The sequence below is a fragment of the Megascapheus bottae genome, chromosome 9 (genome assembly GCF_031878675.1).
Source record: "Megascapheus bottae isolate mThoBot1 chromosome 9, mThoBot2.hap1, whole genome shotgun sequence".
NCBI lineage: Eukaryota > Metazoa > Chordata > Mammalia > Rodentia > Geomyidae > Megascapheus > Megascapheus bottae.
The window spans coordinates 6540159-6684337 of NC_143517.1; the positions used below are offsets into that span (position 1 = coordinate 6540159).

At 41.5% G+C, this 144179-nt stretch overlaps 2 protein-coding genes and 1 long non-coding RNA gene across 3 annotated transcripts in view; all 3 read left to right on the forward strand.

Moving 5' to 3' along the window:
• Positions 1-22927: 22927 nt before the first annotated feature.
• On the forward strand, positions 22928-25304 carry Sox17 (SRY-box transcription factor 17). The gene is made up of 2 exons (XM_090338632.1): positions 22928-23495; positions 23939-25304. Exons 1-2 carry the CDS (start codon positions 23186-23188, stop codon positions 24859-24861), a joined length of 1233 nt encoding a protein of 410 aa, XP_090194758.1. The 5' UTR covers positions 22928-23185; the 3' UTR covers positions 24862-25304.
• Positions 25305-31498: 6194 nt separating this feature from the next.
• On the forward strand, positions 31499-83397 carry LOC150058738 (uncharacterized). The gene is made up of 3 exons (XR_016536553.1): positions 31499-31784; positions 82802-82874; positions 83273-83397. It is a non-coding gene; the product is annotated as an uncharacterized LOC150058738 (long non-coding RNA).
• A 51204-nt stretch (positions 83398-134601) lies between these two features.
• Positions 134602-144179, forward strand: part of LOC150058739 (oxygen-regulated protein 1-like) — an 11057-nt gene continuing 1479 nt past the window's right edge. The window contains 3 exon segments of the mRNA XM_090338824.1: positions 134602-135224; positions 136771-136942; positions 140104-144179. The exon segment at positions 140104-144179 is cut by the window's right edge and continues 1479 nt beyond it. Coding sequence (XP_090194950.1) covers positions 134616-135224; positions 136771-136942; positions 140104-144179 — 4857 coding nt within the window. The 5' untranslated portion in view covers positions 134602-134615.

Here is a 144179-nt window from a genome sequence, read left to right on the forward strand (position 1 = left end):
TATCACATACACAGAAAAAGCCAGAAGTGGTGCTGTGGCTCAAGTGGTCAAGTGACAGCATTGAGAAGGCGTAAGGAATGTGTCTAGACCCTGTATTCAAACCCCAGGACTGGAAATAAATAACAACAGCTTTAGAATGGGGAAGACTTGGAAAAAAGGAAATAGTAAAACATCTTCTATGGTATTATATCATATGAAATGATTAATGTTTAGATTTGGGACTTATATTATTTCAGTGCTTTATAAATTAACTATTTGGTTACTGTAAGTGATTTCTACTCAAATTAGCATTGGTCTGGGCTTGTTTAGGCAGGGGATTGGTGATGGTATTAGTGGGGTTTGAACTCAGGTTCTCAGGTTTGGTAGGTAAGTGCTCTAAACTGCCCATTTTGGTGATGGACAGGGAAAATGTTCAAGTTCCAGTTTTACATTCCTCATTCATTTTCTCTTCTCCCACTTTTCAATAAGCAGAGTGAATAAGTGACTAAGTTTTAGACATTGTTCCCCAACTATGCTCAGGACGAGGTTTCCTCAGGCCTTCTCTTGCAAGATACATGGGTAAGGATTCTTTGCATGCTAAGTAAAAATGCAACTTCAGGGAAATGGCTTCAACCTCCCCTAATCTCCAGATGATTTTTATATAGCTACAGTGCTATAGGTGTAAAAGTGGTCCAGCAGGGCATTGATGGCGCACATTGTAATCCTAGCTACTCAGAAAGCAGAGACCTAGAGAATCACAGTTTGAAGCAGCCCAGGGAAGAAAAGTTCTGGAGACTTCATCTCCATTCAACCAGGATAAAGCTAGGAAGCAGACACTGCTTAAATACAAAGAAAGCCAGAAGTGATCCTGTGGTTCAAGTGGTAGGGCTTTGGCCTTGAGAAAAGAAGCTCAGGGACAATGCTCAGGCCCTGAGCTCAAGCCCTAAGACTGGCAAAAGAAATTTAAAGAAAATTAAAAGATAGGAATTTCAAAATCTTGTCATACAGAAAATCATAATCCAAATGCAGGATACTTCATAATCATCCACACCCAGGTGGTAGAGCACTTGACTAAAGAGACCTATGTTCCATCCTCAGCCAGCACTGCTTAAGCCCCTTTTGCCCCCCAAAAGAAAACAAAGGAAACAACAACAGAAGCACATAATAATGGAAATTTATCCTTCATCTTCCATTTGGAAATTCAAGGCCTCACTGGTAGCTGTCTAACTGGCTTCCATTGTATATCCATTCCCCATTAGACCAAGCTTCCAATTTTAGTTCTCTAAGTATAAATGGTACAATCCAGAGCAAAGAAAGCTGTCTTGAGCCAGCACAGGATTTAAAATATGTTTTTTTACTTACTGCAGCTCTTTACTTACTCATATAAGTTTGAAGTTTAAGATTTGGTTCCTAAAATCATTTCAATATATATGCATGCATGTATATACGCACATATGTAAGTTGACTTGGTATTTGTAGAGTTGACTATCCCCCCCCCCCTTTCATCTGGTTAGGTCCCTGTATCTCTCTACTGGATATTTTCTAAGAGGACTCAAAGATTGCTAAATAGAAATTTTGGTTTTTTGCCAGTCCTGGGCCTTGAACTCAGGGCCTGAGCACTGTCCTTGGGCTTTTTCCTCGAGGCTGGCATTCTACCACTTGAGCCACAGCACCACTTCTGGCTTTTTTCTATGTATGTGGTACTGAGGATTGAACCCTGGTCTTCATGCATGCTAGGCAAGCACTCTACCACTAGGCCAAACTCCCAGCTCAATAGAAATATTTTAAGAGACAACTTCTTTCTCTTCCTCACTCCCTCCTTCCCTCCCTTTTGTCTTTCTTTCGGGTCCTGGATGTTGGCCAGCAAGATTATTTATGGCTCTCAGCTCCCATTGCACCTTAATAATAAACAGAAGCAGTTTTCCTTTGTTTTCATTCTTCAACAGAACGGTAGTTAAAAATTGGCTCCCATCAGAAAACTCTTTCTCAAGACTACTGTGCTGTGCTTTGCACATACATGATTAACCAGTACAATCCGTACAGCAAAGAAACCATGGGAGAGATTTATTGATTCTGGCTGAAATAAATTGAAAAGTAACCTTGAACACTTTGTGAAGCCAATAATGAGTTCCACAAATCAACTTGGAAGCCAGTTTACCGTGTCCACTTAGTTGAGGCAGAGCCTGTGTTTGATCTAACTTAATAAAGTAACTGCACTATGGAAATGTAGGCCAAATTGACCATACTCTAAAATTCAAAGTTCTAATTTTAACTAGAGAAAAAAGATATTAATTGCAAATTTAATGAATACCATATTTTGATAAAATATATTTTGTTAAAATAGCTGGCAACATATATTTACTAGATATATTACAGAATACTTTCTTCTAATATTTTGAGTTATATTTGGGAAATGAATAAATGTACACATCATAACTTAAGATTCCACATCATAACTTTGCTCTTCTAGAAAATTCTCTTGTTTTCCATGAATCAGAATTTAAATTAGGGCGGGGCTTCAGTGGTTCTTGCCTATAATCCTAGTTACTCAGGAGGCTGAGATCTGAGGATCAGGGTTCAAAGCCAGCCTGGGCACCAAAGTCCATGAGACTCTAATCTCCGATTAATCACCAGAAAACTGGAGGTGCTGCTGTGGCTCAGTGTGGTTGAGCAGGAGCCTTGAGCTGAAGAGCTCATGGAGAATGTCAGATCCAGATCAATGAAAAAATAATTAAGACTGTAACTTAGAACATAGTACTTAATGTAGTTGCTATCATAAAACATGGTTAGTTTTACTGACATTTATTCCACTTGAGTTACAGATAGGATTAGGAGGCTAGGTCTTCTGAAATAGAATATAAGCTTTTTCAAAAGAAATTTGAATAAGGAAAATAGTGCAGAGTACAGTTGAGCATTTCTCTGCTAATTAAATTTCTAAATCCAGAAAGTTAAGACTATATGTGCAATTGAATAATAATAATATTCCACACAATTCTAGCTCAACTTTTTCATTGCTTTCATTGTTGTTTGCTTATTTGAGAACCATAAAGGAAATCTGTCTTTCTTTGGATCTTATCTTTTATCCATAACACTTTTCTGCTTATATTAGGGATTAACTGGTTCAATGGAAGAAGAGATTTCATTTTAATTTTTGTTCCATTTTAGAGAAATTAAAATAGGTAAAGGTATATTGTCTATTTGGCTACAAAAAAGCATGATTTTTTATAAAGCTAAATCTTTTTCTTTCTGGCTCAAAATACAACTCTGAAATATAAGGTAATGAAAAAATAAATATTAATATCTGAAATGTAAGGTAATGAAAAAAACCAAAAGAGTAGAAGTTCTTTATTTTGACTACAATATTGTTTATTTTGGTAGAAAAAGAAGAATATCAAATAATCCTTCAATATTTCACAACTGAATAATAAGCCTTTGGTTCATCATTTATCACCACAGAAACTCTTATTCACTCTTTTCATAAATGTTTCTAAACAGAAAAAAATTACCACAATCAATTTTAGAAGATATTTCCTGTGGAGGCAGGAAGAACAAATAAGATGCTTAAGTGGCAGCTGGTGAAGTCATTTGTTCAGCCTCCAAGTGGTAGAAAGTCCCCATCTACAATGAAATGACACGCAGCTCAAACTCTCTAGCTATTTCCCAAGTTTTGCTTGTTTTGTGGTGCTGGGGACCACACTCAGAGTCATGAGCTTGCAAGGCAGATGTATACTGGCATGCCGTCAGACACTCAAGGTTAAGCGCTGCTTAGTACAACTCTTAGTAGGAGAGGAATAACTATCCTTTGTGTCATAAATTCTCAGGCACTTGAGGAAAGCATTTCCACACAGAACATACTCTTAAGTCTATTTGTAATGTCTTACAGTCTGTTTGTAAAATTGTTTGGTTTCTTATGGGAAAATTTTTTTTCCACACAAATTGTCTTTGGGTCCATTCAGTCCTCAGTCTTCCATCGAATCACTGAATATTAGGTTGGCTTCTTGTTGAGTATTTAATGACATCTCAAAAGAAAAAATACATCCATGGCACGGAGTCTGGCCTAGTGGTAGAGTGTTTGCCTGGCATGCACGAAGTCCTGTATTCAATTCCTTGGTACCACATACATAGAAAAAGCTGGAAGTGGCACTGTGGCTCAAGTGGTAAAGTGCTAGCCTTGAGAAAGCCCAAGGACAGTTCTCAGGCCCTAAGTTCAAGCCCCAGGACTGGCAACAAAATACATTCATGAGCCAGGTACCAGTGTCTCAGGTCTGCAATCCTGGCTACTTAAAAGGCTGAGATCTTAGGATCATGGTTCAAAGTCAACCAGGAAGGAAAGTTTAGGAGACTCTTACCTCCAAATCCTTACCAAAAAACTGAAAATAGAGGAGTGGCTCAAGTGGCAGAGTGTTAGCCTTGAACAAATAAATAAACAAAGAAAAAAAAAACCCAAAACCAAGGACAGCATCCAGGCCCTTAGTTCAAGCCTCAGTACCAGCACAAAAACTAACAAATGCTTACGAATAGAACAAAGAGCTCCTAGCTCCAAGTTCAGCCTATTTCCTTCTATCCTTGTAGTTGACCATGTGTAGTTTTCAATTTGATTAACTTAAGGTTAATTCATTTAATTTTTCTTTTTTTTAGTTTACCAGAATCTCTGAGCAAATCTTAATTGACACTGGATCTTAATAAGTCTAAGAGTAGGTAAAACTTCACTCTACTCCAGGCAGGAAGGTAGGAAGAAGAAAGACTCCTATTTTAGGATTCTGAAATAGATGTGTATAACAATTTTGCCAAAATTCTCTTGAGAGTATCCATGAATTTGAATTCAGGTTACAAATAAGACATAAAACAAGGAACGAGGCTTGAAGTTTAAAAAGTTTGTGGACTTGCTGGCTACCCGTGGCTCATGCCTATAATACTAGCTACTCAGGAAGCTAAGACCTGAAGGTCAGGGTTCAAAGCCAGCCCCGGCAAAAGTCCCTGAGACTTTTAACTTCAATTAACCACCAGAAAACCGGAAGTGATGCTTGGCTCAAAGTAGTAGAGCATTAGCCTTGAGCTGAATTGCATAGGAAAAGCCGCCGAGGACAAGAGTTGAAGCCCCACAACCAACCACCTCTCTCCTCACCCCCCCTCCAAAAAAAGTTTGTGCATTGGAACACTATCCTATTAAATACCCTAGTTTGAAGAGAATGCATGTACTGCTAAGGCAGAATTGCTAGGTGCAGTAGGGGCTGGGAGATGCGGATTGGTGCCGTCCAAAGAACTCCTCCTCCTTACTAGTTTTCAACTCCAAATAAGACCTCCTTTCAGTTTCTATATCCTTTCCAGGTCATCTCTGATTTCCAACTTTTAAAATAATTGTATTATTAAGAGCTATTTCATATACCATAAAATTCATTCCTTTACAGTATACAATTCAATGGTTCAAAAGTATTTGGATTTTTCTAGTCCACAAATACCTAATGTGCTTGGATATATCTAAATATTCACTTATATTTACCCACAATCAAGTTATAATATTTTCATCTAACTCCAAAATAAATCCCAAGTCTTTTCTAGCTCTTAGCAACTCATAATCTATTTTTGCAGATAGATATCTGTTTGGGCCTTTCATATCAAGCCCATTGGCAATGTGTGTTCCTCAGTGACAGGTTTCTTTCACCCGGGATATTTAAGGCTAATATTTAATGTATAACATTTTATTTTGGGAATAATTTCAATTTGTGAGGAACAGATGCTAAGATGGCCAGATGCTGGTGAATGACTGTAATACTAACTATCCAGGAGGCTGAGATCTGAGGATTTTGATGTGAAGCTAGCCTTGGTAGATGATACATGAGATTCTTCTCCATAATCAACTACCACCAGCATCAACCCCCATCCTGCACAAACAAAAGTTAGAAATGGAGCTATGGTTCAAGTGGTAGGACTCTAACTTTGAGTGAAAAAAGCTCAGAAATAGTACCCAGACACTTAAAGCCCCAGAACTAGCACAAAAAGAAAGATGGAAAGCAAGAAAGAAAAGAAGAAAAAAAAACCAAAAGGAAAGAGAAAAAGAAAGAAAAATAGAGTGCATTCATCATATAATCCTCACCTAGATTTATCTATTAGCAACCAAATGTCCAAAGGGTATGTATGTGTGCCAGTACTAGGGCTTGAACTCACAGTCCTGTACTTTCGCTTAGTTTGTCATTTGAGCCTGGTGCTCTACCACTTGAAACATTGCTCCATGTTTGACTTTTTGTTGTTTAATTGGAGAGAAAAATCTCATGGAAATTTTGGCCAGGGTGTCTAGACACCTCAATCTGAAGCTCAGCATCCTGAATAGCTAAAATTATAGGTGTGAGCCAATAATATCTGGCAAAACAATTTGGTGTCTTTTTTTGCAGCAATACAACATTTAAAATTGTTCTATTTAGCCAACGAATGGTCTGTGACTACTTTTGGTAGTTTTCATTGTCATGTTGAGTCATTCTGAAAGTGCCTTGAACCAGGGGCTGTGGGGAGTCAGTCGAAGATGGTAATTGATGGTATCGATTGATCTCTTTGTATGCTCAGCAAGTATCAGTAATTAGTGGCAGCATAAGACTGCAGCAACTGGCCATAACACACAAGAGCAAATAGGTAGTGAAAAGGGCAAGGGAGATACTAATCTTCCCACCATTCTTTTTTTTTTCAGTCCTGAGGCTTGAACTCAGGGTCTGGATACTGTCCTTGGGCTTTCTCAAGGCTAGTGCTCTACCATTTGAGTCACAACATCACTTGTGGCCTTTTCTGTGTATGTGGTACCAAGGAAAGGAACCTAGGGCTTCATGCATGCTAGGCAAGCACTCTACCACTAGGCCATGCTCCGGGCCTCTTGCATCATTCTTAATGTATCAGAGTTTTAATCAATTAGCAACCATTAAACACCTCTTTTGCATCAAGAAGTGATACAAGGAAAAAGACAGGTGCTCTGCATTCTGTTAGCAAAATTATGACAAAAAGCTATGGAAGAGAGAACTGATTTCTAGAAGGATAGAAAACGTGATTCAAGAAATTTGAGTTGTATTCCCCCCACCCCACCCCACAGACTTTGGCAAAGGAATTAGAGTTGGTCCGGACTTTGTTAGTTTTCGGAAACAGCAGCAAGAATTAAACCAGGTGCTGGTGGCTCACCTTTAATCTAGCTGCTCAATGTCAGAGGACTTGAGATTTGAGGCTAACCCAAGCAGAAAATGCCCTGCTCAGTTGGTTCAATGCCAGCTAAACAGCCCAGCACATGCGAGGATCTAAGTCCAAACTCCCAATATAAGAAACAAAAATCCACATGCTGAGGCTAGTACTTTGCCAGTGAGCCACTCTGCCAAACCCTTGGTTTAAAATTTTGTTATCTGGGCACTGGTGGCTCATACCTAGAATCCTAGCTTCTAGCAAGCTGAGATCTGAGGCTTGCAGTTCAAAGCCAGCCCAGGTAGGAAAGTCTGTGAGACTCTTATCTTTAATTGATCTCTTTAAAAGAGATACCAACTAGTAAAGCAGCCTCCTTCCTAAAGAAACCTGCCATTGTAGATCTATCTTGCAAGTCCATTGTATCGGCAAATAAATGTACAAAACAACCATTTTTCTCCTTTGTGCATTCCTCCATGTTGTACAAATCTGAGCACATCACAAGTTTATACTCATAGCAACAGAAAGTTCTCAGAGATATGGGTGTCTGGATTTGTGGAAATGTAAAGAGTAAAATAATTCCAGTGAAATTTTAAATGGCAAGAATATAGCTACCCAAGTTTCAGCATCTTTGAGAACCCAGCTAGTTGCAGTATAGACTGAGAAAATCTATAGAAAAAAGTTGAAGTTTCAGGCTGGGAGTTTGGCCTAGTAGTAAGAGTGCTTGCCTAGCATGCATGATGACTCAGGTTCGATTCCTAGGCACCACATCTGTAGAAAAAGCCTGAAGTGGTGTTGAGGCTCAAGTGGTAGAGCTCTAGCCTTCAGAAAGCCTGAGGACAGTACTCAGGCCCTGAACTGGCGAAAAGAAAAACGTTGAAGTTTTGCCCAGAAAATAAATGTCATGAAACATCAGTTTAGCACCCTCTGTCTACATAAAAAAATTCAGAGGATACCAAAGATGAATATTTTGTTTGATATTATAATTTTGTGGGTATGGAAACCTGTAACTTTAGTTCACTGGCTGTGGTTGAGAACCCAAGGTTCTTTCCCATAGTCGAGATCCCAAGTATAGAAATGAAAAGGTAGAAGTTCCAATGATTTGGAAGATGGGGCAGAAAGCATGCCTTGAAACTTCCAAGGAAGATGAATTTGGCCAAAAAGCTGCACTCCATTACAAGGACAAACAGCATCTCCCTCACATGAAGGAGTCTTCCTCTCCCAGGCTGAGAAGGAGCTAAGCAATGTTCTCCCTTGGCTGGCAAAGCTGCTGGCCAAAAAACTCAGCCCAGCTCCTGCTGCCAGAGTGCCTCCCTCCCTCCGTCCCTCCCCCTTTGGATTCAGTATAACAAACCTCCCTCCAAGTTCTCCAGCAGTAGAACACAAGAGAGAAATATTTGGTGTGTCAGAGTAGCTATGGTTAATAAAATAGGTTTAGCTATTTGGCAGCAGAAGAAAGAATTGGAATCTGTGGTTAACAGGGAGGTCACAGGAAGGTTAAGTTAACCTGAAACCTCCAATTCCCTCTTTCCAAAGAAATCTCGCCTTGTTGCTTCTCAGCCCTTTGGCTCCATCCATACCTGAACTATATCCTAGGAAATGATTCCCTTCTCCATCTCAAGACTCCATGACTTTATTGTTCAGGAAAACTGACCATGTTCTGCAAGCTTCACTACTGTCCATAGATGGTGTAGTATAGATTGGGAGTTCAAGCATGACTGTGGATTTTGTTTTGCTCTTTTTTTAAGTGAGATATTTCTTTTTTATTTTTTGAAATATGGAATAATGACAATTTGAGTGTGTGGTGTGTGGTGTGTGTGTGTGTGTGTGTGTGTGTGTGTGTGTGTGTGTGTGTGTGTGTGTGTATGCAAGCACTGGGGCTTGGACTCAGGCCTGGGTAATACCACTTAGCTTTTTCAATCAAGGGTGATACTCTACTACATAAGCCAGAGCTCTATTTCCAGCTTTTTGGTGGCTAACTGGAAATTAGAATTTCATGGACTTTACTGCCTGAGCTGGCTTTGAATAGCTAGGATTTCAGGTGTGAACCACCCACACCTAACTTTAAATACTCTTTAAATTTTGTCTAGCAATTTATCGTTACTGTTTTTTTTAAAATGTAGTTGTAACACAGATGGAAAACAAAAGGAAGGCTTTCTTCAGCTCAGTAATCTCTGAGAAGCCCTGGGTTGAAAGAGCATTGCAGTGTGATTGGAATTTGCAACACTGAGTCATTTTTTCCCTAGAAATAATGACCAGGACCCCACAGTGGGTGTGGGGTGGGGGACAGAATGAGAGCCTGTCCTCAGATCTTGTTTGCCCTGGGCGTAGGAATCTTTCTTAGTCAACCTGCAGGTGGCTTGACAGGGATTCCTTCTTCCCAGTTCAGGGTTCCAGGTGATAGCCTGGATCTCATCCCCTCTCCCTCAGCAAACACCTTCAAAGAACAAGCTGCAGATATGAAGTGGGCCAGGAGATTGGCTTTCTCCAAACACATGGAGATTGGCGGGGGGAGGTGTAGGCGAAAATCATATTCTTAATCACAAACAAACACAATTAACTGGCAACTGGATTAAGATACCTAATCAGCTCAAATGATTTTGAGGCCCTTATAAGCATCACCTTTCTTTGGAAAGTTCTTAGTGACTGTATGAGATTTACTCTGTTAATGAAATACATGTCTGAGAGGGAAATGTCCCTTTTAGGGACATTCTTTTTCTTAAAGTGATGTAATGATACTTTAGTAGCAACAGTCAAAGATCCAAGGGTGTTTTCAAGAAAAATTAGGCATGAAAGTTTGTAGTTAACACTTCTCCAGTTTGTAACCAGCTGAGGGCCATGGAAAATTCTTAAATTGTGTCAGGGTCAGGGATTTTTTTTAACTCAGCTAATTTTGTTGGGTTACCTTGGTGCATGAATCACCAATACCAGTGAGCTTGAGGTGAGATACGGCTGGGATGAGTGGCACAGATAACATCACAGGAAGCTGGCACTAATAGGCAGGACACAGATAATGAAGAAGTGTGAAATATACTAACTACTGCGTAGGAAATTCTTTCAGAAATTATAAGGCAAAAGAGCCATGTGAACCCAGTGTCACAAATTTGGCAGCAAATGAGCAGCTTTTGACTGCTACATCTAGGATGGTCTCAGGATAAGGGGGCTACTGTAGGAAATGATTGAGGACCTTAGTTCCACACAGAGAGAACGGAATGACACAGGGCAATGAGGAAAAAACATACTTCATCTTCCAAGAACAGCCTGAAGCCAGCTGGCTAGTTCATAGCCATAGAGACATAGTGTGCTAAGAGACAGAGTAAAACATAGTGACAGCCAGTTTCTAGGAGAGCCATTGTATGTAGGATGTTTACATAGCATTGAAGGAGAAATGATTTTTGATGACTTGTGATGAGAATATAGCTCAGTAGTGGAAGCAAAGCCCTGGGCTAGGTCCTTAGCACCCCAAGAGAGACAAAGAACAACAGCAAAAAAAAAAAAAAAATCCCATCCAAATCAAATTGTCAGGGAGAGTTCAAGCTATTCACATGCTCACACTAATCATCTTTATAAATAGGGTATTGTAATTCAAATGTTAAATAGAATAAAACAAGTACTGGCCAAATCAGATTCACATAGGTTCCCCAACTATCAAAGACTTAAACCGATCCAAAAATGAAAAGTTTCATTTGAGCAATCACTCCAGACCCCAGTTGATGATATATTAGACACATATAAGTCTCACTTCCTACAATGAACAAACAAGTTGATACATGCACTTATGATTAATAGCGATTGACTCTTTCATGCTTAATCTTTGTTTCCTCTTCTGGCTCTGGGACGTTTTACCAGGAGATTTCTTTTTTTTTTTTTTTTTCAGACTTGACCCAGTGGATTCTCTGCCTTTGTATTAGAGAAAGAGAAAGAAACTGGCCCAGAAGTGCCTGAATCAATGCCAGTGTGCCATCACAACATACTTTAGATGTATGCACTGTCAGGTCTGGGACTAGGACAGGTGCCACTCTGCGGCCTGGCTGAGACAGCAGTACCCCTGGTGGGTGCAGATTTCAGAGATCAAGGCCTGTTTTGGAGACCCAGTGGTCTTTATTTTTATTTCTTTCCTTGGAACTTTCTCTCTCACTCTGAAAATGGCAGTGACTCATAAGAATTCAATCATGCATAGAAACTTATAAATGAACTTGGCCAACCCTTGTACTTGGGGCTAGTCAGGAGTCTGACTTATTATGCATTATTTTCTTCTTCCATTAATATGATGGAGAGTGGCTTGCAAGGAGGCCCACAGTGGTGAGAGGCAATGTACTTGTCATGTATTTTTTTAATGCTGTTAGTGTCTACAAATATTTCTGGAAAGTGGTGTTTATTTTATGCTTATATTCCTTGAAGTTCTGGGGTTCTTTGTCACTGTAGTGGGGCTGGAACTGGTGGTATTTTGGGGAGTCATGCATTTAGCTATGGCCCCAACTCTCCCTCCTTCATTATGGTTTTGAATAAAATAATATCCTATAAAGATCTACTTTTGCTTTAGCCATGGTTGAAACTCCAAGGAATAATATCTGGTTCTTTGTGATACAACATTACCCTTTCAAAACCATGCATGGCTCTCTTCAAGACAATCAAATATAATGACTTACAAATCTGTTTTTCACTTGTTCCTAAGGAATACACTAGCAGGTCAAGTCAGTGATGATATTTGGTGCTGTAAAATATTTCTAAGTAAATGTAATGTATTGGGGCTGGTGCATACTGCTAACCCCAGGACTTAGAAGGCTGAGGCAGAACAACAGAGGGGAGTTGAAGTGAGCCCGAAATATATAGGCAGACCCTATTGAAGAAACGAACAAAACCCATAACAAAACAAAGCGTAAAATCTACCTTGCTTTGAGATGCTGGTTAGTAAAGGTTACTACAGAGGTGCTGCCATAGCCTGTAAGCCAAGATGGGGTGGGAAGGAAGGAATGAATGGGCAGGTAAAGATGCTGGAGATGCATCCCACTGAGAACACACACAGGTCACCTGGGGAATGGAGCCATATTTCTCACCAGAGGAAAAGGATTTAAAATAAGGAAAGCTAGTAGGATAAGAAAACCCTGAAGATGCTGGATTTGAATGAACAGTATTTTCAATGAACTCAAAGCATAAGTATATATAGAAATAGTGAAGGAGATGGAGATAGTTATAGACATTTATGTGTGTATATACACTTGCACACATAGTTGGCAGTGGCTTCTTGTCCATGGGGATATGTTTTAAGAATCTCTTGAGAATGCTGGGCTCGCAGATGTAATCCTGGCTCCTCAGGAGGCTGAGGCTAGTCTGAAGCCAGCCCAAACATTCTTTTCTAAATTCCATCCTTCACTTAACGGTGCTCTTTGGAAAAATGACTGGTGACAGTGCTCAGGCAGAAAAAAAAATACAAAATGAGCCTGAAACACCTTGTCATGTTAAAGTACATGGAAATGGGGAAAGAAGGCTAAGGATACAGGAAATATCTTGTCAGCCCAGCGGGTTTACAAACTAATAAGACCAGAGAAAGAACTTAGAAATACTTATTGATGCAAATAAACAACAAATAAAAGAAGTGAAAGCTTCCTTGAAAAAAAAGAGACATAGAGACATACCAGGAATGAGAGAAATAGAAAATCACCAGGTTTTCTGGAGTTATGCCTGGAGTGCATAAACCAACATGCACCTCACTTGGCTGCAGGACATCCTTGCAATGCTTCAAAAGTTATAAGAGCAACAGGAAAATATTGAAGAGACTTGGTACAAAAAGTAATGGGTTGGGCCAGGAGTTAAGCCTAGTGATAGCGTGCTTGCCTAGCATGCACAAAGTCCTGGGTTTGATTCCTCAGTACCCCATACGTAGAAAAATAGCCGGAAGTGGTGCTGAGGCTCAAGGGGTAGAGCTTTAGCTTTGAGAAAGTCCAAGGACAGTGTTCAGGCCCTGAGCTCAAGCCCAGGACTAGCAAGAAAAAAAAAAGTAATTCGTGATACTGGAATGAGTATTGAACCAGAAAGGGAGAAGAAACAGGGTTAAAGTCAGAAGAATACAGTATGTGGCTTAGATGATAATGATAGGAGGTAGTACCTGGCTTCCTGATTTGTGAAATTCTACAGTGGTTCCTGGGAGAGCATCCTAATATTTGAAGAATATACAGGGAAGTATATTCTCATAATCAATGAGCCATCATGCTAAAGCTTGCTTTCAAATGGTTCAGATAATAATTTATGACACACACAGATCAACAAACACATATGTGTATATGTATATATATGTATATACAGCTATATATGTTATATATAGTATATAACTAGTATATGGTATATGATATATAATATATATAACTATATATAGTATAGATATAATAAGTATATGTATAAGAGAACACCAGATATGTGTTTATATAGTATCTGTAACCTGAGTGTATGTTAATGCTACAAAACTATTATATATCTGTTATATATTAATATATTATTCTATGCATATATATTTTAGAGAATGAGCAGAGGTAAGCAAATGTAAGGAAATGTTTATGTTTATTTAGATAAGGAATGATGGGTCAAAAATGAAATGCCAACGAGCTGGAGAATTTTAGTGATAGTAAAATGGGTCTTTGTAACTATTCTTGTGATTTCCCTGTGAATCTGAAATTGTTTCCAAATAAATGATTTTGAAAGAATACCTACATGTATATGTAGCCATATAAGTGACAAGCAGTTTCAATGTAGAGTAATGCATAATATTCCATATGGGAGATATTTCCCTTATTTCTCACTTGCCTAAAAATTATGGGACCTTAAAAGGCAGAGTAAGTATGCAGTCCTGTTATTCCCTAAATATCAGGGAAGTTCTAAGGCAAAGTTCTGGGAAAACTATCAGAAATGATGAGTTGTCAATTCTGTCTCCAATTCTAGTTTGAAATCACTCACTAAGACAGTCCACTTGTTTTACTAATATAATGGCACTCAATAAATTCACTCTCTTGATTCATAGAATTGTGTCTGCACTCACCTAGTTAAAGGATGAGCTCTTCTACACAACAATTAATTTAAAATAAAATAAAATAAACCTTTATCTCTGCAATAGCCTTCTATTATAACCCAAAGCAGTAAGGATCCTTTACAAATCAGCTTTCATTTTTTCTCAGTTTGCTTTTTTGTTTCTTTTTCTTTTGTTTTTATGCTAGTACTAGGACCTTCTGTTCTTGTTTGGTGTTTTTACTAAGTGCTGGAGTTCTACCACTGGAGCCACACTTCAACTTCTGACCTTTACTGGGTAATTAAAGATAAGAGTCTGATGGACTTTCCTACCTGGGCTGGTACTATTTTTTTTTCTATATACAAAGAATCTTCTTGAAAACCAAGTTCCGAGACATTCACACACCCACACACGATCACATACACAGCCATCACAATTATTTTACTCTGTATTTTAATTTGAAAAATCATTTCTGATTATTTGTTTACCTCTTTACTTGGAAAAGTTGAGAAATGATTGAGCATTTTCTCTCTTTTCTTGGGAAAACATTTAAGGTGGTTTAAGTGACTTGCAGTCTATCTAGTAGCAAGTTACTGATCAATCCAGACTCAGATTTAGGGTCTGTTCACTATACAATACAAAGCCTAGGTTGTTAGGACATTTGTGGATTAGTTTTCCTTTGAAGTACATATGCCTACTTTTCAGAATTCAACTGTATTTCTAACTATGTAGGAAAAGACTGTAGACCGAAATCAGCTCAGGGCTGATTTGCAAAGTGTTTCTTTGCATCTTGAAATTTTTCCAATACAATATTAAATACTTAATATATAATTCTATGTGTTTTTTCCTCATCAGTCTTAGGGCATTACAATGTTAACATGCACAAAAGATTTTGTTTACAACCAGAATTAAAACATTTCACATTTGAATGTAAAAGCTCAGGGTCAGAGCCCAGGCCCTGACTTCAAGTCTCAGGATGGGCATTAAAACATACCCCCGACACACACAACCAGGTACACACAACCTATTACCCTAGCTACTTAGGAGGCTGAGATCTGAAGATTATGGCTCAAAGCTCGCCCCTGAACAAAAGTCCATGAGACTTTTATCTCTAATTAACCCACTAGAAAACCAGAAGTGACATGGTGGCTGAAGGGGTAGAGCGCAAGCCTTGAGCTGAAGAGCTCAGGGTCAGTGCCCAGGCCCAGAGTTCAAGCCCCAGAACCAAATATGACTAGAAAATTAATAGCAGTACGTAGATAACTCCCCAATGCTTTACATTTTCTTTAACGGATTTAGTATCATTGATTTTTTACATCATATTTCAAATGACATGTTTAACAAATAAGTATTCAAGAAGGGAATCTATATACAATCACTGGCACTTAGATTTTAGAACATAATTAAAATTAGGTTGAGAGTTTGTATGTCGTAGATGTGTATTAATCTATGTAATAAAACATTATGTCTACAGAGTCATGAATTTTTATGTCTATGTAATTGTGTTTATATTTCCAACACCATGTCCATAGCAACCCAATGCTTTACTTTTAAGTATGATAATATTATTAATATTAAAAATGAAATATACTTTGGGGGGGGTCATGGGGCTTGAGCTCTGAGCCTGGGTGCTGTCCCTGAGCTTTTCAGCTCAAGGCTACCACCCTACCCTTGAGCCACAGCCCCACTTTCCATTTTCTAGTGGTTAATTGGAGATAAGAGTTTCATGTTATTTAGTGCCTGGGCTGGCTTTGAACCGAGATTCTCAGATCTCAGCCTCCTGAGTAGTTAGGATTACAGGCGTGAGCCACCATGCCTGGCTGAAATATACATTTTGAAATTATATTTGCTTAGGTTTTAAAAATCCATCTACCCTCAGTACAGGGAAGTTTTCTCTTACATCTTTCAGTACATCTTTTTTTTTTTTTGTCAATTGTTGGACTTGAACTCTGAGCCTGGATGTTGTCTCTGAGCAATTCAGCTCAAGGCTACCACCCCTACCCCTTGAGCCACAGTGCCACTTCCTTTCAGTACATTTTCAAGTGTCAATACATATTAATTTAAATTTTAGTTACTGATTCAATATCTCTGTGGTATTTACTAAGAGCCTGAGCGTTTCTTGCTCAAGGCTAGTACTCTGTCACTTGAGTCATTTCAGTTCTTGCTCAGGCTGCTTTCAAACCTCCATCCTCAGATCTCTACCTACTGAGTAACTAGGATTACAATGCGTAAGCATTTAGTTTTAAGCTTTTATCCTCCTAAAACTTTCTGAAGGCATTCCTATTTAATGTTCCAGTTTACAGATAAAAGAATTAAAGGTTCAGCAATATTTCCAAAACAGACAACTGGTGAGCTGAAAAAGTAGAATTCACTCCAACACATTTCAAATCTAACATGTTCTACGCTGTGCAAAGCTTCACATTTAGCAAGTGCTGGATTGTAATTTGTTGATTAAATGTATCGTTTATTGTCTTATATTTGAGGAGGACTGAAAGTCTTAACTAAATCACCTTATTGCTCCATGTTTTATACTTTCATGCTTGTAAAACAGAATTGATAATATGGGTCACCCATTTCTCTCCCTAATAGCAGTAAGAAGGGAATTGTTTTTTTTTTACTTTATTTAGATAATATATGCATTTGTTCAAGACAAGACTCCGCAGTGGGTTTCAGCAGATGATATCAGTACAAGACCACAACAATTCAGAAACATTAAGTCTTGAAGAATCTGAAAGAGTGTGACACAGGGCAAACTTCAGTTTCCTTAAACTGTATGTGATCTCTATCTTCATCTAACTTTGAACTCTTCTCTTTTTTTCCTCAGCTAAATTAGAATCTATTTGCAGGAAAGATTAGTCCAAAGAAACGAGTTGTCACTTCAGACTCAGATTATGTGACTTTTGAATATCAAATGATTATTCTAGATGAAAATGCAAGTGCTTACAAATGCTGCATCTCTCATAAAAAATCATCGTAGTGACAACATTGCAAATTTCTACTGAAAGGATCCTTAATATAATTCATCTCTGTTTCCCGCTATTTTGCTTAGGGTCTTACAAATTTCACTGGGACCCTCATTCTCGCTAGGAGCATGGCATGGAAAAGAAATCAAAACATGACCTTCTTATCATGAATAGCAAGGGGAAATAAATTTAAGACCAAGGACTCTGACAATGTGACCATAAGTCATTCATCCTCTGTCTGTCTCTGCCTCTTAGGAAATGGGGTAATAGAAACCAAGTCAAAATGTCAGCTATTGCATATATTTGCTCATATTTGGAGACCTAGAATAATTATTATAATAATGATGATGATAGGATATGCGTGAAAAAGGGGGACTGTAGGGGTGGCAGAACAGTAGGAAAGAAGAGGGAGAAAGGTGGTAACTCGTAGGTGAAAAGGATGGAAGTATGTTTATCTAGATAGAGATATAAACATAGATACGTATATACATGTCTATAATGAAATCCACTAAACACTGGGAAAATGAGGAGGAAAAGGAGGCTAAGGTAATATAATAATGGAACTGAACTTATTAAAGGTATACTGAATATATCTATGGAATTATAAGAAATCTCATGAGTCACTGATGTATGCTAATAAAGTTGTAAAAAATTGTTGCTTTCAGATGTGTTTTTTAAAAATAAGACTTAGATATAGATTATTCCCACTAAGCTGCAGGCCTGCTCGTAAGATCATGAAATGGCTTTGTGAGCGCTATTCTATACTTCTGAAGAGGTTAACTGGCTTCCTCAATTTCCTCAAAGACGGACATTGGCTTTTGTATTATATTCATAGGTGAAATTATCCAAGTACATTCTCGGCCTGAAATTCCAAGTTGAATGGGTTCTGAAAAGTAACTGAATTTGTAGTTCCTCAGAGCTTATGAGATTCTGGGTGTTCAACGTGTGGAGATTGGGGAGCTCTTGAGTGCAGAAGACAGGAGAAATGGTGTTTGAAGTCACATGGCCACAGGCTTAAGCAGAGCCTTTACAGAGGCTTTCAGGGGTCACCTCCTACACTTCATGGAGAAAGGCCATGATTTTAGGACTTTACCCAGGACAACCATTTTGGCATCCATACATATTGATTAAAAGACTGCTCTGGATACAGAAAACTGGACTGAACTAAGACCCCACGTGGCTGTTCAATGACCCAAAGAGAAAGTTGTTGGCAAAAATCTAACAGCTGGACAGAGAAGAAAAACTAGGTAACAAAAGACCAACTGGAAACTGCGTGCAGCGACATCAAACGGGGATTCCTAACATCTTCCTTGCTGCTTACAAATTTTGGAAGCCAACTCAGATACCCATGGAAGATCTGATAACGAGTTTGGTTTAGAGTTGCCTAGGTGAGTGAGTAATTAGAGCTATCAGGAGCGGCCTGTCTCACGACCTATTTAACTTTGATCGCGTCTGTGATCACAGCATGAACACCTTGCTCTAACAAACTACCTGTCACAATCTGGCTTGTTCCTATAGAGAAACTTGGCAGGGTTTTTAGGATGGAAAGAAACCGATTACCTCCACCAGGAAAAAAAAGAAAGAAAGAAAGAAAGAAATAGCTATACCTACTGATGTCAGTATCACTTTCGCATGCCAGAAACAAATTATCACAGGAGCAGAGACTTAGAACACCCAGCTGGGAGTCCATAAATCAGGAAAGAAGGCTAATGATAGCGCATTTACATTCCTCGGAGGCAGCGGCCGTGTCTGCACTCCCTTGGGTGGGAGTGGGGGCTCTGATCGGCTCACTGTGGACCCACTACTGATAAGACTTCTTCCAAGAAGCCCTGGCCCCTTCTGGGGTGAGGATGGAGACAAGGATTACAAACCCCCAGCCACACCAAGGGGTGTGTGTGTGTGTGTGTGTGTGTGTGTGTGTGTGTGACCAGTTCTGGACTGCCTCACCTCCACACTGCTTCCCTACCAGGAACCTGAGATGTCTGACGCCTGGCCACCCAGGGAAGGTCCCCGGGGACACGCTGGCGGGGACGGCCGTGGGGGCGGGGGTCCCAGCCGCATCTCCGCAGCCGGGTCACCGCAGCCCCGTCGTCAGCCCCTGAGCTGGGAAGTGAGCCGGGAACAGCGCATTTCCTGCTTCGCCCGGGCAAAGCCCAGGCGGGGCCGAGCGGGAACGCGGACACCGTCGGGGAGTCGCCGGGCCACTGGGGCGGGGGCCGGGGGGAGGGGCGTGGCGGGGGGGGGGAAGCAGGGGTGGAGGGATGCGTGCTGGGAGTCGAGGTGAAAGTCGGCGAGCTCGCGCCTGTCCTCGGCTGAGCGGTCGGGGTGGCCCTGCGGTCGCCCTCTCTGCGCCCCGCGCGCGCGAGGCCGGGTAGCGCAGGTCTGGCCGCATCCTCCGGCGCCGCCGAGGTGGAGCGGGCCACCGCTGTCTTCCCCGCCAAGCCTTCCTCCCCTCCGCTCCCCTCCAGTCCATGACCTTTGACCTCCATCCTGGACCCACGCGGGGGGGGGGGGGGGATTGGGCCCAGGACGGGGAGGAGGCGCGAAAGGTATCCGGGGGCCCGGCGACCGGTCGGCGCCGGGGCTGGAGGTGCGGCCCGGCGGCGTCGCGGTGCGCGGCCCGGGGCCTACCTACCTAGAAGGTGCGGAGCCGGCCGCCGTGCCCGCCCGGGCCTTAGGGTCGCCCTGGGCTCCGGGGCCCCCCCGGGCGCGTCCCCGGGGCTGCAGGCGCGCACTCCCCTCCACCACGAACCCACGCCCCCACGGCCGCCCCGGATCCTTCGCCAGCGATTTAGGGGTGTCCTGGTCCTGCCGGATATCCCGGCGGGGTCGCCAGGAGGTCCGCGGGGGGGGGGGGCACGAGGCTTCCACGCCTCCAAGCCACAGTCGCCCACCCGGGTCGGCCGCTGCGCGCGCTGGCCACAAACCACACAAACAACAACAACCCGAGTGGAGGCCGGCGCCGCATCCGGCTGCCGTCGAGGGCTCCCGGTCGGGTCCCGGGCCCCGCCCGCCCATCCGGGGACGCGGAGGTGTGAGCTCCAGCCGCCGCGGCCCGAGCCCGGGATCCCCGCGCCGCCCCGCCCGCCCGAGGGTGCGCTGGACTCCCACCCCCCCAACCTTCCTCCCCCTCCTCCCCCAGTAAATCTCCCGTGAGGAGAACAGCAAGGCTTGCAGGAAGCGACTCCGGATGTTTGCTTCTTTACATGTGGCATTTGTGGCCGGCTCTGATAAAAGTTTCAGCTCCCAACACCACGTTGGAAATAGCGAGTCCACACATCGCAGAGCTGTGGGCGTCACGCCTGCCCTCGCTCCCACCACCCCAAACATTCGCCAGGACCAAGACCCTGCGAAGTTACACCCAAGGGTATGATTTTCTTTTTTATTTTTGTTTTAAAGTTCCTTCTTGATAAGAGTGTCCAGTGAATCATGTTATATCACACACACACACACACACACGCGAGAATGTGTTTGGTTTTTTTTTTTTTAAGACATAGAGGGGAGAAACGATCAAAATCAGAAGCTCCAACCCATGCTAGGGGTGTGCAGTCTCACCTGATTTCCTGGTAATCTTACTCAACGAAGACAAGTGGCTGGTCTCCAGAACAGAGTGCAAAACATGTCCCCGTCTGTTTCTCGACCTTCTTGGTTTCCCCACGGGCACCTTTGCCCACGCGGAGCCGAGCATGGAGAACTGGAGGATGAACGTTGGCAGATTGGCGCATAAGATTTTTCTGGACCCTCACCTGGATTATATTTCCTGTATTCGTAATTGTTTGAAGAAATTGGTCAAGTAGAATAAGCTAGGTAGAGAAGGTTGATTATAGAACGGTGTTGTTTGGGGTTTAGTTTTTCCTCGTTATTCTGATTTTGAAAAAGAAAAAGAACCTTTGTTCATAAACTATTTGTACTAAAAAAAATTCTGCGTTTGAGACTTTTAGATAGACATGATAGATCTGCAAATGTTAGGAAATAGCTCTAATTTTTTAAGAGCATGATGGTAGAAAAGTAATTTTCAATATCGCTGTCTATTGCTTTAGAGTCCCTACTTACATTTATGATGTATTTTTGTTTTATTCTCAGGGCCGATTTTTTTTCTGGGGAAAAAAGCCCTTAAAAATAGTATATTATCAGTTAAGTTTGCTTCAGATCAGTTGCCTGAAATCATCCATTAAAAATAACAGTTCTCTTTGATGTCTTTAAACAGGTTTATTTATTTTTCCTGTCTGAATCTTAGAAACCAGGGAAACCACAACCTCTGTCACTGTGTCTGCAGGAAGACTGGTTGGGAAGGGGAAAGGGGAAAAGATAGCCAGGAACACTGCCCGGATTCTTGCTGGGTTAAAGAAAAGTCGAAGCACAGCTACTGGCTTGGAGTTCTTTGGAAAAAGGGGGCAACATTAAAAACTGAAGGCAAAAAACTTGATGCCGGTAGAGTTGACTTTAAAAATATAAAGTCTTCGTTGTTAAAAAAAACCTCAGTGTTTAATTTCTCTGATTCCCAAATATTAAGTGCTACTTTTTCATCACATCTTCCTAGAGAAACGAAACGAAAAAGAAAAGGAAAGAAAGAAAAGGGAAAAGGAAGTCTTTCCTGGAGACTGCTGTATTGGGATTATTCTTCCTTCAAATTTATGGACAGATTGAGCTACTTTTGAAAAGTCAGTTGCCTTTAAAAAAATGCAAATACACAAACGAAAGAGCCAGGCTTGGTGATTACGAGTTCCTGGTCTGAACGCAGATGCTGAGTGGGAATTTTACCTTCCTGATACTTTGATCTCTCCAACTTCCAGAGCCTTCCTGGCCTCAGTTTCCTCTCCTAGGCTATAATAGCATCTTCCTCTTAGGTTGTTTAGAGGAGGATGTTTCGAACCTTTCAGTGATATGTTGTATTGTCTGTGACACAGGGGCATGTTTAAAATTCCCACAGGAAAAAAAAAAAGTTTTCACTAGTTTACTAAAAATAAGTTTACTAGTCACTCAGATTTGCTGTGCAGTCTAAAGAAATGTATAAAAATGCCATAATTAACTGCCAGGATAGCCACCTTTAACAGTTGCTGGGAAATAGTTACTTTGCTACTCAAATGGATTAAACTAATAAACTTGGCCACCGAGACAAATATTACTGCTGCTTTGACATTTTATTTGGGGGAGAGGGCGAGGATCTGATGCAAATCCTTCACAGAACTCAGAACCAAGTCTTGCCTCTTGTACTGAAAAGATATGCGACATGTTTCACACACACACACACACACACACACACACTACACATTTCGTATACACATTCTATAGGTATCTTTTATTGTGAATAAAATCCTGATTCTCAGATGAAATCTTAGAAATCAGACACCTTCCCGACTTTTCTGTGGTTTCAAAAATGATCTTTTCCCTTGAATACAAGGTCAGCGGGGTGAGTCCTCAGAAGAGACCGACGGTTTATCAGCAGTGTCTTCTGCCTTGAAGAAGGTACATTTGAAGTCGACTCCTATTCAGTTACCCGCACTGAGCCACCCAGAGCTCGCATGCTAGAGGGGTGATTTCAAAGAGAATCCCAGGGATGCTTAGACACGTGGGGCGGCCTACCTTGGGCTCCATCTCTCTACCTGGCAGCCCCGGGTCGTGTTTTGTTTGTCGCCGTCTGTAAGCCGTCCCCGGTCCGGGGCCCTCCGGAGAGGACGCGGCGCCGGGCCCGGCTCCAGCCCCCCTCTCCGGGGGCAGGTGCGCCGGAGGACGCGGAGCCGGGGGCGGGGCCGGGGGCGGGGTGGGGTTGAACTGGGACTTGGGACTCCGACCACCGCCTGGGCGTGGGTCGAACCGCTCGCGCCCGGCCCGCCCCCATCGCTCCATTGGCCACGTCGGTGCAGAAAAGGCCCCGCGAGCGGGGGGACACCCGCAGTGTCACTGGGTGGCCCGGGGGTGCCGGCTAGGCGGCGGGCTGGGACTGGCGGGGCTCGCCGGCGGTGGGCCCGCGTCGGGTGGGGGGGCCCGGGTGGTTCTCGCGGCGTCTCCCGGCTCGCTCTCACCACCCCTCCCCCAGGCCGGGGGAGGCGGCGTGTCTGGCCGAGGGGAGCGGGGCGCGGGGCAGGGCTGGAGCGCCATGACCAGCCCGGATGCGGGATACGCCAGTGACGACCAGAGCCAGGCCCGGAGCGCGCTGCCCGCGGTGATGGCGGGGCTGGGCCCGTGCCCGTGGGCCGAGTCTCTGAGCCCCCTCGGGGATGTGAAGGTGAAGGGCGGCGAGGCGGCGGCGAGTAGCGGGGCGCCGTCTGGGAACTCGGGCCGGGCCAAGGGCGAGTCCCGCATCCGGCGGCCGATGAACGCCTTCATGGTGTGGGCGAAGGACGAGCGCAAGCGGCTGGCGCAGCAGAACCCGGACTTGCACAACGCGGAACTGAGCAAGATGCTGGGTGAGTGCGGGCCGGGGCCGGGGCCGGGCGCGGGGCGGGCGGGGCGGGGCGCCCCGGGCCTGCGGGCCCCCGCGGGGTCTAGCCACCTTCCTCTCCCCGCTGGTCTCGCCCTGGCTTCCCCAACTTTCGGGTGACCCGGGTGGCCCGGGAGGTGGAGTGGCGGGCGGGGGGGGGGGGGGCGGCTTCCCGGCCTGGCCGCGGTGGGGTGGGCTGGGGGGGGGGGAGGCCGGCAGCCACAGTTCCCCGACCCGGGCCGACCCTTTTTACCCGGCCGGTGTTGAGAACCGCGGGGAGCTGGGAGGCTCGGGGGCGCGAGCGGGGACTCGGCTGCGCGCCGATCCGGCCCCGGGCGGCGGGAGGCGCGCGAGGCGGGGCCGGAGGAGCGAGCGCCCCGCGGTAACCCCGGCGCCCCCGCCCCGCGCCCCCCGCCCCGCTCCCCGCAGGCAAGTCGTGGAAGGCGCTGACGCTGGCGGAGAAGCGTCCGTTCGTGGAGGAGGCCGAGCGGCTGCGCGTGCAGCACATGCAGGACCACCCCAACTACAAGTACCGGCCGCGGCGGCGCAAGCAGGTGAAGCGGCTGAAGCGGGTGGAGGGCGGCTTCCTGCACGGCCTGGCCGAGCCGCAGGCCGCGGCGCTGGGCCCCGACGGCGGCCGCGTGGCGATGGACGGCTTGGGCCTGCCCTTCCCGGAGCAGGGCTTCCCCGCGGGCCCGCCGATGCTGGCCCCGCACGTGGGCGCCCACTACCGCGACTGCCAGGGCCTGGGCGCGCCCCCACTGGACGGCTACCCGCTGCCCACGCCGGACACGTCTCCCCTGGACGGCGTGGACCCCGACCCGGCCTTCTTCGCCCCGATGCCTGGGGACTGCCCGGCGGCCGCCACCTACAGCTACCCGCAGGTCTCGGACTACGCCATGCCCCCCGAACCGCCCGCCGGCCACCTGCACCCGCGCCTGGGCCCCGAGCCGGCGGGGCCGTCGATGCCGGGCCTCCTGGCGCCCCCTGGCGCCCTGCACATGTACTACGGCGCGATGGGGTCTCCGGCAGCGGCGGGCGGCGGACGCGGCTTCCACGTGCAGCAGCAGCCCGCGCCGAGCCCCGCGGCCGGCCCGGGGCAGCCGTCACCCCCGCCCGAGGCGCTGCCCTGCCGGGACGGCGCGGACCCCGCTCAGCCCGCGGAGCTCCTCGGGGACGTGGATCGCACGGAATTCGAACAGTACCTGCACTTCGTGTGCAAGCCGGAGATGGGCCTCCCCTACCAGGGACATGACTGTGGGGTGAGCGTCCCCGACAGCCACGGGGCCATCTCCTCCGTGGTGTCCGACGCCAGCTCCGCCGTGTATTACTGCAACTACCCCGACGTTTGACAGCTCCCGGGCCGCGGCGATCGGCCGGGAGGGGGCGGAGGGGGCGCAGGCTCCGGGTCCCACACTTCCAGGAAGAGCTAAGGAAATCCTTAGCCCCAGCTTCGGTTTGTTTTGGTTTTATTAGTGTATTTTCTTTTTCTTTTCTTTTTTTTAAGGTTGTCTTGGCATATAATTTATGGTAATTTATTTTGTCTGCCATTTGAACATTTTTTTTTTGTGGGGGAAAGGGTGGTTGTAGGGTTTTTTTTTTTGTTTTTTTTTTTTTTAAATTGATTCCTCCTGCCATGACCCAAACCCCATTTCGCATCTCAAAAGTAACCTTTTGTGAATGTCGTCTTAAAACGGTTGCTCCATCGTTTGGAAATTTATTTGATCAAAATTTTTGCCCCAGGTATGCGTGTGTGTTTAATCTTTTTTTAAAAAAAAATAAAAAGTTGAAGTATTGGGTTTTATTTTTTTTCATCCTAGCAGTGTCTCTGTCAAACTAGTCCTAGAAGAAACTTGATTTAAATCCCTGTTAAGTACGAGTACAACTAGAAACACATACTTAACTGAAAATGTTTCGCTTTACTGTAATAAATCTAAATTCCTTCAAGAAGCCCTAAAAATGCACACTTGAACATCTAGATTTGCTGTAAATTGTTTTGCTGGGGAGAAAAACAATGGTGAGCCTGCCTAGTCTTTAAAAGTAGTGGTTAATATTAATACTATAGCTACTTTTTTTTTTTTTTGCCAGTTCTGGAGACAGAATTCAGGGTCTAAGCACTGTCCTTGGACTTTCTCAAGGCTAGAGCTCTACCACTTGAGACACAGCACCACATCCAGCTTTTTTCTGTGTGTATGTATGGTATCAAGAGTCCAACCTGGGTCTTTGTGCATGCTAGGCAATCTACCACTAGGCCAAATTCCTGGCCCTGCTGTATCTACTTTTAAGAGCAGATGTTCAAGTAGTTTCATTGTCTAATCTTTTGGAAACCTGCCTCTTTAAAGAGGCTTTAGGTCCCCTCTCCCCCCATTTTTTATTTATATTCCTCATGAATCTTTATTTGATCACTCAACATAACTTACACAACTTGACTTTAATTCTCACAGTTGCACTTCGGGATGCATTGTGGCTGGAAACTATTCAAAATAAACTTAGTATTTGGACAGCTAATCAACACTAGCCTTTAAATCCAGCCCTTGTATTTTGCTATAGGTACATGAATCAATAACTTATTTCCTGACAAGAGTCTCTAAATGTGGGAAGAGTGCATGGGTGGGTTTGTGCAGAGTGTGCTTTACAATGTGAGTAAAGCTACAGCCATACCAAGTAACATGAGTGTAAGTAGATCTGCTCATTACTCCTGTGGCATTTTTCACACATTCTGTAGATTGAGGCATGAACAGGAACATATGATCACGTATTCATTGTGTCAAATGGACCCACAATGCCATTCTGCACAGTGTGAGGCTGAATAAGCCTGCAAGCTCAGGACCTATTTGCATATAGACCTGTGTGTTCGCGCGTGTGTGTGTGTGTGTGTGTGTGTGTGTCCCCAAGTCTTCCAAGTCTTCTGTAGGCTAACAAACCCTCAACTTCTGAATTATACCCTCATTCCTACTACACATTTTTAAGTCATTCACAGCATTTGTGTTGGGAAATATCCCATCAGTGCGGGAAGAATTTACAGTGGTGAGAGTTTACATTGATCTAAGCTGACATATTTGGCTGGATTATTTGAAAATAGCTAGGTATGTTTTTGGTAAGGATCTGTGGATAGCAGTGTGGAAAGGATGAAAAGTTTCTGTGTGGAAAAGTCTTGTTAATGTAAGCCACCTTAGTAATTATATAATTAGAAAACTCACCTTGTGTTATCAAATCCATGTAGCTTTTCCTAAATATTCTACACTTTTCCATATTGATTCTTCCCCTGGCCCCAGAGAGGTTCTTCCATTCCAGTATGAGTGCTTCAACTGGGATCCCCCCCACACAGTGTTTCCAATAGCTGACCTCATAAATAAAAGAGGGTGCTTGGGCAGGGAGTGTGGCCTAGTGGTAGAGTGCTCGCCTAGCATGCATAAATCCCATGTTCGTTTTTTCCATACCACATAGACAGAAAAAAGCCAGAAGTGGTGCTGTGACTCAAGAATCATGTGGTAGAGGGCTAGCCTTGAGTACCTAAGGACAGTGCCCAGGCCCTGAGTTCAAGCCCCAGGACGGAGGTGGGGGGAGGGGGGAAGAAAGAGGGTCCTTGTTCAGGTTCAAAGCCATGTGACCAGTTCAGATTTTAGGTGCCCAGGAAGACTCATCTGTACCTTTGAGTAACAAAGATAGACAAGGGAAAAGAGGTTGAGAGCTTAGGTGAATCAATCCTGTTGAGTTGCATTCTTAATACTCATAAGGTCTGGGTGGGAAAGTAAGACTTAAATGGCTAAAGATGGCTAAAATAATTCCAGTGCTTTTCTCTGAAGGGAGGCTACTCATTCTTGAAGGTAAGGATTCCATATAGATTCCCTGTATTTCCTCAGGCACTTGGATAAGAAACTGCAAGTACTTTGTTCTTTAATATTTGACTCTTTTTTGTTTAAAGTTGATTTAATTTGGAAACATACATGTCAACCCCCATGTCAACTTCTCAGGTGTGTGTGTGTGTGTGTGTGTGTGTGTGTGTGTGTGTGTGTGTGTGTGTGTGTGTGTGTGTGTGTGTGGTGCTCGTATTGGGGCTTGAACTTAAAGTTAACTCATTTTCCCTCAGCTTATCATTCCAGACTGGCTCTCTAGCACTTGAGCCACAGCTCTACTTCAGGCCTTTTGACAGTTAATTTGAGATAAGAGTCTCACAGGGCCGGGAGTTTGGCCTAGTGGTTCAAGTGCTTGCCTAGCATGCATGAAGACCCAGGTTCAAATCCTCGGTACCACATACATAGAAAAAAAAAAAAGCCAGAAGTGGTGCTGAGGCTCAAGTGGTAGAGCTCTAGCCTTGAGAAAGTCCAAGGACAGTGCTCAGGCCCTGAGCTCAAGCCCAGGACTGGCAAAAAAAAAAAAAAAAAAAAAAAAAAAAAGACTCTCACAGACTTTTCTGCCATGACTGGCTTTCAATCTTGATCCTCAGATTTCAACCTTCTAAATAATTAGGATCATAGATCTAAGCCAATTCTAAGATACTTTAGAAGTCCACTGAAGAACCCAGAGCAGTTTTGTGGTTCTAGCAGCTTTAAATGTCTTTCATATTTGGATTTATCTGAAGATAATAGAGAAAGCCTTTCCTCAGGAATAAATATACATGCATGTCCACTTTGTACTTCAGATAGCCTTTCAGGTAATTCATCACACACATAACCAAGAGCTGTAGGAATCTAAACCCATCAGATTTGGAAGTCTGATGGTGGCTTGTTGGGAGAGATGCCACCCAAGTGTGGAAGCCTATTTTTGTTGTTGTTGTTGTTTTTGTTTTGTTTTGGCCAGTTGTGGGGCTTGAATTCAGGGCCTGAGCATTGTCCTTGGACTTGTCTCAAGGGTAGTGCTCTACCACTTGAGCTACAGCACCACTGCCAGCTTTTTTTCTATGTATGTGGTACTGAGGAATCGAACCTGTGTCTTCATGTATACTAGGCAAGCACTCTACCACTAGGCCAAACTCCCAGCCCTGGAAGCCCATGTTTGAAAATACCAAGTAACATCTCCCTATACTGACTTCCTTCCTTTTCACTTCCTTCCTTCCTTTCTCCCTTCTTTCCTTCTCCTTCCTTCCCTCCCCCCCTCCCTCATTTCCTTCCTTCCTTCCTTCCTTTCTTCCTTCTTTCCTTTTTTTTTTTTGTTAGTACTGGGGCTGGAACCCAGGGCCTGGTGCTGTCCTTCAGCTTTTTCACCCAAGGCTACTGACCCATTTGCTGGCTAAGTGATTATAGAGTCTCATGAACTTTCCTACTATGGCTGGCTTTGATTTACAATCCATGTAGTCTTGTCACCCAGAAGTCAAGAATGATGGAGAATAGAAACTTTTATCACAAAGCTTGGTCACGATGAAGATGTATCTTTTGATGGGGGTGGTAGTTAATTTCTTAAGATTTGTCCTAACAAACTGTACTTGGCATTTATATTCCTGTAGAATCCTCTCCCACATTTCCCCTGGGTTAAATTTGCTACGCTAATCCAATGGAAGGCAATGAAATTAGTATTGTGCTAGCTTCTGGACCAACTGGGTAGGAAGGCTTTGTAGGTTTTGTTTCTGGTGCCCAGGAAGCCCTGAGCAATTAAAAGTCTGTTTACCAAAGTTGGAGGGCACAGGAAGATGGAAAGGAAGGGAAAAGGCTTGGCTTCCCCTCCTGCTCACTTCCACTCGCTATCCACTGACTGGAGTGACAGAGTGTTTGGCTAACATTCATAAAAACAGGTTTGATACCCAGCATCACCAGACAAGACAAGATACCCTCCCTCCCCCACATAAAAACCAGAAGTTCCCAGGCAGTCCACAATCGGGAGAGAGTTAAAATAAGAAAGGGATGAGGTATGGCTAGTATCAACCACTAAGTTTAAAGGTACTTAGTTATGTTGTAACAGACGACCTTGAACCATTTTGAACCCCTTTCTCCTTTTAAAATACTGGAATGTGAGCCCTGGACCGAGTCAAGGAAAAAAGGCATTAATGCCTGTCAGAGACATCTTTATTATTTTCAAGGGAAGGACAACAGGTAAAACGGTCAGTAAAATCCACCTATATCAAAGGCATGGACTGGTTTTTCTGCATGGACACAGGTGAAGGGATCCAGGTACCTAATTAGCTAGTGACACCCAGGGGCAAGCCCTCTGCCACTGAACTATATCACTTGCCCTTAGCTAGTAAGTTTTAAAAGCACTGACTTTTTTTTTTCTTGAGTTTTGCTGTTTTCCTTAGAAACAAATATAAATACATACAAACAAATCTGCCCATGATTGAGAATAATAGTGAGCGGATATCTTTTCTCCCAAGAGGCCCCTGAATAATCTCTATTAAAAATTAGAGTCACAAGTAAATTTATTATTACTTATAAAAGTGGCAAAGAGGAAAGTAACTATTTCACTAATGTTTCTTTTCTCAAAAGAGAACTAGAGTTGGGTGCTGGTGGCTCCTGCCTGTAATCCTAGCTACTCAGGAGGCTGAGGTTTAAGGACCTTAGTTTTGTATGAGTGTCCATATTTACTGGAGACAACAGATCATCTATTTAATTCTGAACTTTGGACAATGCAGACTCTGATTATACAATGTGAACAGAAACAGCTTTCATGTGAAGTACTTGTGTACAACGTTGCCATAATCATGTCGCACAATGCCTCCCCTCCCCAAGAGAAGGGGCAAATTGTGACTCTGAATATCCAGACTGCTAACAGAAACCTCTGTGTTCAGCCTGAATGGTGGTTCCACAGCATTTATTTCTGAAGTTGGAGCAGTGGGAATTCTTGCAGGGAAGGGAAGGTAAGACTGCAACTTAAGAAATAGATTCTGCCTTCTGGCAATTGACTTTATGCTGAATGTGGACACTCAGGTTTCTAAATTATTCTGACCTCAAAAAAAATTATTTCCCTGAGGGCATTTGCGGACAGACTGCGGAGAAGAAAATTTAGACTTGCTGGAAAAGGAGACATTTTCTATGCAGATCAAGGGTACTTTAGTTGGTGGTTTGAATACAATAGTATGTAGGGGTTGCAGGTGCACATAAAATATCAAGAATATTAAACTGAAAATATCAGAATTACAGGATGGTGTAAGAAAAATTTAAATTCGTGGCTTCAACACAGAGATTGAGGGCATTATATATATGCATATATATGTATACACACATATCTACTTAAAATGTTTCAAAAATTTACAAGAACATGTCCATGTAAGAATTCAAGCATGGTAGTTGTTGCAAAGTTCTCTTTTTTCCACAATTAGTTCCACATATTAGAATCAATATTTTTCATTTTTCTTACTGGATATTCATCTAGATTAATAATTCAGCCGATTGGACAGTGAAGTTCTGATTAATGGGTGAATTCTAGGGTCATTGTTCGCTGCTGTGGTAACTATGAATTTTCTATCTTGAGTATGTGGTCATATTTTATTTCCATTTCTTCTCTGAATTACCATCGCCTTTTTTGGTATTGGGATCACATACTTTTTTTGTTGTTCTTCCCGTAAATAGGAAGTGTTGTTCCCCACTGGGAAAGGTAAAAGATGTCTGCCCCCAACTTTCTCCAGACTCTCCTCGGTTTAGGGGAAGCCAGAATGTAATTTAAGTAGCTGCTGGGGGGGGGGGGGGGCGGGAGGGTGACGGGGAGAGGGGAGGGGAGGCATAAACAGCACGCGAAATACTGCTGCTTACGCCTTAGGAATCAATCAGCACCCGAAAATCCGAACCTCTGATCTCCTTGTAACATCTAGACTTCCTATGTTCCTCCAGAGAAGTAAGTAAACCAGCTTTCTTCAGTGCCTTTCTTTATAGAAAACAAACCATGCTCCGTTCAAGGGGCAAACCCCAAGCTTCAGGGCAAGGATCCTTGGCGCTGGGCGCGCGGCGGCCGCTCCCACCCCGCGCTGGGCACCTCGGAGCCCCCCGGGCGCCGCGAGCCGCGTGCCCCGCTCCCGGCATCACCAGCCTGGCTATCTTAATTTCAGCATTAAAGAAAAAAAAAAAAAAAGAAGAAAACCAGCAGTGGATTGGCATGAAGGTAAACGACCGTGAGTCGGAGGGCCCTGGAGGAGAGTGGAGGAGAGCCCGCGGCCAGGACCGCGCAGGAGTCCGGGCAGTGGGCTCTGCGCCCCGGGGCCGCCTCGCCGTCCAGCCCGCGCGCGGGAGCCCGGCCCGCACCCAGCCCGACTGGACCGCCAGGCTGCGGCGTCCAGACTTGACCCGGCTCAAACGTGACATCCGGGACTGGATTTCCTTCGAGGAGGGGACAGGATTTTGCGGAGGACGCGGTGAGGTTTCTGTGTTGTCTGGTGTTAGTGGGTAACACGAGCCGCCCCGGAACCCGCGGCGGCCCGGCGTCAGTATTCCCACGCCCGGGCGACAGGCGTACCCCGCCGGCGCGTGGGGCCCTTGGTGCCGCTGCGTGGACCCGAGAACCGGAACACTGGCGGCGGGTGGGTTCCAGTGTGGAGACCCGAGAACACTCCAGCGTCCCGGATCTCACAGGCCCTCCCATCCCCCTGCGGCCCTGCCCCGAGGCTGCCTTTCCCGCCGGGTGGGGCAGGACGCGGCGCTCAGGGCCCCAGCCCCGGAGCGTTGCCCTTGATGAAGGCCAGACTGGAGACCCTGCCCGTGGGGGAGTCGCTGAGCCCCCCTCCCCCCCCCGCCCCCAGGGACGCGAAGGTGGGGGATGAGGCGGGGCGGGGGTGGGGAGGTGAGGTGGGGTGGGGGCCGGGTTCGAGGCCCAGCTATGTGTCCAAAGCAGGTGGAGGCAGAAGCGTGAAGAGGAGCTGTGGGCTCTGGAAATCTGCTTTAGAGGGTGGTGTGTAGAGTTCTCAGTGTGCCTCGCACGACTCGCACGCATTTCTGGAGTTTTAATCTTTGAGGCAGCGTTGGAAGCAGGGGATGAAATGAATTTACTCAAGAGTCTTGGAGAAGGCTTTTCAGAGGCTATCAGGCAATGCTCTTTAGACAAGAAAATCTGAATGCCCTAATTCCAAAGCTCTCCTCTCCTCTCCTCTCCTCTCCTCTCCTCTCCTCTCCTCTCCTCTCCTCTCCTCTCCTCTCCTCTCCTCTCCTCTCCTCTCCTCTCCTCTCCCCTCCCCCCCCTCCCTCCCTCCCTCCCTTCCTTCTTGTCTTTCCTTCTCTTTCTCTTTCTCTCCTCCCTCTCCTTCCCCTCCCTCTTCGCTTCCCCTCCCCCTCCCCCTCCTCCTCCCAGTCCTGGGGACTGCACTCAGGGCCTGGGTACTGTCTTTGGGCTTTCTCAAGGCTAGCACTCTACTCTTTGAGCCACAGCACCACTTCTGGTTTTCTCTGCGTGTGTGGTACCTAGGAATTGAACCCAGGGCTTCACGCATGCCAGGCAAGCACTCTACCACTAGGCCACACTCCTGGCCCCTCTTCTTTGTTTTCTTTCATTTTCAGAGGGAGGAACTGAGAGACAGGTGGGGTGGGGAGTTACTGACTGACTACAATAAAACGACTCATTATGAATGGTGTAGAACAGCACTTGACATTTCCGTCTGGAAGCTGGGAATTTTACAGTGTTAGGTGAGCAGATTTGATCATTACTGGGTTGTGGTTGCTGACATTTATGTTAGCATGACAAAGAGAGGGTGGCTTGGATTATTTTGTGGGCTCAGCTCTTTTGCTCGGGGCTAGCACTCTACCACTTGAGCCACAGCACCCCTTCCTGTTTTGGGGTGGTTAACCGGAGATGAGAGTTTCACAGAGACTTTTCTGCTAGGGCTGGCTTTGAATTGCCATCCTCAGATCTCAGCCTCCCGAGTTTTGTTTTCAAGAAGGAACGACACAGCCAGGTGCTGCTGTTACGAAAGCTGTAAAAACCATCGCTCTCTTGCATAAAAGTGTTTCTTTTCATAAAATGAAGGAACCCACGCGGAAACAGCGAGCGCTGCATTCTGTGGCCACACCATCGCGATGCAGGTGTGGCTCACGGGAATCACCAGGACACTGGTTCTCTCCCTGGGAAGCGTGCCCAGGTCGGCTCCTCTCCTTGGGGCTCTCCCCACAGGCCCAGCGCCAGGCCTGGGTCCTTTCCAGGGTCTACAGAGGTCTGAGACTTCCCTGGTGGGTTGTCAGGTCAAAGATTGTGAAGGGAACCCTGCGAGGCGGGGAGGCGAGGGTTGCTACGGGGAGGGGGGTGCCCAGGATACTCAGGCCTGCAGCGCCCCTCCTACTCCTACCCTGACCGCCTCAGCCCAGCACCTCCCTCCTAGCCCCTTCCACCTCCTCCCCCCCTCCGACAAGGTCCCAGTCCCATCTGAAGAACTGCAAGCCCTGGGTTCCACCGCGCCCAGAATGTGTGTGATGCTGTGTTGGAGGCTTTGCCTGCATCATCACCACCACCAGTACCACCACTATCACTACCACCACCACCACTACCACCACCATCCTCACCATCATCACCACCATCATCATCATCATCATCATTATCATCATCATCATCTTGCAGCAACATCTTCCATGCGAGGTGCTCACATGCTCCCAAAGCACAGCTGGACTCTGGCTAGACTGCTAAGCTTAGGTGCCACTGTGGACTTTAACTCTGATTTCAGTTCTCAGTTCACTGTGCATTAGTTATGACAGTCGGGTATAGGATATGTGTCTGTCCTTGGAGTGAGCTCTCTGGTAAGGATAATATTGAACAGTTAACATCCCACCCAAGGCATGCAAAATGGGGCCCCAACAGTCAACTTTCACTTTCTCCTTACATTATTTTTCAAAAGATTTATTCTTTTACATTACTTGCACAAGGGGAATTTCATCGTATGTTTCCATACCTCATCAAACACTGACTTCCCAATCTCCCTCTCATTCCCCTCCTTAAAATAATTTGAATAGATTTCACTGTTTTATTTCCAGATACACAAAGTGCTCCATCCTCATTCTTCTCTATTGGCACTTTCTCCTTTTTGCAGGTACCAGCTCCCAACAGCACCTGCCTAAATTTCCATACATAGCTCTTTTTTTTTTTTTTCCACTCGTGGGCTTGAGCTCAGAGTCTGAGCACTGTCCTTGGACTTTCTCAAGGCTAGAGCTCTACCACTTGAGCCTCAGCACCATTTCTGGCTTTTTTCTATGTATGTGGTACCGAGGAATCAAACCTGGGTCTTCATGCATGCTAGGCAGGCACTCTACCATTAGGCCAAACTCCCGGCCCTACATAGCTCAGTTTTGTAATTGAAACGTTTTTTTGAAAAATAGAAAAGAAAGCAACTTTCTCCTTCAAGAAGGAGCTTGTTCCAAGTAGTTTTAAATATTTACCGAACATTCTTTTTCTTCTGCATGTCAAGTTGTATCTACTTTTTTGTTGTTTTTACTATCTTTAAATAAGGGGGTTTTAACTCAATGTGTCAGTTTATGAGTATAATCCATCTTGATCAATGTCACCCTTTCTGTCACTCTCCCTCATTTCTCCCAACCATACCCATCCCCCACAAATTACCTGGGTCTATTCTTCACCCATGTCCATTGAACATTATGACTATATTCCCCCACATTTCCCCTCTCCTCCTCCCCTTACTCCTGTGGACCTTCCCTCCTCCCACAATGCATATTCTAGCTTCCTGGTATTCATTTTGTAAAACTGCAAACTTGTTCAAGTGAGTTAATATGTTTATGTATTTGCATATGACTCTGTGTATGCTTTTGTATATGGTTATAATTTCAATCTAACTACCACATTTGAGAGAAAACCTGCCTCCTTTGACTCTTTGAGCCTGACTTACTTCACTTAACAGTCATTTTCTCCAGGTTCATCCATTTCCCTGTAAATGTCAACTCATTTCTGAAATTCTAGATTAATGTTTTTATACATTTGAAAATTAATATTTAAAAATTGTTCATATGTCTATTGTGTGTGTGTGTGTGTGTGTGTGTGTGTGTGTGTGTGCGCCAAATCTGGGGCTTGAACTCAGGGCCTGGATGCTTTCTCTGAGATTTCTTGCTCAAGAATAGTGCTCTACCACCTTTGGTTTTTTTTAGTGATTAATTAGAGATAAAGAGTCTCACAGATTTTCCTGCTCAGACTGGCTTTGAACTGTGATCCTCAAATCTCAGCCTACTGAGAAGTTAGGATTACAAGTGTGAGTCATTGGTGACCTGCTCTGCATATGTCTGTTTTTTATTTATTTTTATTTTTTTACTTTTGTCAATCTTGGGGCTTGAACTCAGGGAGTGAGCACTATATTTGGGCTTTCTGAAGGCTAGAGCTCTACCACTTGAGCCTCAGCACCACTTCTGGCTTTTTGCTATGTATGTGGTACTGAGGAATCGAACCCAGGTCTTCATGCATGTTACATAAGCACTCTACCACTAGGCCAAACTTCCAGCCCATATGTCTATTTTATAATACTAAATGCATTGTGTCTGTGTTAGTCAAGGGTCAACATGAAACACGTGATGTAGTTAAAATGGATTATTGGAGAAAAATCAGTGAGCAGTCATTCTGTAGTTGGCCGATTAGGACAGGGACTAGAAATTCACTAGAGCACCAGGGGCTCAAAGTACCACTCAACAACCCCAACCAGGAAGATGGAAAAGCAGTTATTGGAAATCTGGAGGGCTGAGGAGTCCTGTCAGCCAGGAGCTGTGGCTTTGGGAAAAGAAATGAATCAACTGCCACTTGTGGCTCAATTAACCTGGAGAGAATCCTGTTGTCCTCCCCGTCTTCTCTCCCCCCATAATCCTCAAGCCACAGGATACAGTTAGGAGAGAAAGGGGACAGAGTGCTTCTCAGGCAGATCCAGCCTTTCCTGGGATCACCTCCACAGAAGGGGTTTAACACAGCACTTCAGAGGCACTGAGAAAGACTGCCAGTACCCTGAGTGTGAAATACAATGCACAGCAGGAAGGAATTTGCTCTTCTTATTCTCAAGAAGTTATGTCCCAGGTGGGGACTCAGGAAAAAATGAGTAATACAACACAGTCAGACAGAAGGTTCCTCTCCTACTTTCTCTGGCTGATGTCACTTCCTAGAAAGCTCAGGCAACAGCCTCTTGGGAGCTTGTGTTTTTTCCTTTTAGTATGTTATTAGCTGGAGCTAGGTGTGATGGTCACTTGCCTGAAGGCTGAGGCAGGAGGATGGTTAAGTTTGAGGCCAGGTAGCCTACAGAGAGTACTCCAGGCCAGCTTGCACTGCACAGAGAGACCCCGCCTCAAACGAAAAGCAAAACAAACAAGCAAACAAAACCCCAGACAACCAAAAACCTCTTCCAGTGATGCCAGTTGTAAATGCTGGTTTTCAAAGAGGAGGGTTAGCTGTTAGCGGTGAAGAGGCTGCAGTCTCAGGAACTTCTCACAGCTATCCTGGTGCCTTGGTGGGTGGAGGGGGCGTTTCCACTCAGCACATTCATTGAATTGCAGATGTCTTGCTGTTTAGCCTTAGGAAACTTGCTGCAGAGAATGCTGGCAGAGAATGGTTTCATTCCCTCAAAACTATCTCCCTCTTCTATTTCTTTAAAGAATGACATTGGGATGTTGATGGGTATTGCCTTGAATTTGTAGATAGCCCTTGGCAAGATTGCCATTTTCACGATGTTGATTCTTCCAATCCAGGAGCATGGGAGATTTTTCCATTTCCTTAGTTCTGCTTTAATTTCCTTTTTCAGGGTTTTAAAGTTTTCATCAAAAAGGTCCTTTACATTCTTAGTTAAGCTAATTCCTAGGTACTTTATTTTCTTTGAGGCTATTGAGAAAGGAGTTGCTTTCCTGATTGTTGCCTTGTTCCTCTCACTGTTGGCGCAGTTGATTTTTGAGGGTTAATTTTATAGCCTGCTACCCTTCCAAAGTTTTGAATCAGCTCAAGGAACTTGGGAGTAGAGTCTATAGGATTCTTTAAATACAGAATCATGTCATCTGCAAAGAGGGATAGTTTTACTTCCTCTTTCCCTACTTGGATCCCCTTTATGCTTGCTTCTTGCCTTATTGCACTGGCTAGGAATTCTAATACTATGTTAAAGAGGAGAGGAGAGAGTGGGCATCCTCGTCTCGTTCCTGATTTTGGAGGGAATGGCTTTACCTTTTTGCCATTAAGTATAATACTAGCTGTGGGTTTGTCGTACACAGCCTTTATTATATTGAGGAATGTTCCATGGATTCCTAGTTTCTCCAGAGCTTTTAACATAAAGGGGTGTTGGATCTTGTCAAATGCCTTTTCTGCATCTATTGAGACAATCATGTGATTTTTGTCCTTGCTCCTGTTGATGTGTTGAATTATATTAATTGATTTGCGTATGTTGAACCAGCTTTGCCTCCCTGTGATGAATCCAGTTTGATCATAGTGTATAATTTTTTTGATGAGTTGTTGTAGACAGTTGGCCAGTATTTTGTTGAGGTCTATAGTTCTCTTTCTTTGATGAATCTGTGTGGTTTGGGGATGAGGGTTATACTGGCTTCATAGAATGAGTTTGGTAGAGAACCTTCATTTTCAGTTTTGTTGAAGAGCTTGAGGAGTATTGGTGTGAGCTCTGCTTTGAAGACCTTATAGAATTCAGCTGTGAATCCATCTGGCCCTGGGCTTTTCTTAGGTGGAAGTTCTCTTATTGCCATTTCTATTTCAGTGCTTGAAATAGGCTTGTTTAGTTGGGATAGTTCTTCTTGGTTCAGTGTGAGTATGTTAACATTGGCTAGGAATTCATCTATTTCTTCTAGATTCTCAAATTTATGGCGTAAAGTTTTGAGAAGTATTCCCTCATGATACTCTGGATCTTAGTAATTTCTGTCATGATATTACCATTTTCGTCTGTGATTTTGTTTATTTTGGTATGCTCTCTTCTTTTTTTGGTAAGATTTGCTAAGGGTTTGTCAATTTTGTTAATTCTTTCAAAGAACCAACTCCTTGTTTTGTTGATTCTTTCTATAGTTTTTTTGGATTCCAAATCATTTAATTCTGCTTTGATTTTAATAATTTGCTTCCTTCTACTGGGATTAGGGTTGGTTTGTTGCTCTTTTTCCAGGAGCTTAAGGTGGGACATTAACTTGTTGGTTTGCGATTTTTCCAACTTGTTGTTATAGGCACTCAGAGCTATAAATTTTCCTCTGAGTACTGCCTTTGCTGTGTCCCAAAGGAGTTGGTATTTTGTGTGCTCCTTATTGTTAAATTTCATAAACTGATGGATTTCTGTTCTGATCTCTTTGATGACCCATTGGTGATTCAACAATGTGTTGTTCAGTCTCCATGAGTTACAGGGTTTTCGTTGGTGGAGATGTGTGTTCAGTTCCAATTTGAAGAGCTCCCCTATGACCCAGCAATTCCACTACTTGGCATTTACCCAACCATCCAGAAACTAGGGCATACTGAATCCACTAGCACAATAATGTTCATCGCAGCATTATTCACCATAGCAAAGATATGGAACCAACCTAGATGTCCCTCAGTTGATGAGTGGATCAACAAGATGTGCACAATGGAATTCTATGCTGCTGTCAGAAAAAACGACATCAACCCATTTGTTAGGAAATGGAAAGACTTAGAAAAAAATCATATTAAGTGAAGTAAGCCAGACTCAAAGGAACTTAGGCTCAATGGTTTCCCTCATTTTCATAATCTGTAGAAACCTTGGGCTCTATTAGCAGAGATTTGCAATAGAGCAAAACCTTGATACATAAGGCCATTTAGTATGAAGCTAATTGAAAGGACCTCCAGGATATTGAAACAAAAGCCATATAATGAATGATTGTTGTCCTTAATGTACTATGTTATCTCTCATCTCTTTTGCTGTCCCTTGGTTATATCATATTGTTACAGTATCTCACTTTGTTATCTGATATATTTGATATATTTGTATTAGGTTATTTGAAATTGGATAGAAAAGGGGGAAAACAAGATGAGGGGTGGGGGTGGGGGGGAAGGTAAAGGGGACCAAGACATGTGAAAGGGTATCAATGTATGTGAATTAATGCACCTTCTATCTGGCAAATATCATGTAACCCTTTTATTAATTACAATAAAAAATATTAAAAGAAAAGAAAAAAAACAAGACTATCTCCCTTGGGAGGTTTGAGGCATACACTACTAAATATAGATTTCTGCTTGTACCTGAGCTACTTCCCATATAAGGATTGTGAAGGATTGGTTTCCACCCCAAGCATGTGGCTTTTGTTTTTAACAGCTTGGTCAGAACTCTGTACTGGGCTGCAGGTCTTTGAGACAGAAGTCCATCTGTAGATAGCAGCTCTCCAATAAACAATCCCAAATTGACCTCTCAAAATGTGGCTTCTGTTTTCTCATGACTGAGATATGGTACCACAGTGGTAATATTAAAATAATCTTTTTTTCATTTTCCTTTATTTTCTTTTTCTTTCACTTAGTTTTCCAGTGTTCAAGGATTTTTACCTGGTAGGTAAGTATTCTACCAATGGGATATGATTAATATTAATCAGTAAGTGCATTCTCCATATCAAATGTAGAGTTCACATCTTGCTCCTTATAATAATGCTACATACAAGATTTCACATGATCTAGGCTACTTCAAGATCAAACCTCAGTTGTGTATTCTAAAAGGAACCTTGGAGTTCCTTGGTTGTTTTTCCCAGTTTCAACACTGTAGGTGTTAAGTAAAGGAGTCTTGCTGAGGATTTTTTTGTTTTTGTTTTTTTTTTGTCATTTATGGGCTTAAACTTAGGGCTTACATGCTTTCCCCCCCGGCAATTTTGCTGTAGGCTAGCATTCTGTCACCTTGAGCAACAGCTCCACTTCTGGTTTTCTGGTGGTTAACTGGAGACAAGAGTCTCAAGAATTTTTCTGCCTGGGCTGGCTTTGAACAGAGATTCTCAGATCTCAGCCTCCTGAGTAGCTAAAACTACAGAGGTAAGTCACCAGTGGCTGGCTTGCAGAGCATTTTAAACGGATTTTCAGGAAGCATGTGTTTGGTCAAGGATGCTACAACCTAGTTTCTAGTTAAATATCAAAATGAAGTACTTTAATACTCACATCATGAGTGTATTATTATTATTATTATTATTATTATTATTTTGCCAGTCCTGGGGCATGAGCACTATGTATGGGGTACTGAGGAGTCAAACCTGGGTCTTGCATGTAAGGCAAGCACTTTACACTAGGGCAAACTATCGACCCTGTGTTGTATTATTCTTTAAGGACTGATATCTACATAGAGTTCTCTTTTTATCCTCTAGATCCTATGTTCATATGTGATAGTGGCATTTGTTGGTATCTTCCCAGCCTCTTCTTTCCTTTTTTTTCCCCCTTCAGTGCTGGGATTTGAACTCAGGGTCTGGGAAATGGCCCTTAGCTTTTTCCTTCAAGGCTGGTGCTCTACCACTTGAGCCACAGCTTCACGCCAGCTTCTTGGCTAATTGGTGATAAGAAATAGGGACTGCTCAATCTGGCTTCAAACCAATATCTTCAGGAAGAAATTTCCCCTTTCTAGTACTGGGCCTTGCAGGCTGGGTGGGGCTTACTCTTCTCAGGTGAGTAGTCTTGCTTGTCTCAAGCTGTTGTGACCAACTTGGGAGGGCCTCCGACAATTCCAAGCCCAGAGAAAGGGTGTGGCTGAAAGATACTCTCTTTAGACACAATGGGGTTACACAGGCTGCGACTACCACCCTTTTGCTCACTAGAAGAGAGCCTGGAGGGCGCTGAGTGAAGCAGGGTCTTGAAGCCACCATGGTGGATATGATTCAGGAGTATGAGAGGACTAAGGGATGTGGAAGGCTGGGCTTGCTAAGTCCTGTGGTCCAGAGAAGGAAAGATTGCGAGATGTTCTTAGACTAGTATTTGCACTACTTAAGAAGTTACCGGAAATATTGGGTTGAATTTGGATATGGAACAGCAAATTTCACATTCAAATATGCATAAGGATTTCTGGGAAATCTTGCTATCTTTGTGTGGGTACATTGGCACGTGTGCGCGCGCGCACACACACACACACACACACACATTTGCACTCACCAGTACTGGGGCATGAACTCAGGGCATGCACTCTGTCCTTCAGCTTTTTATCTTGCTGCTGGTCCTGAGGCTTGAACTGGGCATTATCCCTAAGCTTTATTGCTCAAGGCTAGCATTCTGGAGCCACAGTTGGCTTTTTGGGTGGTTAATTGGAGATGAGCGTCTCATAGACTTTTGTTCCCAGGCTGGCTTTGAACTGTGCTCCTCAGATCTCAACCTGTAAGTAGCTAGGATCACAGTGGCATAAGCACTGGTGCCCAGTAAAAATGCCATTCAGATCAAATCAATTGTGTCTAATAAGTTCTTTCCCGGGGAAGCCTGATGGGCCACATTTTGAGGGCTAAGTCTGAGAATTCTGATCCATGACAGTTTTGTAGGGATCATTCTTGATCTAAAACAGATCAAGCACAGAAGCAGATACCGAATAATTTGAGGAAGGCCTGGAGACTAGACAATATTGGGCGATTTCTCCCTGTGGGCATATCCTCTGGGCTGCCTATTCCCCAGATCTCCACTAATTACTTCCCCCACTTAGGGCTGATTAAGGAGCCAGCTCCCAGCCCCCTCTGTGTGCGCAAGCTCAGTACCACTGACTTCACCCTACCTTCGTTATAGTTTAACATTGCCTGAATCCCTTGTTTGCTCACTCCCCTTCCTAGATTAGAGCCAGCCGCTAACAAAACATATTCAAGTTAGATACTGAGGCTCACTGCCTTCTGTAAGCTAGTGATTCTCAAGGAAAGCTGGAATGAAGGAAAGATTTTAAAAAGAGAAGAGGAAAAAAAAAAAGACTGTGGCCTACCTTGGCCATCTGAGATTCATACTTGAAGTGATTCTAATTATGCCCTTAAATAGATTGATCTATTAATATGACATAGCTACCTGAAAGTTGAGTTTTGTTTAGGGCCAAATTTATTTCATGAAACGTTTACTGAATGTCTACTAGACACTGACACTGCATATTGTCTCTATGAATGAACAGGGCACAACCCCTTATTCCCAAGGAACTTGTGTTTGTAGAAGGCAGGATAAGGACAGCACACAAATAATGGAAATGATGTATTTAGTGAAATAACGAAGTGTAAAAGGTTTGCTTTTTCTCTTTTTTGAAGCAGGCAGGCAAATGATGGATTCTATGAGAAAGGGGCATTAGATAAAAACAGTAATGCTGGCATTCACTGAACACTTACTATGGAGTAACAGGTTCACAGGAAAATGCCAACAGTAGCCCAAGGCTTTGGAAGAAGAGATGGGTAGAAGATAGAGAAGGGAGGCATTTCTGGGCTGTGTTACAGCATGTTAGAGAAGAATCAAAGCCCAGGGGGGATTTCTTCTGCTTTTGCTGCTAGATCAGACTGAGGATGACAGGGGTGGTGGGAGCAGGCAAGGGGAGCACGGAGCATCACACATTGGCTAGGCTTGCATAATTTGCAGCCCTGTGCAGAGAGAAAGAGATTGCAGGATTCTTTCAGAGCTTTGAAGGAATGAATCTAGAACAACAGCCATTAAGACCAATGCTTTGGGAGCACTGGTGAGACCTCAAGAGGTTAGAGCAGTTGAGAGTGGAGGACAGGAGAAACTTGGACAGAACTGGTTGGCAGAAACAGGGATTTAGGAGAAAGGAATCAGAAGGGGACTTCAGAGGCCCAACAAGGAATGTCTAACTGGGAAGGTCAGGGTGTGGCTAGGAGGAGAGGCTGGGAGAGTTGAGGGTGGTGGTGAGAGCAGCTCAGTGGTGTAGGATGAATCCCCCACGTGGATTGTGAAGTCTCCCATGGCTGGAAGACAGTGAGAGGGAAGACTGAATCCTCTTTGCTGCTTATGGGACACTCTACCATTAGGTCCATCCAGAGGTTCAGGTGGTTCAATGGGAGTGGACAGGATCAATGAGTCCACATATAAAGAAGGAGGAAGAAGCCAGGTGCTGTGTCTCATTCCTGTAATCCTAGCTATGCAGACAGCTGAGATCAGAAGATTTATATTCCAGGCCTGGATGGACACATCTTTGAGACACTTATCTCCAATATACCAAAGAGATAAGTGGTAGAAATCCAGGCTTTCGGGGGAAAAAAAGCTAAGGAAAAGTGCCCAGGCCCCAGAGTTCAAGCTCTAGAATAGGAGAAGAAGAAGAAGAAGAAGAAGAAGAAGAAGAAGAAGAAGAAGAAGAAGAAGAAGAAGAAGAGAGAGGAGGAGGAGGAGGAGGAGGAGGAGGAGGAGGAGGAGGAGGAGGAGGAGGAGGAGGTGACAAGGAGGGGGAGGAGAAGGATAAAGAAGAGGAGGAGGAGGAGGAAGAAGAAGAACAAGAACAAGAAGAGAAGAGGAGGAGGAGGAGGAGGAGGAGGAGGAGGAGGAAGAAGAAGAAGAACAACAACAACAACAACAAGGACGAGGAGGAGGAGGAGGAGGAGGAGGAGGAGGAGGAGGAGAAGAAGAAGAAGAAGAAGAAGAAGAAGAAGAAGAAGAAGAAGAAGAAGAAGAAGAAGGAGAAGAAGGAGAAGAAGGAGAAGAACAAGTACAAGAAGAAAAGAACAAGAAGAACAAGAACAAGAAGGAAGAGGAGGAGGAGGAGGACAAGAAGAAGAAGAAGAAGAAGAAAAGAACAAGAAGAACAAGAACAAGAAGAAAAGAACAAGAAGAACAAGAACAAGAAGGAAGAGGAGGAGGAGGAGGAGGAGAAAGAGAAGGAGAAGGAGAAGAAGAAGAAGGAGAAGGAGAAGGAGAAGGAGAAGGAGAAGGGGAAGGGGAAGGGGAAGGGGAAGGAGAAGGAGAAGAAGGAGAAGAATAGGAAGCAGCAGCAGCAGCAACAGCATGGCTCTGGTAGCTCAGGCCTGTAATCCTAGCTACTTAGGAGGCTGAGAGCAGAGGATCATGGTGGTTTGGGGCAGCCTGGGCAGAAAAGTCCCCTGAGACTCTTGTCTCTAATTAATCACTTAAAATCTAGAAGTGGTGCTATGGTTACAAGTGGTAGGGCACTAACCTTAAGCATAGGAGCTCTGGGATAGTGCCCTGACCCTGAGTGTAAGCCCTACAAAGAAAAAAGAATGAAAGAATGCAAGAATGAAAGAAAGAAAGAAGGAAGGAAGGAAACAAAATAAGAAAGAAGGAAAGAAAAACAAAGGAAGGAAGGAAACAAAGTAACAAAGAAAAACAGTAATGATAAAAGAGAAAACACATCTACACTGAAGAATACTGAGTTAATTAAAAAAAAAAGTGCAGAAAATCCTAATGATCAGAGGAAGTTGTCCAGATCCTTCTGGAAGCCTATACACAGAAATGGTAAGTTTAAGGGTAGAGGATGCAGACTTCAGAGATTTTGCTGAAGGCATAGTAGAGCAGTAACTCCCAGATGGGGGGAGGGGATGTTCCTTATCAGCTTGGTAACTGCAGGTGGGGTTTACAGTTAAGTGTTATTAGCAATGCAGTGCTCCTGAGAACTTCCTGCCCTACTTGACCTCTAGCTGCTGAGTAATAATTTTAAAAAATCTTAAAACACATTTTCTCAATGGGCTCACTATTGATATCTTGCAGCAAAGCCCGCTTGCAGTTGGTTAGCTGAGGTTCTTTTCTGTCCACAAAGGTGCCTGACCAGAAGGGTGCTTGACCACTCCCCTCCCCCCCCACTCTAGATCTTTTTTTATTCCAGGCCAAAGGAAGGGTCTGTATCCCAAATCACTGATAACACCCAGTGTGAAAGGGCACACTATCTGACCCGAGCTATACTGGAACTCTGAAAAGTGGTCAGCTTTTCCAGAACTTCCCTGGAAGGGCAGGGGAATTGTGAAAGCCAGAAGTCATCTTAGATCCTCCTCTAGAGAAGTCCAGAGTTCTCAAAATTCGGCCTAGAGGCCCAGCAAGATGTGTGTTCCCCACTGGGAGGAAGACAGAAAACACCCCCAAACCTCGAGCAACAAAAGCCTCTCTGCAAACCCGCAGACTCCTGTCCAGTGTGTTCTCCCATTGAGTCTGCTGTCCGCAGACGCTGCAGGTCCCAGAGGAGAAAGCCAGGTCTTCCCCTCCCCAAGTGTGGACTCTGCATCTGGCTCCTCTGGTGCCCGAAAAGGGGAAGGGGGGCTCTAGGCCTTCCTTTCCCTGCAGTGGCACCGTAGACCTTCAGGCCATTTTGTCCCTCTTAGGTATGAGATATGGGGGAGTCTCTATGCAAGGCTATTTATAGCGAGACTCAGCACACCCGGCCTTACTCACGGGGTTTGGCCCTGCTTGAAAGCATGAACAATCTCTTCCAGGCACTCCCTGTTGTCACTTCCCTCTGACCACTGGGCCTCTCCTCTGGCTGACCCGTAGGGGTCAACATCCTTTCTAACTGATCCACCCCACTTCCTCCCTGCGGCTTCTTTTTTTTTTAACACTGGGGCGGGGGTCCTGGAGAAGTCTTTGCTTCTTCATTATCCAGTCAAATGCATTAGACTCAGAGGCTTGGATATTGAAAGCAAGACCAGTGTAAAATGGGCACCAACGGAAGAAACCTGGGAAAGGAGGGATTGGTGAAATCCACTGGTGAAAGTGGACAAAAGGCCACTGAAAACAGTCCTTGCCCCTTCACCCTACAGGCTGGTATGGTAGTTCACACCTGTAATCTAAACTACTCAGGAGGCTGAGATTTGAGGATCATAGTTTGAAGCCCACCCAGACAAGAAAGTCCCCGAGACTCTTATTTCCAGTTAACCAGCAAAAAGCCAGAAAGTGGAGGTGAGGCTCAAGTGGTAGAATGCTAGTCCTGAGTAAAGTCCAGAGCCTAGGCCCTGAGTCAACATCCTAGCCCTGGCACACAAAAAAGGGAGGAGGAACAGCATGAGCTTTCTGGGCCTGGGTGGCCTAAGGAACAGTCCCAGAAGCTTGGTGAGTGACAAGAAGTCACATCCTTGGGCAGAGTGTGGGCTGCACTGGCTGCTAGACTGGAGTTCTCATTCCAGAGAGATGTCTCATAGGCTCTGGGACCTAAGTCTTGTCCCTCAACCAATCAGAAAGTCTCTTTCTCTATCTCCACCGTGGTCAGTAACTAGCAGAAGAGCTACGGTAAGCATTGTCTGCATTGTCTGGGTCTATCTGAATGACATTTGGTAAGTGGAGATCTGTGCATCCGTGTTTCCTGCGCTATTCCATAATCCCCCATGGCAGAGCTGGGAGTGGGAAAGGGTTGGCTCTCTTCCACCCAGCTCAATCTCTAACAGAGCAAATCCCACATGTACTTACTGGCACTAGTCTCCTGAACAGTCTTATTCCCAGGGACCTAAGCAAAAACATAGGCTTGTTCTCTGGGGAGGGTTTTAGTTCTTAACTTTCCCTGTCTTAGGGATTCATTATTCTTTCTTCATGCATACAGGTATGCTTCTATACCTGTTCCTCTTTCCTTTCGCCTCCCCTCTTTAGTTTTTCTTTCCCCAAAGTCCTATTTTACATTTGTGTATTATTTTATTATGTTTTTTTAAATTTTATTTTAAAGTCTGGATTCTATAGATGAGTGAAAGTATGCAACTGTCTTTCCGAATTTGGGATATCTTGTTCAATATGATCCTAAGTTCCATCCATTTTCCTGCAAATATCGTAAGTTCATTCTTCATGGATGAGTAATACTCCATTTTGTATATTAAATTTCCTTTACTTATTCATCAGATACCATTCGTGGGTACCTAGGCTGATTCTACATCTTGGCTATTGTAAGTGGTGCAATAAGCATAGGTGTATACGTAGCTCTGCTGTGTGTTGACTTACATTCCTTGGATATATGCTCAGGGATGGGATAGAAGGATCATGTGGTAATTTTAATTTCAGTTTTTTGGAAAGACTTCCATGGTGATATTCATAGTGGCTGCATTAAAGTCCTCACCCCCACTCTCATGCATCTTTGTCAGCATTTGTGTTGTCTTGATGATTTCTAATCTAACTGAGATGTAACCTCCGTGTCGTTTTGATTTGCATTGGTTAAGGATGTTGAACACTTGTTTATGTTATTTATTGGCTATTTGTAACTTCTCCCAAGAACTAGCTATTCAATCACTTATGTGGCTCCCTTTTTAAAATGTACTTACCTTAAAAAATATTTATTATGTATTGTATAGTACATGCAGAATTACCTAATATAGTATCTTACATCAGATAATAGACATGTATATCAGTAAATCCAGTAAAGACATGATGTGCTTTTTGAAATGAAAGGAATCCAACTCTATCTTGCATGATAAAGAGATGGTACTGGCTCTGCACGCAAGCTGTGGAAGGAGCAGATGGACTTTGTCCTCCTCTCATCCGAGCTTCTTTTGGCATGTTGACTTCATTTCCTTGGACTATAATATCTAGGAAACTGAAGCCATCTTTGAGAGCGCTCTCGTCTCTTCCTTTCTCTCTTTCTCTCTCTCGCAAAATAAAGTTTCATCACTGGACAGATGTGTTCCCTGCAAGTCAGAAAATGTTAGGCATAGTCATACCTATCCTTGAACCAGTTTCTGTAACTCAGGGACTGTGTCTTATGTTGGGCTGACCTTGGGTTGTCAGGGACTGTATTTTAAAACATGAGAGAGAAGATACTCAGTACTAATGTCTACTGTGTAGATCTATCCTGTTCTTTAAAATGCCTCACTTAATTCAGGGTTGTACCATTGCCTATTTGGCCAGTATCTCTTGGCCAATAATAAGGTCTCCATTTGTGGGGGGCGGCTATGGACAATGCTTCCAATAATGTTCTTTTATGAGCCAGTGCAAGTATTTTTTTTCCAGTCCTGGGGTTTGAACTCAGGGCCTGAACACTGTCCTTGGGCTTTCCTTATGGCTACTGCTGCACCACTTCTGGCTTTTTTCTATGTATGTGGTACTGAGGAGTTGAACCTAGGTCTTCGTGCATGCTAGGCAAGCACTCTACCACTAGGCCAAACTCCCAGACCCTAAAAAAATGATTTCTTATTGGTTAACTTATTTGTATTTTTGTATACAGTTGAAATATGTGCAATGATTTCACAATATTTAACATAGAGCCATTCTTTTCCCACAAATCTGAAATACCATCTTTGTCATATATTAATTCTTCCATTCAGGGTACCTTTTCTAGTCTTTTTAATTTCTGCCAATGTCTTTAATCTCAATCACTTCATAGCATGTTTTAGTATATAGTAAGACAAACCTACTCATTATTCTTACTTAATTTATCTTCTATCATTTGCATTTATTCTTTAAGTATTTTTTTTCCACTCCTGGGGCTTGAACTCAGGGCCTGAGCATTGACCTTGAATACTTTTTTTTTTTAAGAAAAACATTAGTATTTTGATTCTTTTTAAGTATTTAAAAATATTAGCACAAAAAAACCCCACTGAACTGAAAACTGTGGAGTCTGGAGAACAGTTATAAAAGGAAAGAATAAAAGTAAATCTCCGGGTGGAGAGAGGGAAAGGGAACAAAAAACATGAGAAGGTATTAATGTTTGAGAAATAATGTACCCACTACCTGATGAATTTAACTGTAACCTCTCATTACCCTGACAATAAATAAAAAAATTTTAAAAACCTCAATTTTCTTATGATGATGGTCTTTCAAAGCTAGTCCTAAGATAAGTTTCTTGATTTCAAGGCTGGTATCTCTTCCTGAATGCAATTGCAAATCAGCTGCAGTACCCAAACAGCCATACTCACTACTTCAGCTGCACCATGCTGTACCTTTTTGCAGAGGCCAACACTGAAGCTATCCAGGAACAGATCACAAGGTGAGAAGTTTGTCCAAATGATGCCTTTATAGCTTTCACATATCACTACTGTAAGTACAGGATAGAACTGTAGACAAATGGGGGGGTCTTTTCCTCCCTACTAGTCAATTGCAATCTTTCTTAGCATTGCTAGAGTCTAGTTTGCATTATTTACAACAACACTGAGTCTCACAGATCTATTTGAAGTAAAAATGATCCTTAAGGGTCAGGAGTTTGGCCTAGTGGTAGAGTGCTTGCCTAGCATGCACAAAGACCCGGGTTTGATTCCTTGGTACCACATACATAGAAAAAGCCAGAAGTTGTGCTGAGGCCAAGTGGTAGAGTTCTAGCCTTGAGAAAAATCCAAGGACAGTCCTCAGGCCCTGAGCTTAAGCCCAAGACTGGCAAAAATAAAATAAAATAAATAAAACCATCCTAAATATTTTAAGTTTAAAAATAGTTTCCTTCTCCTCAACCATAGTCAAGGATATTTCAGCTTGTTTGGACTATGTATAGGATCAAGAAGTAGCACGGTTCTAGTGAGACATACACAAACTTGCTCATTCATCTTAGTTGTGGTGCCTATAGTACTAATGTGTATTCCTTATAAAGTTGACTTTATTACTTGCCTCTATATATAATGTCCCATTTGGAGATTATGTTTAAAGCCATAGCAAAACAGTTCTTGTTTTTAGTTTTTAACAGTCACTGTAGGGGGAACAGAGGCATGGCTCTGTTTTCTCCATGCATTAATCCCTTTCTCTTTCTAGGGTTCTCTTGGAATGGTTGATTGTAAATAGGCCACATCCTTGGGGTCTTTTTATTACCTTCATTGAGCTGATTAAAAATCCAGCATTTACGTTCTAGAACCGTGAGTTTGTATACTGTGCCCCAGAAATCGAAAAGTAAGTTGAATTATCTAGGAACAGTCTGTAGATTGGTAGAGTTTTAATAATCCCAGCTAATTAGGAGGCTGCGATCTGAGGGTCACAGATGAAAGCCTATAAGACTCTCCAGTTTACCACCATAAAAACGAAGTTTAGCTGTGGCTCAATAGTAGAGGCTAGCCATGAGGGGAAAGTAACTGACCTTGAATACTTTTTGCTCAAGGCTAGCGCTCTGCCACTTGAGCCACAGCACCACTAAGGGCTTTTTCTGTGTATGTGGTACTGAGGAATCGACCCCAGGGCTTCATGCATGTTAGGCAACCACTCTACCACTAGGCCAAACTCCAGGATCCAACTTTTTTTGCCAGTTCCAACTTTTGCTTGTTAATTAGAAATAGGAACGTCTCTCATATTTGTCTCCCCAAGTTAGCTTCAAGGCATATTCTCTAGGTCTCAGCTCCCTGAGTAGCTAGGAATTATAGACATGACCCACCAGCCTAGACTCTATCCTTTTTTTGGCCAGTCCTGGGCTTGAACTCAGGGCCTGAACACTGTCCTTGGACTTTCTCAAGGCTAGAGCTGCTGCCACTTGAGCCACAGCACCACTTCTGGCTTTTTCTATGTATGTGGTACCAAGGAATCGTGCAAGCACACTACCACTAGGCCAAACTCCCAGCCAGACTATCCTTTTTTGCAACTGGAACTCACTACAGCTGGGAATGACAAGAGCGCACCTTCATATTTAGCTTCTTCTTTTTAAGTGGAATCTTGCTAACTTTTGTCCAAACTAGTCTCAAGCCATAGTCCCCATCTCAGACTCTCAAGTATCGTGGTTACTTGAGAGTCTGAGATGGGGACTATGGCTTGAGACTAGTTTGGACAAAAGTTAGCAAGATTCCACTTAAAAAGAAGAAGCTAAATATGAAGGTGCGCTCTTGTCATTCCAGCTGTAGTGAGTTCCAGTGCAAAAAAGGATAGTCTGGCTGGGAGTTTGGCCTAGTGGTAGTGTGCTTGCACGATTCCTTGGTACCACATACATAGAAAAAGCCAGAAGTGGTGCTGTGGCTCAAGTGGCAGAGCTCTAGCCTTGAGAAAGTCCAAGGACAGTGTTCAGGCCCTGAGTTCAAGCCCAGGACTGGCAAAAAAAGGATAGAGTCTAGGGCTGGTGGGTCATGTCTATAATCCTAGCTACTCAGGGAGCTGAGACCTGAGAATTGCCTTGAAGCTAACTTGGGGAGACAAATATGAGAGACGTTCCTATTTCTAATTAACAAGCAAAAAGTTGGAACTGGAAAAAAAAGTTGGAAACTGGAAAAAAAAATGGAACTGGAGAAAGCTGAGCAAAAGCCTGTGGCTCTGAGTTCTCTGTGACTGCAGAGTCTGATGTTTGCTCTATGTAGAATGTCCAGGTTTTCTGGCTGTACTTAGCAGCAGGACTAGAGAAATGTTTGTTCATCCAATTCGATTTCCTCCACATAGAAATCTCTTTTCTTCATTGGCCCATTTGTCTAATTATGTATCTGTTACTACCTTACAATCCTAATTATTCTTTCTTGATACTTGAAGAGCAATTCCTCCATCTTGTTCTCATTGAAAATTTTTAGATTATTTTGACTCCTCCATAATCCATGTATATATTTAAGACTGTTTACCCAAATTTAAACAACACTTAATGGCATTAAAAATTTTCAACTTTTATCTCATATTGTTACAGTATCTCACTTTGTTACCTGATATATTGAATATATTTGTATTTGGTTATTTGAAATTGGATAGGGAAGGGGGGAAAACAAGATGAGGGGTGGGGGTGGGAGGGAGGGAAATGGGGACCAAGACATGTGAAAGGGTATCAATGTATGGGAATTAATGCAACATCTATCTGGCAAATATCATGTAACCCTTCTATTAATTACAATAAAAATATATGAAAAAAAATTTCAACTTTATAGAGGGAGTGAAATTGATTGGAATACAACATAAAGATGTGTGGAGATGTAACAGTGAAATCCTTCCTACGAATAATTACCATAGCATGTTTTCAACTTTATTGAAATTGTCATTTAAAAAATCAAAAGCCTTGGGAAATAATGTCTAGACAGAGGCAGGCTCCAGTGGCTCATTCCTTTAATCCTAGTGACTCAGGAAGGTAAGGATGCAGTTTGAAGCCAGTCCAGGTAGATAAGTTCGTGAGACTTAAACCAATCAACTACCAAAAAGTCAGAAGTGGAGCTGGCTCAAGTGACAGAGCAGAACAAGCTAAAGGACAGTGCTTAGGCTCTAAGTTCAAACCCCAGTACCAACACACACACACACACACACACACACACACACACACACACAAATTAGTCTATTTGATAAAGCTTAGCATTCTGACAATATTGAACCTATTAACTTTCCAGATATTTGAGTATTGATTAATTGATTGATTGTTTGTCAGGCCTAGGGCTTGAACTCAGGTTCGGGGCACTAGTCTTGAGCTTTCTCAAGGCTAGCGCTCTACCATTTGAGCCACAGCACCACTTCTGGCTTTTTCTGTGTATGGGGTACCCAGAATAAAACCCAGGGCTTCATGCTTCCTAGGCAAGCACTCTTATCACTAGGCCACACTCCTGGTCCTCCTTTGATTTCTTTTATCAGTATTTTATATTTTTAATATTTAAATATTGCATATATTTTATTAGATTTATCCTTATATCTTTCTTATGTTATTACAAAATAACATCCTATTTTAAATTTCACGTTTGAATCATTTGAAAATATAGTTGATATCTGAAAACATGATCTTACAGCTTTGCTATTTCACTTATTAGTTCTTTTTTCTTTTTCTTTTTTTTTTTTTGGCCAGTCCTGGGCTTGAGCTCAGAGCCTGAGCACTGTCCTTGGACTTTCTCAAGGCTAGAGCTCTACCACTTGAGCCTCAGCCCCACTTCTGGCTTTTTTCTATGCGTGTGGTACCAAGGAATCGAACCCAGGTCTTCATGCATGCTAGGCAAGCACTTTAACCACTAGGCCAAACTCCCAGCCCAACTTATTATTTCTTGCAGCTCCATCCCTTCCTCCCCTTACCCCCTTTGTGTCAGTCTTAGAAGTTGATTCAGGGTCTGGGTGTTGTTTCTGAGCTTTTTTGCTCAAAGCTAGTACTCTATCACATGAGTCACAGTTCCACTTTCAGCTTCTTGATGGTTGATTGGAGATAAAATTCTCATGTACTTTCCTTTCCTTGCAGCTCTAGTAGCTCTTTTGTAGACTTTTGTTCCCTCTTTTGTAGCTATTTTATAGATTTTTTTAAAGCTGATTATGTCATTTGTGAACAAAGAAAATTTCCATTCATTTTTTTATCAAATTTATAAACCTTTCACTGCTCTTTCTCCTGTGTTATTGCATGGATCAGAGCTTATATAGTGTTGAAAAGAAGAAATACTCTAGTCTTGTATCCCTCTCTTGTGATATGACCTACTAGCAAATCAATTGCTAAGAGGATACTTACACATTTATTAATGTAGAATTTGCCTTCTTTATACTCATCTGTAGAGGTACTCCAACGGCCTTAGCTTGAGAAGAGGGTAGAAATAGCTTTGGTGATATGGGAGCAGAAAAGGCAAATAACTTCACACTTCTGATGGCTCCTCTTTTGGAAATGGACCCCCAGTAATTTGAACTTCTTGAAGGACAGGTCCAAATACATCTTTGGGAAAGCTGGGCTCAGAGGAGAATGACCATCATTTAACTAAGACGATAAGCTGCAATGTAACTGGTATAAAGAGGAAGTCTTTGAGTCAAGTGTGGCTTTGAGGAGTTGAAGGCAAGCCTGGCTAGCTAGCATCTCCACTTGTCTTTGTCAACCTGAACTAAGATTTGGGGCAGCTTGGCCTTTGCGTTGGATAAAGGGAGAACAGAATTCAGCGGCATTGCTAGATGCCGTTGATGGCATCTTTTGGAATCTTGGGAAAGGACATTGAAAGGGTCATTCAAACTGTTTTGGACCTGAATCCTTGGGTGATCTAGAAGAGGATGAAAAAAAGCTTCTTGGGACAGAAACAATGCTTCTTGCCAGCCACACATTTGAAGATTCAAGTGCATGTTATTACTTGAAATACAATGAATGAAAATTACTTCAACTCCAGGCGTTTGTATTGATGACAATGAGTTGCAGTCAGATTGTAGAGACTCTTTAAAAAATTAAGCTGAAGGGTTTGAACTTTAATTAAAAGCCAAGTCATTATATATTTTGAAAAAGAAGTCAGGAACAGGTAAAGTATCTTGTAATCAACTATATCCTGATTGTCTAGCACCCTTACATGTAGGAAATAAAATGTGTGAGGAGTTGAGGAGCTGGTAGGAGCTGGAGCAGGCGGATGCTGTGTTGTAATGATCATCTGGTTGGAGTGGAACCCAAGGTGTAGAGTAGCACTGGCGGATGGGTGAAGGATTCATCGACACTGATTTTGACAAGGATTGCTTTAAGATAGCTCTTTGTTCTATAGACCGGGCTGGCCTTCAAACTCTTCGTTTTCCTGACTCAGCCTCTTAAAGGCTGGGATTACTGGTGTGTGCTATCATGTTTGGTAAGTAGCACTTACTATGAACTTTCATATAATGAGTTAAAAATAAGGCAAAGACATGAAAATATTCCATTTCTTTTTCTTATCATACTAACATCCATGTTGGTGGGTATTTCTTGGAGTTACCAAGGGAATAGACTTATTGTTCGTGCAGAGGGTGGCAGTTCCACTTGCCAGGGAGAACCTATTTAAGAACCCGTAGTGTTGGGCTCTTTCCAAGGCATTGTAAAATAGCATTTCAGTGTCTGATTTACTTTAAAGCTTCTTGTTATTGCAGTTTAAAAACAAAATTTATTCTGCATACATCCTGTTTTAGATAGAATTTTCTCCTCTGTTAGGCAGAGATAAAAAAAAAAAACCAAACAACATGCAAGAGCATGCAGGCACTGGTGGCTTAGACTTACCTCCTAGCTACTCAGGAGGCTGAGATCTGAGGATCATGGTTTGGTGCAGACAAATCTGAGAGGTTCATATCTCTAATTAATCAGCACAAAGTCAGAGCTGGAAGTGTAATTCAAGACATAGTGAACAAAAAAAGCTGAAGGAGAGTGAGAAGTCCCAATACACACACACACACACACACACACACACACACACACACACACACACACACACTTTATAGCATTAATGTTCCTTGATACTAGATGCACATAGGCCTTGGTGCTTTTTTTTTTTTTATCAAGTTGAAGGCCAAAGTGACATAAACCAGATGCATGCTTGCAACTTGCTTATATTTGTCTTAGATAATTTAATGCAGTTGACAAGTTTTGATTTTTGTAGTGTTGGGGATCAAGCTCAGGGCCTCACCCACACTAGGTGTGTACTGTCCTGATAGCTTACACTCCAGCACAGAGAGGCAGTTTAAGTGATATAAATAGAAGAAACATTCACTTCTTTTTTCCTCTTCCATTCTCTTTCACCCTGAACCCTTCCTTCTGCAGTCATTCTTCCTCTTTAGAGGTGTTAAGTATTACAAGTAGTTATGAAACTTGAGGTCAAGCCTTGACTCCAAAAAGCTGCAAAAGTCAAAACTTTCTGAGGTTTTTGGAGTCTTGCATGATACCACAAGTGGAAAATTTCTACACCTGGCCTCATGTGAATGATCACAGGGAAAACACAGGCATTCTGACAAAATGGTCTAAGATTACACTTGTGTGTGTGTGTGTGTGTGTGTGTGTGTGTTTATGAAGCATAGGCAGGTGTTGTGTTTAGACTTAGGTCACATGCTCTAGATAGCTCACTATGAACTGGAAATTATTCTAAAATCTGAAATCACAAACACTCTTTGTCCTGAAGATGGGAGTAGAGGCCTCATTCAGTGCTACTTTCTTTTGGAATAGAGTAGCATGGCCCCAGGCCCCCTGGCCTGCTGGAACACTGCTTCTGTCCTCCCATCCATCACAGAGACAAAGGCAGGAGGAACAGCAGCTTGTGTGATGAGAAGCCAGATTGACCTTGACCTTCTTGGGCCACCTGGTTTATTTCCCCTTTGCCATTTTGCAGCAGAGTTACATCTTTCTGGAGAAAAAGTTGGCACCTACTGTCCAAGCCCCTCATGAATGTATCACATGTTTCCTTGCTGTCGGGGAAGACCAGGCAAAGGCTTTTTGCTCTTGTCACAGCCATCTGGCCCACATCTTTACAGCTGCAAAATCTGCTTGATGCCTATAAGAATTAGGCTTTGTGGCTAAAGGCCTCTGAGACAGAGGCAAAGCTTGTATGCCTGCTCTGTAGGGGAAACATTTAAAGGAATATTTTTTCTGGGAGTTTCGAGGAAGTTTCTCTCCAAGGTGCTAAGGCTTGAAGCTATGGCCTTAGTACATGCTAGGCAAGGGCGGTACCACTGAGCTAATCCCTAGGCAACGCTAGCCGTGTATATTGATTGGTCCTGGCAGTGGTCCGCTTAGTTGGGTTGAGTGCTCTTGGGCCTTTTCATGATATCCTTTCTTAGCTAACCGGGGGAGAAGTGACCATCTTTGCTAGAAGGAGTTGGCTTGGGAATAATAATTCCATTTACTCTCACCCATCTCTCGCTGATGCTTTACACGGCCTTCTGAACTTAAGTGACCTCCACCTGGGAAGACACCTGTCTGCCCTGTGCATTGACCTTCACTGCCCATCACATGCACTGCTTAGTCACAGGAGAGGGCTCTGGTTTTGGTTAACTTTGGAACTCATCTGGTTTTGTGCTATCTGGTCTCTGGAAAGAGACTCGATATCTATTATCTATCAGTTCCCTTGAAGACCATCAACCAGAATTGTGTCACTTGCTATTGTCAAAGCTGATATTCTATGATTATGTATTATCATAGTCTATGATTATATATTAGCTTGAATGTTCCTATGGTCAGATAATTTTTCCATTAAAATGATAGACATTCTTTTTTTCTTTTTTTTGCCAGTCCTGGGCTTGAGCTCAGGGCCTGAGCACTGTCCTTGGACTTTTCTCAAGGCCAGAGCTCTACCACTTGAGCCACAGCACCACTTCCAGCTTTTTTTTCTATATATGTGGTACTAAGGAATCGAACCCAGGTCTTTGTGCATGCTAAGCAAGCACGCTACCACTAGGCCCAACTCCTGGCCCAGATGGACATTCTTAACTGATGACAAGCCGTATTTCTCCAGGTGGGCCTACTACCAATCACACTCATCTCCTAAACTCTCTGTGACTCAGTTTCCTCTTCAATCAAACCGTTGCCCTTGTTTCCATTTGTCTTACTACTTAAAAGCCCAGCTTTGGCATTTTATAAGACTTCAATGTTATGACATTTAGTTTTAGTGACACTTTGTGTGTGTGTGCGGGGGGGTATCAGTTGTGTTTGAATTTAGGGCCTGGGCAGTGTCCCTGAGCTCTTCTGCTCAAGGCTGAAACTGGCTGAGCTGCACTTTCACATCTGGTTTTCTGGTGGTTCCTTAGAGATAAGAATCTCAGGGATTTTTTTCTGCCCGGGCTGGCTTTGTACCACAATCCTCAGGTCTCAGCCTCCTGAGTAGGTAGGATTACAGGTGTGAGCCACAGTGCTCAGTACTTAGGGAAACTTTGATTCCATATAATATATAACAGAAATTCCAATCCAAATTTGTTTAGCAGTAGTTACCTTAGAGATTCTTTTATCTAAATGTTTAGAAAGAACACTGATTTCAGGTAGAAATTAGATGGCTAGATCAAGGGTTCCAGCAATATTCTCAGCATCAAATTTTACTCTTTGCTTTTTCCCCCCTGCACAGCATTTAAATATACAAGGCATAGTATATGATTAGCACCCCAATGTTTTGATGCTTTTGTAGTGCCCTCTGTGGCAATAAGGTAATAGTACCTTTAGTGGAGTAGGTGAGAGATTTGCATATGACAATTTTGTTTTAAATTTTTATCGTCGGAGTAGAGTATAGAGGGGTTACAGTTACATTCGTTAAGTAGTAGGTGCATTACTTCTCACGCATTGATACCCCTTCTTATGTTTCTGTCCCCATTTCCTTCCCACCACCCCTCCCAATCATCTTGTTTCCCCCCTTTCCTTTCCTATTTCAAGTAAACAAATAAATGTATATACAATATACCAGGTAACAAAGTCAGATGCAGTAACAATATGAGATTAACTAAAGGGCAACAAAAGAGAAGAGAAGTAACATAGTACATTAAAAACAATAATTACACAAGATAAAGTTCTTGTTTCTATATCCTAGAGATCTTTCATTTAGCCTCATCCTATATGACCTTATGTACCTAGGTTTTGAGCTATTGTAATCCTCTGCTAGGAGAGTTCTAGATGTATACTAATTATTACAAATAGCCTATGTTCCTTTGGGTCTGACTTACTTCTGCATGTGACAATTTTTTGTGTATATGTGTCAGTCCTGGGGCTTGAACTTGGCCCTGTGCTTTTATTTGTTCAAGACTAGTTCTCTTCTGCTTGAGCCACCACAGCTCCACTTCTGATTCTTTTCTGTGGGTCATGGGGCCTCAGCTCAGCCTGGGTGCTGTCCCTGAGCTCTTCCGCTCAAGTATACTGCACTAACCCAGGGCCTGGGCATTGTCCCTGAGCTCTTCAGTTCAAGGATACCACCCTATCCTTGAGCCAACCCCCACGTCCAATTTTCTAGAGGTTAGTTGGAGATAAGCGTCTCAGGTCCTTTTGTGCCTGGGCTGGCTTTGAACCTTGATCCTTAGATCTCAATCTCCTCTGTAGCTAGGATTACAGGTGTGAGCCACCATGCCCGGCTTGATTTTTTTTTTCAAAGTACTTAATGTGATTAAAAACCTTGTAGACTTTACTGCCTGGGCTGGCTTTGATCTGAAATCCTTAGATCTGAGCCTCATGAGGAGCTAGAATTACCAGGGTGAGCCACTGGTGCCATGTGGCAAGTCAAGGAGCTGGCATGAGGTCTGGCACACTGTCAGGGACATGTTAAGTGCTGTGTCTTGGGAATTGGGGAAGAAAGCAATGAAGCAGTGTTCAGAATCCATCTCTCCCTTGTACGGTGGAGACTGGCGTTATTTGATTTACCACCACACTGCATCACTCTGGGTCATCTAGAAGTTATGACGGCAGACATCTATAACTGCTTTTCCTGTCAAAGAAGCGGATTTCCCATCTCACAGCCCACCTCATTTGGCAGTACAGAAATGGGAGCTTGTTTATTTCTCAACTGAACTTAACTCAGTCCTCATTTCCACCATGGCATCTTGATAATTTGGTTGTGGCTTTTGCCAAACCGTGAGATTCCTGCTTGAGATTCCCTTTCCCTTTCTCCCTGGATTAAGAGTACACAGAACATGGCAGGGGGTGGTGGCTTTGCTAGTGATGGCTTCTTGCTATGGTGCAAACGCAGCTGAAATGTTTTTGCTTCCTTGTCCAGGAGATGCCTGCAGTTTTTGTTCCACTTCAGGGAGTCTTCACTTAGTCAGTTCCAGCCCCTCCGTGTGACACAAGAACTTTTGGTCACTGTTCTATATCTTCTGGGTTTCCTTCCCTCCCTCGCTCTTTCCCTCCTTCCCTCCCTCCTTTCCTCCTTTCATCACTTTCACTCTTGTACCCCCCCCATCTCTGTATAGGTAACTATAATAAAGTGCCATGGTTATCATCCCAGGATGGCCTCTTTCTCACAGGGGATGTGTCCGGTAGAATTTAGGCGCTGGCCTTGCTGGGGAGGAAGTACATACTTGCTGACATTTTAGATTAGGTCAGGAAGAAAAGGAGGTAGTGAGTGACACATCTGGAATGTGATATGTTGGAAAATGGGTGATGAAGATATTTCATAAACTCTGAACAGGAAGCAGCAAAGAGGCTTCTGTGCAGAATGAGGCAGTATGTGAGATATGGAGCAAGCAGATTTGTCTGGCACTGGTGAATAATCCAAGACCCAGATAATTCACTTGGCAGACTTGGCAAAGAGTTCCCATAGTACGCTTCCACGTGCTTGCTATTGTGGCCAGTCTATTTATGTTTGTGTGTGCCTCGGGACCTGGGTATTGTCCCTTAGCTTTGAACTCAGGGTCTAGACTATGTCTTTAAGCTTTTTTGTTTTGTTTTGTTTTGTTTTGCTTAACGCTGGCACTCCACTACTTGAGCCACACTTCAAATTCCAACTTTTTAAAACAAAATTTTATTGTAATGTATAGAGGGGTTATAGTTACATTCGCCAGATAGTGGGTGCATTACTTCTCACACATTGATACCCCTTCTCATGTTTTTTCCCCATTTCTCTTCCCCAGTTTTTTTTAAACTAGTAAATTAGAGATGAGAGTGTTATAGCCTATCTTGTCCAGGCTGACTTCAAACTGTGATCTTCAGATCTCACTCTCTTGAGTAACTAGGATTATAGGCATGAGCCACAAGCATACAGCTATCTGGTAACATTTTACAAGGTTCTTCTGTAATCTTGGGCAGGGATTGATAAAGCTTGGATTCAGATCTAAGATGTACGATTTCAGCTCTTTTAACCAACAATCTGAAGATGATCATTTGAGAACTGGTGAACTTTCTTGACTTGTATGCCAGTCCTTCAAGTTTCTGTGTGAGTGAGGTTTCTGGAGGAGAAGATTCAGATGTTTCCTTAGATTTTCAAAGGGGCCCTTAACCTCGAAGTGATAAAGAACTGTTCTCTGCAGAAATCTGTCAGTGCTAATCAGTGGTCACTGTGGATTACATAGAAGAATAGAAGGTCCTTGAACGAAATCCCCAGGATGGACCTTCCCAGTCTAAGGCTGAAGCCTGCTTGAACTGGTTCCCTCTCTCTTGATAATGGCTGTTCTACATTTTGAAATGTGGGCTTGCTGAAGGGATTGCAGAAGGGACTAACTTGGGAGGGGCCCTCAGAAATGTCACAATGCAGAAGGGTCAGGATTCTGATAACCTCCATCAAAGCTTTTCAGAGCCATGCTTGGACCTCGCATCACATGGTCCTGTACTGAGCCGTGATGAGCAATAGCCTTTAAGACTAATCTTCCTCTTATGTTAGGTTATCTTGCAAACCCAAGGAGGCTGCCCCATAGCAATTGTCCTGGTAATAACCGAATTGGCTTTATGAGATTATATACTCTTCCTTTATGCTTAGTAATTACTTTAGAAGACTCCCCTTCCTGACAAGTATCTGGCATGAATAGTTATTTCCAGGGGAAGAGAAGAAGGAGGTAAATCAGTTGAGCATCCTCAGCTTTAAAGTTGTTAGATGCTTTCTTGTAGTGACATATTCCATTCACACACAGCTCTGTCACATAGAGAAGCCCAGGTGTTAGAGATGAGAAAGTGAATTCCAATTTACCTAATGCTCTTGACCTCGTGAATGACGTCTCAAGACTCAACACTTGATTTCTGATGTGGTTTCCTAGCCAACTTCCATCTAGCACAGGCGGTTCTTCAGCAAAAGGGGCCACAGGACAAAGAGCTTGTGGCTGTTCTGTCCATTCCTCCTGCTCTCACACGCTCCTGGAATCCCTTCTGCTCTATTGTTGCTTTTGTCTTCAGAGATCTCCAGCATTCACTAATCAAAAGGAAACCCAGTCTAACCCACCTCTCTCCTTCTGACGTCGGTGGGCTATTTCCCTTATGACCAGCTATAAAAAGTTGCTATGACTTCCTGTGCCCAGGCTCTCAGATCCATGCCCCTCTCTACTCTGGCTTCTGAAACATCCCAGGAGTTCCTGATTCTCAGCTTACCTTTCAGCTATAGAACTAACAGGACCTAGAAAGGGCAGTAGCTTTGAGGAGCTTGTGGAAGACTGAGATGGGTTGAAAAGGATAAATCTAGACAAATACTATTTGATAAATATTATTTGTGATGTTAGAATGTATCACAGAGCTTCATTTATCAAAACACCATGGTATTATTGTGAGGAAAGACAAATATATCAGTGGAACAGATTAAATAACCTAAAAAAATTACAAATGTTTTTGAAATATGATTTTGATAAATGCAGTAAAGAAAGAAAGCCTCTGTCAACTATTAGTACTAGAAAAATTTGATATTTATGTGCACTGAAATATGCATTGAAGCCAGGTGCTGGAATCCTGGCTGCTCAGAAGGAGATCTGAGGATTGTGGTTTGAAGCCAGCTCAGGCAGAACTGTCTGTGAAATTCTTACCGCCACTAAAGCTGGAAGTGCCTCAAGTGAAAAATCTCAGGGACAGCACCCGGGTGCTGAGTTCAAGACTCAGGACCAGCACCAAAAACAAAGCCTTGATCATTCACATGCTGTACAGAAAATTCATACCAACCAAATGGATCATACCAAAATGTAGTACCTAATACTGTCAAGCTTTTAGATGAAACCATGGAGAAAGTCTGTATTACTTAGATAAAAGGTTCATTAGCTTAAACATCATAAGCACAACCACTAAAAAGCAAATGAATAGTTTATTAATAGTAACAATACTCCTACACTTCCGAAGACACTGTTAAGATAACGAAATTATATATATCACTAAACAATGTGTGAAGCGTTGCCTAGTGCTCTATCACTTGAGCCACAGGGCCACTTCTGCTTTTTCTGTGTATGAGATACTGAGGAATTTAACCCAGAGCTTCATGCATGCTAGGCAAGCACTCTACCACAATGTTATACACTTGGCCCACAGATTTATGTGTTCTTGATGAAGAAATCCCTTGATCATTATGACATGGTATTCCTTAACCCTGGTAATATTTTCCCTCTGAAATATACTTTATCCAATATATTATCCATCCAGATTTCTTTTAGTTGGTATATTTGTTTCTTTTTATCTTTCTTATTCTTAATATGTTTGTGACTTGATACATACACACACACACACACACACACACAAAACATTTGCATGTAAGGTTGCTATGGAAGTACCTTTACATGAATTGTTGCTTTTAGGAGAGAATTAGTTTGAAAAATAATCTGAAAGTTGTTACTTATCAAGTTTCATTGATGAGAAGTCCTTACAGAAACTGTCTTCTCTTTCTGAACCTTTAGTTTTCTGTCATTATGACAAAATCTCTGTGATAAATCAACTTAAAGGAAAGAAAAGTTTATTTACCTCATGGTTTCAGAACTTGTAGCCCATGTTGTATGACCACATTGCTTTGGATCTGTGGGAGGGCAGAAGGGTATCAGTGCAGAGACTGAGGGTACAAGGATGTTCACTCATGGTGGTCAGGAAGTGAGTGGGGGAGGGGAGAGGAAAGGGAGGGGAGAGAGAAAGAGGGAGAAGATGGGAGTGAGAGAGAAGGGAGAGGGAGCTAGGAGGCAGGGGGAAGAAGGAGGGTGGGAGGGAGAGAGAGAGGGAGAGAAAGAGAACGAGAGAGTGACAGAGAGAGGGGGGGAGCAGGGACAGAGGGGGGGAGGGAGGGAAATTGTCTAGATTGTCACTATTCCTTGCCAGTGACTTAACTTCCTTTCCTTAGCCCTCACCTCTTCTAGGATTTCTCAGTAGGTTAGGGACCAGGTGTTTACACATGGCCCTTTCGAGTTTTAAGATCCAGATCATAGTACTCAACTTATACTTAAGCAGTGGATGTTGAGGCCAGACCCCTGATTGACCATTGAACAGGTGAGTAAACAGACCACAAAGTTCCTCTCCTCAGATATTATGTGTCTGGTATCTGGAACCACCCACACTAGAAGTCATCTGGAAGGGCATCCATAGTCACCTATATTGACCAGCCCCAGGACGAGAAGGGAAGAGACTGTCCTATTTAAAACAATGATGAAGCCATTACTTGTTTCTGGACCTGGCTCCCTCTGAAGCACCCAAAAGGGGATAGAGATATTGTCCCGAGGTATACAGGGTCTTAGCATGTGCACACCCCCAGGTTTGATCCCTAGCATCACTCAGAACAAAATACAACAGGGGGCTGGAGCACAGCATAGTGGTAGAGTGCTCACCTATCATGCATGAAGCCCTAGGTTGGATTCCTCTGTACTATATACACAGAAAAAGCCAGAAGTGGTGCTGTGGCTCAAGTGGCAGAGCGCTATCCTTGAGAAAAAATGTCCAAGGGGGCTGGGAGTTTGGCTTAGTGGTAGAGTGCTTGCCTAGCATACATGAGGACCCGGGTTCAATTCCTCAGTAATACATACATAGAAAAAAGCTGGAAGTGGTGCTGAGGCTCAAGTGTAGACCTCCAGCCTTGAGAAAGCCCAGGGACAGTGCTCGGGCCTTGAGTTCAAGGCCCAGGACTGGCAAAAAGAAAAAAAAAATTAAAAAAAAAAAAAAAAGAGTATCCAAGGACAGTGCCCAGACCCTGAAGTCAAGTCACAGGACTAGCAAAAAAAACCCCAAAAACCAAAACCAAAACCAAAAACCTCAAAGTACCCAAAGACTTTGTGAATTAATGAAGAAACGTGGGATGCACTTTCTGCTTCAGCTCTCCCTTGTGGACGGAGATGAGGCTGGGGTGGTTACAAAGGCTTCCGCTATTGATTGTGAGCTGCTGGCTAAAACACCTATACCTAGGCTCTCCAGATTAGGCAGAAAAATGTACAGTTTTCACAAGCACTGAGGTGACTGACTCTTAGTGAGGAAATCCTTTATGAATACCTTTTAGGAATAAAAGGCCACTGGACAACATACAGTTTTTAGTTCCTCCAAGTTTTACAATCTAGAATTCAAGCCATGGATTTTGTTTGGAAATCAAAAATGGCATCTAAATTAAGAAAACAAGATGTTAGGGTGTTTCCTAGAGTGTCATATTAAGTAGGACAAATTTGACAAATATAGATTCAAAATACATCTATAAAAAAGGCAATAGTGGAACTATGGTAGTGGTAGAATGTTAACCTTGAGCACAAAAACTCAGGAACAGCACCTAGGATCTAGATCAAACCCCACCCCTCACCTATACATATATACGTGTATGTATGTATATATGTATATTCATACAGATATATGTATATATATATTCACATATATGAATTATAAGGAATTCTAACAAAATCAAATTGAATGCCATCTCCAATAATTCTGTTTATTGGCTGGATATGTCTTTGTTGAGTCATTACCACATATTGCATGCTGTATGTCAATAATTATATCTTCATAGCTATCAGAACTAATTCTTTGCACATAGGTATGCAGTTCTGCATTTAAGGTGGCTCTATAGTTCCTTGAGACTCAAAGTAGGGATGCTGCCTGTGGAAATGGTGAGTCTAAAGAGAGGAGGAAGTCAGAGCCACTACGGGGAGTACAATTTCCTGTCCAGGTGCCTGCTGTTTGGCCGGTGAACAGACTTACATGGGGATGGGGCCCCGGACTGGGGCCAGCTCTCCTGAGAAAGCTCCAAGAAATGTTTACCTTCTGACATGACCCTGACACTGGTCACTTGGTGTCTACTTACAGACAGGCCTGTATCACTGCTGTGCCGTTCACTGCTCTTTACTTTTGGGTCCTGTTTGGTCACCATTCAAAGACATTTCTGATTAGTCTATGGTTGGGAGACCTTGTCATCTCTGTCTGTCTGTCTCTCCATTCAATAGTCCCTAACGTGATTTTAGCTGAAGCAAATCTCTAAAAAAAGAGAGACCAGCTAAGTGTCAGTGGCTCATGCATTAATCCTACTACCCAGGGGGCCAAGATCTGAGGATCATATTTCAAAGCCAGGACAGGAAAGTTCATGCCACTCTTTTCTGTAATTAACCAGCAAAGGTAACAAGAAGTGGAGTGGTGGCTCAAGTGGTACAGCACCATCCTTTAATGACAAAGCTAAGGGATAGCACCCAGGCTCTGAGTTCAAGCACAAAAAAATATTACAAAAAGAAAAATCTCTCTAGAGGCTTCTCTATACCAAATATAAACAAGCCAACTAGCTTCTATGTTGTGTGATGAAAACAATATTGTGGCATTTCATGTAAACAAACTTCTGTGGTTTCTTTTTACTTCCTAATATCGAATTGCAACTGTACCCAGGAATTCCCATTTTCTGATGTGGAATCAGAACGCTTTATGGGTTTTCATAATTCAGTCTAGAGCAAAAGGAAATGTGTGTGTGGACATTTTCCTTCAGCAGGCTCCTTCTGGACAGGAAGTGGGCAGTATCAGCTGGAAAGGTGGTTGATGGGAGGAAAACCTGCCAGCCCGATTAAATGTCTACCTCCCTGCAAAGCTCGGTGACATTGTAGTATCAGGAAGAGAGAAGATCAAATTGCAGCTGAATGGACTCAGAGAGTAACTTGTCTGCAGAGAGCTATCCTGAGTCCTTACTGCTGTTAGGAGTTGTCATGCTCTGCCAAGATGAAGTGGGGTTCCACTAATGGGCACAAAGGGTGGGTACCAGTCCAGCTCTGTTGCTTATTCGCTGAGGTCCTTTAGATAACTCTCAGTCCCCATTTTTGTAAAACAGATAATAATGTGGAAAATTATGTAACACTAAACTGTTATAATCTATTGTAAATACACAATTAAATGTTGTAGAAATCTAAGATAGTGATGTTAAAAAACAGTCCTAGTTGGGGTGCACTGGCTCACGCCTGTAATCCTAGCTACTCAGGAGTCTGAGATCGGAGGATCAAGGTTCAAAGTCAGTCTAGGCACAAAAGGACCTGAGACTCTTATCTCCAGTTAACCTCTAGAAAATGGGAAGTGGGGCTTGGCTCAATGGTAGGGTGCTATCCTTGAGCTGAAGAGCTCAGGGACAGCACCCAGGCTGAGTTCAAGCCTCATGACCACCCCCCCCCAAAAAAAAAACAGTCCTACTTGGGCTCTGGTGGCTCATGACTGTAATCCTAGCTACTCAGGAGGCTGAGATCTGAGGATTGTGGATCAAAGCCAGCTGGGACAGGAAAGTTTGTGAAACTCTTATCTCCAGTAAAGTTCTCAGGAAAAGTCAGGAGTTATGCTGTGGCTCAAGTGGCTACCTTTAAGGACAGAGAGGTCCAAGGACAAAGCCCAGATCTTGAGTTCAAGTCCCAGGACTGGCAAAACAAAAACAAAACCCAATCCTAATGAAAACTGAATTTCTATATTATTTGGTAGAATACCCATACTTGCAAATTACTTCATATAAACCAAGGTCTCTGGAAGCAACACAATCTCTAAGGATCCTATTTTGACTGGTACATTTACTTTCCTTGCAATGTTAATTTTTAATTATTAAAAAATTTACCTACTTATTTAACATATATTTTCTGTGTGTGAGCTTTGTACAGATCTTTGTGGGACTTACAAAAAGCGATCAAATACTGCTCCCATTCTAACAGAACTTGCTCAATTACTTTGGAATGAAATTAATGTGTGGGTTTTAATAAATGTGCTACCTGAAATGATTCATTGTGTAAGGATCAAAATTTGATCCTAGATTTAGTGTTCATAGAAATTTTCAGGGTAACAGCTTTCATCAGATAAAATAATATGTTTCTTAGAAAGGAAGTTCAAAAGGACTAATTCTGTTAGATTGCTGACCTTGACCTCCTGTGGCCAAAAATCCTGTTTCCCTATGTTTTGAAAGGAAACACGTTTGAGAAAGGCTCCCGATCTCAGATTCAGTGATTTTTTTTTTCAAGCCTGTTTGGAGAGACAACAATGGAATTCTGGGAGAGATCTGACATAAGAAGGTTCATCTGATGTCTCTCAGGAGAGAGAAGTGTTTGTTTACTCTGTGTAGAGGGCTATATTCCTTTTCTTGTGCTATTATTAGACTCCTTTGAAGTAGGAAAGCCATATGTCATAAACCTTCTTGGGATTAAAAACTTGAAGGTTGTTTGCTGTTATGGATATAGATGGAAAAAGAGAAACACCTGTTTGTGGAAATTAGTTGTGAGGAATTACAGAACAGAGTAGAATTTGTTTATCTTACATCCTAGGCTGAATTATGAGAGCCTTAAAGAGGAAAATATTGTTGCATATGGAACGCGGGAAATTATAGAAAATTGTCTGGTAGCTAGAAGTTAATACAAAAGAAATATTGCCTGTGTAAGAGTATTTATTGTAAACACTAAATGAATAAACTATAGGAAGAGCTTCTAGAATGTAGGTACTAGAAAACCTTAAATGTTTTTAAAACATTTTTTTTTTGCCAGTCCTGGGATTGAGCTCAGGGCCTGAGCACTGTTCTTGGACTTCCTCAAGGACAGAGCCTCAGTACCACTTCCAGCTTTTTTTTTTTCTGTGTATGTGGTACCAAGGAATCGAACTCAGGTCTTCCTGCGTGCTAGGAAAGCACTCTACCACTAGGCCAAACATTTTTTTTTTTAATCTTTTACTTAGGTTGAAGGTATTTTTAAAATCCAAAACACAAAAATTTCTAAAAATGATATGTAATTTAATTATTTTTACTTCTCTGAAATATTATCTAATACACAGTTATATCTTCTTTCTTTCTATTTTTGTAGTTAGGCAGTATACCTTTCTGTGGAAGTTTGAAAAAAAAACCTATGTATTCATAGATATTTACGTAAGTTTCTGTTTGACTATTAAAAATCCACAATGAGCCCTCAAGTTTTAAATATATATATATATACATATATATATATATGCACTTCTAAATATTCTCAAGCATCTCTTATCGAAGGTAGAATACATGAAAAAAAGACATGCAAGAAGATTTGTTGTTTGACCTGTGGGATAATTCTCTTTATAGCTGTTAAGAAATAAAAATTTCCACAAAACAATTAGAGAATAGACTGTAAGGATAAAGTCATTGACAAACTATTGAAGACCCTCTACAAGTCCAAGTTCATCACAGCAAGATCCAGAAAAATTTCAAAGAATTAAAGAGATGACCAAACAGAAGCCAACACTGAGATCACACCAACATCAGAATTATCTCACAATGAAAATTTTGCACATTTCTGACAGAAGTGAAAAAAAAAAGTGCCACCACAGTGAAAACTAACCACATATTCTGCATGGTCCAACCATTACATGCTTGGGGTTTTCATCAGAGAAGTAAAAAGGTGTATATGATCTTGACAGAAATTTTGTTTGTTATAGGCAACACATACTCCCTTCATAGGTAAAACTTGAAACAAGCTAGTATATCAGAACTGGATAATTAGTCAATAAAATGGTGAGACAAAGAAAGAACAAATACAACAGTGGTACTCAGTAGACCCTGTGCTGAAAATGAACTGTGCAACTTGTGGTCAGGATTAGGAGGGGAAAACCGGAAAAAAGTGAGGGGAAAATGTTCTAAAAGAAATGTACTCATGACCTGGCCTATGCAACTGCAATTCTTCTACGTGTCACCTTTACAATAATAATTAACTAATTAATTAATTAATTGAATAAAAGAAAATTAACAGCTCATAGTTTATGCCGGGTGAATAAAAGCAGCATCTACAGATCAACAGGTGTGTGCTTTTTGTGTTTTTAAAAATTTTTAATTTATTTTTTATTGTAATATATAGAGAGAGGGGTTACAGTTACATTCACCAGATAGTAGGTAGGCCCATTACTTCTCACCCCTTCTCATGTTTTTGTCCCCATTTCCCTTTCCCCACCCTCTCCCAATCATCTTGTTTTCCCCCTTCCCTTTCTTATTTCAAATAATCAAATAAACATATATACAATATACCAGGTAACAAAGTCAGATATAGTAATGATATGAGATTAACCAAAGGACAACAAAGAGAAATAACATAGTAGATTAAGAACAATAATCACACAAGATAAAGCTCTTGTTTCCATATCTGGGAGATCCTTTCATTTAGCCTCATCCTATATGACCTATGTATCTAGGTTTTGCGCTATTGTAATCCTCTGCTTGGAGAATCCTAGATGTGTAGTAATTATTACAAATGAGGAAAACCATTGAGCCTATGTTCCTTTGGGTCTGACTTACTTCACTTAATATGATTTTTTTCCAAGTCTTTCCAAATGGGGCAATATCATTCTTTCTGATGGCAGCATAGAATTCCATTGAGTATACATCTTGATCCAGTCATCTACTGTGGGGCATCTGGGTTGGTTTCATAACTTTGCTATGGTAAATAATGCTGCAATGATTTTGTGTTTTTTATACCTGTGTTGTGTGTGTGTGTGTGTGTGTGTGTGTGTGTGTGTGTGTGTGTGTGTGTGTGTGTGTTGTATGTGTGTGTCTGTGAATCCTGGGGCTTGAATTCAGGGGCTGGTTTCTGTTCCTCAAGACTAGCACTCTCTACTACTTGAGCCATACCTCCACTTCTGGCTTTTCTGTGGTTAATTGGAGATAAGAGGCTCATGGAACTTTTCTGTTTAGGCTGGCTTTGAATGGTGATCCTTATATCTCAGCCTCCTGACTAGCTAGGATTACAGGTGTGAGCCACCAAAGCCTGGCTCAAGGTATCTTGATAATTGAAAGAGTGTATGTATAAGCATTTGCTTCTAATGATGTTGGGTTTCTTGTTTTCTAGCACAACACTTGTTCTTAAGTACTGCTGGCTTCCTTGGCTTCATAATACACTTCCATTTTGTTTCAGTCCCTGGGTGGGACCAATTAAAATTCCTGCAGAAGATATTTACACAATTCCTTTCATTCCATTATCTGGTCACCTCCAGTTTTGAGCTGAGATTGTATATCTGTATGCTTTTATGTTCATTCTGAGATCTATTCCCCACTTCTACCTTGCCTTCAGAATATTTAAAAATTATGGTCAGATACATAAAATATGATATATATCATTATAGTCACGTTGAGAAAAAACTACTGATATTAAATATATGATATTTTCATGCAACCTTTCCTCAGAAGTAAAATAGAAAATACCTATTACACACAATAATGCCCTTCTCTTTCCTCATCAGCCCTTCAGAAGTACAATTTATCATTGTGTAGCTTGATTAAGCTGATGACTCTAGGCACAACATATAAGAATAACTCATATTTTGTCTTTTTCATAATTGGCTTAAATCACTTAGCTCAACACATTCTCAATGTCCATCTGTGTGGTAGCATGTGTCAGAATTTCCCTCCTTTGGAATGCACTAAGACAGTTAATAAATCCTTTTTAAAAATAATTAGGCTATTTTTTAGTGGATGTAATAGTAAATCTTGATTTACACTTTGATTGGCTTGAGAAGTGCCTAGAAGATTAGGAAATCACACTTCTGGGTGTGTGTGTAAGAGGATTAATTTAGGGAGGAAGATTTGTCCTGAGTGTGGATGGTACCATTCAATAGGCTTGGGGCTAAAATGGCATAAAAGGGGAAGAGGAAAGCCAGCTAGTGCATATATTCTTTGGATATATTCCCTGACTAATGCTCCCTGCCATAATGTGATGAAATCTCTGAAACCATCTCTAACTCTTTCCTCAAATGTGGCCTTAACTGGTTATCTTCAGTTTTCAGAGTTAAATTTCATATCATTCCAGGTAAAAATTAAAATATAGCATAATTAGAGGAAATCTAGGAAAGAAATATAACATGTTTCATCATTAGAAGGTGTGGCTCTATGGTAAAGCAGCAGCCTAGTGGATACTCTGTTCAAACCCTCAAAACAAGGCTGAAAATACAAAAAAAAAGAAAATTTTAGGCTGGATGCTACTGATTCATATATGTTATCCTAGCTACTCAGGGGCCTCAGATCTGAGGTTCAAAGCTAGCCTGGGCAGAGAAATGCATGAGACTCTTATCTCTAGTAAAAAGCCAAAAGTGAAGTATGACTCAAGTGGTAGAGTGCCAGTCTTGAATGAAAAAGCCAAGCAAAAACTTGAGGTCTTGAGTTTAAGCTCCAGTTTTGGCAGGAAAAATAAAATCTACTAACTGTATGGGTTATACAAAAATATTGAGGAAATTATGACTGTATTAATAGATGACAGAAACAGAAAATGATTAAACTTAGAAGCCAGTTCTAACTCCTATCCTAAAACAAGCTCTAAGTAAAATAAAGAGAGAAGAAAATTACCTTTAAAAAGTTACCAGTTGTAGGGCCGGGAGTTTGGCCTAGTGGTAAAGTGCTTGCCTAGCATGCACGAAGACCCGGGTTCGATTCCTCAGTACCCCGTACATAGCAAAAAGCCGGTAGTGGTACAAAGGCTCAAGTGGTAGAGTGCTAGCCTTGAGGAAGTCCAAGGACAGTGCTCAAGCCCTGAGCCCAAGCCCAGGACTGGCAAAAAAACCAAACCAAAACAAAACAAAAAAACCAACCAAACAAAAAAAAACTTTACCAGTTGCAGATATATGACAGTATTCCTAAAAGTTCAATAGACTCAACAGAAATTATTAGCCCGTGAGGAGAATTGTTATTGATGTAGCATGTATTACCTGGAGATAGATGGTGTGCAAGGCAATGGGTTGGAAAGATATTAAATACCTTGATAATAAACAATGAGAGTAGAGGGGAGGAAAAAATGTGTTGCTCTCCTGTTTACTAGCACTGAACAATTAGCAATTGAATTTGAAAAAATGTATTTAAGATATTTTAAATTAATCTGCAAAACATCTAAGACTAGCTTAATATTGTTAGTGCTAACAGCTCACATTTGTAATCCCAGCTACTCAGGAGGCTGAGATCTGAGGATCGAGGTTCAACTCCAGTATGAGAGGAAAGTAGCCTATAAGACTCTTATCTCCAATTAACTATCAAAAATACCAGAAGTGGCTGAAGTAGTAGAGTGCTACCCTTGAGCAAAGGAAACTCAGGGACCACGCATAGGTCCTAAGTTCAAGTTCTGGGACACACACACACACACACACACACACACACACACACACAGGAAAAAAAGAAATTTGTATTGTTTCTAAAATTTATTTGAAAGAATAAAGTTAGAGTTGAAGAAAGAAGAATGATGAAGTAGAATTTTCCTCTCTAATACATTAAGATATACGATCACAATAGTGGACAATGGTAGAGAGATAGGGAAGAAAACAGACACACTAAAGCAAGTATATTTAATAGCATGTTAACAGAGATATTTTTGAAAATAAGTCACTCTCACATTGCACAGTACTTACAAAATCTTTACATGATTTAAATGTCTAAGTGTAAGAAAATATCATCATACTAGGTTAACTAAGTATTAGGTTAACTATGTTGTAATAGCAAAAAGAAAAAAAAATCACAGAATCCCAGTGACTTATCATAGGAAAACGTCTGAAGCACATGGAGGCTTCAGCAGCTCTGGCCATGCAATCTATATTGGTATGTCAGAGATCCAGGTTGCTTCTGTCTTGTTCCAATGCGAGTATATGCTTTTGAGATGTACCACTCAAGGAGAAGAGAGAGTTGGAGGATGGCATGGTGTGGGAATCTGTGTGGTGGGTTAGAAATGACGTAGACCCAAGTATTTATCACATCTCATTCACTGGAACAGGGTGATTTTAGAAGAGCCTTGGGAAATGTGGAAGTGTGAAAGGACATTTGATCAGCCTTAGATGTCCATCTATTGAGCAATACTGCTAAGCACATTCTTGTCTGTATCAGCACAGGGCTGGGGAGGACTTCTGAAGATTGTCTGGAAGAGAAATAGTGGTGAAAATAAAAATGGGGGCTGGGAGCATGGCCTAGTGGTAGAGGGCTTGCCTAGCATGCACAAAGCCCCGGATTCAATTCCTTGGTACCACATACGCGAAAAGAGCCAAAAGTGGTGCTGGGGCTCAAGTGATAGAATGCTAGCCTTGAGAAAGCCCAAGGACAGTGCCCAGGCCTCTGAATTCAAGCACCAGAATTAGCAAAAGAAAATGGCATTTAATTGAAGAAAAACTTATAGAATTAAAACTGAAAAGACACTCCAAACAAAGTTAAAAGACAAATGACAGATTGAGACATAAATGTGAGAGCCATTACAATTTCTAATGTGAGAATTTCTGTAAAGAAAAATGAAAACTCAATAGCAGAAATAGTAAAAAACATTAATGATTCAAAAATACAGATGGGGCCAGGAGTTTGGCCTAATGGTCGAGTGCTTGCCTAGCATGCATGAAGACCAGGGTTTGATTCCTCTGTACCACATACACAAGAAAAAAAAAAAAGCCCAGAATGGTGCTGTGGCTCAAGTGGTAGAACTGTAGTCTTGGGAAAACCAAGGACAGTGCTCAGGTACTGAATTCAAGCCTCAGGACTGGCAAAAACAATACAGATGGACAGTATCATATATAAAGTAATATTTTATAATCTTAAACCAAATGCACAAAAATTAAATCATAAAAGTTCTCTTTTTGATAGTGCTAAGGATTTAGCCTTGGGCCTCTGCATGCTACCATGGAGTTATTACTGACTGAATAATTTACATGACAGAATATCATGTAGTCATTAAAAAAGAACAACTTTTCACGTTTGGTGGCCCACACCTGTAATCCTACCTACTTAGAAGGCTGAGAACTGAAGACCGGGTTCAAAGCCATCTGGGACAGCAAAGTCTGTGTGACTCTTATCTCCAATTAACCACCAGAAAAACAAAAGTAGTGCTGAGGCTTAAAGTGGGAGAATGCTAGCCAAGCTCTGAATTCAAGCCTATGACCAACAAAAAGAACAAACAACAACAGCAACAATCCCCTCCATATTTTGACACTGACATGAATAAATTTCTTTGATATATGAGTGGAAAGGAAGAGAGATCACCATGGACAATGCGACCATAATTTGGGGGAAATAAATGAGATAGGCAAATAGATGACATAGTAAGATAAAACATGAACAAAATTGGAAAGAAGACCTCTGAACCTAGAGGTGGGAGTCATTCATTTTATACTCTAAGTTTTTTTGAGCAAAAACTTAAATAAACACACACACACACACACACACACACACACACACACACACACACACAATGCTAGCTGGGGCTTGCCTCAGAGCCTCATGTTCTTGCTTAGCTATAGGCTGGTGCTTCACTAGTTGAGCCACAGCTCCACTTCTGTCTTTTGGGTGGTTAATTGGAAGAGTCTCTTGGACTTTCCTTTCCTAGCTGGCTTTGAACCATGAGTCTCAGATCTCAGCCTCCTAAGTAGCTAGGATTACATTGTATTAACCTTCAACTCTTGGCTCTTTTTTGTGTTTTCTGAATTGTTTAATTTAAAGCATATCAATAATATTTATTTATTCATTCATTCATTCAACAGTATTCATTCAACCATTCATCCATCCATCCATCCATTAATGCAGTTATTCATTCTCTCACAGGCAATAAACATTATCACCTGGTTTACTAGACCAGTACCTAGTCAAGGATTCTGGTCCTGAGGATCCCATAAGAAGCATTTGTTTAACTCAGCTTGGAATAAGAAGGATGCCCAAGTGTTTTTTCCTTCTTCAACAAAACAAAAAGCATCTGGTGGGGGTTTCTCCCACATACCATCTGGCTTGGCTTCCCTGTCCTCTGGCCTTTGTCTGCCCTGTAGCTGACAGATTAGTGGGGGACATCCTTTATAGTCGGAAATGAAGGTCAATAAAATTTGCACTAGGCTTTCCAATTTAGTATCATCCCAGTCAGGACATCCCAAAATAAAATGGGTTTCAAAAATAGATCTAGGAGGAGAAAATATCAGAATTGAAAACAAACAATAAATCTTCTTATGTCATGGATTCTGTGAGAAAACTGATGCAAAAAAAAGTTGCACCTGAACAATCAGGTGCCATGGGTTTTTTTTTTTTTATGGGTAGAATAAAGCAGAACAAAAATAGTGCAGTCAAGAGTCCAACATGATAAAGGATACTAACGAGCAAAACAGGAAATTGTTTAGTGGAAGGGAATAATTGACCTCAGAGCGAGAGATGGAAGTAGAGCCTTGGATGCAAATGTTTTTGTTTTTCTGAAGAGTTATACTGACCTGTATGAATTATACACCATGGAGTCTTCCGTGATAATCCATTAATTTACCCAACCAGTGATGAGAAAGAATATCCCCAATGCTGAAAGGTTAAATATTTAAAAGGTCATCATCACATAATAAAGAGACACACATTAATTCTTATTCGAATGCACACACTTCATATAAACATATTTGTGTGTGTACCTACTTGTATGCATGTGTATGTGTGTATACTTTTTGTATTTTAACCGATTTGAATGGACTTGGTGTCTATTTAGGTAGATATTCCAAACAGAATAATCTATAATTTTTTTAAATCTTATTTTTGCCCACATTCTTGAGGAATGTATGTTGAAAGGAGGCTATCAGCTCAAATGCGAGAAAAATATATGTCCCTAATATTCCATCTTATTCTCTTGAGTAAGCACAATCTGAAGCTGATTCTTTCCAGACAATGGTTTCTTGTGACTGCTCTTCATTTAGCTAAGAGAATGAGATGCTTTTTCTTCCTTTGATAATTTAAGCAAAAAGTCTCTGTCTCTCTTTTTGTGCCAGTACTTAGGCTTGAATTCAGGGCTTTGCTTCACTCAAGGATAATGCTCTACTACTTGGACTGTATGCCCACTTCCAGCTTTTTGCTAGTTCATTGCAGATAGGAGGCACATAGACCTTTCTGCCGGGGCTGGCTTCGAACCACATCCTTAGATTTCAGCTTCCTGAGTAGGTAGGATTATAAGTATGAATTACCTAAACCTAAAGTCAATTTAGGCGAAGTAAAAGAGAGGATGGAAAGGCTGCCAGGAGAAGATGGTGTTTTTATTAAGGGGAGGAAATTAATGTTTAAACTGTCTGTGACTTGTTTTAGAAGAGAAAAACTATAGTGGAGGAACCCATCTTAAAGGAGGTACACTGCCTCCCCCCACCCTGTCGAAATGCCCTTTTTATAAAGACAAGGAGCAAAGGTATATTGGTAGAACCTGTGGATTTGCCAATCCGTATTGAGTGTAATACACCTCATGGAGATAGCAAATAATTAATTCCAGGATTGGGGATTTTAATAGAAAAGAAGATTGTTTTGTTTGGTTAAATGTTTTCCCTGTCCATACTTTCAAAGCTAAACGTAGCTTTCTTTCCAGGGGATCCCAAAAGAATCTGTCACCTGTTCTCTTTGGGGGAAGGGGGTGGGGGAGAAGGACTGGTGGCTCTTGCAGACACAGCCTTTGTCACAGAGAGGATGGCCCTGAGGGAGGAGGCAAAGCCAGACAGGAGGCAGCTGACACGTAGCGGGCACTTTGTAGGAGCTTGGGCCCCAGCAGGCTTCCTGCACGCCCAATTGGCAACTCTTTGTTGCCAAAACATACATAGGATCCGACCTCTTGGCCTAGGGCCATTGGGCATGAAGCCAAGGGGCTCTAAATCAAAGTGAAAAGAGGTGACATTTAAAAAGCAAAGGACATTTCTTGTTTGTTTGTTTTAGGGGGCAGAAAGAAATAAGTTATTATAATAGCCAAAGAGTAGAAGATACAAAGCCAAACTGCAGAGAGATTTGAAAGTTGTTTGTTAAGGCCTTTCTTTAATGAGCCTGTCTAGATCTTATTAAAGAACTTGTCCACTATTTCTCTGAGATGGTGATTGTGTCTAAATGTTGGTGGAAATTGGTGACCCAGTGTGAGTGAAGTTCTCATCCTTTAAAAAAATAAATGGAATATTGTGTGCAGTCTCCACAAGGATGTTCAAATATTAATTGTGATTAGACTACAGTTTTTCCTCTCTCTCTCTCTCTCTCTCTCTCTCTCTCTCTCTCTCTCTCTCTCTCTCTCTCTCTCTCTCTCTCTCTCTCTCTCTCTCTCTCTCTCTCTCTCTCTCTCTCTCTCTCTCTCTCTCTCTCTCTTCTCTCTCTCTCTCTTTGCCAGTCCTGGGGCTTGACCTCAGGGTCCGAATACTGTCCTTGGGCTTTTCTTAAGGCCAGAGCTCTACCACTTAAGCCACAGCATGACTTCCTACTTTTTCTATTTATGTAGTATGGAGGAATTGAAACCAGGTCTTTGTGCATGCTAGGCAAGCACTCTACCGCTAGGCCAAACTCCTGACTGGGTGAGGTTTTTTTGTTTGTTTTTAATAGACAAACATGGAAATAAGCTTCCAACTTCTTACCTCCTACAATCAGGTGCAATGGCTCTGTAGTCCCAGAGAAACAGTTGAGGAAATTGGGACTGGATTTCATGAAGCCCAAATCGGGGGGTGCATTTTTACAGAACCAAGGGGATACCAGTCATTTGCTTGCTATTGTTACTCTTCTGTAATGTTTTATTCTGGTAAGCATAAGCTTGTTTCAGGAACATAAAAATGCATAAAGAATAGTATTATAAATACCCATACAATTGGTACCAAATTAAGACAAGGCAGCACACTTGTATTTATTAGGGAAAAATACCAGGGTACCAAAGCACAAATTGGAGAGCAATGTGATTGAGTGGAAAAAAAATATTAGCACTATTGTCCCCTTGAATTTATTAGCAGCCTTCAGTGAGCTTTGTTTGTGCCAAGTACAAGGTTCCAAAGATGAAAGATAACCTTTGTCACCCATACGTGATAAGAGACTAAGTCCCCCCCCCCCCTTATCACACACCCTAGAAGGTTCTCAGAGAAAGGCTGTTTAGCTGTGTATAAGAAAAGGAAGGTCAAGCCAAGCCCCTTAGGGGAGGAAGGATGTCAGAACCAGGGATAGCACTTGCAGACCACAGGAATGGGACAGAACACTGACTCACAGTCATGAACTTGGTTGGCTTGAGTAGTCCATGCTGGTGTGAGAACAGGCAGGGAATTGTACTGATGGCAGGAGGTACCAAACCAAAGAGCCATATCAGCTTTTCAGGACCTGTACTCCACACAGACTCAGGTGGGAATTCTTGACTAGAAGGATCTGGAGAAGGCTTCAGGGGCTTGGTAAATCTATGGAATTGTATACAATACAGTGTGTGTGTGTGTGTGTGTGTGTGTGTGTGTGTGTGTGTGTGTGTTCCCTTGGGAAGCCCTACTTTGTTTTTCCATTAAAATAGCAGTACAGGATAGAAGAAGGTGGTTATACTGGAAGGTTATTGATAGGGCTGAGAAATCAAATACTGACGTCCTGGATTGAGCAAGAAGAAGCCCTAGGGTTTGGCTGGGATTCCCAGGGCCATTTCCTGGAGATTAAAGATGTTGTAGATGTTATCTGATCAGAGATAGGACTTGCTGGGGACTGGGGTGGTTATAGAGAGTTGGAAAGCAACTCTCAACCTCTGATATGCAAACAAATCACCAGGGCTCCCATTCAAATGTAGATTCTGATGGAAATGAGGAAAAGACCCAGATCACTGGGACTTCCAGCTTCTCTCCATGTCTAGGTGCTACAGTCTCCACTGATAATAATCTTTAGTAATACTTTGGATTGACCACCTGACCACCTGTACTTGACCACCCAGTCCCTGACACCTGGCTGTAAATCTCTACCACCCCCACACTGTCAATACACAATCTAGAGGAAAGAGGTAGAGCCAAATGAAATTCTGTGTTATCAATTATGCAAGAGTCAGAAGAAAGGTGCTCAACTAGTGGTGATCTTGCCCTTCATGTGAAAACTCATTTAGGTGCTTTAGGTGCTGTCAATCTCTGGCTAGAATTACTGTGTGTGTGTGTGTGTGTGTGTGTGTGTGTGTGTGTGTGTGTGTGTGTTTATGCATGCATGCTCAGGCCCACCATCAGCCAGTCCTGGGGATTGAACTCAGGGTCTGGGTACTGTCCCTGAGTTTTTGTACTCTAAAACTATAGCATTCTATCATTTGAACAACAGCTCTACAGTCTGGTGGCTTTTTTGGTGGTTAATTCACACTTTCCTGCCTGAATTGGCTTTGAACCCCAATCCTCAGATCCCAGCTTCCGAGTAGCTAGGATTACTGATGTCAGTCTTCAGTGCCTGGCTAGAATGACTATACTTAAAATCTCTGGTGGGATCTGGGGAAAGACACCCATTTTGCTTTTTTGGAAATCCAGAGATATAACCAGCTGTGGGATGGCCAGATAGCAGAACTTGGAAGGAGAGACACAGGGGCAGCAGCTTGGGTGGGGAGATAAAATGAGGGGAATAGACTTCAGATTCAGATTCAGTTGAATTTGATGGCCTCAGGTCATTTAGATGGTAGCAGATGCTCAGTTTGAGTTTTCTGGACTGCATGCCCTCAGGCCTATCACTTAGATTTTTTTTTCCTATTTTCATTGTCTTTACCTGTCAGTTTTGATAACACCTACTTTATCTTCAGGGATGAAGAAAGAAGTTAGGTAAATGGAAATGAAGAAAGGTAATAACCTCCTGACACAATGACTCACAGAATTCTTCAAAAAAATGTTTAAGTAGTTGTACAAAGGAATTGTCATTTAACAAAGCAGTTTATGGAAAACAGTATTAAAAAATATATGTATTAGCCAGGCATCTTAGGCTCACACCTATAATCCTAGCTACTCAGGAAGCTGAGCACTGAGGACTGTGGTTCAAAAACTCCTAGAGACTCTTATCTTTATTAACCAGCAAGGGGGAAAAAAAAAAGCCAAAAGCAGAGTTGTGGCTCCAGTGGTAGAGCATTAGTCTTGAGCAAAAGAACACAGGGACAGTGATAGGTTCAGAGTCCAAGTCCCAGGAGCAGTGACGTGCCCCCCCCCCCCAATTTTATCAATTCAACATATTCCTTTGTGAGTACAATACAACTTGATCAGTGTCACTTTTTCATCATTCTCTGCCTCCTCTCCCAGCCCCACCCTTCCCCTCAGGTTATGTAGTTCTATTTGCGAATGTCATGCCTGCATCCTCTTTCCATTCATCTGCACCTCTTCACACCTTCTCTCTCAACAACTTGTTTCAGCACTAGTATTCATTTTGTCAAACAATTAGTTGTTCAAAGAAGTATCACGATTGCAATACTAGTTTACATATACCATATTTTAATGTGTTTGTGTATACTTGCGCTTGGTCCTGTATATGTTAATATCTACCTATATATAATTTAGATCTAAGTGCCACATGTGAGAGAAAATATTAGCCCCTTGACTCTGAGCCAGCCTCACTTTACTTAACATGATTTTGAACATTTTGGGAGAAAATAGGACAAGATTCTATAATATCAGGGCAGAGGACTTTTAAGAAAAGCACGAGCCAAAACCATAAATCAAAATTGATAAATTATGAAATGCAAAAATGTTAATATCTCACAAGATAATAAAAACATTGAAAAGATATTAAAGACTGAGAAAAAATTTCATTTCTTATATGTATTTTGAAAACATGCAATAAACTCCTAGAGATCTTACTTTCCTCCCTCCATCCTTCCCTCCCTTCCTTCCTCCCTTTTGCCCCTCTCTCCCTTGTGCTAGTCCTGGGACTTGAACTCAAGGCCTAGGTGCTATCTCTGTACTTTTCTGCTCAAGGCTAGTGCTCTATCACTTAAGCCACAGCTCCAGTTCTGCCTTTTAATTCCCCCCAGTTCTAGGTACTTAATTGGAGAGAAGAATTTTTAATAGGCTTTTTTGCCTGAGTTAGCTTTGAACCTCAATCTTCAGATCTCAGCCTCCTGAATAGCTAGGACTATAAGCATTAGCCACCAGTGCCTGGCCAGCATATATTCTTTTTTTAAAAAAAATTATTGTCTGGATAATGACAGTTACATTTGTCAGGTAGTAGGTGCATTGCTTGTCAGACATTGATAGCCCGTCTCATGTTTTTGTCCTTGTTTCCCTCCCCCTAAATTTTGGTTTTAGTTTGCAAATGTTTTTGATGTATGTGGATTTGGTTTATTGATTTCTCTGATATATAATATGGAGTTTATTTCATCCTTTGAGCAGTGACTTTTCCAGCACTCCTGACTATCCATGCATCTTACATCAGACTCTCTCTTTTTCTTTTTTTTTAAGTTGTTTGGAAGTGGATTGCTGGGTTGTAGAGAATGCGCATTTTTAGCTACTCCAAATGAGTTGAACAATGTTACAATTCCTACAACAGTTCATTTGTAAACATTCGGCTTCCTCTGCCACCTTAAGGTGTCAACATCTAGACCTGTGCTGTGGCCTATTTGATCGGCTTGAAAAGACACGGTGTAGTTTTAACTCGTAAATTTCAGAGAAATAGGTGCGTTAAGTTTGGTGTTTTGGCTATGTATCCTGCAAGGTCCATGCATCGAAGTCTTGGTCCCTAGATTATGATTTTGGCGTAGAATCTTTAAGACGTGGAGCCAGCCATGGTTTCCCTCATTTGTAATAATACACATCTAGGACTCTCCTAGCAGAAGATTTCAATAGCTCAAAACCTAGGTACATAAGGCCATATCGGATGAGACTAAATGAAATGATCTCTAGGATATTGAAACAAGACCTTTATGTTGTATGATTGTTGTTCTTAATGTACTGTTATTTCTCTCTCTCTCTCTCTCTCTCTCTCTCTCTCTCTCTCTCTCTCTCTCTCTCTCTCTCTCTCTCTCTCTCTCTCTCTTGCCCTTATGGTTAATCTCATATTTTTATTGTATCTGACTTTGTTACATGGTATATTGTATATAAGTTTAGTTGCTTATTTGAAATAGGGAAGGGAAGGAGGGAAAACAAGATGATTGGGAGGGGTGGGGGGAGGGAAATGGGGACAAGAACATGAGAAGGGGTATCAACATGTGAGAAGTAAAGCACCTACTACCTGGTGAATGTAAGTAACCGTAACCCCGCTACACATTGTCCTGACAATAAAAAAAAAAAAAAAAGGTGGAGCCTCGTGAGAGGTGTTCAAGTCATTTCCTGTATGTCCTTGAAGGGAATATCAGCACCTGGTTCTGTCCCCTCTCTGATGCTTCTCTGTGATAAGGTATTGCAGGCTCGATTCTGAATTTTCCCATCAAAAGCAATGGAGTCAGCCACATTCCCAGGCCCGCCCCCCCTCCTCTTCCTCCTCCTCCTCCTCCTCCTCCTCCTCCTCCTCCTCCTCCTCCTCCTCTTTCTTCTGTTAGAGTTTAAAATTCAAGACATCAAGCTTGCTAAGCAGGTACTCTACCTGTTGAGCTGTATCACCAATCCTTCTATGCTTTTTCTTTTTATTTCATTTGCAGTCTCATATTTTCTTGGATCAGTCTGAGACCACAACTTTCCTACCTATTGTGTCTGGGATAGCTGCAATCACAGGTAAACCCACTAAGAACAACTGATTGTGTGAGATGGGGGCCTTAGCCACTTTTTTCCTGGGCTGGCCTTGAATCATTATAAATCTTCTTGATCTCTGCTACCTGAGTAGCCAGAATTATAGGCATGAGCCACTGTGCCTAGCCTCAACATTGGCTTATACAAAGTAGACATTTTTTTTAAAAAAAAGTTTTTAAAACTGTAACTTGTTAATTTTTCTTTTTTTCAGTTTTTGTGGTACAGGGGTTTGAATTCAGGGCCTTAGGCATATTAGGCAGGTACTTTAGCACTCGAGCCACCCCACCGGCCCTTTCAATTTTCTTTTATGGATTTTAGAATATCTAAAACATCACCAAACTGAAGGCCTCACAGATTTTCTCTTGTTTGTTTTTATGTTTCAGAATTAAGTCAGGGATCTATTCTGAGCCCATTGTGAAGTGTGAGCTATGTGTCAAGATTCTGCTTTGCATTTGGATGCTGGAACAATTGTTCCAGGAGCATTTTCTTCAAGATAAAACTTTCTCCACTGAATTGCCTTTGAATCTTCGCCAGAAAATCACTTTGGTGTATTTTATGAGTCCCTTTTTGGGTCTTTATTTTGTTCTACTATTATTTTTTTATGTATTCTTTCACAAATATCTTATAATCTAGGTAACTATTGCTTGATAATAAATCCTAAAAGCTGACAGAATGAATCCTTCATCTGTATTCCTCTTTTTTTCTTTTCTTTTCTTTTTTTTTAGAATTGCGTTGGGTTTTCTTGTCTTTTAGCTTTCTTTTAGTTTTTACAATTAGTTCGTCTATGTCTCCAAAAGTTTTGCTGGTTTTATTTTATTGTTTTTTATTTCTATTTTTGGATGCTTGTCCTGGGGCTTGGATTCAGGGCCTGGGCTCTGTCTTTGAACTTTTTTTTTTTTTTTTTTTTTTTTGCTTAACGCTAGTGTTCCCACCATTTGAGCCACAGCTTCATTCACAGCCCCACTTCTGACTTTTTGATGGTTAATCATACATAAGAATCTCATGGAATTACTTCATGGGCTAGCCTTGAACCATGGTCCTCAGGTCTCAGCCTTCTAAGTATCTAGGATTCCAGGTGTCAGACATTGGTAGTTTTGCCTTGTGGTGCTTTGAATATATACATCAGCTGAAGAGAGCAGATACCTTAATGTTTTGGTTTGTATAGGAAGTACCCCTCAAAAGGACTCAAGAATTGAAGACTTGATCGCCAATTGCCAGTACTGGAACTTTAAGAGATGGGGCTTAACTAGCCCTGTGGTTTGAATGATTTAGGAAGCAAGTCAGGGGAGGAGATCCCTAGGGATAATTTTTCCCTGACCCAAACCTGCCTATCAAGACTGCACTCAGGAACTTCTGCCCTGCACTTGCTCCTTCTGCCAGGATGCCACATTATGAGTTCAGAATCAACAGAGCCGAGAATATAGACTGAAACCTCTGACACTGTGAGCTAAAATAAATCATTTCTCCTTTAACCTGTTTATATTATGTATTTTGTCAAAAGTAAAAACTAATGAAGGAAAAACTAATGCAATAATATTGATTCTTCCAATAAATGAGTATGATATAATCTGTTTATTTCGATTTCAGTTTCTGTTACTGGAGTTTGTGTTTTTCAGCCTACAAACCCTGCAGAGGTTTGTGATATTTAAGTGTGTTTACATATTCATGTTATTATAAGTGATACTGTCTTTAGGTTTCAAATTCTGTGTGTGTGTGTGTGTGTGTGTGTATGTGTGTGTGTGTATGCGCATGCATGTGCTAGAACTTGAATTCATGGCCTTTCATTCTCATTTGACTGTCTTGCTCACTCATGGCTGGGGCTATGCTTCTTGAATCATACCTCTGGTCCAGCTTTTTGCTGATCATTTTAGAGATAGAGCCTTGCAGATTATTATTATTATTATCATTTTACCAAAGCTTGTTTCTAACTTTGATCCTCTAGGCCTCAGCCTTCCCAAGTGGCTGAGATCAGAGACCTGAGCCACTGGCACATGGCTTGTCAGGATCCAGTATTATTTGGCTTTCTCTTAGACATGAGTTTGTACGGCATCATTCAGCTTCTAAATATTGGGAAGTTTACTCCAATTTCTTTATTTACCCTTTAGCTTAATTCTATTGTGTTCTAAGTACATATACTTCGTATGATTTCTATTATTTATAAATGATAAGGGTTAGGGTGAGCTGAGCTGGCCTGACCTGGCCTGAGCTAACTCTGTTTGGAGCCAAATGTGGCTGTGGTGAAAGTTACTCTAGCTGGTCTGAAAAGGGCTTGATACTCAGGTATCTCTAGCTGCTTTGGGCTAAGCTGACCTCAGCAGGACCTGGATGGTCCAGCGGTGCTGTCCACACTGATTGGTCCTGGAGTCTGGGCAGGCGTTTACTATCTTGTACCTAGGTAACACGTGACTACACTGACTGGGCATGGACTAGCGGGACTGGGCTGGCCTGGGCAGCAGCTTCTCCTCTGGGTGACTTGAGTCCAAGACGCCCTGGGATCCTCAAGCTCTGAGTTCCATATGCTGGCACCTCGGTCGGATGTTCCAGAGGAAGTAGAGGTAGCGACACACAAGCCTGAGCCATTCTGGACAAACTGGGTCTCAGGCTGGCCTGAGCAAGGTGTCAGTGCCACAGTGTCGGCTGGTGACAGCCATGCCCCACATCCACGGCTCTAACACCCACCCATCTCCATCTTGCCAGGCTCCCGTGTGGGGTAGGTGTAGGGGCCATGGGGTTACCCTCAGCACTCTGCCAGCCTGGTACGAGGGCACCACGAAGCACGCGTGCACCCAGCCTGCTCTCGGAGGACGGCAGGAGGACTCGGTCGTGAGTGGGCAGCGCAGAGGACTGTGGAGTAGAGAGCGAGTCCCTGACCCACAGGCACGAGGAGCCACTCCTCAACCCCCAATGTGACCGTGTCCATTCCACCTCCAGACGCCTTCTCTGGCCCTGACACAGCAACTCCAGTCTGATCTGCCAGGCCACAGGCTTCACCCCCCGAGCAGATCACAGTGTCCTGGCTACGAGACCGAAAGCCTGGAACATCGGGTTTCGCCACTGAGTCCACGGCCCGCGCCTTGGGCATCGCCAGCCAGCTGACCATCACCGAGCTCCAGTGGCTGCGGCACAGCGTCTCCACCTGCCGAGTGGGTCACAAAGGACTCACTTTTGAGAAGAACGTGTCGTCCATGTGCACGGTCGGTCCTGCCTGGTCACCGACATGGCCACCTACGACAGCCAGAGTGGGAGGCACTGAAAACCACCACCAACTTCAAGAGCCACCAGCATGGCACCCTCAGCGGCCCTCACCCGTGAAGCAGACCATCGCCAAGCCCAGAGGCCAAGCACCCACCAGCGGCCTGCCTGCTGCCCCCAGCCCCGGAACAGCTGATCCTGCCTGGTGAAGGCCTTCTCTCCTCAGGACATCCTTGTGCAGTGGCAACAGAGGGGGCGGCTCCTGTCCCCTTATGTATCAAGATTTTGTTCTATTGTGAATCTCTGCTAGGAGAGCCCAAGGTTACTACTGATTATTACAAATGAGGGAAACCATTGAGTCTAAGTTCCTTTGAGTCTGGCTTACTTCACTTAATATGATCTTTTCTAAGTCTTTCCATTTCCTAACAGATGGGGCAATGTCGTTCTTTCTGACAGCAGCATAGAATTCCATTGTGTATAAATACCACATCTTGTTGATCCACTCATCAACTGAGGGACATCTGGGTTGGTTCTTGTGAGTGTTTTATGTATGTTGGTGAATACCTGTTTGATCAGGTTGTTTAATAGTGTAGGTCATCTATACATCCTGTGGTTTCTTGTCCATTTGTTCCATCAGGTACTGCAAAAGTGAGTTGCACTTTTCCTGCTATTATGATGGGTTTACTACCTTTAGTACTATTAGGCTTTACTTCTTTTATTTTGAAATTTCATTAAGTATGTACACACTTAGGATTGTTATTCTTAGAACATTTTTCTGGAAAATTGATGTTATTTTCCACTGTAAACACTATTAAAAATGTTATAATCCATTCTGGGAGCATAGTTTAGTGCATGCCTAGCATGCATGAAGCCCTGGGTTCGATTCCTCAGTATCACATACACAGAAAAGTTTGGAACTGGTGCTGTGGCTCAAGTGGTAGAGCTCTAGCCTTGAGCTGAAGAGCTCAGGGGCAGTGCCCAGACCAGAGTTCAAGCACCACAAATGAAAAAAACAAGTTATAATCATAGGGCCCATATGTACATTTTACAAATAATCTATTATTATTATTATTATTATTATTATTATTAGCTCTGGTCCCAGAGCTTCAACTCAGGGCCTAGGCATTGTCTCTGAATATTTTATTTAAGGTTAGTCCTCTACCACTTGAGCCATAGCTCCACTTCAGGCTTTCTTTTTTTTTCCTGCTGTTTAATTGGAGATAAGAGTCTTATAAATGTTCCTGCCTGGGCTGGCTTTGAACCTCAATCCTCAGATTACAGTCTCCTGAGTAACTGGGATTATTATTTACTTAAAGTATTTTTCTTTATTGTTATTGTAAAGGTGATGTACAGAGACAGTTATATAAGTCAGATAAAGAATATCTTCCTGGGCTGGGATATAGCTCAGTGGTAAAGCCCTTGCCTAGCAAGTACAATGGCCTGGGTTTGATCCCCAGTACTAAAACAGAAAAGACTTAAAAAAAAAAAGAATTCCTTCCTTCCTTCTTTCCTTCCTCCCTCCCTCCTTCCCTCCTTCCCTCCCTCTCTTCCTTTCTTTCTCCCTTCATTCCTACCTTCTTTCCTTTCCTTTTTTTTTGCCAGTCCAGGGCTTGAACTCAGGACCTGGGTAATGTCTCCGAGCTTCCTTTGCTCAAGGCTAGCACTCTACCACTTGATCCACGGCACCACTTCTGGCTTTTTCTGTTTCTGTGGATACTGAAGAATCAAATCCAGAGCTTCATATATGCTACTTTAGCATTCTTATCACTAAGCCATATTCCCAGCCCAAGAGTACATTTCTTTCTGGACAATGTTACTCCTTCCCTCACTCTCTCCCAGTTTTTCCCTCTCATCCTCACAACAAGCTGTATAGTGAATTTTCAACATAGTGTCTGGTGAGTACCACTGATGAATTTGTTCATCCTTTGTCCCACTATTTCTGTGTCTGTCTTCCCTTCCAAAAACAGATAAATGAACAAACAAGACAAAAGGAACAGAAAACAAAAACAGAAACAAAGAAAAACCTCTTGTTTCTATTTCCTGGAGTTCATTTCAATAAACTTTATTTTATATGATCAAATGCACATAGTTATTGTGCCAGTAAAACACAAATAAGGCCACACTAAAGCTACCAGCACAACCATGTTAATTGCGTTATTGTTTACCATAACCATGATATGAAACCAACCCACACGACCCTCAGAGGAGGAATGTGGTGTATATACACACTTTAATTCGATATTTCCCTCAGAAAGATGATGTTGTAACATACATAAGAAAATGGAAAGACTTGGAAAAATTATATTGAACTAAACAAACCAGACCCAAAGAAACATTGGTTGCATGGTTTCCTTCATTTGCGGTAACTAGAATGTGCCTATAAATCTACAAGTAAGCACATTAAGTAGTAAAAGATAAACTGGATCATGATAAATTATATAGGTATTTAGGTATTCACACAGAGACCAAAAGAGGATATTATTTACTTAAAAAAACTTTTATCTGTCTTTAAGTATAGTCTACCATTCACATTTTGACTATGAATCTTAAAGCATATATTTTGTTTTTCATTCTTTATAGTTGCTGTCTTTTACTTTTGCATAAGATAACAATACAGAATCTTTGTTAAACATTACATTAACTTTTCAAGCAATTAGAATAAGAAAAAAATACAGTTTATTTTGACTTTGTATTTCCATCTCTAAGACACTGATTTGTAAACATTATTTTTTTTGTCAGTTATGGGACTTGAACTCTGGGCCTGGGTGTTGTCCCTGAGCTCTGCAGCTCATGGCTACCGCCCTACCCCTTGAGCCACAGTGCCATGGTTAATTGGAGGTAAGAGTCTCACAGACTTTAGTGCCTGGGCTGGCTTTGAACTGTGATCCTCAGATTTCAGCCTCCTGAGTAGCTAGGATTACAGGCATGAGCCACCATGTCCGGCTACTATACATTAATTTTTGACATTTATTATATTATTTCTGTTAGAAGAACATCTCTTAATAGTTCTTGTAGAGCTTGCTGTCTATTATTCAAGCTGGTTTCCTTCTGTGCTCTTTTATTTACAGCCCCCATGGGCTTCACCTCTTGTTCTACCCCCAAACTGGGCCATCAGCAACTCATTACAAACTTCTAGCCGAATCTGTTTATTGACTCATATAGCATCTTGTGACATTTGCCCCAGGTAAGCACCCATTTCTGAAGACTCCTGCTTCATTTCTTCCTGTGACCTCAGTTTCCTAGTGTACTTAAGCCTTTAATTTCCATTTTTCTACGCTTTTTCCACAGTAGGGGCAGGCATATCGGTCTCTGTAACTCTCTATATTCTCAAGTTGGTCTGAGAGTCCAGTGAATCTTTTCAACGGTTTATTTATTTACTTATTAGAAGATTGAATATTACCCTTTCAAGAGCTTATAAATTAATAACAAAGAGGATCAAGGCACAGCAGCCTTCTCTAACCCTTCAGGACCTATGTCTGCAAACTCAGCTGATCCTTGCCTCCAATTCAGATCAGTAAGTCATTATTTACCTCCTAATGAAGACTCATGCCCACTTGTGTGATGGAAATATTTTCTTAGTTATAATTGTCTTCTTACTCTAAAAGGCAGAGATATCTGAGTAGCTTTGGAGGCAACACAACTCTACCCGTAGGAGGTGGGGCCCAGCTGTGGGGAATCAGTTGGTATGCCAGGACATCAACCATGGTAAGACCACAGGAAGTTGATTGGCTAAGCTATCCCTGCCTTTCTCCCTGCTGTTATCCATTCAAATCAAAGATTCTTAAAGATCATTTCCAAAAACGAACTTGCACTTCAAATTAGAACTATGGATGGTAAAACCACACCTCAAAAATTTCTCTACATCTCACTGAATTTTTTTTTTTCCTCCTAAAGTCAGACATATTGGCACCTACATGGAATCCCAGCTCACAGGAGACTAAGGCAGGAAAAATGGAGATCTAGCTTGGGCCACACAGAGACCTCATCTCTAAAAACAAACCAAAAAAAAACACACACACATCCTTTTTCCTATGTTATATTTATTGATTCATGGTGGTAAACCAAAGGAATAGACCAGTCTGATTTTACTTCAAAACATTGTGAAGAAAGCAAATTTGTTGTGTAGATTGAGCCACGCACACTCTAGGCCTACATAGCACACATCTTCTACATGCAATGATGCATAAGCACCACAAGGTGGCGCAATCAAAGTGGTTTATCTTCTAGGGTTCTTCTCCAGAGGACCCCTTTTGGAAAGTGAAGGTGTGCGCTGGAAAAAGAGAGGAAAACACAGGAAGAGGTAAGTATCCAGGCATCCCAGGGATTTGCAGAACTTTGTTCACACGTGGAAAGCTCACCTGCCTTCGCTCACTTGATTAATGTCATCAGTCTCCCATGAAGATACAGATGGTAGACTGAATGTTCAGCAAGGTGTGCCAATGACATAAACCCAGGAAGGAGAATTGGTACCTTTGGGTGACACTGTAAAGATTCTAGAAGGTTTTAGCAGGCTGAGATGGGCTGATGAAAATAACAGGAGTGTTTGAGAGAGTGGTGAAAAGAACTTTGGACCATGGGAGAGGAGACAAGTGTCCCCCAGAGAGCACTTCAATAATCATGATGGGAGTAATGATTATCCTGGTTATTATATAACAAAGCCTTGCTCAGCAGGGTTGGCTGGCCAGCACAGCTTGGTGCTTGGCCTGTCAAAGTCAGGTACTGCAGCCAGACTGTCAGTGAAATTCATGACGACATGCACTGCTAGTATGCTACCCTTACCTCCATCTGTGGTTTTACTTTCTGTATTTCAGCTATTGGCCAATTGCAATTCAAAAATATTTAAAGGGACTGGATGCTGGTAGCGCATGCCTGTAATCCTAGCTGCTCAGGAGATCTGAGGTTCACAGTACAAAGCCAGCCCAGATAGGAAAGTTGTGAGACTCTAGTCTTCAGTTAACCACCAGAAGTATGGATCAAGTGGTTGAGCACCAGATTAAGCAAAAAAGCTAAGGGACAAGGGCCAGGCTGTGAGTTCAAGCCCCACTTATGGGCACAATATATATTAAATGAAAAACCACAGAAATAAATACTTCATAACTGTTTATTTTCCTTCTTTCCCTTCCTTCCTTCCTTCCTTCCTTCCTTCTTTCCTTCCTTCCTTCCTTCCTTCCTTCCTTCCTTCCTTCCTTCCTTCCTGCCTGCCTGCCTGCCTGCCTGCCTGCCTGCCTGCCTGCCTGCCTGCCTTCCTTCCCTCCCTCCCTCCCTCCTTCCTTCCTTCTTTGGAGATAAACATCTCATAGATGTTTTTTTTTTTTTTTTTTTTTTTTTTTTTTTTTTTTTGGGCAGGGCTGGCTTCAAACCATAATCCTCAGAGATCTCAGCCTTCTGAGTAGACAGAATTACTGGCTTGAGCAGCCAGAGCCTGAGCCAGATTTCTGTTCCCAATGTTCAGGATGTCTGAAGGCCATTTTAGAGGATATGTTTAATGCCCTTGTGTTGGGACTAAGTCATCACATGAGGTCACAGGTGGAATTTAATACTTGGTTGTCATTATGAGGACACATACAATTTTGAGCATTTTGGATTTCAGGGTTTTGGATGAGGGAATCGCTCAGCCCATACAAGCATTTCTTTAGTTCTAACATTCTGTGATAAAATAAACACAAATAAAAGCCTTCAGTCCCTCTTAGTCAGAGCAGAAGACCTGACCCTGGGAGAAATTCAGACAGTGGAGAAATGAAGATGCCAGCCTTGGTCAGTTCATGAACACTTTGGAATGTAGAGGAGAGGTGCTTAGTGCCACCAGAAATTCTGTGCACCCTCCTATGGACCCTATTTTTTTATAGATAATGAAATTTTTTCATATATTTTTATTATAATTAGTAGAAGGGTTACATTATATTTGCCAGATAGAAAGTGCAGTAATTCACATACATTGATACCCTTTCTCATGTCTTGGTCCCCATTTCCCTCCCCCCGACCCCCATCCCTCATCTTGTTTTCCCCCTTCCCTATCCAATTTCAAATAACCAAATACAAATATATCCAATATATCAGATAACAAAGTGAGATACTGTAACCATGAGATAACCAAGGGACAGCAAAAGAGATGAGAGATAACGTAGTACCTTAAGGACAACAATCACTCATTATATGGCTTTTGTTTCTATATCCTAGAGGTCCTTTTATTTAGCGTCATACTATATGGCCTTATGTATCTAGGTTTTGCTCTATTGCAAATCTCTGCTAGGAGAGCCCAAGGTTTCTACTGATTACGACAAATGAGGGAAACCATTGAGCCTATGTTCCTTTGAGTCTGGCTTAGTTCACTTAATATGATTTTTTCTAAGTCTTTCCATTTCCTAACAAATGGGGCGATGTCATTCTTTCTGACAGCTGCATAGAATTCCAGATAATAAAACTTTTATTGATATAAGTATAGGTGATATAAATATAGATGACACAGATGATCAATGTAGATATATGGGCATCACTAGTTGCTTATGGGGGAAAAAGCATTTCATCCTCCATGGAGTACTTTAGGGCTGGATCCTATTGGGAGTCTCCCTGGAAAAGACAAATATGCCCAGCTTGAAAGTAATTCAGAGAGTAGAACTTCTAGAGAGATTAGTAATTCAAATGCATCAGGCTATGAAAGGACTAGTAGGTGACAGATAAGGAAGAAAGCTTTCTCTGTTTAAAATGCTGAAAAATGTGGTGACAGATTGTGAAATGCATCTAATCTGAAGCACCAATGGAGGTAAAGTTATGAGATACGCTTTTCATAAGTGAGTTGGGTCTTGGGTTTCAGGCCCAACATCAGTAAGAAACTATTGATTTGATTAAGAGAGTTTTGCTCATTTTTTTTTAGGAAAAACATTGTAAAGGTAATGTATAGAGGAGTTACAATTACATAAATCAGGTAATGAGTTCATTTCTTTTTTTCTTTTTTTTTTTGCCAGTCCTGGGCTTGAGCTCAGGGCCTGAGCACTGTCCTTGGACTTTCTCAAGGCTAGAGCTCTACCACTTGAGCCTCAGCACCATTACTGGCTTTTTTCTATGTATATGGTACCGAGGAATTGAACTCGGGTCTTTGTGCATGCTAGGCAAGCACTCTACCACTAGGCCAAACTCCCGGCCCCAGAGTTCATTTCTTTTTTAACAGTGTCACCCTCTCCTTCCTTTTCTTCTAGTTTGTTCTTCAGACCTCTTTCCCCCTCAGATTGTTCAGTTAATTTCCAACATAGTGTCTAGTGAGTATTACAGCTGAATTAGTTCACACAAGGGATAGTAAGAATGCCTAATTAAACTTACAATTCACAACTTATAAATCAAAGAATATGCTTCAGATAAATTCACAATAATTCATATAAATCTCATAAGAAGTTATGCTTTTGTATATCATAGTCTGACTTTTCTCTTGATTTTAATTGTATTTCCAAGAGCAACCCATCTTTTCGTATCTTTCAAAAATACTTAAAAGCCAGTGAAAGAAGACTGCATTATCAATTGTGTATGACCATAAGTTCCATACAGTTAAGCCTTGGTAGGATTAACAAACAATTCTTAAAACAAGGCTGGGAATGCACCCCATTGATAGACATGTTGGCCTACCATAGTGGAAAGCTTGGGTTTGAACCACAGAACTGGTGAGGGATTTGGGTGGAGGAGATTTTTAAAATATCTCCCAGTGTCAATGGAAATTGAAAGGAAAAGTGGGTACAAAGCCCTTGGAATTTGGCATGTGTGGCCTTCTCCATTATGCAGATTAAGAACCTTGGTTGATTCAAGTTCTATGAGTATAGTCTTAGAAAGTCATTCCTTACTCCTCCATATCCTGTGATAGATTATTTTTTCAAATGTCCCCACCTTTGCCTACGGAACCTATTTTAAGAGAAATCAGAATATGGACTAGAGGCCACTTAACACCAGTGGGAAAGGGGCTGGAATTTTTTAAGGGGCTAAGAACATTTCATTTGATTTAGAAACAAGAGTCTAAACAGTTTGTTTGTCTGTTGGTCCTGGGGCTTGAACTAAGGACCTAGTTGTTGTTCCTGAACTTCTTTTTGTTATCAGTCATGGGGCTTGCTTGAACTCAGGACCTGAGCACTGCCTGTGAACACTTTTGCTCCGGGCTAGCATTCTACCACTATGAGCCACAGTTCCACTTTTGGATTTTGAATGGCTAATTGGAGATTAGGAGTCTCACAGGGAGTTTTCTGCCTGGAACTTTTCTTCCAACTGTGATTTTCAGAGCTCAGCCTCCTGAGAAGCTAGGACCAAAATGATAAGCCCCAGGTACCTGGCTTTCCTATGCTTTTGTGTTCAAGGTTAGCACTCTACCACTTGAGCCCCAGCTCTACTTCTGGCCTTTTCAGGTGCTAAATTAACGACAAGAATCACATAGATTTTCCTGCCCTGGCTGGCTTTGAACTACAATTCTCAGATCTTAGCTTCTCCCACTAGCTAGGTTTATAAGTGTGAAGCTCTGGCTGTTGGTAAAATTTATTTTATAAAAAGGATAACAGATTACTCACAATGTAATTACCTTTCAGGATTAAACGGGTCTTGGCCCATCTGGACAGATGTATTATCACGCATAAAACTTAGGTCAATTGCCTTCTTAGGTTCTTGGGGTCTAAAGTGAAAAATCTTGCATAAGTATAGCGGCTGTGTCTCCCTGGTGAGAGGCAGGCAGGAAATGGCCCCTCCCAGGGCAAGCAGAGGCGCTCTCAAGCTGGGTGTTTTGTTGGCAAGAGCTTTGCCCAGCTTCAAAGGGACTGGGAGGGTGGCGACGGGCTCCAGCCTTGGAATGCAGACGCTTCTCTGCAGAGGGCCTGGCAGGATCCTGTGGGAAAGCCCCTGTCCCTACTGGCCTTGCTCTCCCTCCTTTTCCTGCCCGTGTAAGTGCAAGGCACAAGTGACCCTCCTCTGGGTTTCCACGGGGCTCCCAGGAACAGCTCAATTCCCAGGGAACAGTGGTTGTGTGAGGACTGGGAGGCCATGGAGTGGTAGGGCAGGAGTATCTGCTAGTTTGTTGGGAGGTTACTGAATTCAGGAAGGAAAGGGGAGAGGGAAGTCAAAGTGACTCAAAAGTTACTCAGCTGGGGAATTTGGGAGCAAAACTGGGTCACTCAAACCAAGTAGGAAGACTGAAGACTCAGGCATGGTGGGGACAAAGCCTCTGATGAAATTGTGGCTTAGAGTTGTTGTTGTGCCAAAGAATACTTGAGATAATGCTGGAGTTGGGAGAAGGTGTTTATCTAGCTCATTGTTTACCCAGTGTGAAATGCATAGACTTTGGACAATATGTAGTCAGATTTGAGGCTATTTGTGTGTGTGTGTGTGTGTGTGTGTGTGTGTGTGTGTGTGTGTGTGGTCTGAGCTTGAACTCAGAGCCTAGGTGCTATCCCTCAACTTTTTTGCCCAAGGCTGTCATTCTACCACTTAGGCCACACCTCCATTTCTGGCTTTTTGGAGATAAGTTGGAGATAAGAGTCCCACACAATTTCCTTCCAGGACTGCCTCTGAAGTGTGATGCTCAGATGTCAGTCTTCTGAGTAGCTTGTGAACCACCTGTGCTTGCTTGAAGTGATGAGACACTTATTGGGTGTCCAGTTTATTCAAATATTATCTGCTGGCACTGAAAGCATAATTGGCAGTGGAAGCATAATTAATGCATTCTTTCAGTAAACTTAATGAAGTTTGCTTACTTTTTTTTTCCTCCCTACCACTTTACCTAGTATCTGGCACCCAACAGATACATGACAATATCATTCTCATCATTCATTTGCCATGCTGGAGGTACAATCCCCTGGCCTCAAGCACTCTAGACAAGTGCTCCAGTGCGGAATGACACCCCAGCCATACATTGTGGGCTAGAGAGGAACATTATGGAATGAGAGAGGAACAATGGGTCTGTCTGTACTGGCTCTTTCCTTTGCAGAAAAATTAAGCAAAGCTTAATGGAGTTAAAATGTCTTCCTGTAGGAATTGAAGCAGACCTGGGTTTCTAGAGGATCAGGCCTGAGTTTTTCCACTGTACTATCCTGCCCCCTGCTGCTTCCTTGTCAAGAAGTGGAAAGTGCACTTTAAGTAGAATTTCTGCCTCTCTGCCATCACCATTCAAGGTCACATTAGAAGGGACGTTGCTTCCTGGAAAGCAAGATCATCACAAGAAAGATCATCTTCTGGAAAGGAAAACCAAAGAGATTATGCTTTTGATCCAAGTATTCAAATAAATATGAAACCAAAATTCAACAGTGAATCACTAGAAAAAATGCAAACCAAAACTACAATGAGATGATACATTAGGATGACTATTGTTACAGAAATAGAAAATGTGAGGGGTATAGCTCAAGCAGCAGAACACCAGTATACTTAGCTGGAAGCCTAAGGTGAATCTCTTGCGCTGCATAAACAAAATGAAACAAAGCAGAAGATAGCAAATGATAAGGATGGGAAGAAATTGCATTCTTTGTACACAGCTGGTAGGAATGGAAAATGGGGTAGGTGCAATGAAAAACAGTAAACAGTGCAGGTAGTCTTGAAAAAATATAGAAATAGAGCTATTATATGACCCAGAAGTCTCACCTCTGGACATCTCTATAAAAAATGGTAATTTGGCTCTTGGTGACATAATAGCATTCCTGTGATGATTGCAGAATCACCAATTTAGCTATCCATTGACGGTTAAATGGATAGGAAGTGTTAGCTATCTCCATATAATGGAATAGAAATCAAGTTTTTTTTTTGTCAATACTAATTTGAATTCAGAGATGATTGGTTTTTTTCTAGATAAGTTCTCAACTGCTGAACTAAGTCTTTTTCTTTCCTCCCTTGTTTTCCCACGGTGTCTTGACATAGTGCCTTACTATTTTTGCTCAGCCCCATACCTGGACTGTGATCTTCCTGTTTAGTCTCCCTGACATAGCCGAGATGATGACAGTCATCCCATCTCCCTCAGCTATTGGTTGAAATGGGATCTCAAGTGCATTGTGTCTGGGCTGTCCTGGAACCACGATCCTCACTAACCTTAACCTTTCCATTCAGTCCTGAACAAAGGGAATTCTGCCATAAGAAACATGAGTAGACCGAAAGATAGTATAAAGGAAATAAGCCAGGTAAAAGATAAAGACCATGACTCTGTTATATAAGTTTCTCATAGGAGCAGAAAATAGCAAAGCGGTTGGATTGGGAGTGGGGCGTGGGATGCTATTGTGAAGAGGATATAAAGTTTTAATTAGGCAAGATGAAGAAATTTTGGAGTGGTTGCTATGTAGTGCCTTTAGTTAATAGTTACTGTGTACCTAGGCCTGGAGTTTGGCCTACTGGTAGAGTGCTTGCCTAGCATGCATGAAGACCTGGGTTCGATTTCTCGGTACCACATACACAGAAAAAAGTTGGGAGTGGTGCTGAGGCTCAAGAGGTAGAGTTCTAGCCTTGAGAAAGTCCAAGGACAGTGCTCAGACCCTGAGCTCAAGCCCAGGACTGGCAAAAAATAAATAAATAAATAAACAGCCCACAAAAGAGGAATATTGTACATATCTATTATTTTTGTAATTATTTTACAGTGGGTGCATATTGTGTTTGGATTTATCATCATTAATCATTTCTAGTTCTTTGTATGTCAATTATGCTCCAATAAAGCCATTTAGAAAAAAACAGTCTACAATTGGGTACTGATGGATCATACCCATAATCCTAATCACTTATGAAGCCGAGATTTGAAGATTGAGGTTTGAAGTTCTGAGTTCAATCCCCAGTACCAGCCAAACTCAAAACAAAAAGTACCACACAAACAGGAAATCTTGGCCCAGAAGACTGAATTCAATTAAGTAACTATGTTGAGTGATTTGATATATTTATTTCCTTTTCTCTGACCCCTCACTTCTCAGTTCAGAGTACCTGTGTTTCCTAGCCTGATTAAATACTTACATGCTTATTGAAAAAAAATAAATGAAAAGCAAAGAGAAGGTAGGCCTGCTGGCAATTCCCTCCCTAAATAAAAAATAGCTATTGAATTCTGGTAAATCAGAGGTTTTGTTTTCATCCTGGGAATATTTAAAAGAAGTAGTTCCTGAATAATCTGTTGACCTACTTTACTTGTTATGGGACTGTGGTCTCACTTGACAGTGTCCAATTAGACTATAATATACTTCATAAGGCAAGTACAAAAAATATGAGCTTCAAATTATGTAAACACTCCTATGTACATTATATACCCTTTAATGATTCTTGGGTACCCCCAAAGGTCTGCTGGTTTTAAGTTTCTTTATCTTCAGTCTTAAATTGGAGTCTGCATATTTCTTTATCAGAACAAGAGGGCTCACTCCCTGCTACACAGGAATCCCTCGTCAGATCAATGGTAATCCTTGCCAGCAGATGACCTGTGAGTTAGGTACAGTGTTTGCCGTTTCTACAGGTGATGGTGGTGCCAGTGTAAACACCCCACTGTTTCCTTTAACCAGCACAAAGAAGCCAAGTTAATCCCCAGTGCCAAGCTCACACGAAGCCTTTTGCATTCTGGTTCTCTTGATGCAATTGAGGGATTTCTACAGAAGTTTTACAAAATACAGGTAAACTAGATGCTCATCCTTCATTTGCCTTTTTTGGTGGGGTGGGGAGAGGTAGAGAAATGGTTATTTAAAAACTGTTTCCCAATCCCTGTTGGGTTTGGAAAGGGATGGTATCTTTACCTTTTAATGGTGTGTTGAGGTGACAGAGAGAGCAGGAAAGGCCTTAACTAAATAACTATGTTGCTTGTTGTGGAGAAGAGCAAGGCAAGGGGTTGCTTTTCCTGAGTAATGTATTTTTGCTTATATTTCTAAGGCATTGAGGCACATAGGAAAGAGAGGGAGGAGAGAGATTGAACAAATATCTTTAAGGATAAGAGCCTGTGGACCATAGAGGTGATTTTGGACTTGATCTTTGGGGGGGGGGCTACTGAATAAACTGAAGAAAAAATCTGAGCAGCCATTGGTTTTCAAAGTAACTATTAATTATATTGGCAAATGCAGAGTGGCTGGCAAGGGTGTGGGACTGGATGGATTTATCAAGACCAGTAGTAGGCTATTGGGACAGTGTGAATTGGGACGGGGCGGGGGGGGGGGGGGGGCAGACCCTACACTGTGGAAAGGATGAGGAGAGGATGAGATGGAGTGACACATGGTTAGAGACTCAGCTCCACCTAGAAGAAGGAGCTTTGTACACTCTTTGATTTCCGACTTGGATGATACTAATTTCTGATTTTGTTGAGATTGTAAGTTTTTGGGGTTTCATTCATAATAGTCATGCCACCAAACCAAGTGCAGTTTCATGAATGTCACTGGATAGAAGCTTCAGGGCATTGTCACTGAGGGGGCCTGACCTGTTTGGCTCTCTCTCTCAACCCTGACCCAGAGTTGGATGAGATGGTCCCATTGTGTAGCCTCTGAAAGTCAATTCCCATGTTAGATTCTTTTCTTACTTGGTCAAGAGGAAGTTGTTTTGTGCTGGGGCTTGAACTCAGGATCTTGAGCTCTTGCTTGACTTTTACGCTCAAGGCTTGTACTCTACCATTTGTGCTCTACTTCCACTTTCAGCTTTGGGGTGGTTAATAGAAGATAAGATTTTTCTGGGATTTGTCTGCCTGGGTTGATGTCCAACAGTGATCATTTCTAACAATGGTATTCCCCACAGTCGAAAATCCTTCTACAAAATTGGATAGGGAACGGGGGGGGGGGGGGGGAAAACAAAATGAGGGGTGGGGGTGGAGGGAGGGAAATGGGGACCAAGACATGTGAAAGGGTATTAATGTATGGGAATTAATGCACCATCTATCTGGCAAATGTCATGTAACCCTTCTATTAATTACAATAAAAAATATATGGAAAAAAAAAGAAAATCCTTCTACAATACACCGAACTGCCACTGTTTAGTGTATTCGGTGGCTTTGCACCTAATCGTTTCATACTGTTACAAAGATATGCCATGAAATCTCTTTCTCCTTTAAGGCCAACCAGTGTTGATATAATATAAGATTATATTTCAAATGCAGTCTCTGAGTATCGAGAGTGATTGTTTAAATTACCTGCCATCAACACCATAGCAATAAATGTTTAGTTTCTATTTATCTAGTAGCTTAGATTCATTTAATAGCAATGTAGCATGAAAGCTAAACAGCACCTTAGAAACCTGTACACAATCTGGAGAGCTGTACATCAGCAGTGGTGGACTGTCCCTTAGTAAAAGCTGGCTGGAGAAGGGGGGCAGGAGGTACTTAGCCAGTCATGTCACTCTGAGAGTGAACATTGCAGACAGTCAGAAAATGAACAAATGTAGCTTCTTGGGTGGTGAATTGGCACAGTGTACTGGTGTGCAAGCTTTTTTTTTTGAGATTTTGAGTTTTGGGGCTAGTACTGAGACTTGAGCTCGGGGTTTTTTTTTGTTTGTTTGTTTTTTTTTTTTTACTCTGCTTGGATATTTTGCTCAAGGAAAGTACTTTTCATACTCAGTTGGTGAATGCTGTATTTCAGTTAGTTATTTGTGCAGATAATGTACGAATAACTACCATGACATCATATATATGTAATTATTATACTCAGAGGGAATACAGTAAGCTTAAACAAAGTTGTTTTTCTTTGTGAAAGTGTTTCAAATTTTATAGCATCTCATAAATCTGAACAGTAATTTCACTTAAAATAATGAAGTAGGGGCCGGGAGTTTGGCCTAGTGGTTAAAGTGCTTGCCTAGCATGCATGAAGACCCGGGTTCGATTCCTCGGTACCACATACATAGAACAAAGCCAGAAGTGGTGCTGAGGCTCAAGTGGTAGAGCTCTAGCCGTGAGAAAGTCCAAGGACAGTGCTCAGTCCCTGAGCTCAAGCCCAGGACTGGCAAAAAAAAAATAATGAAGTAATATAGCTATCGTTAGTGTGAGAAATTGGTTGCTGGATAAATCGATGGTCCCAAATGGTAAATTAATTTAAAATGAAATCTTTTCCCCCCAAATTCACTAATTTTTCTATCACTCAAATGACTGTAACTTAGAATTTTAGTCTTTCCTTCACTCCCTCTCTTCCTTCCTTCTTTCCTTTTCTTACTTTTTCTTTTTTTGTCAGTTCCGGAGTTAGCATTCAGGTGCTTTTCTGTGGAGCCATGCCTCCAGCTTCTTTAGCACATTATTTTTCCAGTCCTAGAGTGTATAGCATTGTAATTTATTGTGAAATCACATGGACAAAAAATTAAATATATCCACATCATGTATACCACCAGTAATGCATTTGCCTTGATTCGTTCATGTCCTACTGAGTCAGAAGCCCAAACTAGGACCAGACTACTTGAGGATTTTGGTAGCCGCCATTGCCAAATATACTACTATGTTCAGGTACTGTACAAGGTGGGCCTGAAACTGGAAGTTTCCTGTTGTCAGCCTCCCAGGTAGTGGTGAGTGATGGTGCTTAGTTAAAACAGCTACATGTCTTGTTATGTGCCACCAGTGAACATGGGTACAACATGTTTCCATTCTGAGAAAGAAGCAGATCAGTGATTGCTTTCTGAAGAGAACTGCATGATTCATACCTGACACTTCAGAGGGCCACGATCTCATTTCCACAAGTACATGACACCACACCCAGCTTTTTATTGGTTGAGATGAGGGTGTTACATACCTTTTGCTTATGCTGGCCTCCAACCACAGTTCTCCTGATGTCAGCCTCTGGAGTAACTGTAATTGCAGGCTTGAGCAACTGTTCTGGGTAGGGGAAATTAATTTTGAGCATGGCCAAACTTGAATGCAGTAAAGTGCAGGAAATGTACATCATATTGTAGGTTGAGGGGAAAAATCACTTTCCTTCTGAGGGAAAGACTGTGAGGAAGGCATGGTTTTGATGCTGTATAACCTAATTTTGGGGTCTTCTGAACCCATTTTGTAATGTCTTCGACAAAATGTTTGTGGTTGATCTAACCTCAGTAGGTTGAGCCTTGTCTAAATAACTGAACTGTTTGTGTTTGTGTGTACTGGGGGGTGAAAGAGGTTCACTGCTATCTAATTCTTACTAGAAGATTCCTTCAGATAATTTTTGACTTGAAAAATCACAGAATCAAGACAAGTAGATTTAAATACACTCACATTTTTCCTATTTAAATATACACATACATTTCCTACTATAATGTGACTGTAAAGTCCAAGGCTTCTGTAGGGGACCTATACACAAAACTTAGATTCCTTTTGTCTTTTCATTCTGCTATAAGTTGTCACCATTCCCAGGGCCACATATCTCATGGTCCATAATGACTGCTAGAGCTCCAGCCATCAAATCATATCCTAGGGCAGATGGAAGGGAGGAAAAGGATATTGGTCCTTATTCAAGAGTCTTCCTGGGGTGGGGGGAGGGAAATGGGGACAAAAACCTGAAAAGGGATATCAATGTGTGAGAAGTAATGCACCTTCTATCTGGCAAATATAACTGTAACCCCTCAATTAATTACAATATAAAAAGGAATGCTACTGCTTGCCTGTTAGTGGCTGCAGCAGAGAGCGGGACCTGTGCTTAGTTGGACACTAAAAGAAAAGAACGTTTCGTTAAAAGACAGGGGGCGGTCCCTGGTGGATCACACCTGTAATTCTAACTACTGAGAAGGCTGAGATCTGAGGATTACAGTTCAGAGTCACCTTGGCAGGAAAGCCCATGTGACTCTTCTGTCAAACTAACCACCAGAATGCCAGAAATGCAGCTGTGACTCTAGTGTTAGAACGCTAGCTTTGAGCCAAAAAAGGTAAGGGACAACATCCAGGATCTGAGTTCTTGCCTCAGAATCAGCACAGGAAAGCAAGCAAGCAAGCAAGATGGAAAAGAAGGAAGGGAGATAGGAAGGAAGGAAGGAGAGAAAAAAGGAAGAGAGAGAAGAGAGAGGAGCAGATTTTAAGAGCTAGCAACTTGAAGTTGCCACATTGCTCAAAACACATTTGTAGCATAGAATTAACTTAGTCAGGTGGCACTGGTGATAGATCAAGAGTGTTACCTAGGAGTCTCTGGTCATGAATGTATCCAGGGGCTGAGGCTGAACTGCCCTGGGCTGGCATGTTGAAGCCCTTGAGCTTGTTTATTCTTGAAGAAATAAGGTGTGAACATGAATAATGTCAGACAAATGCCTCCAAGTTCCATAAGATGAAATCCAGGTGCTGATGTGGCCTGAGAACCCACTAAATTTTCTGGGGATCACTTCAGTTTCTGTGTAAATTTCTAAGTCATTGGCTTTATAAATGGTCCCATCTTTTAGTTTCTGAATAACTGAGGATTTAAAAAAAAATCTCACTAGGCTTCAACTTCGTTATTTGAAGTTGGAAACAACAAAGTTCTGCATTTTCTTTTTTTTTGCCAGTCCTGGGCTTGGGCTCAGGGCCTGAGCACTGTCCTTGTACTTTCTCAAGGCTAGAGCTCTACCACTTGAGCCTCAGCACCACTTCTGGCTTTTTTCTATGTATGTGGTACCAAGGAATCGAACCCGGGTCTTCGTGCAATAGGCAAGCACTTTAACCACTAGGCCAAACTCCTGGCCCAAGTTCTGCATTTTCATGGGTGGTTGTAAAGATTTAAAAAGAGGCGTATAATCCGAGCTACTAGATGGCTGAGGATCATGGCTCAAAGTCAGCTTACGCAGGAAAGCCTGTGAAACTCTTATCTCTAATTAACCAGCAAAAAGCTGGAAATAAAGGTGTGGCTCAAGTGGTAGATTGCTAGCTTTGAGCAAAACAAGTTCAGGGGGAGGGGAGAGAAAAAATGCTCAGGAATGGTGGCCAGGCTCTGAGTTAAAGCCCTAGTACTTGTACATGTGCACATGTAGGTACACAAAATACATGTAAACAGCTTACTTTAGTACCTGGCACACATAAATACCCAATAAATATTGGTCATTGTACTAATAATTCAGGATAGAATACAACTTGTTCCCAGTGGAGAGAAAGTCCTGATTGGACAGTGAATGCCGTTATAGAAGAATGCACCAATCGCAAGCTGGGTAGGATAAACAGAATGGGGCCTGGCAAAGTTATAACATGGAAGCTTGTCTACCAGAGAGGCCTACTCAGTGAATTGATCTGGGCTGCTGGGGTCTCATTGTAAGTCTCCTCTGTGAATAAGAATGTCCTTGGTATTTGATTTCAGTTCTTCATTCGCTCTATAAACTTGTTACTGTAACTTGGCTTGCCTTGTAGGTACAGGTGTCATATTGACATGAGTACTCAGCTGCAATTTGCATTGTCTGATGAATGAATTGGCATTCTCATACATCATTCCATGTGAGGCTGCTTAATGTAAATCTGCCAGTAAAAATTGAGAGAGCTTCTATTGTTTACCTTAATGGCATTTTTTTTTTTGCCAGTCCCAGGGCTTGAACTCAGGGCCTGAGCACTGTCATCAGGCTTTCTCAAGTCTAGAGCTCTACCACTTGAGCCACAGCACCACTTCTGGCTTTTTTTGTTTCCTATGTATGTATATACCAAGGAATTGAACCCAGGTCTTTGTGCATACTAGGCAATCATTCTACCACTAGACCAAATTCCTGGCCCCTAAATGGCACTCCTTATGGGAACATTTTGTGGAAACTTTTATACTTAGTAGCTTTACCACATATTTGCAGAGGAGATCTCACCATGAAGAAAGGGACCACTATCTCCACCTTGTGGAAATGATGTTGCAGCTTAAGAAAGTTGGTAAGCAATCAGGATAAGCAATGAATTGTTTGAAGCCCAAGTAGCAGGGAAGGAGGTGGGGCTGGAGAAGGGCAGGGAGGTGCATGTTTGACAGGTAAGGTTGATGTAATGGGCAATAACATAAATCTATGTTGTTTTGGTGACTTTCCTTTTTTATACTTTGAATATATACGAGCTGTTCTTGCTGTTCTTGCCAGTTTCTATAGAGACAAGCAAGCTTGGAGTGTGCTCTCTTCCAGAAACCTAGAGGACAGAGAGTATTGGAGAGGAAGATTGCCTTTAAAGTCTAGATTCAACAACCCCAGCTTGTTCTAATAAGTGCTTCTCAGACAACCATCTTAGGGGCCATGGTGGCTGTTACCAGGCCAGGGGATCCCTGAATTTCTCCTTTTCCTTGGATTACAGAGCTACCTGTCCCTGTCCCTACCTGTGCTGCTATCCCTGTCCCTGTGGCACTGGGAGACACCTCCATCCCTGGCTGTTTTCTTTAGGAATCCTTTTGGCTTCAGCCTGGCATCATTTTCTCAGGGCACCTGTGGCATGTCTGCAGTAGACATCATATATGCCGTGACTGGTGATGCTGATCTTCTGCTAGGCCTGGCCTTCTGCTTGGCCCAGGGCAGGACATGGAACAGACCTTGGGTGAAGATTTGCCTCTGACTGAGGTGGGTTCTCCACCCTTCCACCCCTCCCCCTGCCCCAGGCAGTATCAAGGCTTCCGGTGTGTGTACTCACCCTCCCTGTGGAACCGAAATCAGGGGTGGGAAGAATGCTGACATTGTATTAATGATAATTAGTTTTATAGAACTGCTGGAAGACATCCAGGTTGAACATCCCTAATCCAAAAATCCATCCTTTGAGCACCATGTAATTTGTTTCAAGCCATGAAATGATTTCATGCATGTAATTATTAAAAGCATTATGTTGAGCTGGGCACTGGTGGCTCACGCCTGTAATCCTAGCTTCTTGGGCTGAGAAGCAAGCTGGGGCAAGAAGTCTGTGAGACTCTTATTGTCCAACTAACTCCCCCCAAATGCTGAAAATGGAGCTGTGCCTCAAGTGGTAGAGTGCTTGTCTTGAATGAAAAAGCTAAGGGATGGGGTCCAGGCCCTGAGTTCAATCCCCAGTAGATGTTCAAAACAAACAAACAAAATTATTGCGTTGAATTACCTCCAGTGTAGGTGAAGAAGTTAGATGAAAGAGAAATTTAGCATTTAGATTTAGGTCTTATCCCCAAGAGATCTCATTGTGCCTGTGCAAATATTCCAAATCTGAAAGCATATCCCAAATCCAGATCACTTCTGAGTAAGAGCCACGATCTATACCATAAGGTGGTTTAGATGGCACCCACTAGCTGTCTTGACAGTTCTGGAGGCCAGTTCTGGATGACAGAAGGAAGATTCGCCTGTGTCTCTCCCAGCTGTCTAGCTCTGTGGCTTGTATACCAAGAGTGAAGCATGCATAGGCCGCCTCTCCAGTGAGTGAGTGTCTTGTATACGTTTTCGTTTTTGGACTGAGGCCTTCATGGTCCTAAATAACCTTGGTTTAATTTGATTACTTTCAAAGACTTTCCTTTTGGAAAAGCTCTAGTTCATCCACGCTGGGCTGCTTACATATTTTGGGAGACCCATTTCAGGGCAAAACAGTCACTAAGTTCAGAATACAGGATCCCCAACCCCAGGATACCCTACAGACTCAACCCTAGCACAATGTGGAGTGGTGTTATGATGTTACTCTCCAGGCTTGGAGTAAACTTGCTTTATTTGTGAATAGCTGCATGCATTTTGACCAAGTGCAGTCATAGAAATACATTTAAAAAAAATCAAAAGCAATTTCAGAACCAACAGTATGAAATCCCACACATACTTTTAGCAGTTCAAGGGATGTAGAGAAGCCTCACACTCTGTCCCACGCCATCCTCCGTTGTGTTTCAGTTGTCATATGATCTGCTGGCGGAGTCCCTTGTCTTTAGTTTTATAAAAATATAATATGCTTCCGAATCTCAAACAAATGGCTGCCCCAAAGCAAGGTAAAAGTGACTGCTTAATTGAAAAGACAGAGGGGAAATTTGAGATTTGCTGAAAGGTAGAACGTCTGTAGTTGAAGTGGGGTAAGTTTAGGGGGGAAGTCCCAGTGTCCACAGTTCTGCCCTGGACGTTGTTCCCCAAGCATGAGCAGTTTTCCCTCAACAGAATCCCCTGCTGGGAACCCTAGACCACGATAACCAAGGGCTTTGGTAGTCTCATCTCTTGCCCTTTGTGAGGAGGAATGGACAACAGCTGGGGGCCTGTGGCTCACATCTGTAATCTTAGTAATTAGAAGGCTGAGATCTGAGGATCATGGTTCAAAGGCAAAAAGCCAGAAGTGGAGGTCTGGCTTAAAGGGTAGACTGCTCGCCTTGCATGAAAAAGCTAAGAGACAGCATATAGGCTCTAAGTTCAAGTCCCAATACCAATACAAGTATGTGCACCCCTCACCCCCACACAAAAAATAGAGGGAATGTGGAATGTGGGTATAAATTAAGGGCTGGTCTACTCTGGTGTCACAGCCCATTGAGTAAGTTGGGGAAATTTGTTTTCAGTTGGTGCTTGTGACTCACTTGTCATTGGACCACATGAAGGGGCCTGGTTAAGGGGTTTATTCATTCTTTGGATCAATACACAATTATGGAGAGAAAGTGACTTTGTCAGGTATTTAATTAAAGTCCCTCATCCTCCAGGTTTTGTTGAATGTTAACTATAGGCTCTAGACAAGTCCAAGGGACTAGATTGCAGGCAGAGGAATTTAAAACTGTTGGTTTTGAAATAGATGCTGATTAAAAATATTTTCATTACTGAATTAGGTCTTATTTTTGTGTAGTAAATTCACAAATAAGGCAAGATTACTGTGTAGCTTGGAAAATAATACTACTCCATATTGTACAAAGGGTGGGTCAGTGAAAGCATGTTTCAGCAAGGGAACTAATCATGATAGGAAGTTAGCTGCTGCTGTGAGCTGAGCTGAGTTTCCCAAAATACGTGGGTATCCGAAATCTTAGGACTCATGAGTGTGAGTGTGAGATTCCCTGAAAGACATCTGGATACTAATGTACCATCTGTGAGATTCTGGCATTGGATCAGGTGTCCTCAAAAGACTGTTTTGGCTGGAACCTTCTTTGCATTATGTGATTCTTTGCGTGTTAGGAGCAGAAAGGTCCTCAAAGGTGCTGGGCTCTGTATGTATAGAAAGTGAATTGCTAGCTGGATACTCCTGGTGGCTCAGACCCATAGTCCTACTTAGAAGGCTGAGAGTTGAGGACCAAGGTCCAAAGCCAGCCTGAGTAGAAAAGTCCATGAGACTCAGCCTCCATTTAGCCACCCGAAAGTTGGAGGTAGAGCTGTGGTAGAGTGCCACCTTTAAGCAAATAAGCTAAATAAGAGCTCAAGGCCTCGAGTTCAAGCTCCAAACAACAAGTGCACAAACAAAAAAGGAGTTAATTACTTTTCTCAATAGACAAAGAGGTGGATTTAGCTTTGGCACAGTTTTGCTTTGATTTGTAGCTTACCTGGCCTCCAAATCATGATCTTCCCATTTTAGCCTCCCAAGTGCTGAGATTCCAGGTGTATGCTATCTCACCCAACTCTTGGTATACCTGTTTATAGTTAGTGTGTCTACTATTCGCAGCAGGCACACCAGCGCACAGGGTGTCTGCCTGCCTCTGCGAATAGTGTATATTCTGAACCTCCCAGTGATAACCCAAACGCAGCGGGCTTGCTGAGGAACAGTCTGCATGGGTCAAACGTTCCTTTTTCATTTCCAAATAACCAACTTTTCCAATGGGATATTCATTCCTTTATTTTTCTGCAGTGTCAGATGTGGGATTTCTAAGGCTTTGTATGCTAGGCAAACTCTCTACTGCTGAGTCACAACCACACCTCACACAGTTATTTCTGTGTCTGATAATAAGTTGAAGAAATGAAGTAAGCAGAGTTTTAGTTACTGTTACTTGGGCAATGGGGCATTCAGGGTGTAATACTTAGCAACAAGACCTCCTGCTAATAATAGAATATTGACTATAAATAGAGACTTTCAGCTGTCCTATCCTTCTATTGTATCGCCTGTGACAATGCTCATTGTACCATGATTTTTTTTTTGTTTGTTTTGCTGTGGCTCTTGATTGTGGAGACAACATTAAAATAGACTCACGTCTTGCTGAGTTTGACTAAATCAGTCAGCACCTTCTCTTTCTTTCTCCAGAAGAATGGGCTACAGATTTTGCTTTCCATTTGGCCTTTCCAAAGCAAACAGAACCGAGCCATCCACATCTACAAACTGTTCCGTGTTAGTCATGTGGCTATTCAGGTTGAAGGGTGTGGCCCTTGTTACTGTGAAAAAGAAGGGAGTCAAACTCACAGCCTTCTGTCCTTAATACCGAGACCAAAAATAACAAGGAACTGACAAAGGAGCTCAGCTGTAGTGTGATGTTGGACAGGAACACAGACACATATAGCGTTAGGGAAATTAACTCTGTGCTGTAGCCTTGTCTTCAGATTTCACAATTCTTAAATTCACAGTTAAATAGGACATTTTGTTTGGGTAAAAAAGGAAAGAAAAACAAAAAAAAGATCCCATTCAACTAGGTTGATTATGAGGCTAAGAGTCTATTTTTCAGCAGCTTAACAATAGAGACATCAAAGTCTTCTAGCCAGATGCTGGAACTAGGGGCCACACAGAGGTCTTGCGTGTGCCAACTGGATGGCAGGGTCCTCCCTGGCCAGTTCTGATGGAGACAGTTGGAAGACTTGGAGGGAGCTAGGCTCTAGAAAGCAATTCCTTAGAATGAGTTTAGGATGATCCTGGGAGTGCACACATTGTAGTAAGAGGGGAACTAGAACTGTGATGGATTGATTGTGCAGCAAGGCTACTGAGAGCCCGTGCCTTGGCAGGTGGTGGAATGCCAGAATGACAGCAAGGGAAGGAGCTAAATATTGGGAATTGTGATTTGCTAACATTGTGAGACTGGGACCCAGGAACCCTCCATTCTTCAGAGTTTGAACTTGGCCCTATAGGTCACTTCAAGGAGCCCAGAATTGGCTTCAGTGTCTGTGAGGTTTTATTTTAAAACTGAGTAAACTATTGTTGCAGAAAAAAATCACTGTGGAGATAACTTAAAAAAATTAACCAGCTAACAACAACATCTTCCTACTTTGCATGGCACAGCCATCTGGCTGGCTTAGGCAGAAGGACACATTTGCTTCAGCACTGCAGCCTGCTGTTGGCATCACTGTCTGTTGTCAAGGCCCTCCATGTTTACTATCTGCCTATGCTTCACACTGGAACTCTTAAGTCACATGCAGAGCTTATACAAAAGAAGAGGACATCTCTGTGAACAGCCTAAAAAAACTTTTTTTTAAATGATACTGACATTTGAACTCAGGAACCTGGTGGTTGGTAGGCAGGTGCTCTATCACTTGAGACATTCCACCATCCCCTTTTTACATTGGTTACTTTGTAGCTAGCTTCTCATTTTCTGCTTAGGCCTGCCTGGACTGTAATCCTCTTATTTGTGCTTCCTGATGTTGCTGAGAAAACAGGCTTGTGCTACTCCACCCAGCCATTGTGCTTCTCCAGTAGTTTGGGAAAACAGAAACTTGATCAGCTATTAGCTAGGATGAAGTCGCATAGCTATTCCACCCTGAACTTGGTCCTGAGCCAATCAATTCTTTACTCTGATATCCATTCTAATAGAAAATACATTATTGTGACTCAGTAGTTCTGCAGAAGCAAATTCTTCACTCCAGAACTATTGCAGCAGAGGATGGTGTCTTGAGCATTCAAAAGCAAAGAATCTTGATATATTCCTTCCCCGGTGGAATGCAACTATTGAGATGGAGAAGACTGGAAAGTACATTTCACTTAGTGACTAAAAGCATGGAAAAAATCTCCATTTCCAACTGGTGAGACAGGAATTCTTTCTTTTCCAACAGTGCCAAAAGAAAGCAGGTAGGTATTATTTCCTTAGGTACCGTGTAGAGGTTGTTTTAGCAAGGTTCCCAGTCTGTGGGCTATTTACAGATCCTAGGGAGAAAAACAAAGACTGTCTCTGTCAGTGTCTTACCACTGATTAATGTTGGTAATCAGCCTGGCAACAGCTGCTGGCTTACCATCTTCATTAACAGCCTTGGAAGTATGTGGTCTACGTCTTTTGCATTACTTAATGGCAAACTGATTTACACTGAGCCTGTTTTTCGGGCTGTAAAGACATTCATCAAAGACATGTTACATGCCAGAAAAGTCATTGAAGCTGCATTAAAAAAATTATGCCATATGGATCACAAGGAAGAGATTCTAACTCACCATTTCCCTTGTTAATTTGGGATCAATGTGTAATTGATTACCCTTGTTATGGAAAGATAGTAGATCAAGACACTATTGAAGTGACAGGGAAAAATATTAGGAGTCTGGAAGTGAAAACTTTGGGAAGCAATTTATTTTCAAAGCAAGAGTTACTTTCTTTTTTCCTTTGGACGTGTAAAGTCATGGATTTTATTTCTTAGATAAAATTTATCAGTCCCAGTCAGCAGGGCTATAATGGGAAGGAAATTCCAGGCACAAGAGGAACAATCAGTAAACCAAGGTTAAGCTATTAGACATTTCTGAAAAATTGGCTTGATTAATTGATTAGAATACCTTGTAGGTTTCTTATCATGTTTGCATTTGCAGTTGTACCAGCTGCTATTCTAAAATTGTAAATATAAAGTAAAAGTTTCTTATATTAAAGGAAGCTTTCTGAATAGATAGGAAATATTGTTTGCCAATTTTTGGCATAAAAATGTCAATCACCGCAGGGTGTCCAGGGCTCACACCTGCCATCCTAGCTACTCAGGAGGCTGAGATCTGAGGATCGTGGTACAAGGCCAGCCTGGGCACAAAAATCTCGTGAGACTCTTTTCTCCATTTAATCACTAGAAAATGGGAAGTGGCACTGTGGCTCAAATGGTAGAGTGAGAGCCTTGATCTGAAGAGCTCAGGGACAGCGCCCAGGCCCAGAGTTCATGCCCCATGACCAAGAACAGCAACAACAAAAAATGTCAATTCACTTACACGTCGGGGTAAAATGTATGTCATTGGAAGTAAAATGACCAGAATTTCAGTTGATCCTATGAACAAGAAACTTACAGTTTAAGAAAATGGCCACCAATTAGCTAGAACATGTTTCATGTGCATGAGGAGGTCAAGAGAATGAGGACAGATGAATGTAGATAGCGGGCAAAATCATGATATTTAATGTTATATATGAAAACAGAACCAGGCGCTATGAGGGCATAGGTGAATGGGAAAAAATGGGGGAAAATGATGAAAGGGGTGCCTGATTAAGGTGCATTGTTTTCATAAGCTGACATGAACAAAATCCCACTGCATACCTCATCAGAGATGATAATGATTAAAAAAGGAATTCACATTTAATAGTTGGAGTTTCTTTTTATGAATATAAGCTTTACTGACTGGAGTTTCAAGAAATGAATTACTAAATTCCCATTTCCTCATTATCTGTTATGGCGTAGACAGACTGCAAATGATGGTTTATTAATTATAATGGTGAAAATGATTTCTTGCTAGGTGCTTTGATACTTGAGCCCATTTAATTTTCAGAATAATTCTGTAAGGTATGTGCTGTGGTAGCTTCCCTATTGTAGGTGTGCAAATAGAGGCTTGGTATATAGTTACCTCACAAAGCTGAGGATTCAACAGAAGGCTTTTGTTAAAGAAAAATATGAGTTAAATGTGACAAAATTTTTATGAGCAATAAAAATGTTCTAAACCCAAGCAGCATTCCACTTGATTTAGAATGCTCTTATGTACCACACCTCCTGGGTATATTTATAGCCAGAGAGAAGGAAGTGAATACAGAAATAGCCTGATTGGCTGCCATTACAGCATTTGCTTTATATAGGCATAGAGTGGTGAGATATTTGCCTTATACAGACATGGTCTGATTATTAGCTACCTGTGATTGGCGGAGCACTGATTGACCCATACTCAGTTATCTGTTTCAAGAATGTAGTATTAGAAGAATGTAGCCTTGCATCAGTTTGTAGTTTGCTTTGTACAAAAGCCCAGCTACAGAAACAGACCTAGGCCAAGCATACTAATTTAACAGGCTCAAATCCAGATATTCTCATGATTACCATGGCTTCACAAATCAAGCTGCTCTGTTGAGTGGTGTAGTTAATCAAAGGAAGGCAACCAACACTTGTTAAGGACAAATGACTGAGCTAAGTGAGTTATTCATTTAATCCTCACAACCACTGTGAACTACGTATGAGTGTCATCATTATTTTAGCTCATGAAACATCTCAGGGATATCGGATTCCTGAAAAATTGCCATACATATTGTAAGCCTCTGTTGGATTCTTTTCTTTTTTATGCTGTGTATGCATTCAAAATTGTTTTAAAATTATTCTATTCTTATTATTTTGTTGGTAATGACACTTGAACTCTGGGATTGGGTATTGTCCCTGAGCTATTCAGCTCAAGGCTAGCACTCTATACCACTTGAGCCATAGCACTACTTCCAGCCTTTTCTGTATATGTGGTACCAAGGAATCGAACCAGGGCTTTGTGCATGCTAGGCAAGCACTCTATCACTAGGCCAAACTCCTTGCCCTAAAATTAGTTTTATTTCATATTAAATTTTCTATTATCTCTGTGTGTGTGTGTGCACGCGTGCATGCATGTGTGTGTGTGTGTGTGTGTGTGTGTGTACATGCCAGTTCTGGGAATTGAATTCCAGGCTGGGGAATTGTTTCTGAGTTTCCTTTTTGCTCAAGGCTAGCGCTCTATCACTTGAGGCACAGATCTAATCTCAGCAGTTTTAGTAGTTTTTACTTAAAGTAAGAGTCTCTTGGACTCTTGTGCTTGAGCTGGCATCAAACTGCAATCTTCAGATCTCAGCTTTCTGATTAGGATTATCCAGCCGGATGATGAGGATGATGACGAGGATAATGATGAGGATGATGATGATTTTGATTATGTTCCTGGAGCTTGCACTCAAGGCCTACTCACGTTCCCTGAGCTTTTTTGTTCAAGCCGAGTGCTCTATCACTTGATCCACAGCTCCAATTCCAGCTTTTTTGGTAGTGAGTTGGAAATCAGTTTCCCTGACTTTCCTGCTCAAGCTGGCTTTGAACAGTGATCCTCAGATATCAGCTTCCTGAGTAGTGAGGATTACAGGCACAAGCCACTGACACATACTGGTTTGTTACCTGTACTGTACAGAGGGTTTCAATTCGACAAAACAGTTTATGAGTACAACACATCAAACTATTGGGAATTCAAATACATGTCTCTGCACCATTCTTTAGGCAAACATAAGTTTACTGTCTCCCCAAAAGTGGGAGAATTTAGACTATTCCCCTAAAAAAGCCAATTCAATTAGTTTACTTTGCAGTTTTCTCAGTCCCCAAAGCTGCATTCTTAAGGTTAAGTTAGATTATAGTCACTCTAAGTTGTAATTCAAAACCTGCTACCAAGTTTGCAACACTGTGCTGTTTCACAGACTATCAATCTAATCAGCATAGACTTTGTCTGGGAAACAGACACCAGGAGCCGGAAGTGTCCAGATTTCCATGGTGTTGTGTTATCTCAGTAGACACACAGCTGCAAATCAGTAGCTGCAGACAGCCTCATTGAATGACTCCTGACATTCCCTCTGAAAGAGAAAACACAGCCAACCCATGAGGAGTCTGCTGAGCATGTTTTATCCATTAAAAAAAAAATCAAGGAGTTGAAAGAAAAGATGGCTTCTGTAAGGCAGATAGGAAGCAGCAAAGACTCACCTTCCTGGCCAGACCTATTTTAGTTAAAGGAAGTGTTGGTGCTTTGTGGTATTTGTTACAGTGTGTAGTGCTAGGCCCTTTGGCTTTGAGTTAGCTGTTGAAATGAGTCCTGTCCAGCTTATATCAGATTCCTTAAAACACATCATCCTATAACTCTTCTGATTTGTTTGGTTTTGAGACAGGGTCTTGCTCAGTCGGGCCTAGAACTCACCATCTTCTCTCCTTTACCACCTCTGAATGCCGGAATTATAAATGTGGGCTAACATGCCCATTAACTATGCTGATTTTGATTTGAATATCTGGGTGGATCTAGAATCTCTGAAGCCACCACAGAATGGTCTGCAATCAAAATATGATCACTGTATATTGAGAGTTACTGTTGCTTTGGCCTGCTTAGAATTGGGGCAGCAGGGACTTTCCTATTCCACTCCATATCTTGGGAATTTTTCTGGTTATAGTATGTTTCTTAGTCCGGGCATATTATTTTATTTTTAAAGATTGTCTTAACTGGGGAATCGATTTGGTAGTACAGAGCTTGACACTTGTCTAGCACTCTCAAGGTCCTGGACTCCATCTCCAGCATTCCAACCCCCACAACAATATATCTCATCCTATAATGAGGCTGACCACACCACATACAAATTCTCTTTTCTTTTCTATGAGGCAGAATACCTTGAACTTGAACTTGGAGATAATTTTTTCTTCTTTTTTAAAATCCACACTGGCATATTCTCAGGATGGAATGGCTTTGAAGAAATTCATAAAATAATGAGTTTTTCCTTTTATACCTCTCTCCTCTGCTTTCTGTCTTTCTGGTAATGTTCCCTGCACTGGGCTCCATGTGCTATACATTTCTTCCGTTTCTGGAAGAAAGCACCCTGCATCCCAGCCAGCTCCTTTCCGGACTTCTTCCCCCACCATGTTCAGTTCTAACCTCTCTTCCTTTTACCACCTTCCCTTACTCTCAAACATCCCTCACGTACACCATCTATCTCTTTTTCTCTATTGGATGGTTTTGTTATGTGTACAAATACATCTTAGTATCCCCTGTTTTGGAGAAAATCCTCCTTTGTTCTTAGTTCCTCTTTTAGGAATTGTGGTACTTCTCTCTTCCTTTAGTCAAAAAATTGCAGGAAAGAACTCTTCCATCTCTCTTCATTGTCTCCCCATCAACTGCTCTGTCTCTTCACCACTGTACTGTGGCGGTTTCTACAATGACAGTAGTCACCAGAGTTCTCTATGGTGCTGCAGGAGTTTATACTTTGAGGTGCTCCTCAAGGCTCCTCGGTCCTCAAGGCTCTGGACAGTGCTGGCCTTGTGTCTTTCTCCCTATTGACTACACATGCTCAGCAGCTTTTGGAAGTTCTTTTTATTTGGTAAGACCCGAGAAAGCTCCAGGGCTAATTCTCTCTTCTCTTATTTTTTAAAAATACTCCTCGAAGTTACATCTTGATAGTTATAACTTACTCACAAGGTTACATTTCCACCTAGGACCTGGAGACTGTACTCAACTCTGATCTTCAAGTATTTATGTGGCACCTCACAGGTCACTTAACCCAAGTACAGATACAGGCAGCATCTCCCATCTGCTTTCCCTCCTCACGCTGTCTCCCTCTCCACTGAGGTATAACTGCCTACCAGGCTCAAACCTACAGTTTGAATCAAGTCCTTTCTTATAAGCCACATTAATAAGTTCCCTCAGTAGATGTCAGCACACTTCACTTGTCCTCATTTCTCATGCTTCACACCTAATTTAAAGTGACAATGACTTTTTTTTAATCCCAACCATTTTTTAGTGGTTACCTGAGAAGGTGACTGCTTTGACATCTGCTGTTTGAAACATCATTCTCTCTATAGCAACTTACATAGACTTTCCAACATGTAAATCTGAACATCTCTACAGAATAGAATTTACATTTTGAATTGTAGACTAGTGTGCCCTGAATGATCAATTCTCTTCCTATTGATTTTGCTGATGGCATCTTTCTTCCGTTTGCATCTTGTTCATAGCTTTTAGACACATTGGCCTTTCAATCCTTCAGCTATCCCTCTTCCAGTACCAGGGCCTTGCTTTTCATGTGGTGTTTCCTCTGTTTGGAAACACTTCTACATCTTAGAACAGTCTTTGAAGAGTTTTCTGTCCTTCTGATTTAAACTTCATGTCACTTGTCACCTTTCTTGATAAACTGATTACCCCTCATCTTTTTTTTCTGCAAAATTACCCTAACCTTACCTATGTTCAAATCTTAGCTGATAATTTTATTATTTTTGTTACCTATAGTTGTATTGGCTAGATTTTGATGACATAAAAATGTAATTTTACCAGATTCGGCACCAGTAGCTGGTGCCTGTGACACTAGCTACTCAAGAGGCTGACATCTGAGAATCTTGATGTGAAGCCAGCACAGGCAAGAAAGTCCAGTAGAGACTTATCTCCAATTAAACACACACACACACACACACACACACACACACACACACACACACACACACAGAGCCACAGATAGAGGTGTGGCTCCAGTGATAGAGTGCTATGCTAGCCTTGAGCACAAAAGCTCAGGCCCTGAGTTTAGACCCTAAGACATGCATAAACACACAAAATATACTAAATGCAGTGGCTAAACAAAGCATTTATAAACATACAGTACTTAGAGTTGGCCCGCTGAACTGAGTTCCAGTGGGGACTTCTGTGTTCTCTGGGTCTGCTGTGTGTCATTGTTCAGGTAAGTGGAGTTGCTCCTGGAAGTTGGGGGTATTAGTTGGACTATGGGTGGCACTGGGAGTAGGTTTGTCTCTTCCTTCCTTAGGCCAGCCTAGGCAAATTCACATGGGAATGACAGTGTTTTTACAAAGAACAAACCTTTTTATTGTCCAGGTGATGTACAGAGGGGTTACTGTTACATAGTAAGGTAATGAGTACATTTTTTTTGTCATTGTTGTCCCCTCCCTCATTTTTCTCACTTTCTCCCTATCCCCCCTTAAGTTGTAAAGTTCATTTCCAATGTATATAACAGGGTTCTTGAGAAAATGCAAGTGTACCAGTTTTCTTGATATCTGCTTTTAGCACTAGAAGGTTTCTTCTACCTTATTCTATGGGTCAAAGAAGCCAAACTTCAGGACAATCTCTGTATAATGAGAGAAAAACAATAGATGACATTGCCAATGGATGTGGATAGAGGGAGAGAAAAATTATAGTCATTTGGTAGACCTCAGACTACCATAGTGGATACTTGTAATTAATTCTGGATTCTTAGTATCTGATACACCCCCCTCTCCCAATATTGGAGCTTGAATCAGGACCTTGACCTCTTGCTTATATTTTTTCTCTCAAGTTGATGCTTTATCACTTGAGCAACACTGTGCTTCTTGCTTTTTTTCCTGATTAACTAGACATAGGTATCTCTCAGATTTGTCCACCTGGGCTGGCTTTGAACCAGTATCTTCAGATTTCAGGCTCCTGAGAAACTAGGATTACAGATGTGAGCCTTTAGTGTCTAGTTTCTGAATGCCTTTTTGGCCTTAACACTGTAATGCAGGCACATTTATATCTCTCTATAATGCTAAATAAGCTACATGCTTTCTTTTAATCATTTCAGGTCCTTATGCAGTTCAGATGTGAGCAAGACGAGACATCAGACTTCCCTGGAATTGAGTCTCTGCTTAGGTGAAGATGCAATTAAGTTACTAGTGAAAAAAACGGCAAGCGGGCAAGGTCTAGTACCTAGGAAGCACACTGCAACATGCTGGAAGTGTCTTTATCAGGGATACTTTGTGTGTGTGTGTGTGTGTGTGTGTGTGTGTGTGTGTGTGTGTGTGTGTGTGTGTTGATATCAATACTTGAGCATGAACTCAGGTCCATTGTACTCTCCTTTAGCCTAAACTTGGCACCCTACCACTTGAGTCACAGCTCTACTGCTGGCTTTTTGTTCCTTAATTGGAGAGACAGTTGGAGGGTTGAAGAATTCAGTTGAGAACTGGAGATAGAGGACTTTCCTACTCTGACTGGCTCTGAATCTTCTTTCTCAGATTCTGGCCTCCTGAGTAGCTAGGATTGCAGATAGATGTGAGCCACTAGCCACTATGAGAGGTTATTACGTTCTGAGAATCCTAAGTTTGAGCCTTAATTTTTAGCCCTCTCAAAGATTCTGTAAGGCATTCAATATTCTTTAGATAGGTTCTTTTTCTGTGGATTCCCCAGGGTCAGGTCTGGTTGCTTACATGAAGAGCTCTGTTTTCAGACATAGGTACAAAGAACCAAGTTAATTCTCTTCCTATAACCATGGGAGTTAGTGGTAGGTATAGTGGTCCAGATAGACTATACTATGCATTATCTCATAGATCATCTGACTCCTTACCTACAGAGTGACTAGGAGATGAGGGCTTGGTTTTCTAATATCTGTGAGGAAGGAATGAAGGGAGAAAACTTCAGAAGATGTGTCAAAAATCAGGGATGATCAAGTGAGTGGATTCTCATCACTGCAACAAAATCACTTTACAAAGAGGAAAGATGTATTTTGAATCATGGTTTCAACCCATGGTTTTCTAGCTTTCTTATTTTGAGCTTGAAGTGAGGCAGAGCATCATGGTGGGAGGGGTTTGGTGAAGTAAGGCTGCTCACATTATGGCAGCGGAGAAGAGAGTCAGAGGAAGGGCCAAGGTCCTAATATGTCCTTTGAAAACTATGCCCACAGTTATCTCACTTGCTTATTCTAGGCCTCCTCTCCTAAAGGTTGGATGGTTTCCTGATAGTAGTACAGACTTGTACCAAAGCCTTTAGAATATGATATCTGGGAACCCTTCAGATGCCAATCATAACATCTTTGTGACAATGCCTGTACCAGTATCTGTTCCTGGAGAGAAGACCCCTAGCACTGTGACTGGCAATAGTGGCTTCAAAATGCAGTCACTGACTGGCTGAAGGTTCTGGGACTTGAAAACAGGGCTTGGATGCTGTCCCCAAGCTTTTTAGCTGAAAGCTAGTGCTCTACCACTGAAGCCATAGCCCTGTTTTTTGGCTCTTTGGTGCTTAATTGGCCACAAGAATCTCATGACCTTTTCTGCCCAGGCTGGCTTTGAATTGTGATCTTGAGATCTCTTCTGAATGGCTAGGATTGCATGCATGAGAAACTGGCTCCTACTGTCATTTTTATGAATGTACACAATGTATTCTGATCAATCCCCTGCCCCTGCTCACTGACCGATTTTGAGTACTTTAACATGTCTCCCAGTTCTTCAAAATATGCCTTATCTCATGCTTTCATTAGGCAAATACTATTTTCTTCCAGGCCACAGAACATTACTAAGTGTGTGCTTTCAACTATTTCTCTCACCAATGTTTTCCAATCTCTACAATACCTACCCCAAATCCTGTTTTCCTCTCAAGAATTGAGTTTACTTGCAGTTCTGTTGCAGTAAATCCTACTCTCGCACCCTGAGATACAACTTATGACATCAGTTGGTCTGTTATCTCCCCTACATCAGCAATTGAATTGGTAATCACTCCCAAGTCCAGCTGATCTCAGGACCATCTGGCATGTAGTGCTGTACCCATCATGTGCAGGAGACCAGGAGTCAGACTGCGGTGTGAAGGGAATAAGTAGACCAGCATGGGAAAGGCATAGTGTCTTTGTGGTCAAGCTGCTCTGTTGAAAAGGACAGGGTCAATCACCATTCACTTTAGATTTGTGCTACGTCATTGGTAGAATTCATCCCAGTCAACGAGTCTGAAGTAAGACTGGACTAGGTCAGTCTAATCCATGGCTTCCTAGCAAACAGTCAATTCTGAGAAGAAAAGGGGGCTTATAAACCAGGATTTAGACCATAGTTTTAATTTACAGGGGAGAGGTTATGAGGAAAACTGAAGGTCACAGAAATGGAAGTGTCTAAGAGGCCATTGTGCTCCACAGAAGCTAAGTCAGTTATGAATCTCTAAAGTGGAATAATGGACAGTCAGCCTTGCAGCTTGTTGGACTAGGGGTGGGAGGCTTGGGTCCCCAGTGCAAAGGTCTTTGTTGTTGGCAGCCAGTGTGTTGGTTCACAGAGGGACTGGTCTGTCCTCCCTTGTCCTTGTTTCTTTACCTATAGAATTGTTCCCCCTTCTTCCCCGCCTTAGAAACACATTTTCTCCATGTATGCTATGAGGCACATTTTGAAACGCCATGGAGCCATTTATGATATGCCTCATTTTGGGCCTGAGCACTGTCCATAGGCTTTTTCAAGGCTAGAGCTCTATCACTTGAGCCACAGCACCACTTGCAGCTTTTTCTATGTATGTGGTACTGAGGAATTGAATCCCTGTCTTCATGCATGCTAGGCAAGCACCCTACCACTAGGCTAAACTCCCGGCCAAGAAACTTTACATTTTATGTTATGCATTAATCAGATTCATTGTGAGTTTTAACTTATACTGTACATTCAGGTCAGTTCCATCTGATCAGACATTCATGGAAATGTGAAATAGTTTGTGGCATTAACATCTACTTATTTTTTCAGCAAAACTTAAACTAGCTTCTTTGTTATAAGCCCTAATAACATCAGCTGTGTATTTAGAATTTCTAGTTTCATGACATATATGATAACATTCACAGTTCTTTTGCTCTTAATTATTCCATGACACAAATTAGCTACCTCCTCACAGCCACTTCTTTTTTTTTTTTTTTTTTGCCAGCCCCGGGCTTGAGCTCAGGGCCTGAGCACTGTCCTTGGACTTTCTCAAGGCCAGAGCTCTACCATTTGAGCCTCAGCACCACTTCTGGCTTTTTTCTATGGACGTGGTATGGAGGAATTGAACCCTGGTCTTCATGCATGCTAGGCAAGCACTTTAACCACTAGGCCAAACTCCCGTCCCTTCAAGTCACTTCGTATTCTCTTCCAAATCATGTTGACAACTCCATTGTGGACATCAGCACTGAATGTCTTCTTATAATTTGAACAATATAAAAAGTGGAATGGATTGATTCAAGTTTTGTTTTTCTTTGCTGTGTTGCCTATCTTTGTTAATGACACCACAGTTTTTCCAGGCCTTGCAACCAAAGTTTTCTGTTTCAAAAGGAATATTTAAAGTACTCAGTAAAAACCATTTGTTGTAATCTGTACCCTCCTGCTTCATGCAACTATTGTTAAACTTATCTCTAGGCGGCAATCTTTACTTGTACTGCATTATTTATTTAAAAGAGTAAATAAATTTCCTATCTCCTTGCTTTCCACAACCAATCCATTGTTTGTTATTTTGAGTCTACCTCTGAAAATTTTGGGGGGATAATTTCCTTCCTTTCTTTTCCTGTTCTCATTACTCTAAGTCATGAACTCTTGATTTAACTATTTTTGGAGCAAACTCACCAGTTTCTGTTGCCTCCTTCCAAATCATCTGACATAGAGACACTCCGCTCTAATTATGTCACATATCTGTTTGAGATCCTTCTGGGAATTTCCATGTCCTCTATAGTATATTGGAACTCTTTGGCATGACATTTTCTGTCCTCTACACAATATGACCCAAATGAAAAAACAGGCTTCAACATTAGGTAGAAGACATGACTACAGAATGATTTAGAGGCCTCACTGTCTCTTAATCATGTGTTCCTAATTATAAATTTCCTAATTTCCTTTGATACATTTCTATTCCCTCCTCAACCCTAGTTTTCCTACCAGTTATCCCGGTAGGATACCTCCTAGAACTGCTGAAAAACTAAATGACATGCTTCATTCAAAGCATTAAGGATGGTGCCTGGCACAGTGTAATTAATCATACATTTTTTGTTAATCTTTATTATGATCCTTACTTATTGTTAGAGCATTACTAGATGAGTTGAAAGAATAAATGTTTATTTTATCAGTCTGTTCTATCTCATTATATGCTTTAGAAATGGGAACTTGAGATTTCTATATAGCTGGGAACTGTATTTGTTATTCAATTCCCCCATATTTCTCATTAGCAATTAACAGCATATGGTGCTGAATGGAACATTTTATAAACTGAATTAACTTCTTGCCTATGTTTGTACAACCAGATGACCATCAACTGGTGAACAGATATATTCTGCACTCTAGAATACTATTCGTCATTGAAGTAATGAATGTTGAAGCATATTTACATATCAAAAATATTGTGCTAGATAAGCAATGAAAGATACAAGAATCTCCATATTGAATGATTTCATTTATTTGAAATGTTTAGAATAGGAAATTCTACAAAGAACTAGAAGCAGATTAGTAGTTGCTTTGGGCTGAGGTTAGAAATGTGAAATTACTGCAGTTGGGGACTAGGTGTCCTTTTGAATTGATGCGAGTAAGTGTTTTATAGTTCTGTATCATTTTACCACTTGTGTCACAATAAAGATGCAGAACTGCCCAGTTTCTATGCAGATGTTACTCAGCTTCTCTTTGTGATCATGTTTCCTTGCATCATCCATAACCCTTGGCAACCACAAATCTGTTCTTTGTTTCTATAATTATGCTATGTGGGACTGTCTCTATATTAAATGTATTTTTTGGAACCTTAAGGTTTGTGTCAGCCATACTATTTTTTTGTTTTGTTTTCTTTTTTCTTACATTTCTTTTCCATTTGTTTTCTCTTTCATACCTTTCTGTGGATACTTGAGCAGAAACTAAAGTTTCATTGGAGTTATCAGTACTGTTTTAGAACGTATCCTTTGTGTTTCTTTAGTTGTTGCTGAAAGAATGAACATTATGCACACATAACTTTTAATGTACTGAGATGAGCATTTACTAGTTTGTCTTTTTACCCTCCCTCATTTATAATTGTTTTAATATTTCCTTTATAGTGAGAGTCACATCAAATAACATTATACTTTCTGCTTCAACTATCACACATAATTGAATGAATTCAAGACCCAGATTGTTTATTGTCCATATTCACATTTTTAAACATTCTCTTTTTCTTTCTTCCAAGATTTCTTCTATTAAATGAGTCACATTAATCACTATTTTAAGATGCATTTGCTGGTGATAAACTCTATGCATTTTTCTTCATATATTTTTATTGTAATTAATAGAACTCTATGCTTTTTGAAAAGACCTAAACATGTCTTGGTGACCCTTTATCCTTCAGGGACATTTCTCTGGTGTAGAACTTTATTTAAGTGTTCTTTTTCAGCACTTGGAAAATGGTTGCAACACCTTTATGATGAGAAATCTACTGTCACTTAAATTGCTTACCTTTGCCTCTATGGGTCATGTATAATTTCTTCCCAGTGACTTTTATATTTTGCCTTTGATTTCATTTTCTGAAGTTTGGCTGTGATGTATCTTGGTGTAAATTTCTTTGGGCTTTTTATCTTGGAGGGTATACTCAGTTTCTTAAATCTGTAGCAAGCACATGTCTATTCATATAAAACTATATGTATATATTAATTCATATGCCAAATTTTAGAAGTTTTTACAGACACAGTAGTTATGGTCACAGGTCTTGGAGGTTTTATTCAGTTTTTTCGACATCTGTCTTCTCTTGCTTTTTCAGCTTAGACAGTTTCTAGTGTTCTTTCTTCAAATCCACTGATTCTGTCTTGTTTTCTTCACTAAGCTGTTGAGTCCATCTGTGTTATTACATTTTCCAATTCTTTGCTGAAGAGTTCCAATTCCTTCACTTGTTTTAGTGCATTTGTAATTTTTTTGTTGAAATAGTCTCAAATGGTTGCTTTAAAAATCCTTGTCAGACAATTCAAACCTCTGTGTTATGTTCACATTGGCATTTATTGACTGTTTTAAAAACTGTTTATTGTTATATTTACATAGTTGTATAGGGATGTGTTCAATTTAGTATAGCTATGCATGTGTAGAATGACTCATCAGAATCATTCCTTTTGCCATTTGCACCCTCACCTGTCCTTTCCCCCCGAAGTCTCATCAAGTTTCCTGATCCATTGGCGTGTTTGCATATTGTGTTATGGATTGTATTGGTTACCATTCCTCTTTCCATCATCCACTGTCATCTCATAAGCTCCCAACCCCAGAGAAGAAATGTTTTCACTTCCCAATATTCAATTTTTAAAGAATCCTTGCTTTATTTTGCAAGAAAAAGGACATATAAGATTAATACATAATGTTATGGGTAGAAGCTATACACAAGAATCAAGCATAAGTATTGTGAAAATCTGTGAGTGTCCATGCTTTCACCTTTTCAGATTGAGAAAATACAGTTCCATAAATGTCTTTGACATTTTTTCTTTTGACTTAATATTTTTCTCCATGGCTAAATAAGTAACAAAACCTATTTGTGCACATAATTTCAGTAAGCAATGACTGGCTTTAAAGATCTTTTTTAAGATTGTTGTTATAAAAGGTGATGAGGAGTTAGAGTTACACACATCAGGTAATGAGTATACTTCTTTTTGGACAATGTCAGACCTTCCCTAGCTCTCTCCCAGTTTTCCCTTCCCTTTTTCACCCACAAGTTGTATAGTTTATTTTCAGCATATGTCTGGTGAGTGCCACTACCACATTTGTTTACCCTTTGTCATTCCATTTCTGTGCTTCCCATGCACTCTCAAATACAGGTACACATATAGATACATGACCCAACAAGACCAAAAGAAACAAAAACAAAAGCAGCAAAACAGAAAAATTATCCTTTTGTTTCTGTGTCCTGGGGTTCATTTTGAAAAACATTATATAATTATTTAGAATTGTATATCTTTTATGATCAGTTGCATACACATTGTTTTTAATCATTGAAGAGGATTGTTTTTAAGGTTCTGGAAGGATTTTCTAAAATGGATATTTTTTACTGTGTTCTGAGACTAGGAGACTGAGATCCCCTCTTTTAACCAGTCTCCTGAGACCCATGGCAGGGAAAGTGAAGCATGTGTCTTTAGTGCCAGCTATGGAGTATGGTTGGATGTCTCACTGACGCCTGGTTAAGGGTGCTTCGGGACTGCTAGGCAGAGTGGGATTTTAGGATCTCTTTAGGGTATCATGTATCCTGAGCAGAGGCCTCATTACCATGGAATAGTGGTAGAAGTTTGGGCTTTCTTGTGGAGTTTCTGAGGCCATCCGGGAGGCGCTGTGGTAACTTGTCAGGTGGGGATGGATATCCTAGCTCTTCACTTCTCTTCACTCGTACCACAATGGTGTGGAAAGACATTTCATAACGGGGCCTGGGGAGAGATCATAGCTTTCCAAGACATATGAAAATAAGGAGGCTCCTTTGATAGTATTTGCCTTGGGTTATTGTCTAATTTATCTATTTATTTTGTCTTTTGAGCTTAGTCCTTCCCTGTATCTTTTGCTAGAATGAGATAGTTTTGTTGGTGATATTTTAATGTGTTCCCTCTGGTGTTTTGGGTCATGAACTTCTTTAGCATTTAATTTCGGATATACAAGGTAGATTATATATCCATACCCTTGTTATATAGTTCATTATTTATATAATGTCCAGTAAATATGACAATCTCTGCTTATTCTTCCTCCCTCCATTCCTGTGTCACTGCTCCCCATCCTGAACATGTTTCTGCTTCCCAGCATTCATTTTGTTGTATTCATTAGTTGTTCAGTGAGGTTATACCTTTGAATCCTCTCCTAAGTACACCATCTTTAGGCTATTTGTATGTATGAAGCCCAGCATAGGTTAAAATGCATGTTTATATTTTAGATGTAGCTTCCAGATAAAAGAGAAAATATATAACATTTGGCTTACTGAGATGGAATGGCTTATTGAGATGACCTCTCTGAGCTTGATCTTTCTTCTAGGTCCATTTCCTTGCAAATGACATAGCATTATTCTGTTAGATGAATAAAATTCAATTTTATATATGTACCACATTTTCTTGATCTATTCATCGATTGTAGGACATGTGGGATGTTCCCATAACTTGGCTAATATGAATATTGTGGCAATGACAGTGGCTATGCAAGTGTCTTTATGGTATCCTTACTTGAAATATTACCACAAAAGACCCACATAGGAATATTCACAGAAGGTTTATCTGTAAGAGTCCCTAAATGGTAAAAAATGCATACAAGGGCAAACAAGTAAATAAAAGAATTGGTAAATGAAACATTATTTAGCAATAACAGGAGTGAAGTACTTTTATATGTTATATAAACTCAGCAAACCATGCTAAATCAAAGATATCAGACATTAAAAGACCATGGTTATTTATCTGAAATTCTAAAAATGAACAAATCTGTAGAGAAATAGATTCCTAGTTGCCTAAGCAACCAGATTTAGAGGTGGTTAGATTGATAAGAAGTTTCTTTCTGGGGTATTCTAAATTTTAATGTAATATTCTCCAACCTTTCGAATCAGTTTACGTAGAATTCAGATCTAGTTTCGATGGGCTAATTTTGTATTATGTAAACCACACATCACTATAGTATTAAAGAAAGATAGATGATCCCAGTGACCTGCTCAAGGTAAGCAAGCAGGAAGGAACCTTTCTACCCCATTGTCTGTCAGGTAATTTGTTTCCAAATAACCAAAGCTTGAAAAGAATAACGTGGTTTTTGCATACAAGTTGAATGTGACCAAATGTTTGCATGCCTGTATTTGTTCAACACAGTAAAAAAATAATAAAAGAGAAGAAGGGCATCTAGTGAGAATTAGAGAATAAATCAAGTATATTTGCTATCCTAATGACAGCAATCTCTGAATTCTCTGTAAGCTCTAATACTTGCCAGTTCTACTTTCCTTTCAAGTAATGTTTCATCATCTGGCTTTATGGAGAGTGAAGCATATTTGAATTTGCTTTCCCTCTACCATTGAGTATCATCAGGTGAGGCCTGTGCTATTTGTATTTTTGTGGTATCTCTGGAGATGACTTTCCACAGCACAAGCTAAACCTGGTCCTTCTTGCCATACAGAATCCTTGCCTTATTTTTGTTGTGCAGAGGAATCAGGATGCTTGATAGAAAGCCAGGTTAACTGAGATATCTTCAAATCAGCTTGGACAACAGATAGGTATTAGGGACTTCATGTGGGATATGGTCCTGACACAAGTTCAAATCTCTTGATGGCAATCAACAGTGGAGGATGTTGGGTTTGTAGCATATATCATTCCATCTGTTGAATGGCCACATCAGTCACATTTGTAGCCAGGGTCAGTAGGAATTATATTGATTCTGTCATAAGCACAAGTGTATAAGTAAATAGTAAGAAGACATAAATCCTTTTCTTAATGTCTACATGAGAAAATATCTTAGAATTACTTTATCAGAGAACAATATAGCTGAGCACTAATGGCTCACACTTATAATCCTAACTACTCAGGAGGCTGAGATCTGAGGATCACAGTTCGAAGCCAGCCTGGGCATGAAAGTCCATGAGACTCTTTATCTTCAAATGACCACCAAAAAATGGGAGTGGTGCTATGGCTCAAGTGGTAGAGTGGTAGCCTGGAGCTGAATAACTCAAGGACAATGCCTAGACCCAGAGTTCAAGCTCTAGGACCAAGGAAGAGGAGAAGGAAGAGGAGGAGGAGGAGGCGGAGGAAAAGGAGGAGAAAGAAGAAGAGGAAAAGAACAATATAATGCTAGTTTCATTATTTTTTTCACCCTTTTGATACCCTATGTCCTGTATATATTTTTATCTGAGTTGGGGAAGGAAAGGGGAACACAAAATAGTGAGACAAAGGACAAAGGGTGAACCAATGCAATAGTGATACTCACAAGACAATATTTTGGAAATGAACTTTACAACTTGGTGTAGGGTTGTGGGGGAGGGAAAGTGGGAGAAAAATAAGGGAGGGGAGTAACAATTTCTTATGAGTACAAGAGTAATGTACAAGGGCTGGGAGTGAGGCCTAGTGGTAGAGTGCTTGCCTAGCATGCACGAACACCCTGGTTTGATTTCTAGATACCACATACATAGAAAAAGCCAGAGTGGTGCTGTGGTTCAAGTGGTAGAGCTCTAGCTTTGAGAAAGCCCAAGGACAGCGCTCAGGCCCTGAGCTCAAGTCCCCCAGACTGGACAAAAAAAGAGTAATGTACAAGAAATGTACTCACAACCTTACATATGTAACTGTAATCTCTCTGCACATCACCTTGACAGTAAGATAAAATTAAAAAAATAAATGAAGAGAAATGTGTACGAGCTGATGAAGTATTTTCTCCTGGGAATGACTCTAGGTACAGAGGTATGCAAAAGAGACTGTGATCAGGAAGATTTCCCAAATGGCTTTAGCATGCTTGGAACTGCTTTGTTTCTTGCTGTTCCCTTAAGATGAATTCTGTGTGGTGATTAGCATCACCTTGGATTAAATTAATTGGCTGTCCTCAATCCCTGGTGGACATGCTAAGAATAAATCCAAAGACATTAGTTTCTTCACACGAAATGAACAGATTACATAGCCAGTTTGAACTATGGAAACAGAGTAAACAGCCTTTTCTTTTCTTTATAAAGAAAGTTTCAAATTCTGGTAAGTATAAAACTATTTAAAAATCTTTCACTTGAAAATAATCCATGTTTTGCTGGTTTTACTTCATTGTTTTGAAAAAAATATCTAGATTGCATACCTATATTCTAATTTTTACTATTAGAAAAGGAACAAATATTACCAAAATTGTCTTTTATTCAAGCCAGCAACCTTTGCAATATGCTGATATTGAAGTAGGTGGAATTTCAATATGAGAAAATGAAATTATCCTCGCTTATTTACTAGATTACAGAAGACGTATGTATTCATTATGGAAATTTGTGCAATACTTAGTAGCTTTCAAATCAGCAGTATCCACAACACAGTGAATAATTGCTGGGTATTTACTTTCTGAGTCCTTCCCTCCTTCCCACTTAATAAAAGTAAACATTTGTGATGAAATGCAACTATTTTTCTCACATTGTATCTGAATTGCCATTAGCATGAATTTGAATGTATCAGTTTTGTTCTCTGTTATTCTTTCTAAATTGCATTCTTATTATGAAGTAGAAAATTAAATGTAAAGTATAATTAGCAAAATAACGTTGTGCATATTGTAGGTCTGTCAAATGAGGGAGCAAAAGGCTGATTCTATTGGTAGAGTCTACTGTTTGACTCTGAGCAGTACACAATTAAACATGGTTTAAAAATGATTTTTTTCAGTACTTGTACAAACAAATTTCAATTCCATAAGTTCACGAGTATAATGCATCTTGATCAATGTCACCCTTCCATCCTCCTCTCCCATGACTCCATGACTGTATTTGCTCACCCTCCCTCCTTCTACTTCTGTTCTCCCTCACTGTCCTCCAACATGTTTCCAGCATGTTTGTGTGTATGTGCCGTCATGTATGTTTAAATACACTGTTGATTGAGACCAAGAATCTCACAGACAAGCATAGAAATAGTGAATCTGTGAACCAGAGGATGTTTTAAAAAATATCCTGCATTACCTGACTCATGTAATCATAATCCCTCTGTATATTACCTCTCTAATAACAATAAAGTAAATTAATAAAAATCTACTTCATGTTAAAAATAAAAGTATTCATGGTAGCTGTATTGTCTAATTTTAGGCAATAAGTAATAAGTGGCTCACTAGAGAAAAGGGGAAGATATTTATATCATGTCATTAATGACATAGTTTAATGTAAATTGGGCTATAGATAGATTTTTGTTAGCTAACTCCCTTATTACCTCCAGGGAAGTCAATGAAGAGAAAATTGGAGTGCCCCTAGATTTTGCAATTTCTTCCTTTTACCTGTTCCCACATCTACTTCTTCAACAGAATCTTCTAGAAGAATTGAACCTTCTTATGCTCTTTAGTTGGTTTGTTGCCTAGGTAATTCCTAAGTAAACACTGCCCTCGCTCACTTCCAGAGAGCAAAGACTATAAAATATACATGAAGAATATAAAATATACATGAAGAAAAAAATATACATGAAGAAAGGTTGTTTGATTTCAGCCAAATTCTGATTAGCTTGAACAACCGATTAAGAAAAACCTGCAATTACACAGGTTAACCTAAGCAGGAGCTTAGCGTCAAGAGTGGGGCATGCTATTGCCATGTGGTACAGGGCTTGCTCTGTAGTTAGATGCTATACTGTTTCTACCTGCTTGTTGAGGGTATCTCCATCACCTTGCAGTGTTATACTACTTTCTCTGGAAATTGCTCTCTTCCTATTCCTACCTCCAGTGTGGGTTAGAAAACCCTTTTTGAATAATCTCTTGGCACACATCCACAATTGTGCCTTTGAATTACTCTCTGAATTTCCCACAGACCACCAGGAAATGCACATTAGGGCAAAGACTGACCTATTTCCTCAGGAAGAAATTTGATTTGCTCCCTTTTCCTCTGTAATGATATCATGCACTGAATGAACAGAGATGCTTTTATTTAATGATACTGCTGCAACTTGTGTTCTGTGACTTACACACAGGCCCAACTTACCATGCACCAGCTCTTAATACTGGCTCACATTTATGGAAAATCCCAACATTGCCTAAGACTTTTTGGCAATTTTGATTTTGGGTTTTCAGAGATTCTCGGATGTGATAAGGACAATATGGACTCATACCATGTTGTTTTTGCTATAATCTTTTGCCAAGGTGCATGGGAATTGTCCGTGTTGCTGTGGATACTTCCTTTGCAAATGTTCCTCATCTGCTGACATATGGCAGCTTTGCATGACAAGGAATGGAGCCTTCAGTTTCTGCCTTGCATGCATTGGTCTCAAAAACAGTGTTCAGGACTTGTAGCTGTGAAACAGCATCAAGGTGGGGGTATTTCCTTATTATAACTATGATTGCTATTATTATTACAAAAACAAGTATTTTATTTTTTGCTGGTACTGGGGCTTGAACTCAGGGACCTCTCATTAATTCAGCTTGCTTACTCTGCTGGTGCTTTACTACTTGAGTCATGCCTTCATCCTTATTCTATTGATTTTATCTTCCAAGTTTTCTGTGGTCCCAGTACAACACTTCCTCTATTTTATTTTAGCTAGAAGCAAACAAAAACTCCTCTAAAACTTTAGCATATGGCTTACACAGATGTGGTCACAGATGTGGTCACCAGGTTACCAGAGCACCAAATAGGAAGGTACTGGTAAACAAAACAAAACAAAACTAGTGGCCAGCTGTTGGAGGCTCATGCCTATAATCCTAGCTACTCAGGAGGCTAAAATGTGGGGATCATGATTTAAGCTAGCTGGGGCAGGAAAGTCCATGAGAAATTTTATCTTTGATAAACTATTCAGAAAAAACTGTAACTGGAGCTGTGGCTCAATGGTAGAGAATCAGCTTTAAGCAAAAGGAAGCTTAGGGACAGTGCCCAGGACAGGAATACACACACACACACACACACACACACACACACACACACACACACACACACAGAGATACACAATTACAAATGGACAAATATCATTTTCAAAATGGGGTGAAAATGTGTCTCATATACTATTCATGTTAAATATTTTCAGATTTGGCATATAAGTCAAACAAACTAAAATTTCATTAGAGGTAAAAAGTTCTGGAATCTTTTAAGTTCACAAGAAACCAATCTTCTTTAAAGGTCTTCTTCTTTTCTTCTTCTTTCTTCTTCTCCTCCTTCTTTTTCTGCCAGCTCTAGGCCCTGAACTCAGGGCCTGAGCACTGCCCTTGGGTTTCTCAAGGCTAGAGCTCTACCACTTGAGCCAGAGCACCATTTCTGCTTTTTTCTATGTATGTGATACCGAGGAATCGATACTGGGTCTTCGTGCTTGCTTGGCAAGCACCAGTAGGCCAAACTCCTGGCCCCATAATGTTTTTATTCTTAATAGACATACAGTAATTGTGCATATCTATGAGTATATTGTAACATTTCAACATGCATATACAATTTGTAATGTTCAGGTCCCGGTGAATGTCATATCTGACACCCCAGCATTTATTACTGAGTTATCATAGTTGAGATTTAAAATTCTTTCTGCTAGCTATTTTGAACTACTCGATTAATTTGTGTCAGCCATATCCTACAATACTATAGAACATTAGGAGTTATTCCTCCTATCCAACTGTATTCATGTATCCTTGAGCCAGGTGGTCACCCTATAGCTGATGAAGGTAAGAAGATTAAGTAGGTTGCCCAAGGTCAGGCCACAGTTTATGAGACTGGGATGAGAGGAGGCTGCAGTTTTGCTGACTCCACTGCAATGCCGGATTTCCCAGCTTCTGATGCGCATGCCTGTGTTGTTTCCTTTATTGTATTAAGAACTGTAATCACTTTAAACCTCTGGGGAAGGGAGGAAACATCTAACGTTCAGACTGATCTTCCAATGATTTAATCCTAAATTATATGCAATTAAGATTCACAAATCTTGGGGATGTATGAAGAATCTTCACCAATAGCTTACAAACATTTAAAGTGGGTGAATTAGGCTAGATTTAGAATGTAGTTAATGCCTTTCTCTATCTTTACAGCACCAATCACAACTATTTTTTCAATTTGCTTCAAGGCTTGTGGGGCTGTTTATTATCAAAAGACAGTAACAATTACATTGATTTAAAACAATAGGAAGTAGCGACAAAGGCTATAAAATGAAAAACAAGCCCAGAGCCAGATAAATCCTTGCAGAAGCTGCAAGACTCCGAAGTTGTAAAGGAAAATGGCAGAAGATGATTTTTTTTAAATTGTCTACTGAAGTTTGCATTTCGGAACTAGAAGTGGGAGCAGGACTCAGATGTTAATATTTTCAGTATTCTTATAATGCTGCCAATTACTAAATAAATATTTGTTTAATGCAGTATTTTCCAGAGCAAGGCAAGTGTCTGATGATTTGCCTGCATTTCTCCCTTCCCCTTCCCCTTATAGAAACAAAAGCCATATAATGAGTGTTGTCCTTAATGTATTATGTTATCTCTCATCTCTTTTGCTGTCCCTTGGTTATCTCATGTTGTTACAGTATTTCACCTTGTTATCTGATATATTTTACATATGCTTAATTGGTTATTTGAAACAGGAGAGGGAAGGGGGGAAATCAAGATAAGTGGGAGGAGGGGGAGGGAAATGGGGACCATGACATGAGAAAGGGTATCAATATTTGTGAAGTAATGTACCTTCTATCTGGTGAATATAATGCAACCCTTCTATTAATTACAATAAAATATATGAAAAAAGTAAAAAAATCTATATAATATTTCCTCCTAGAACTTAATTTGAGTGCATATTCCTTCAGATATACTTATTTGGTTCTATCCAAAGGACAAAATGAATGTTAAAATCTTTTCCCACTTACTGTTGACCAGCAGAGCCAAAGTGATGAATTGTAAAACTCTTTTCTCATTGGATAGGTTCTGGATTTGTATAAGTTGTGCAATTTTGTTAACCTCTAAGACTCAAGAAAGTTAGTAGTGAATGTAAAATAAGCACAAAATAAGTGCTGGGGATGTAGGTGAGCAGTAAAGTGTTGGTGCAGCATGTAAGAGGTCCAGGATTCTCGAGTAGAAGGACAAAAACTGAAAATAAATTCCACAAATATTCATAGCTTTGCCTCGCAGGGATAATGTGCATTAAGACAATATGTGGATTATGTATCTGTCTGTCTGTCTAGATATGGACATTTCCCAATTAGTATAAGATGTTCATACATAATTGCACATATGGTTTACAAACTACTTTCTCAGTTATATGTCGTGATTATCATCTTTGTTTTCAAGGTTTTTCTATGTAGCTCAAGCTGGCCTTGAACTTGTGATTTCCCTGCCTCAGCCTCCCTAGGGCTGGGATAATAGGATAGCATCAAGTCACTATACCCAGCTTGTCATGATTATTGTTCTGTGCCCCAGATTGCAGATCTATAAAGCCATGTTTAGTGTTAAAGCCATGTTTACCCGTTTTCCCCTGCATGGGTGTATACAATTTATGTTGGTCCTTATTAGTGTCTGTAGACATTTAATTCTTAAATTATAAATGTTCTTATTTATTGTTCTGTATATTGATTTGTGGGGTGGTCTTTTCAACTGGTCTTTCCAAGTTTAGCGCAATGGCTAGATGTCCTGCATGTCCATCAAATCTGGGCAACACGCCTCAGCACTACCACGTACCCTGCATGGTGCATCCGCAGAATGTTCTTCTCAACAACCTGCTTTCCTCTGTAGGTCTCAGCCAAAATGAGTGAGGCTCCCTCGACTAGTTTTTCCACCCGTCATGGAACCTTGGAAGGTCCCGTTCCTCCCCGCCGCCATGTAAGCCTCACTCATCCTGTGGTGGCCAAGCGGATCAGCTTCTATAAGAGCGGAGACCCCCAGTTCGGAGGGGTCCGGGTGGTGGTCAACCCTCGCTCCTTCAAAACCTTTGAGGCATTGCTGGATAACTTGTCCAGGAAGGTGCCCCTGCCTTTTGGGGTGAGGAACATCAGCACTCCCCGAGGCCGGCATCACATCACTAGGCTGGAGGACCTGGAGGACGGCGAGTCCTACCTGTGCTCGCATGGCCGCAAGGTGCAGCCGGTGGACCTGGACAGGGCGCGCAGGCGCCCTAGGCCGTGGCTCAGCAGCCTCGCCATCAGTGCGCACGCGCCCCGCCGCTTGGCGGCTGCCGCTCCCAGCATGCCCCGCGCCCCGAGGAGACTCCTGGTGTTCTGGAATGGCGACCCCAAGACCAGGCGCGTTGTCCTGTTGACCAGGAGGGTGACCCAGAGCTTCGAGGCCTTTCTACAGCACCTGACCGTGGTCATGCAGCGCCCGGTGACCAAACTGTACGCCACGGATGGAAGGAAGGTGAGGCGGGCGTGTCCAGGAGGAGGGCTGGGGGAGGCCTTGTGGCCTGGTGGACCTTAGGCCCAGGAAAAGGCCACCCTGGGCCCGCGCCTGTTCTACTGAGCCCGGTGTTCTAGTCCCGCTTCCTCCCGCCCAGTTCCAGTTCTCAGACTTTTGTGTTCTAGCTCTTGCTTTGAGTCCCAAGCCTCTCTGTTGGTGACCTCCTTGGCCCCCACTTCTGAATTCCAGTTGTCTCTGAAACAGTTTTCCCTATCCCACCCCTCCTTCTTCCAGTTCTCTCTGAATTTCAGTTCTCTGTGCTTGTTCCATGTTCCTAAGTTCCTCCCATTCTCTGTTCTAGTTCCTTCCATTCTAGCTTGCTCTCTGTTTCATTTTCAAGTTCCACTTTTTTTAGTTCTAGTTCTTTTTCAGTTCCCTCTGTTCTAGGTCTGAATGTCAGCTCTCTCTGTGTTCTCTGTGTGCTAGGCCTTTCCTTACATTCCCCTTCTTTCTGTTAGTGTTCTCCCTCGGTGCTCCAGTCCTTTCTGTTTCACTTCAGTTCTCTTTGTTTCAGTTCTCTCTTCTGTCCATGTTCTTTATGCTCAAGTTCTCTCTCTAGAACTTTGTTCAAGTTCTCTTAAGAGTTCCATTTCTGTTCTAGATCTTTTTGTTCATGGTCTGTTTGTATTCTTACTACCCCCATTCCAGTCTTCCACCTTTTTTTTTTTTTACAGTTCTTTTCTGGTATCACTCCTTCCCTCCCTTCTCTCTACTTTCTCTGTACTCCTTGTTGAAGTTCTGTGAGCTTATAGAGTGACTTTGTCCCTCAGAATCTGGGTATTGGTCATGAGCATTTTCTCTTCTATGCTGTCTTTCTCTGACACAGAATCAAATTTTGTCAGTCCAGCTAGAGAAAGCATTTTCCTGGAATCCCTCCTGGCAGATCTCCAGTTCATAGTATGTTCTCAAGAGACCCCCCCCCCCCCTTCCTAGAGAGACTGTTCACTGAGCCCTCTCCTAGGTGACTTTGAGCATAGCTATACACTGGATTGCATCAGACTTTGGTCAGGAATGAATGACTTTTTCCCTCTCTGGTACTGTGGCTTGGACTCAGGGCTTCTTGCTTTCTTTTTGCTTCCTTGATCATAGCTAGTGTGCTACCACTTGAGCTGTATCTTCTATCTGTTTTTTTCATGCCGGTTAACAGGAGGTAAGTTTTTTTGAGTCTCTGATCTCAGCTTTATGAGTATTCAGGATTGAGACACCAATGACCAAGTCATATTTAACTTTTTTCAATTAGGCTCAGAGACCAACCTGTTTTTCTTCAGCTTTAGCTAGTATGGATCAGTGTATCACCCCAGCTCCTCTCACCTCCTTACCCATGGTCTATATTTCTGCTTTTTTATTTCCACTTATTTTTGTAGATAACATTGAGGCCTAAGAAAATGAGTGGTTATCTTTTTTTAAAGCTTGTAGATTATGAATTGATTCACTTAGTTATAAAATGACTACATGGAAAAAAGAAAATTTGTTCACATAAGGACTGTGACTTGTTGGTTTCTTCTAGGTCCCTAGTCTCCAGGCAGTGATTCTGAGTTCTGGAGCTGTGGTGGCAGCAGGAAAAGAGCCATTTAAACCAGGAAATTATGACATCCAAAAGTACTTGCTTCCTGCTAGATTACCAGGGATCTCTCATCGTGTGCACCGGAAGGGAAATGCTAGGCCAGAAAACAGAAAGAGTAAGTTTCTTATAAACATGTAGGCCTTTAGTCTTGAGATTTTTTTTTTCTTGTCTTCAAACAACAACAAAAAAACATGCTTTAATGACCAATTTTATTTCACAAAGAAAACATGAGTGAGAGGATTAAAAACATAATAAAATGAAATTGAGTATATTTGTAGTCAGAGATTACTGTAATTATTATTATTATTATTATTTTTTGCCAGTGCTGGGGCTTGAACCCAGGGCCTGGGCATGTCCTTGGACACTTTTTGGTCAAGGCTAGCACTCTGCCACTTGAATCGCAATGCCACTTTTGACTTTTTCTGTGTATGTGGTTCTGAGAAATTGAACCCTGGGCTTATGCATACCAGGTCAGCACACTACCAGTAGGCCACGCTTTTCAGCCCAATTATTGTAATTTTTAAAGACTTTTCCAAATCAAGTAATGATATATCCATTTAAATTGATGAGTTATGCTATTTTTTATTTTAATTTTTATGGTACCAGGATTTTAACCTACTCTGCTCTTGAGCCAAGCTCTTTTTTTTTGCAATAGTTATTTATTATATATATATATATTTTAAATGAGCTTTGTTTTATGCCTGGACCTGAGAACTTTTTTGCCTGGCAGCCTAGAACTGTGATCCTCCTAACCTTATCTCAGCTTTAGCTGAGATGACAGATGTGTGCAACCATACCCAGATATTGCTTGAAAAGTGGTCTTAGAAATTTTTTTCCTGGGTTAGCCTTGAATTGAATTCTCCTCATCTAGTAGCTAGATTTATAGGTGTGAGTTACTATGTCAAGTTTTTAAAATAAAATAACCTACTTAAAACTCTAGATTAATTTCTTGCTTTGGAGAGGAATTACATGTAACATGTTTAAGTGACATATCTGATAGTTGCCTTATATTTTCTGAATAGTACCATGCAGCATTCATAGCTAAGCTTTGTAGAGTACTGGAGATGTAGATGTATATGCTCTGCCCTCAGAAGTTATTCCTATAAAAATCATCTGTCCAGCTGGGCACCTGTGGCTCACGTCTGTAATCCTACCTACTTAGGAGGCTGGGATCTGAGGATTATGGTTCAAAGCCAGCTTGGGCAGGAAAGCCTGTGAGGCTCTTATCTCCAGTTAAACACCAAAAAAGTCAGAAGTGAAGCTGTGGCTCATGTGATGGATTGATCTCTTCGAGTAAAACACTCAGGGACAGTGTTCATGCTCTGAGTTCAAGCCCCAGGACTGGCACACACACACCTCCACATACAAATTATCTGTCCATAGGACCTCTTTTGATTTATTAACAGAGATGTTCATATAGCCAGTTCATTATGATTAACAGTAATAGAGGTTAATTCCCTGTGGGCTGCTGCTTTGTGAGGCATTATTCTTTGGCTATTGAAGCAGGAGGGCATCTTTAAGTCCAAGGTTAATCTCGTTCTTCATTGTGCTCACTATTTACAGAGAAATTTTAGCTCTATCCTAATACATGGGTGGACATTTATTCATATTTTTAAATCTTTAAATTTTTTTTCACTGGTGGACATTTATGCTAGAATTTTTAATTTTCATTCTCTTTAGACATGGAATAATATGTATTTTAAGAAGTGATATTCTACTTTTTGCTTATGTGGGTAAAAGACACTTGTCATTTAATTATTTTTATTAGTATACTCAATATGTCATTATTATGCACTTATTTCATAGGCATTAGGCTGCTGGTTTATGTTATACATTGATAGAACTGTTAACCATTTCACTAAAATGATTTCCTTGTTTTTTGTCTCCCATCTCCCTTTTTCTTGAGACAAGATGTAGTTTAATAGTTCAGGATATTCTGGGGCTAGACTAGAGTAGCTTGGAATTTGCCCTCCTGCCTCAGCTTTCCCAGAGCCAAGATTACAGGTGTGTGCCATCATTCTCACCCTTATTTTATGTCTGATGGTGGTTACTCATTAGGATTTTTGATCATTTTAAGAAATCTGAGGGCTTTAGGTTTTACTCAATAAATTAAGGCTGAAACATTTTCATTTACAATTTGGTAAAAATATACTAAAATAATACAAATATTTTTGAATTTAAACTCTGAAACATTAAATGTGATTAATTGATCATGAGCATTACAAATCTATATAAAGTGCTAATAAGAATTTGATTGGCTAGGGATCGGTGGCTCATGCCTGTAATCCTAGCTATTCAGGTGGCTGAAATCTGGGGATCATTGCTCAAAGCCAGCCCTGGCACAAAAGTCAGTGAGACTCTTGTTTACAGATAACCACTACTGTGCTCAAGTGGTAGAGTGCTAACCTTGTACTGAAGAATTCAGGGACAACACCTAGGCCCAGAGTTCAAGCTCTATGACCAAAACAAAACAAAACAAAAAGAATTTGATTGAATTAAAGAAGCAAAAGTACCAAAGTTAATGGTAAGAACAAACATATTAAAAGTAATATTCAAGGTGGGTGTGTGGGCACATGACTGTAACCTAAACATTTAAAAGGCAAAACTAGAAAGACTTCAAGTGCAAGGCTAACCTGGGCTATATAGTAAGAACCTATTTCAAAACAATAACTGTAAAAATCTAGACTTATGTCTAATGGTATTCTCTTTTGTGTCATATATTAAATCACCCCTGTTTATGTCATGACTATTATGCTAATGATTAAAGTATGTTATTGAACTTGTTAAAATTTCATGAATCTCAGGGCTGAGAGTGTGGCCTAGTGGTAGAGTGTTTGCCTAGCATGCACGAAGCCCTGGGTTTGATTCCTCAGTACCACATACACAAAAAAAGCTACAAGTGGTGCTAGGGCTCAAGTGGTAGGATACTGGCCTTGAGAAGGCCCAAGGACAGTGCTCAGGCCCTGAGTTCAAGTCCCAGGACTGGCAAAAATTTTTCTATTAATCGCCTCATTGACATAGAATTGTAGGTTTTTCTTTTCCAGTGGTTTAAAGAAAGGATATACCAGATTTTACAGTTAAGTTTTCTCAAATAATTATTGACTTCATAGAGTTCAGAAGCATAACTATAATATAAAGTACAGAAAATATAATATTTTTGTACTAACATTTATTTTTCTTCTTTTTTTGCTGCCGTTTCCATTGGATATTTATAACTTTTCTACTTTCCATATTGAACTTTTATGTGGGCATTTTATATTCTTAAAATCTTGAAAGTGAGCACACATATGCCTTCAATCTCAAGTTCCCAGGTTTATTCTGTTTCTTCTGACAAAACACATTACTACTCAGGCTATTCTTTTGCTCCTGAGAATTGCTTGGCTTTAGAAAAACATGATTCTCAGAACTTAACAATCTGTCCTTCTGAGGATGATATTGAGAAATCAATTGTTTTTAATCAAGATGGTACTATGACCATTGAGATGAAAGTTCGATTCAAGATAAAAGAGGAGGAAACTGTAAAGTGGACAACCACTGTTAATAGAGCTGGTCTTTCTAATAATGATGAAAAGAGTGATAGTTTTTCAGGAGGAACAGATGATCAATCATCTGGTTTAAAACTTGGAGCATGTTCCTTTACTGCAGATGTCTCAGGCAGCAATCAAGAAGGTAGTTTGGCAGAGGAAATAAACATGCATGGGACAGATAGAGAGGCTGAGATTTACAATTCTGCTAGTTGGGAGAATACCTCTGTGGACACAGAAAACATCCAGCAGAGTCAAGATCAAGTAAAGAATCATTTTTATAGACCCCCTACACCTGGACCAAGAAGAATAAGACAAAAGAAATCTGTGGTAGAGAGTGTAACCTTAGTATCTGAAACAAAAGTTCAGGAGAAACAATTTTCTTATAGTGAAGAAAGAAAAGGTGTGGAAAACAAATCTGAGTATCACATGTTCACACATTCTTGCAGTAAAATGTCATCAGTATCTAACAAACCAGTACTTCTTCAGATCAGTAACAATGAGCAGATGGAGTCACCTTTAGAAATAAAAAAGGAAAGTAGACTCCTCAAGTCAAGTGCAATAAGTGCTGGTGTTATAGAAATTACAAGTCAGAAGATGTTAAAGATGTCCCATAATAATGGTTTACCACCAACCATATCAGAAAACTCAACTGTAGAGGAATGTGTAGTTAACAGTGTAATATCAGACGGCAAAACTGATATCAGGAACTTGAGAACTTATGATCATTCCACCAGTAGCTTAGGTCCTGTTTCCACAGATGCAACTCACTCTTCAAGGAGCAGCTCAGAAACCAAGAGAAGTATTTCTGAGGTTCGTGCTTCAGTGGGATCTTCTACTGACAAAACAAAACTTGGGAGGCTAATGAATGATTTTGCTCAGCGTGGCTTAACAGAACTTCCAGAAAGTGAAAAGAAGATTTTGCCATCTGTTGCCAGAAAAAAGAAGAAGAAATATCACCAGCAAGTGATAAATTCCAGATATCAGGATGCAGCCAAAAGAATCTCCAGTGTGAGTGGGAGAATAAACAGAATTGCACAAGAAACCATCCTGCAAGATTCAGGCAGTCCCCTTAAAGGGGGCATGCTTTGTGAGGAAGATGTCCAGACAGATGATAAGGCAATTCAATCAAATCATTTTTGTTCACCAAGTAATCTCAGTTCCACAGTTTCTAAGAATATCCACAGAAGTAAATTAAATACTATTTGGAATGTTAAGACCCAAGGACTTTTAGCCAAAAGAAAATCCAGAACACTAAAGAAAGTAAGCTTTGGAGGACCTAAAAAAAGAGAAATTGGTCAAGGAGATGAAGTATTTCTCTCTAATGAAAGTAAATTTTTCAAAAGTACTGTGGAAAATAAAAGTTTATTTCATGTGTTTAGCCTAGAACAAAAACCAAAAGGTTTTCATGGACTAAAGTCTCAAGCAGAAATGGCATCTAGAAACTTGAGAGGAATGGTGAAAAAGAATTTTGTTCCAAAAGCTAATGATTCACGTGTAACTTTGAAGAGCCAGAAAAAACAAAAAGGGAACAAATTGAAATCAGGTTCCATTGTAAGTAAACAACATGTCACAACCAGAGAAAATTCTTTAGCTTCCTTGAAAAAAACTGATTTTCCTGAGGATATTGCTCATTCAGCTCAAAATTATATACAGAGATGGCTGCAGAATATAAATCCATATTCAACTTTAGAACCTAAAAAATTAGCTCCACTATCCAAAAGAGAAATGAATATGGTAAATAATAAAAGTAATGATTTTCCAGGAAATAATTCTCACACAAGTTCTGAAAAAGGAAATAATTCTGATATGGAAAGAAAAAAGCATATAACTAAAAATGCCACTTTGGCAGGAGAGAATGTGTACAAAGAAGTGTGTAAATCTTTTATTGCCAAAGAACATGGTGAAGAATTTAACAAAGATCTCTGTGAAAGTCAGGATGAATCCCTGAAAGATGCTTATTTAGTTTCCCTTCATGAATACTGTACTTTGACACAGTCATCTATTAATGAGCATAATACTAAAATTCAGATATCTACTGAAAACTCTGAACCAGAGGTGAGCCTTGTGTATCAAGAAATCAAAGGACAAAGGGTAGAAGCTGCCATTCAAGTAGATTATATGGAAGACAACATGACAAAAGACTTTTTACCATTCCTTTTGCTTCACCAACTACAAGCTTCATTGCCTAGTATTCACAAGATTCAGAATGGACTTCTTCAAATTCGAGGGCCACCTTCTGGTGTCCCTTTACCGTCAGCAATATATAACATATCTACGAATCTCCTTCTTGCTTGGCTCTTGGTGCTGAACCTAAAGGAAAGTATGAATAGCTTCCGTCAGGGTGATGCACATGAGTTTACTAACAGATCTGAGGCACTTGCATTGTTGGAGTTTCTAAAGCACATTGCCACCACAGAGGAAGCTGATGACTTGAAGGCCGCTGTTGCTTCTTTAGTAGAATCTACCACAAACTGCACTGAATCCATAGAGAACAAGCAAGGTATGATACGTGTAGGTCCCTGTGCAAATTGTGCCACTGACAACATTCAGGAAGCTCCTAAGTGCAGTGAAAGTGAAAGAAAACAAAACACATCTTTGCATGGAGGTCCCTCTACCAGTGAGGCCTGTGGCCCTGAGTTCAGTGTTTCAGATGTGACTAGCAAGTCACGTGATTCTTCATCTGACATGTGTGCTGAGAATATGATGAGTACCCATAGTCACACTTTTTTCACTAGTGATGGTTATGTAACAGAGCAGACTTCTGTGAATAAGGCTTGTTTTCTAGGAGAGACCTGTTCAGCTAAAAAGAAATGTCCTCAGGAGAACCATATTAATGAGGCAGCTTTTCCAGTTGATGAAACCAGTAGTCCAATCCAAGTCTGCAATACTATTAACTTTTTAAATTCCAAAGAAAACAAACATATAGATGATTTAGAATTTGCCAAAGAGTGTAAAGAAGTTGATGAAGTCCCAAAAGATGTAAGTATTTTAACAGACTCTGGGTATAATAATGACTGTAACACATTGGTGTCACATCAGAATGACAGTAATTTAAGACCCTGTGACCTCCTAGTTAAATTGGATCCAGAATTTCGTAAGTGTAATTCTGTAGATGAATTTAAAAATTATTCATTAAAGAAATTTCAGGATAAAAGTACATCATTTGATAAGGAAGAATCTAGAACTTCTGAAGAACCAGGTTCAGTAACTAACAGCATATCAAGTGAAAGAAATAACATTTCAGAATTGGAATCCTTTGAGGACTTAGAAAACCAGGACACTGATGCATTTAATACAGTAAATGCAAGAGATCAATCTTCAGAAGAATTAGTTGAAAAAGAGTTAAAAGCTAGTAAAAATTTGAAATTGACAGACATATCTAATAGGAATATTATACAAGGAGAAAAAAGAATGATTTCTGAGACAAGCAATAGGAAGCAAGTAATGCCACCATCTTTAGATTTTTGTTATGATTCCAAGCAAACTACTGAAAAGGACATCAGTGCAAGAGAAACTAAGTCGCGAGTTAAAATGATGGTGAAAAGCATGGAAAACAATAGTTGTTGTAAGTCCTCTGTTGATTTAAAAAAATGTTCTAACTGTTCAGTGACTTCAGACTGGACAGATGATCAACCACAAAGTGAGAGTGAGCAGTCACATAGAAGATCTAGTGATGACTACTATGACAGTGATGACATTGCTCAAGAGAAACAGCACGATAGAGGATTTGTGAAAAGGACAATAGAAAAGCTGTATGGGAAAGCAGAAATTATTAAGCCATCCTTTTTCCCTAGGTCTATACACAGATCTCAAGTCTGTCCTTAT

What these genes read in the sequence shown, in the direction of transcription:
- Sox17 (XM_090338632.1), top strand. Translation starts at nt 23,186, where the DNA reads ATGACCAGCCCGGATGCGGGATACGCCAGTGACGACCAGAGCCAGGCC. An exon ending in GGAACTGAGCAAGATGCTGG is followed by an intron (nt 23,496 to 23,938) that starts GTGAGTGCGGGC and finishes CGCTCCCCGCAG; the next exon opens with GCAAGTCGTGGAAGGCGCTG.